This window comes from Peromyscus eremicus, chromosome 13 (genome assembly GCF_949786415.1).
Source record: "Peromyscus eremicus chromosome 13, PerEre_H2_v1, whole genome shotgun sequence".
NCBI classification, from domain to species: domain Eukaryota; kingdom Metazoa; phylum Chordata; class Mammalia; order Rodentia; family Cricetidae; genus Peromyscus; species Peromyscus eremicus.
Genome location: NC_081429.1, coordinates 8099736 through 8243914, shown reverse-complemented (window position 1 = coordinate 8243914; position 144179 = coordinate 8099736). Strand labels below are relative to the sequence as shown.

The 144179-nt window shown below is 49.2% G+C and overlaps 1 protein-coding gene and 1 long non-coding RNA gene across 2 annotated transcripts; one reads left to right on the top strand and one right to left on the bottom strand.

Annotated features, from left to right (window-relative positions):
- Window positions 1–31160: 31160 nt before the first annotated feature.
- Window positions 31161–36393, top strand: LOC131923262 (uncharacterized). The gene is made up of 2 exons (XR_009382558.1): window positions 31161–31450; window positions 36050–36393. It is a non-coding gene; the product is annotated as an uncharacterized LOC131923262 (long non-coding RNA).
- A 28162-nt stretch (window positions 36394–64555) lies between these two features.
- On the bottom strand, window positions 64556–114518 carry Twist2 (twist family bHLH transcription factor 2). The gene is made up of 2 exons (XM_059278445.1): window positions 113997–114518; window positions 64556–65140 (listed from the first exon to the last, which is right to left on the bottom strand). The coding sequence occupies exon 1, from the start codon at window positions 114516–114518 to the stop codon at window positions 114036–114038; it is 483 nt and encodes a 160-aa protein (XP_059134428.1). The 3' UTR covers window positions 64556–65140; window positions 113997–114035.
- Between the last annotated feature and the right edge of the window lie 29661 nt (window positions 114519–144179).

The window sequence follows — 144179 nt, the reverse complement described above, 5'->3', positions numbered from 1 at the left end:
CTCTGCTCATCGCTGCCCAGCACTGACCACAGCTGGGGCTGGTTCCTAGGAATACTGCCCAAGTCCCATGGCCTGAGGAATCACCAGGTGTGGCGGGATGTGTCTGCAATCCCCGCATTCAGGACATTGAGAGGGAGGAATTGTAGATTCAAGGTCAGTTTGAGCTAGAGATGACTCAAAAGAAAACGAAAAGGGAGAGAGGGAATGAAGAAGGAAGGGAAAATAAAGTTCAGGACATCATCAAACACTGCCCCAAACTCACTCAATGACATCCTTAGCCCAATACCCTTATGTCTCACATTCAATGTCCTGGCTTCGGGGATCCTTCCTCACTCCACCCCAGTCTAAATCAACAGGTCCTCTCTTTCTCGCTCAGAGAGTTCACCTCATTGGTCAGCGACACTAGAAATGACACGTGTCTGCATATTTGTTTGTGGAGAACCTGCCCCACGCCCACCAGAAGTACAGAACCTGGGGTGGGGGCAGAAGTGTCCACATCTGTGACCCCAACCCACAGCTGATGCAGAACCAGTATCAGGATGTTTTATTTCACTAAATAAAGCAGGAATTCCTGGGGGAGTGTCAAAGTGGGTCAGGGAACACTAGGTTGGTCTGGAGGGAGGCCAAAGCTGGGCACAGGTCAAGGACCTGGTGGGCAGGGTGTATTGGCCATGGAGGATCAGAGAAGCCCTGGGATCCATGGGCCAAAGACACAAAGCAGGATGCAGGGCAAGATCCCAGTTTTCAGGAGCCACAGGGATGTCAGCACTTGGCACAGGGTGTCAGCACTTGGCACAGGGTGAGACTTAACCAGGGCTCCTGCAGTCCACCCCAACCCTTGGAAGCTCAAAGTGCCTGATCTCAAAGACTTAAAAAACACATACTTGCCAGGTGGTGGTGGTGCACACCTTTAATCCCAGCACTTGGGAGGCAGAGCCAGGCGGATCTCTGTGAGTTCGAGGCCAGCCTAGTCTACAGAGCGAGATCCAGGACAGGCAACAAAACTCCAAAACTACACAGAGAAACCCTGTCTCAAAAAACCAAGAAAGGGGAGTGGGAGGAGGGACGAGGGGGGGGTATGTGGATAGCATGTAGAGTGAGTAGAAATTTTCTTAATAAAGAAAAATGAAAAAAAGCACATACATATGTATTTGCATATGTACACACAGTAAAATTTAACACACTCCCAGCCAACCTTATCTGATGAGCTAGAAGCTCCTCTTAGGGGAAGATGGATAAGGCTCATGGGAAAAAAGTAGAGAAGAAATGACTGGGATGAAGATATAATCATCAGTCTGGGCAATGAAAGCCCCATCAACCTGCGGTTCTTGGTGACTGACGGGTCCCTGAGTTGGAGCTTGGATTAGTAGGTATTAGTCTGGACATGTCCTGCCCAGGAACCACCTGTGTTCCTGTGTTCCCATCCCCAGGTGACGCAATGGCTCTGTAGAAGTATAGACTCCTGTTTACAGAGCTCCACTTTCTGAGGATGGAGGTGTGTATTAGTAAGGTTAGCTAGCCCAGGAGATGGGGGGTGATGTGCTTCAGACCCTCAGAGGAGCCTCCCGGTTTTCAGAGAGAGGGGCCTGAGCTCACCCTGCTCATAAAGCAACAGCCTTTCCAGCAGGGAAACTGAATCCCAGCAGGAAGACCCTGCGGGCTTCACCTGAACCTATAGAAACATTAATGCATCCCAAACGGGGACAATTTCACCAGTGTGGCGCTGCTTCTCTGGCCTCAGGAGTGACTTGCCTCTTTACCTGGACTGTACCCTCACATCCCGAAGCCATCCCTCTTACTGAGAAAGAGAGTGTGTCAGCTGAGGAACTGCATTCTTTGGATTGGACTGTAGACGAGTCTGTGGAGCATTTTCTCAACCCATGATTGATGTGGGAGGGCCCAGCCCACTGTGGGCATTGCAACCCCTGGGCAAGTGGTCTTGGATGGTATAAAAAAGAGGGCTGAGCAAGACAGTAAACAACACCCCTCTGCGGCCTCTGCTTCCGTTTCTGCCTCCAGGTTCCGGCCTTGAGTTCCTGCTCAAACCTCCCTTCTGTAAACTGTAAGGTAAAACAGACCCTTTCTTCCTCAAGTTGCAATTGGTTACTATGTTTTATCATGCCTCAGTTTCAGCTCCCGCCTGAGCCTCCCAAGGCTGCTCTAAAAAGCCAAGAGCTTGGTGGCTTAATAGTGGTAACTTCTTCTTCCGGGTGCGGAGGCAAAAATGTCCCAAATAATGGTGGCTGGGTTGGTTCTTTTTGAGGTTGAAAGGGGGTCCGTGCCAGGCCTCGGTTTATTCTCAGGTGGCTGCTGTCCCCGGCCTGGCGTGGTTTGTAGAGAAGGCACATCAGTGCTTACCTGCAACCTCAGGTGGCCTTTCCCTGTCTCATAAGGACAGTGTCATGGGATTCAGAATCTCACCATATCCTAAGCCAGAATGTCTAACTTAATGTTAAGCTAAGGCCCTGTCAACTATTAGGCTTGCACACAGATTTCAGAGGTGACACTATAGAACCCACACTTGTGTTTATATCACTGTCCCAGGCAGACACAGCCAGCAATGAAACGAGAGGCCCCTGCGTAGGAGGGCTGGTGAGCTAGTGGGGACCATGTATGACAAGGACCCAGTCATTTTGCGAATCCTCTCACAGGGACAGAGGGCAGCATTCTGCTGAGCCAAGACTGCTGTAGCCCATGGTATCCCCGAGAGGTTCAGTAATTAAAGCTTGTCTCTTTTTGAGAGACAGTCACAGGAACCACGCCTAAGTTACAAGTTGTCAACATAGAAACATAACCTTCTCCAGCCCACACTAAACACAGTTAAATATCAGAGTAACAAAGAGTGGCCATGCTCCACACGAGGCTGTGGCCCAGGCTTCCGGATGGACCTGAGCATACTGTGGCCTGCACTGAATGTCCCCACCTTCCTGGACTCTGGGCCTGGAGTCAGTGAAGATGTGTTTTTCTCTGAGGGTGGCTCACGGACTCCTGCCCCTCTGCTGGATGTCACATGGGACATTCCGGAAGTCAAGCTTTAGTTTTTCTCTCTTGTCCAATTTCAAGCAAACCACCAGGCTCTTTGTGATGTTTTTGCCTTGGGGAGTTTATTCGTTTGTCTGTCTGTCTGTCTGTCTGTCTGTCTGTTTGTTTGTTTCCAGGCACAAAGCCAGAGCAACTGGAAGCCAAAGGCCCTTTCTGTTTTTGTGAAAACTCTAACCCCGTTTTATAAACAGAAAGCCCAAGGGAGTGAGGGGAGGGGAGGGCTGGGTGTCCTGCCCACCTGAGGCCTGGCACATTGTGCCCAGGTTCTTCCCTCTGGCAAGGGTTTTTTAGCACCAGGCACAGCACGGGAGTGGCTGCCAGTGGGGCACTACAGGAGAATGCCGGTGAGCAGAGCCCTCTAAGACAGTCCCGGGTCTTTGCCACAGAGTGGGGTGTGTTGCTGTCCGCTGCACAGGCAGGACTCAGTGTTGGGTCTCAGTTGGTTTAAGAAAACAATGGGGGCCCTCTGGCTTGAAAGTGTGCACTATGAGACCCCATCTCTACTGAAATGTAAAGCAGGAAAAGACCCACGTAGTTTGGAGTCTGAGCCACGCCCCCCGAAACAAGGCAAGGACCTCGGAAGAAGATGAAGAGGACTAAGCTGAGAGATTCCCAAGGTCAGGTGCAGACCCAAGTTGCCCAACATGGATCCCCAAAGGGGAGTGGAGGAAAGTCCAGGCAAGTGCTCCCCGCAGCTCAACCTCACCTCTGTGATGCAGACCCACATGGTGGGAGCACCACCGTCTCAGGGATGACTCTGAGCCACCCCACACTCTGAGGGACACAGCCCTGTGTGGAGAGGAGTCCGGGCAGCTGGATGGGAACCTGTGTGTGCGCGGCGGCGGGGCCTCTGGAGGGGAAGAAAGGAAGATGGGTAAAGACGAAGAAGGCAGAAGAAGAGTCATCCACGAGTAGCCCAAAGTGAGGTTTTCAGCATCTGGAAGAGAAAAGCAAGAAACGGCCTAAAAAGAGCAGCGGGTGAGAGGAAATGACAGAAACGCCAAGTTCTGGAGTGACTGACACAGCACACAGCCAATCAGAAACCCTGGACATAAAACATACACTCACAGGAAAAGGAAAACCAGTGATGATAAAACACCAGACCAGTGTTTCTCAACCTGTGGGTCATGACCCTTTGGGGGTTTGAAGGATCCTTTCACAGGGCTACCCAAGACCATCAGAAAACACAGATGTTTACATTACGATTCATAACAGTAGCAAAATTACAGTTATGAATACCAAGAAAGTAATTTCATGGTTGGGGGTCACCACAACAGGAGGAACTGTATTAAAGGGTTGTGGCATTAGGAAGGTTGAGAATCACTGTTTTTGACCACACATGGGGAGGTACTGGGGAAGGCGGGCAGGGGGGATTCCCAAGATCCAGTGTGAGCCAACATGGAAGCCGCCGAAGCATGACAGAGATCTCTGGGGTGGACTGACTACTCGCACCCCCTCCAGGGCTCCAGTAGAGAGTAGGAGGAAAATGGGGCTCCGTTGTCTCCAAACTGGAGTAACATGGGCTGCAGACAGAGTGCCACGCCCCACTGAATAAGCAAGACAACTCCAGTTCCGCACAGAGCATGTGAAGCATCTCCCTGGAATCCGCGCTTGACTGTGGAAACGCGAGGTAAGCTACACAGAACACCTTTCCTGATTTGGGAAGGGGGTACAGGTGTTTTGGGTCTGCGTTTTAGGGAAAGAACGTCTAAATAACAGCAGCATGTCTGAAAAAGTCACAAAGATAGAAAGCAAGGAAAGGAAATCCACGCTGGATGAAAGATCACGTAAGGGAGGAGATTATTTCCGTTAATTTAGTACTCACCGTCACTGTAAACGGGTTTTAGATTTCTGTACAAAAGCTGACATTGTGGGACCCACCACTCTCTCCTAAGTACGAGGACACAGAACAAAGGACCGAGACAAGGAGGCTGCTTTATTTAAGGTTGCTTTATTTATTTACACAGGAGTAAAAGGAGGTTTTGTATCAGGACAAGCAAGACAGGTTTAAGGCAACTATGCTCACAGGCTCCCTGGACAGTGAAGCTGGGGTGACAAGCCAGCTCCAGCTCTCAGGGTTTATAACTACACTCACCCTGCGCGCCACAGCCACATGTCATAATCACTGGAATCAGGGACAAGCTGAAGGAGCAGCCTGGATCTGAAGTCCTGGTGGTCAGGCCACCTGATACCTCCCTCTCCTCTGAGGAAGACGCCCCACACCGCTGGCCAGGGTCTCCTGGCTGGAGTGAGGTACAGGTGCTTGTCAAGGGGTGACCCTCTTCCCACAGTGTCCCACATAAGCAGACACACGTAGGCCAGCATGAAAGCCATGCTGAGACCCAGCAGGTGGAAGGAGGTCCGCTGAGGAGGCCAGGGCCTGGGAGGAGAGTTCCTGAGGAGTCATAGAGGGACTAATGGCTGAGGAAGGCAGCAAACGGGTGTCCTGGGGGAGTTTCCCAGAGCTGCTCTGAGATGTCCATGTTTCACTTCTTTGACTTCTGGTCTCCAGGGTTCACCTTCCTTCACTCTGCTCCTTGAAGCGAGGCAGATATGATAAGCTAGGTTGTCCAGCTTGGTGTCTTTTAGGACATCTGACAGGACTCTGGGATCTCAGGACGGAGCCTTCCCGCAGCCGCTGCTGTACAGAGGCCTTTAACTTCCGTTTTCCATCCCCAGAATGGGAAGAAGAACCAGACTGGGAGCCACATGGCTCGAGCGTCAGCTCACATTTAGCGCAGAACTTTAAGCCAGATTTATCAGTGTGGGAATGCTGCTCCTGGGCAGGCAGCACCCAGTAAACGTAGGTCCCCAAAGGCTGGCTCTCTGATGAGTTGGAGACTGGTCCAGGTCCAGCTGTCCACCCCGTTTGAGGCCACCACACTGCCACCGGCCTCCTCCTGTTTGGCTTGTCTCTCACTCCACTTCCGGGAAGTGAGACTCTACTCCCAAGTCTGAGAGACAACACATGGGAAACAGACATAGCACTTGGGCTGGCTAGTCTTAATGTCAACTCGATACACAAACTAGAGTTATCTGAAAGGAGGGAGCCTCAGTTGAGAAGATGCCGCCATAAGATCCAGCTGTAAGGCATTTTCTTAATTAGTGATGGGTGGGGGAGAGCCCAGCCCATTGTGGATGGTGCCACCCTGGGCTGGTGGCCCTGGGTTCTATAAGAAAGCAGGCTGAACAAGCCATTGGGGAGCAAGTCAGTAAGCAGCATCGCTCCACAGCCTCTGCATCAGCTCCTGCCTCCAGGTTCCTGCCCTGTTTGAGTTCCTGTCCTGACTTCCTTCCATAATGAACAGTATGGATTGTGTTCAGTATGAACAATACACAATATGGAAGTGTAAGCAAAATAAACCCATTCCTCTACAATTTGTTTTTTTGATCATGGTGCTACATCACAGCAATAGGAACCCCACCCAAGACAATCCTTGAGCCATCTTACATGTTGAAACACCCATGTGACTATTCAAATCCTGCGTGTGAGTGGGTCTGGAAGGGATTTTAAACAGCCTCTCTTGGCTGGGGACGTGTGGGACAGGGGCCAGTCCTTCTTGTGGGACACATTGCCAGGGTGGTTGGAGTGTGAGATCACCTGCAATGGCTGAGCCATTTCCTGTGAACGGTTCTGTGAAATCAGAACACAGGCAAGCCAGGCCCCCAGCTCTATCTCCTGTGTGCAGACCCCTGGCTCCTTTCTCTTTCCCTCAGGCTTACTGACCCACCTTCTCTCCTGGGGTCCTGCCTCCATACGTTGGTTGTACAGTCTGATGGCTCTGGCTTAGGGAAGGCTGCTTGCTCGCTGTCGGCTCCAGAGACATTGCAGACATCTCGGGAGGCGTGGTCGTGCACACAGCTTCCTGCCAGAGCCAGCGGGTGGGTGCCTGGGGTTCATGCGAAGGGTCCTCTTAGCCCTGCCAATTGGCAGCCGTTTTCCTGAGTCTCTGGCTTGTATTAATTGCTCTCATTGGATCCAAGAGCAGCAGTTTGGGACCAGGCTAGGGTGGGCAGTTGGCATCTCTCCGCCATTCTTGGGAATGTTAAGAGTGTGCATGTTGCTGACTTGAGTACCACCATTCAGTGCTGACCTACAGCGACCCCTCCCAGAATGCTGGCCCCGACACGCTTAGGTGTTATCCATCCTTGGCAGAGAGACCTGCAAACATTTCCAGGACTGAGGAGAAAAGTGGCATTCTAAGGAGCTTTGAGCATTCTGAGGTGATAGAAAGGCCAGTCCAGCTCTTTCCAGAACCATAAAGAGACTTGCTTAGAGCCAACCATAGTGGTAAGATTTGAGGACCACGCCTCCATGATCTCCATGACTTTAGGCTCTTTTGGCCAGCCTTCCTCAGACTCTGTGAACTTGGCCAGAGCTGAGGGCAGCACCCCATCAGGCCGTATTACACCACCCTGAACTCCTTCTCATCCTCTGAGGAACACAGCTCTGGCTCCAGAAACTAGCCTTTCTGGTGAGGTGTATGAAATCACTGCCAGCTCAGGGTGAGGGAGGGAGCTGCGTGCCACCATCACATAGTACTGCTTACACCACAGCTGAGCTGTCCCCAAAAGGCCAAAGAGGTGCAAGCAGTCCCAGAGTACATGAAGACTCTCCTGATGTGTGGCAGTCTCAGAGACAGGATCCACTGGCTGCCAGCTCTTGACTGGATGGGTTGGCACAGAATCACGGGAGCCAGCCTCTTTTTGCCAGAGTCTGGGTCTCCACATGAATGCTACCTCCTTCCCTTGGCAGAACGTAGGAGGTTGGCCTCTGGGTCTTGGGCATGGGCTCAGGAACAGCTCCATCACCAGCTGTTTCGGATTCCACTGGGGATCCATACTCCTCTGAATGGCTGCTCAGTGGTCACACTCCTCCCTGGACTGCCAGGCCCTTCAGCAATCCAGGCAGTGATGCTCTAGACTGAGTCTAGAGTCTAGACGAACACACCGGGCCCTCAGCAGCGACTGAGACGTTGACATTTGCAGCTTACTCAACAAACTTACCCGGAGCTTGAGCACAACCCACAGCTCAGCCGATGGCCTCTGTGTGACAGCGCAGAACTGCCAAGACTAAGCCACAGCTCAGGTGACAGGACTCTGCAGAAGCTGGGACACAGTGGGAGCTCTTAGCAGGCACCCGCCCCCCCACTTATCCCTCTCTTCCCTGCTTCAATTCGTTCTGCCTTTCAGCATGTGAGAAACAAACACCCCACTTCAGAAGAACACTGGAGACTCAGGGTAGTGAAAAGTGAAGCAGTTTTATTTTATTTTTTTCTTTTTTTAGGTCCTGCAAGGTCAGAGCAGGTTATGAAGCCTAACCCAGGGTCCTTCTTCCCCCATCGTTTACATAATCACATGATCAGGAAGGTATGATCTCACCTGTCACCTGGGTCTTCCCTCTGTGGCTTGCTTGTGTCTCTTTTTTTCTCAACAAAAGTTATGCGTAGATGCATCTCCATATTTTACAACCCATTTATTTTAAAGCCTCTTAGGCATATGACTTTGCAGGCAAGCAAAATAATTTTTCACTCCAAACTTGTAGTTTGGGTAGGTAGAACAGCTAGGCTGGGAGGCATTAGCAGGCATTAGCTGAGGGATGTCTTTCCATATGCTGTGAATATGTGTTGCTCCCATTGGTTGATAAATAAAGCTGCTTTGGCCCATGGCAAGGCAGGATAAGAGCCAGGTGGGAAATCCAAGCAGAGATACAGAGAGAAGAAGAGCAGAGTCAGGGCAGACGCCATCCAGCCGCCCAAGGAGCAACATGCCAGCAGACCGGTAATGCCACAGCCACATGGCAAAATATAGGTGAACAGAAATGGGTTAATTTTAGATGTAAGAGCTAGCTAGCAATGAGCCTGGGCCATAGACCAAAGAGTTTGTAATTAATATTAAGCCTCTGAGCGATTATTTTAAAAGCGGCTGTGGGACCACGGGACGGGGGTGGGATAGAGAAAAGTGTCCAGCTACACTAGTGTTTTCTGTTTGTCCCTGGACTAAGTTGGCTCAAGGCCACTTTGAAAATGAACCATCAGATTTTATTTCTAGCATCTTCTTCCACTACAGGATCTTGGGGGAGGCCCTCGGGTTCTCAGGCTTACCAGCAGACACCTTTATCCACCAAAACACCACACTGGCTCCTGGGAATGTTTCCACTTCGTGACATAACAAGAGATTCTGGGCTTCAGACAGCGTCACCCCGCCCCAGCCCTCGGTGCTTCAGCCGTGTCCAGACCCTTTCTCTGAACTCTTGATCTTTCCATTGGAAAAGGTGATTCAGGGGCCACATCTAGTTATCAGAGCCTGATGTTGATGAGTAAGACTGCCTCAGGCTTTCTGGTGGACCAAGCCTCAGCATCTATGAGCACAGGCATGCTCACACACTGGTGTCCCGTCTTGACCCTGCTTATGTCAGTCTGGCATGTGAAAGACTAGAACGGATAGGAAAGACAATCAGAACTTCCCTCTGTGGAAGTTCTCTTCACCGTCTGTGATATACACAGAACATACCCAAAACAACTCAAAGCAGACATATGAAGGAAGGTCAAGGTTGTCAATGGGGACATTGTCTCGGTAGACTGGGCTTTTCTTTTCTCTCTTTCTTTCTTTTTTTTTTTTTTTAAAGATTTATCTATTCATTATGTATACAGTGTTCTGTTTACATGTATCCCTACAGGCCAGAAGAGGGAGCCAGATCTCATTACAGATGGTTGTGAACCACCATGTGGGTGCTGGGAATTGAACTCAGGACCTCTGGAAGAACAGCCAGTGTCTTAACCTCTGAGCCATCTCTCCAGCCCCAACTGGGGTTTTCTTAAACAAACAAACAAAACCCCTGATATCATTGTTGGTTTGTTTCTGTGGTGTTATCTGTTACTGTATGACAGATCACCACAAATCTAGAGAGGTAGGAACATGTTAGCCCCTAAGTGCTGAGGGTGGACCGTGCTCAGCTGGGGGCTTCCTGCTTCAGCGGCTCCTGTGGATCACAGTGGGCCATCACACCTCAGCCCGCTGTCCAAGATGGCGCCTTTGCTCCATGCACCACCCCCTGCTGGCTTCTCTCCAGCAGGGCAGTGAGCGTACTTAGGCTGCACTCTCTGAGGAAGAACACAGGTACCCATCAAGTTTTGCCTGAGGCAAAGTCACACTGGCTGGATGACCAGGGGCCAGTCTCCTGTCTTTCGTCTCATACCCAGTGTCCCTTGCTTTGGCCCTGTCCCTAGCAGAAGAATTTGGACTTCTATATGGAGTTCTGGCTACAAGAGGGGAGTGGAGCCTGCCGGGCCAATGAGGAGGAGTGTTATCCTGGCCCAGCATCACCTCCGACATGTTCTATTTCCCTAAGCAGCCACAGGGACTTCTACCTTGGAGGGAGGGAGAAACAGACTGTGTGGGTGGAGACAGGGGTAAAGTCTTCATGCATTTGCAAAGTACACCCTGCTACAATTGAATGCCCACCCTGGATACACAGCTGGTGGGTTTAGTCCAGCTGCATATATAGTTTCCAGGGTTTTCCTTTCCTTTTGGTTCACTCACATTTTTGAACATATAAAATTTGAACTTGGGTCCAAACGCCAAAATCTACGAAACAGGGATGTGGTTTGTTCTTCCTCACGACACCCTCCATGTTCCTACCCTATGAGCAAATTCACCTCGTTAGTTTCTGGTTTGTCTTGGGCTCCCTTTGAGGAAAGGTATCCTGTACTTCTTTCTCTGTTACATGGTATTTCGTATACTTTATATGCTTCCTTTCACTTGCAAGCTGCTCTTACTCATTTTGAAATGGCGCAATTCTCCATATTCATCACCAATTCAACGCGCACCATGCAGTGGGAGTTATTCAGGTTATTTTCAATATTTTGTAAATGTAACAGAGCCCCAGATCTCAGTAGGCCCCCAGACCTTAGCACAACTAACTCCATGGTGGAAGTACCATTTAGGCTGTAAAACTCAACATGTAGACAGTGCCACTTGCCAAAACTAAAACAAAGACCTAATCCATCAAAGTTCACATAGTTCTGGGAAAGTCTCTAAATGTACTAACCTTGCTTTTTGGCTTCTGTAGTTCTGCTTCTGGCTAACTGTTCTTGTTAGCTGAAGTATGTCAACCCAGGGCATGGTTTTTGTGCTTAAAAGCTCACCCTGAGAAAGGCTTGGGGCTATTCTGGGATCTCGAACACCCAGTGTAGTCACCAGCTGACTAATAAAAACTTTCTACTGGCTTAAACCCATGTCCCAGCAGTCGCCTCTGGTGAATCCCCACAACCATAAATATTAAAAAAAAAAATGACTTTATGTTGGAATACTTGAGTTTATTTTTGTCTAGTGGGATGGCTGGGGAGACGAGGTGTAATGGATTGTAATGTGAAGCGCTGCCTCTTCCGTGCAGGAATGGGTCACCAAGTGCCACCAGCAGCCTCCCAGTCATGTGACTCATCAGCCTGGTCACTTCAGCTTTTTTGCCCATGCGATGGGTGATGGTTCTTTGTGCGTGAAGATGGACTTCGTTTCATGTGGTTTGGGAACGATCGTCTCGCTTTGTACGGTCTGCATCTCTTCACTTTGCTCACCTGTTTGTGGATGTGTCCCCTCGGACTACCAGGAATGTTTTAGACCCCGCAAAATCAGTACGCCGCCCATGCTGGGTGCTGCGAACATTTCCTGCAGTTTGCCACTGGTCTTCTGGACTTTTCATTCTGTTCAGTGGCTGGCTTTTCAGTCACATCCAGCTGGCCTTTCCCCACTCACAGTCAGAAAAGAGACCACCTGTGTTTCTTCTAATTTCATTATTTAGAATGAATGATTTCGTTTTCATTCCCCACTGGTTTCATTCCCCCTTTCCTATCTCTCTCCTGGGATAGAATGCTTAGGGACTCCTATCCCACCCTGGGATGCCCAAGGACCAGGAAAAACCTGTTCTCACTGCAGGAAAGCGACAAAGATTAATTTCAGTTGTGAATTCGAAAGGATTAAGAAATGCTTAAGGCACTTCTGAGGCACGCTCTTGTGTGTGTTGGCGAGACTGTTTTCAGAGAGGCTGAACGGAGAGGGAGAAAAGGAGAGGACTCCCCCTGAGTGTGGCAGCACCATTCTGTGGAGCTGAGATCCTAAAAGGGGAACAGAAGAAAAGAGCTGAGCCCCCAGCACCCCTCTGTCTCCTGGTTCGCCAAGGTGTGAGCAAGCTGCGGGCCCCTGACAGACAGAAGCCAGCCCTCCCACCATGCCATCCCACCTGGATGAACTGTATCCCCTGAACATCTACTGCGGCTCAGTTTGAGGGTGTAGGCCATCGTGGTGGAGAACTCGTGACGGTGAGCGAGGCAAGAGCTGTGGCAGCTGCCGCGGTGTGGGGCGCGCTCACACAGTGTGGGGCACGCTCATACAGTGTGGGGCGCGCTCACACAGTGTGGGGCGCGCTCACATGGGTCCACAGCAGGAAGCAGAGGTGATGCGGGTGCTTAACCCGCCCTCTCCTGTTCCCTCCTTTGTTTACTTTGGACCACGGTCCCCGAGAACAGTGCTGCGCACATTCGGGGTGGGTTTTCCCTCCTCGGCTAAACCTCTCTGGAAATGCACTCACAGAGACACCCGTGGATGTGTCTCCCCGTGACTCCAGATCCAGCCAGGTCCGTAATGAAGACAGACCAGAGCCGTTAGAACGCTGCCAAGATGCCTCACAGACATGCGCTCCAAAGCAGTGTGACCGCTCCTTAGAACACACTCCACCGCAAAAGGTTCTGGAACCTCGCCATCCTCAAACTTAGTGTCACCCCCCTTCCTCCTTTTCCTCTCTTCTTCCCTCTTGTTCTTCCTCTTGTTTGTCCACTTCCCCCTCCTCTTCCTCTTTTTCTGCCTCTTCCTCCTCCCCTTCTTTGTCTGAAGCAGGACTCACTGGGTACCTCTGGTTGTCCTCAAGCCCTCAACCCTCCTTCCTCTGCCTTCAGAGTGCTGGACCCGCAGATGTATGTCTCCATCGCATGCTCCAGTGCTTGCTTCTTGATCACACCACACCATTTCCCTCAGTTTCAGTCTACTGTCTGGGTACGGCCACAGTCGTTAGCCACTGTCTGGAGACGGCCACAGTAGTTAGCCACTGTCTGGACACGGCCACAGTTGTTAGCCACTGTCTCAACATGCCTACAGTCATTAGCCACTGTCTGGACACGCCCACAGTCATTACCCACTGTCTGGACATTCCCACAGACATTACCCACTGTCTGGACATGGCGGCCACAGTCATTACCCACTGTCTGGACATGACCACAGTCATTATCTACTATTTGGGCATGGCCACAGTCATTACCACTGTCTGGGCATGCTCACAGACATTACCCACTGTCTAGACATGCTCACAGTCATTACCCACTGTCTGGACATGGCCATAGTCATTACCCACTGTCTGAACATGGCCACAGACATTACTCACTGTCTGGACATGGCCACCACAGTCATTACCCACTGTCTAGACATGCCCACAGTCATTACCCACTGTCTGGACATGCCCACAGTCTTTGCCCACTGTCTAGACATGCCCACAGTCTTTGCCCATTATCTGGACATGGCCACCACAGACATTACTCACTGTCTGGACATGCCCACAGTCATTACCCACTGTCTGGACATACCCACAGTCATTACTCACTGTCTGGACATGCCCACAGTTTTTATCCACTGCTTGCACATGGTCACAGTCTTTGCCCACTGCATGTGCTTATACTCATTACCCAACTTGCTTCCCATTCTTTACAGTTGCAAACTCTCAGTCATCTCCTATGGCATCTGCAAACTAGGCATGGAGCCCCAGGGTCCTGAGTCACAACGCAGCTGCCCCAAGGAGACACCATACCAAAGAGAAAACGCGAACAGGTTAGGTCTAGGAAGAACAGCTCAAAGGTGGTGGAAGGGTGAGGAGGGATATGTGTCCTCCCTCTTAGGATGTTAGAGCAATCTAAGGAGACATGGAATAGTGGAGAATGATGGGAGACAGAGAAATATGATTTCCCGATATGATTTGAATGTGAAAATTTCCCCATAAGCTGGTGTGTTAAAACATAGTTCCACAGCTGCTGGCACTCATTTGGGAGGTTCTGGAAATGCTAGAAGGTGGAGCCTAGTTGGAAGAATTATAGGGGTCCACCCCCCATAACTCATTGCTTCCTGTCCAGTGCGACGTGATGATCTCTTCCCAGCAACTCCGCTGCTGATGCCTTGACTTTCTGCCTCCCCAGGGCCTAGCATGAGGCAGCCCAGGACGGCGGCCCTAAACCTGGCAAGCCCAAAGAAACCTTTCTTCTAAACCCTTTCTGTCAGATATTTGGTTACAGTAACAACGAAAGTAACTGATCCAGCCCCAAAGTCCTAGAACATTCGCTGCCGAGGAGGACCGCAAGCAGAGTGGGCACGGGAGAGAAATGGTTAAATCCAACCTGAGGAAGGCTGACGGAGGCCAGCAGGGGGAGAACGGAATTCGGATGGTAAGGGGGAGGCTGTGGTGGCCACTCTGAAGGGAAATGGAGAAAAGACACACGAGTATAGGGGCATGGATGTGGGCCTGACCCCAAGGAGAACACACTCAGGGAACAGCTGACCCGAGGGTCCCTGAGATGGTGTCTTTGTTTCTGTCTTACCATCTGGCATCAGGAGCTCAGTACACAATGGCCATCAACACTGCCTTATCCAGTTGCCTCAGGAGGGGATGTAGGCCGCCTCCTTAAAGCAGGGCCCTCACAGCACTTCACTGTCAGCTGCTGCTCCCTGCCCTCTGTGGCGTCTGAGTCTGTAAACGCTGCCTGAAGCTGGCAGAGAGTGGGACGTGCCCCTTGCTTGCAGCTATGGTGACTCTCCAGCAAGGGCCCTTTGTAGGTGCTGTGGGACAGGGCGTGGCCATCCATTGCCAGCTTCAGAGGCAGGAGGGGGTGTAGCAGACAGGAGAAGAGCAGAGACCAGGACCTGGGGCCTGTTAGCTCTGGAGTCCAAGATCAAGTGTGGACATGGGAGCACTCCCTGCAGAGCCTCAGGTGGCTCCTCCCTTCCTCTTCTGGTTTGGTGGGGCTCCAAGCGACCCCAGACCTGTAGCTCTCATCTGGAGCATCATCTAGAGATCCTTGGTCATGTCTGCGAAGGTCACAGTGACAAGGCCTGGGATGTTGACTTATGTTTTAGGAGGCTATCATTAAGTTCCTGCAGGTGGATGTGGAGTTGGTATGCACACTTGAGTCCGATGACTAGCCTTGGTCACCAAGGTTCCTGATGACCTGCAAAGAGGCCACTTCCTTTCTCAGTGCTGTACTTGGGGGAGCTGAGGTCAGGGTACCTCAATTTGGTACCCATGTCAGGGAAGGGTACCAAAATGCAAGGACAGTCTTGTAGAACCCAAGAGAGCCCGAGGAGGCTCCTTCAGCTACAGGAGCACTGGGGGCCCCTTTGGGGAGACAGCCACCACATCCCCACAGCTAATCTGTGGGACCCAGTACCTGCAGTCCATAGGCCTAGGGAACGTGGCATTTAAAGGAGAACATCTGTAATTCGGGGTGAGCAGACAGCAGAACCCCTCTATGTTTGGCATCCTTTCCTAGCGGCTGCTGCCCACGCCTCTCTGTGGGTTTGTCTTTGGCAGCATGGTTTCATCAGCAGTGATGGAGTCCTGTACCTTGCCTAGTTCTGATTTAGACAGCAGGGGACCTTAGGTCACCAGAGAGAAAGGAAGTGTCTTGGCCCTTTACAGGGACCACGCTGCTGGCCACACAGCCTGCTGTCTGTCTGCCCAGGCTGACCCCGAGAGCTCGGAGAGGAGTGAGGGCCAGAGGCCACCCCGTGGGGGCTGCCCACAGGCGGAAGGCCCGCTCACCTCTTCTTGCCTCTTGCTGATGACAGACCTCGGAGGATTCCTGGAGCAGAGGAAAAGATCGTAATAAGCTTAATTGGGGCACCGTAACCTTATTATTATAATCATTCCCCTCTGAAGAACTGTAAATAATTCCTCCTCAGGGCTCCAGAGAGGTCTCTAATTAGTCCTTCGTTAGGCTCTGCGAAGCCACTTCCTCCGCAGTCGTTTTGTTTCTATCCACTCACCACGTCGAGAACTCAGCCTCACGTGGTTTTTCTATGTGTTCAAATCGTGGTTTAACAGTGTGCTCGGCCTTCCCCTTACCCACAGACACTCTGGCTGGGGCCGGCACTGGGGTGACGGAGACCTTCGTGTCCCTCTACTTGGTTGGGGGCTTGAGGCACCTCAGGGGGTTGCTGTGTGGCCAGGCTATGCTCTAACCTCCTCCTCCAAACAGGTGAGGACTGGTAGGGGCAGGAGCAGGGCAGAGCCTCCAGGCAACCCCGGCCCTTCTGCATCTCCAGTTCCATCAGAGGCTTTCACCTGCAGCTTTAACCCCTAAGGCATCACAAGGTGGCCTTGCCTCTCTGCTCCCTTCAGTAGCCCTCCTGGGGCCATTTGGACAGTGGCATAGATGCCCAGGCAGGTCATGTGCCACCACAGGAGGAAGGGACAAGAGTATTTCTCAAAGTGGCACTCATTTCTGCTGGCCAGAGGTTTTTGTGGCACAGAATGTGGGGTGCACAGAGGATGTTGGACCCAGAGTATGGGGAGCAGAAAATGTGAGGAGCACAGAACATGGAGGACACAGAGCTTGGGGCCTCCGAGAGCAGAAAGCCCTGTTTTTAACCATAAAGTACAAGCCACTGCTCACCTCTGGGAACCAATTCTGTGACTCTGGTGCATGTGTCTCAAGGGTGTTCAGAGAGGATCCCACCCAGGGAGTGGGACACTGTAGGTCTAGGAGCCTAGAGTCCACTCTTCACCTCCAAGACTCTGCCTGTGCTGGTCTTGATCTGGTCCTCTTGTGTCTGGCTGCCTTGACCTTGCTTTGCCCAGCTCTGGGCCTCACTATCCATCTGTCTTGACAGTATGGCAGCCTCCATGCAGGAAGGGTGAGCGTGGCCCACTAACTTCTTATTTGGGGTTCTTTGGTAAGTGGTGGGTGAGGAGCTGGACACAAGTGAACTTGCCTTCAGGGTCGGGAGTCAGACAAACAGCATGGGTCTTTGCACCAAGGCAAAGGTAGTCTATTCTGGGGAGCCAGGGCCACATTGGAGTCCAGCAGTGACACACAGGTCCACATATCCACATATGCTAAGTTCACAAAGACCTCATCCTCCCTACAGGCCTCACCTTGCTTTTTGGTTGGAGGGGAGGTAGGCGTGACTTTGTCAAAGGTGAGGGAGAGACAGCTGGAGCCTGTAAGAGTCAGGCTGCATGGCAGGGGACGGCCTTGGAGGGACATCACGAGATGTCTTAAGTTCCTAATGGAAAGCAAGGTAAGGCTCTTGGAATAAACAAGAGGTAGAGAGGGGAACTTGGATAACAGAGGACAGGGAGGGACCAGTGTTTCCAGCCATCACGTGCAAGCCTACAGAGCCAACACCCAGGGTCCTAGAGCAAGCCACACACCCATCCCTCATGTATTCACCAGGATGGGGTCTGCAGTAGGTAGCCTTTTCCTTCTCCTACAGCTGGAATTCTTGAGGGGTCTGAAGCAAACACTGACTCCAGCCGCCATCGTACCAGGCTGAAGCCTCACCAGTGGTGGGGCTCACCGTGCAGAGGGTGAGGTCCTTCTTGTGGCTAGCTATGCTTTAGCAAGCTCTCCTGGGAGGGAGAGGCTAGCAGCGAGGAGTGTGGCACAAGTCTGCCCTGTGAGGTCTGCACTCAGCTGGACAGAGGTAAAGGTGTTGGCTGTAGCACTGTAGGAACCCGTTCTGACACAGGAGTGGCAGAGGAGAGGACTGAATTACAACATTCATGGTTGAACTGGTGAGATGGGGTGGCACATGCTTCTAACTCCAGTTCTTAGGAGGCAGAGGCAGGTGGATTTCTGAGCTTGAGGCTAGTCAGGTCTACATAGTGAGTTCCAAAACAGCCAGGGCTACACAGTGAGACCCTCTCTAAAATATAAAACAACAGCAAAAAAAAAAAACCCCACAGTTGACGGAGTGGCAACGTCTTTGTGGGGTGCTCAGTGCAGGTGGCTTACTTTGGAGCGTACAGATTATTGGGCTTTCCTGCCTCTCCTGGAGGCACCCTTGGGACAGGTGCACCTCTCACTGGGGCACCCTAACTCAGGTCACAGGGTTGGGGGGCTTCGTCTTCCACAGAAGATCCCTGTTCTTCATGTACCATGCTGTGAGCAACACTGGTCTTTCCTGGTTAACTCAGCCAAGTCCACAAACCCATGTTCCTGCCCACAACAGGGTCTCAGATCATGGAGAGCTGCCTCGTCCCAGTCCTGTGAGGTGTCTGGACTCAGAGAGTCTGTTCTTTGAGGTCTCCTGAATCCACTGGCCTCTACTGCTCCTTAGAAGGACACTGAGCCAGGAGAGATGATATGAGAACACCATCTTTGCTTCCTTCTGGTGTGAAAGGACAGAGTTGAAGCTGAGGTAATAAACGCATAACCTCAGCCTTAGAAACTTGCGACCCCAAATGTGACGCCATCTTTACATGCAAACATCTTCCTGACTTGTCACAGGGATTTAGAGAAAGGGCAAGTCCCTTTCGGAATGGATTTATCTTGCCATAGGAAGGGCTGACAGCGCACTTCTGGGTATTTCTGAGCATCCTGCTCTCTCACTAACCCCTCCCAGATTGTAGCTCAGAGGAGGGAAGTGATCTTCCACATTGTGCTTTTCTCAAGACAACAGTTGGTTTAATATATATATATATAAATATTAATTATCACATTAAAGGGACAGTGTGATGGGACTCTAAACTAATAGACAGATGTGACCACTCTTAACTAGGATCAGAAGGGAATATGATTTAACAGGGCAACATGTTTAGTAGTGAGAAAGAAAAGCTTACTCTGTCTTAGTTAGGGTTTCTATTGCTGTGATGAAACACCATGACCAAAAGGCAAGTTGGGGAGGAAAGGGTTTATGCAGCTTACACTTCAGCATTGCTGTTCGTCACTGAAGGAAGTCAGGACAGGAACTCAGACAGGGCAGGATCTTGGAGACAGGAGCTGATGCAGAGATCATGGAGGGGTGCTGCTTACTGGCTTACTCTCCATTGCTTGCTCAGCCTGCTTTCTTATAGAATTCAGGACCTCTCAGCCTAGGGATGGCTCCACCGGCTCATCCTCCTCTCTCTTCCTCACTCCCTCTCTGGGTGCTTGCATGAAATCCTAGTGCTAGTGTCACGAAGCAGGAACTGCTCCCCAGGATGAATCCCTGCCATGTATGAGAGCCACAGGAGATGCGTGTTCCAGCTGTCTGACTGCAGCTGGAAATGTGAGAGTGGGGCCCGTGACAGCTGAGCTGGAAAAGGTGCTCTCCACAGATGCCTGCAGAGGTGCAGGAGCTGGTGCGTTTCCTCTGCCAATAAGGAATTCAAAGGCAGGAAAGAAATTGTCTTAGTTAGGGTTTCTATTGCTCTGAAGAGACACCATGACCACGACAACTTTTATAGAGAACAACATTTAATTGGGGCTGGCTTACAGTTCAGAGGTTTAGTCCATTATCATCAAGGTGGGACATGATGGTGTGTGGGCAGACATGGTGCTGGAGAAGGAGCTGAGAGTTCTACATCTTTTGTTGTTGTTGTTTGTTTGTTTGTTTATGGGGTCAAGGTTTCTTCTGTGTAGCCCTGGCTGTCCTGGAACTCACTCTGTAGACCAGGCTGGCCTTGAACTCAGAGATCTGCCTGCCTCTGCTCCCTGAGTGCTGGGATTAATGGTGTGCACCACTGCTGCCTGGCTTGAGTTCTACATCTTGATCCACAGACGGCAGAAGGAGTCTGTGTGCCACACTGAGCATAGGAGACCTTAAAGCCCACCTCCACAGTGGCACACTTCCTCCAACAAGGCCACACCTCCTAATTGTGACATTCCCTATTACTAAGCATTCAAACACATGAATCTATGTGTGTGTGTGTCTGTGTCTGTCTGTGTGTGTGTGTGTGTGTGTGTGTGTGTGATGCATACCTATTAAAACCACTGCAGAGTGTTAGCAGAAATCTTGGGGAGTCCCTCTTTAGGGTTCTTAGTCTCATTGATGACAGAATTTAAGGACTGTCACAAACAGAAGCTCCAAGAGGACAAAGAACTGGCTCCACCAGAATTCCTCACCATGCAATTCCTTCACCATGCAATTCCTTCACCATGCAATTCCTGCTTGGTTTGCAGCACAACATGCGCCACTTTTCACATGACTCTATGGCTTTGGAGATCCCTACCTGACACCACATTCAGATCTAAACTCGAACCACACCACACATACACATTGTTGTGGAATGTTACTTTAACTAGGCAAAGATGTGTTACATTTATTTATGCTGCATTTGTTTAATTACGTAGAGATGTGTTGCATTTGTTTCACCTTGCCTGCCCAAGGCACCTGATTGGTCTAACAAAAAGCTGAATGGCCAATAGTGAGGCAGTTGGGGTAGGCAGGGCTGGAGGCCAGAGAGAATAAGTAGGAGGAGAAATCTCGGCTCCAGGGAGAGAATGAGAGAAGAGAGAATGAAGGAGAAAAGGGGGAGATGCTTGGGGCCAGCACACAGCCACCAGCCAGTCAGCACGGAGCAGGACATACAGAATGAACGGAAGGTAAAAAGCCCTGAGGCAAAATGTAGATGAAGAGAAACAGGTTATGGTTGTAAGAGCTAGTGGGGAAAGTATAAAATAAAGCCAGGCATTCATAATTAATGATAAGTCTCTGTGTCATGATTTAGAAGCTGTCTGGTGGCCCAAAAGAAAGCCTGCTATAACACATACATATACACACATCACTCACACATACTCATACACTACACACATACACATACATGCAAATGCACACACACACACATCACTCACACATACACCACACACATATTCATACACCATGCACAAATGCCACACATACATGGAAATGCACACATACACACACACACACTCACACACACACACATATATACACACACTAGATACACATTATACACAGATGCCACACACACACACACACACACACACACACACACACAGCTCTTATGTGGCATTTCTCACAGGTAGTCAGAAGAGAGGATAATCAGCTAGTGTGAGACACCATCACACACCCACCAGGCTGGCAGAAAAGCTTGACCTGCAGTATGTTGTTGAAGGCGTGGCCTGGGAAGAACTCATACCGTGGGAGTCTTAATTGTTTCAACCACTTTGGAAAAGTAGGGCATTTCCTGTGATGTTGATGACGTGAGTCCCTGGGAATTACATGTGGATGTTCTAGATTCGTCACAGCAGCGCTCCCCACAGTCACCCTAGTGGATACATTCATGTCCATTTGCTCAATGTCCCATGCAGCAACTCAGGGGCCTCCCATCGGGCAGCTGAAAAAGAAAAGGCAGAATCCGAGAAACAACATAAATTCAGTCCCACAGGCATTCCGTGTCAAAGCAGGTGGAACTGCATGTAAACACAGGACGTATGTGAGCTGGGATGAGCGGGGGATGGTCAGCACAGATGCTATGGCGGTGGCCACCCTTTGTGGGGGGGACAGGAGAAGGCTGTGGCCAGGGAAGACAATGAAGCTCTACTCATCGGCGACATGGGAATCAACTTGCAATCCTTCATGGTTTCTTTTGTTTTAAATTAAAAACAATCTTGGATTTTCCAGAAGTTCTATGTAATTTCGTTCTAGAACCATCTTTTCATCACCTAGGGATGATCACTGTCAATAGTTGATGTCTTCCTGGGTCTTTCTCTAAATATGCATAAAATGAAAATGTGTTTTCCACCATACTGCTGCTATAGTTACCCCCAAAGTCTACAATTCTGTGGGTCTTAGTATGCACACAATATTTTGTAACCGTCACTGTTATCTACTTCTAGGACATTCCATCATTCCAAAAAGAAAACTTATTAGATCACTCTTACTCTCCCCGACCCAACCCCTGGATCCTGAAAATCTAATTTCCATTTTTATATACTTCCTTTTCTTTTCTTTCTTTCTTTCTTTCTTTCTTTCTTTCTTTCTTTCTTTCTTTCTTTCTTTCTTTCTTTCTTTCTTTTTTTTTTAAATATTTGATGTGAATGAATCACATAACAGCTGAGTGTGTTGTTAAGTTTCACATGGGTCAAAGAGGCCTGTGTCAGTTCACTCTGTCACGGATCGATATTCCACGAGTCAGGTGCACACATGTACATAACCATCTGCAGCTGGTGGGCAGGTGATGTCCTGGATATAAAATCCCAGGAGCAGTATAGAGGGGGTCCGTTTCTCCACACCCTTTCTACCTCCAGACGGCTTCACAGCAGATGTGGTACCCTGCTGCTAATGACTAGATGCCACATCTTGTGGAGCATGGGTTACCATTTGGATGTTCCAGTGAGCACTCCTTTTAGATGCTCTCCCATTTTAAAACTGTCATTTCATTGTTGAGTTGTAAGAAATCTTACTCTGGGCACCAATCCTTCGCCAGATGTGTTGTTTACCTAGTATTTCTACCATTCTGAGGGCTCCCTTTTTACTTTAAAAAACATGCTTTAAATAAAACAGGAATTTACATTTGATAAAGTCCAATTATCTACTGTTTTCTTTGGTTGCTTATATTTTTTGATGTCAAAGCTAAGAGACAACTGCCTAATTCCAAATCATCTAAATGTTTTAATTTTAACTTGATCCATTTTCACTCATTTTTGTACAAGGTATGAAGAGGGCACAATGTCATTCTTCTGAATGCAGCTAATCAATTGTCCCTGCACCATTAGTTGAAGTAACTATTTCCTCTCCCACTGAATTGTTTTGACCCTTTTTATTTTGTTTTTTGGGTTTTTTTTGTTTTGTTTTGTTTTGTTTTTTGAGACAGGGTTTCTCTGTGTAGTTTTGATGCCTGTCCTGGATCTTGCTCTGTAGACCAGGCTGGCCTCGAACTCAGAGAGATCCACCTGGCTCTGCCTCCCAAGTGCTCCAATTAAAGATGTGCACCACTGCCGCCCGGCGACCCTTTATTTTTTAATTATTTTTTTTTTTTCAATTTGGTATATTTTGATCATGTCTTTTCCCTCCCCAACTCTTCCCAGATCCTCTCTACTTTCCTACCCTCCCAACTTCATGTTCTTTCTCTTTCTCAATGCCACCAACCATCCCCCGAAAAAAAAAAAAAAACCCCGTCAAAAACCATGGAGCTTGCTTTGTGTTGGCCAACTAATCCTAGCTCTGGGGCCTGCCCTGTAGAGTGGTTGATACATGCAGTGACTCTATTGGTGAAAAATTGAAAACATTTCCCTTCACAGAAGGCATCAATTGCAAATACCATCTTGCTTAGGTGTGGGACTTTGTGTCCACTTCTCCCTCTAAGAGCTGGGTTTCGTCTGGTTTGAACTTGTGCGGGACTGTGCATGCTGCTACTGTCTCTGTGGCTCAGATGTGTGCATCCCCACTTCCCATCTGTCTTACGTGCTTTTTGTTACTTCATTTCTGCCCCCTTTCGTGTTGAAACATGCTTTTTGGTACGCTTGGTTTTTTTGCGTGGGGGCGGGGAAGTGTATAGTTTTTCATCAGTAGCCACCCTTTAGTTTTCATGAGGACTCAAGCTACTGTGGAGTATGCTGTCCTTTCCATCCTAAGAGTCTCCTTAGTGTTTACTGTGGGGGCAGGTTTGCTACTGACAAGTTCTTTCATTTTTTTTTTCCTTAAAAAAAGTCTTCTAGGCAGTGGCGGTGCACACCTTTAATCCCAGCACTGGGGAGGCAGAGCCAGGCGGATCTCTGTGAGTTCAAGACTGGCCTGGTCTACAGGGTGAGTTCCAGGACAGCCAGGGCTACACAGAGAGACCCTGTCTTGAAAATCAGACAACAGTCAGGGATGTCTTTCTTTTTCTTGCTTTGTGAAGAACAGCACCATTGACTCCCCTGGAGCAGTTTTAATCTTAGCTGTTGTACTTGCAACTCCAGAATCTCTACGCAGCTCTTTAACAAAAGTAAGGTCAAAATGAGTAAGACACCAGTCAGTGCTGGTGAGGACAGGGCGGGCAGGGAGCCCCTCACATTGGTGCTGGGTGTAAACACTGCAGCCACCATGAAAAATGGAATGGCGCTTCCTCAGAAAAGCAAACAAGCAAAGCCATGATAGGATCAGCAGTCCTACTCCTGGGCACGCAGCCAAAGAAAGCCAAACAGAATCAGATTGTCCCAGAGACATGTGCACCCCAGCGTTCACCTGGACACGGCTCACAATGGTGAAGAAGTGGAGCTGCCTGTGTCTACCAACTGACCACAGAATAAAGAGAAACGTGGGACTCACAGGCTGTGGCATACCACCCAGCTGTCAAAAGCAGGCGGGAGCTACAGTTTGCAACACGGTAGAAGGCTGGAGAGATCCTTGTGTCTAGAGAAATAATCCAGACACAAAAAGACCAACCCTGCGTGCCCTCACCCATGAGATCTAACTGGGTTGATCTTGTAGAAACAGGCTGGGGAGCACAGGAACAGGGTGGGAAAATGGTGGCCAGCAGAAGCCAAGTTACCGTTAGCCAAGCCAGGGGTCTGGTAGATCTTCTATGCTGTCTCACACAGGGTGACCAAAGACATCAGCTGTGCGCCATGCCTTTCAAGAGCCTAGAAGGATCTCTGGAGGCTTCTGTCTCTCCTAATTAGCAGCTTGTACCCAATTATCTCAGGACCCTGAGAACTGGAAAGTTGCAGGCAGTCTGCTACATAACTGAGCCTGCAATAAAAAAGTGTGTGTGTGTGTGTGTGTGTGTGTGTGTGTGTGTGTGTGTGTGTTAGCCATGAGATAAGGCTTTGTGTCCTAAACCAATGAGAAGGTGAATTTGGAAAGGGCAAGTCTTGGCCTATGGGAAGAGAAAACAGGAATTTCTTGTGGTTGGAGAACTTTAAAAAATCGCTGTCAGGCACCGAATCAGCACACTGGCCACTTGTATCTTTTCTGTGTCACTTTCTGTAGATGGTAGGTTAAAAACTGCGGCCGGGCGGTGGTGGCGCACGCCTTTAATCCCAGCACTCGGGAGGCAGAGCCTGGCGGATCTCTGTGAGTTCGAGGCCAGCCTGGGCTACCAAGTGAGTCCCAGGAAAGGCGCAAAGCTACACAGAGAAACCCTGTCTCGAAAAACCAAAAAATAAAAAATAAAAAATAATAAAAATTAAAAAAAAAAACTGCTTTATTTTTGTGAGTTATCTACTTTCCTGCAGAAGTTTAACTTGATTTAAACATTGCATGCTGTGTACATGTGCCATTTTTAGTACATGCAATCTTTGATTCTTATATACCTCTTTAAAAATAAGAGAAATAAGGGAAAAACACAACAAACATAAATAAAAATGAACTATTTCTATTGATCTTCTCTGTTTAGTGAGATACAATTATTAATTTTCCTTCAGTTACTTTAGTTTCTTTTCATTCTGTAAATATATTGAAAACAGTTGACTTAAATTTTTTATTAAGTCCCACACCCAGGCTTCCTCAGGACACTGGACAGTTCTGACGGCCACACTTACCTACAGCCTTCCCTGCTTCGCGGACATTTTGAATAACACATAATAATATTACACATAAGAGCATAATGTTAGGATCTTGCTGCTGCACAGGCCACAGCCCCCTTTCACAGATGCTGATGAACTTGCTACTGAGACACAGTCTGTGGGTCTCTAGCTAACAGGCTTCCAGGTGCCAGGATCTCAAACCTGGGAAGTTAGTTTCTATCAAAGGAGAGATTGGTGGCCACACATCCTGTTCCCTACCCTTTTCCAATATTAGACATAGGAACCAGAGAGCCTGTCTGTAGGCTCAGACTGTGAAACCCCCTCATTCTCAGAGAGGTGTAAGAAGATCCCCACTTCTGTCACATGAGCCCCGATTTCCTCTCTTCGGAACCCCGAACTCCACAGTCCCTCTGCCTCTGTTCTAGGGGCCTGAAATTTCCTCAGAGCTGCCACCACGCTGTTATTTGTCACTGTGTCCTTGATATCGAAAATAATCTCGTGGCTTCAAGGAAAGCTGTCACTATGTCCTCGATCACATCCAAGACTGTTCTACAATGTGCCAGCTCTGAATACCTGAGCCGGGGAGTCTCCTGGTCCTGGGGTTGGTGGTGTGATTTGCTTGCCTAGCAAGCACAGCTCATGGTTGGATGGGAGTTCCCTTAGTCCTGGGCAGGCATTCTTGCAGCCTTTGCAAGGCTGTGCTCTCTGAATGCTAGGGTGATTCTGAACTCTCCAGCAAGCAGGTTACTACGATGCAGGTACCTTCCCTTCCTGCTGGCTGAGAGCCTGGGGTAACTCAGCCAGTTACCAAAGGCACCTGTCCTTTTCACGCACCCAGAGCCTGGAACATGTGCTCAGCCCTAGGCACACGAGCTGCCTTTGAGATTCCACGGATGTGGTGGAGTTTTTCTAAGCTCCGTTCCAGACAATTCTTTCCCCAGCTTTCTTTTTACACTTTCATCCACTTGGTGTTATCCCAAGCTACCGCAGTGATAGCCATTATCACCTACAGCAGGCTGAGGAGGTTCTCCTGGAGTGGGCTCCCTACAGTGCTGTAGCCCTCCAGCTTCCTTGAGCCTGAGGGACTCTGGACTGTGAGGCTGCTGCAGGGCTGGAGGAGCAGAGGGGGGAGGTAACTGGGAGAATACTGCATGCCTCACTGTTCAAGCTGAGAGCCAGTCTGTTTGCTTGAGTAAATGCTCTCGGGGCTTGTTGCAAGTCTTCAGTAAATTTTATGTTCTGAAAAGCTTACTGTGCACCCCGACGCCAGCTTGCATGGGCCATGCGTGGATGTGGATGCTTTCCTCTGCCATTCCCACGGGGATTACTTGCAGCTATTCTTAGTTTAGCATTTGGTCCATGTAGTTACCTGCATTTACAGAAACCAAAAATAGTAATACTAAAATGAGTCAGCCTGTGTCCTCTTCCCTCGGCCGGGGTCTTAAAGTCTGTTTTCTGAGTGTCCCCTGTCATTGTCGCCATGTTCTCATGAGTCTGGAAGGGCATTAGGAAGGGATCCAAGTGTCACTTTTGGAGTCGAGTCCATATTCTGATGGAGGAAAGACGTGGGCATGGAGACACTCAATGCAACACGGGTCACCAGGGGGGAAATTCCTGCATCCTCAAAGGAGGGATCAGGGGACAGAGGGCAAACCATGCTGCGTCTTCTCATTGTTGGCTGTGCCCCGTTCCCTGGGTAACTGGCGAGACTAGCAACACAGACATGGTTTCAGGATGTGTTGATTGGAAAAAGCAAAACACAAACTTCCGTTGGAGGCTGGTTATTCCCCTGAAGTGATGAAGCGGGGCCGTCACTGTAGCAGGGAGGAGAGAGAAGACAGTTTGTTCGGGAGGAGAAAATGTGGTGTCTCAAATTAGATTTCCCCCCTTCTTATGGTTGTGTGACGGGTGCCCTAAACTGAAAGCTTTTCTTTTTTTTTTTTAATAGGTCAGCATGTCTAAAAGAAAAACATACTTCCCCATAGCCTTGTGAAGGACTTGGCAGAGGTCAGAGCACCTCCTGGCAGGGACTCCGAAAGCCCAGGGCCATTCCTCTGCGCTGTGACCTGGGGATGGAGTTGTCAGCCAGAAGGTAGGAGGTGGGCCCCAGGGACCGGGTAGGAACGGAATGCAGTCCCTGGCCAAGCAGACAAGAGACAGAAGGGGGAGAGAAGAGGGAGGAGGGGGAGGAGGGGGGAGGAGGGGGAGGAGGAGGCGCTGTGGTAGGAGGCCCTTTGTCCCTCCCCCTCCCCCTAGAGAAGCTGTTTTCCCAATAAATAACTAGCGTGTCACATGAAATATAAGCCTCGTGAATTATTCTGCCCCTTTTTGGGATCCAGGAATCTTTCATTGTCTGGACGGGTCATGAAGACTCTGACGGATGCCTCAGACCTCCAGGGCACTCCCCTTCCTGAGGGCTCATCCCGCCCATGCTCTCTGCCCCCACAGCATGGAAGTCAAGTCAGGAGCTTTTTGCTTGACCTAATAACCCTGCATCTCTCTGCCTGATTTTACTTCCTGCTTCTTACTGCTTTTTGCCAAAGCTCCAAGTGGGGTGTGCTTCGGAAGTAATTCATCAGAGCCCTTTTCCCAAAGCGAGCTTCCTGGACAGTGACACCTGTCTAGGTGTGCCTGGACTAAGGGTTTTTAGGGAGAGGGTCATCCTTAGCTGAAACAAGGTACCTCCTGGGCTGAGCTGCACACAGAGAACCACCATCCCCAGTTCAGTAGGCTCAAAACAGGAAGACAACAGCTTTGTGGGCACATGGGGTAGGAAAACAGTAGTGATGGGGTGCCAGATCCTCTGTGAGCTTGTCAGTGTGCACAGAGGAACCTGCCAGAATGTCGGTGGGATATGGTGAAGGCTGCCCGACCAAGTCTCTGTAAGCTCCTGTGTTGTATGCACGTGCCAAACCAGGGTCTCTGTGTGTTTCATGTGCGTGCAGAGGGCTCCCAAAAGTGTCTGCATGCGTCTGTGGAACACACACGGTGCCCTGCGGGGAGTCTCACTCCATGCCCAGGGCACAGGCAGGTAGCATCCCAACGACGGACTTCAAGTTACACTACAAAGCCACAGCAAACAAGACAGATTGATGAAGCAGAGTACAGGACCCGGACATCAGCTCACAGCTGCAGCCACCTGACTTTTGACAAAGATGCCGAAGATATACATTGGAGAAAAGAAACCAACTTACTCAACAAATGCTTCTGGGGAAATGGGGTGTCCGCGTGAAGAAGAACCTTGTACAAAACCAGTTTCAAAATGGGTCAAGACCCTTAAGACCAGAAACTTTAAAAGTCCCAGAAGAAAACACTTCAAAACATAGGCACAGGCAAAAACTTTTGGGAAAGGAGCCCAGTAGCTCAGGAAACAGGACCAGGGATTGATAAACGGAATTGCATGAAACAAAAAAGCTAAAGACACAATTATTGAGCCGAGACGGCCAAAGAATGGGAGAGAGGTCTTGCTCAATATAGATCTGATAGAGGATTAATATCTAGATTATATAAATAACTTTTAAAAATCTAAATACCTCCCAAATCAAACGACCCAGCTAACCAAAGGAGCCCATGAGGTAATGGACACAGAGTTCGCAGAACACGGAGCATAAATGGCCAGTAAGTGCTGAAAGCGTTCAGCTTTAACCACCGGGGAGAAGCACAGTCAAACTGCATTGAGGTTCTGTTTCCTAGTCAAACGAGCAGTCATTAAGAGATCAAAGTACACATGCTGGTGAGGACAGTGCCATAAAGGACACCCTTAGCCACCATGGTGGGGATGTAAATGAACCCAGCCACTATGGAAATCAGTATGAAGACTCCTTAAAACAAACTTAAAAAAATAAAAATAAAAAACTACCTCCTGGTGTGGCATATCACAGAAACACCTCCACATTTGCATTTTTTTTCCAGCTCTAGTCACACTAGCTGAGTTAGGAACCAGCTTGAGTCTCTGTCAGTAGATGGAGGGATAAAGCATATGTGACCCTTGGAGCCTGCATGGGACTGGACTAGGCCCTCTGCATAGTGAGACAGTTGTGTAGCTTGTTCTGCTTAAGGGGCCCCCTGGCAGTAGGATCAGAATCCATCCCTGGTGCATGAGCAGGCTTTTTGGAGCCCACTACCTATGATGGGACACCTTGCATGGCCTTGAGGCAGGTGGAGGGGCTTGGACCTGCCTCTACTAAATGTAACTCCCCATGAGAGGCCTTACCTTCTTGTAGGAGGGAATGGGGGGTGAGTTGGGAGGGAGAGGTGGGAGGAGGGAAGAGGGGGATCTTTGATTGGTATGTAAAATGAATAAAAAATTTTCTTAATAAAAAATGTTAACTAAGTTAACATGAATAGCCATCTTTAAAAAAAAAATATGTGGTCAAGGGCTGGAAAGATGGCTCTGAGGTTAAGAGCACCAACTGCTCTTTCAAAGGACCCAGGTTCAATTCCCAGCACCCACATGGTAGCTCACAACTGTCTGTAACTCCAGTTCCAGGGGACAGGACCCCCTCACACAGACACACACGCAGGCAAAACATTAATGTTCATAAAATAAAAGTAAAGAATATGTGGTCCATGCACACACAATGGAGTCTTATTTAGCCATAAAGAAGAACAAAATGACGCTATTTATTAGAAAAACGGATGCAACTGGAGATCATATCAAGTAAACTAAGTCAGATGCAGAAAGACAAAAAAAGTCACATTTCCCCCCTCATTTGTGGCTCTTGGAATTCTTGATGGACATATAACCCACATATATGACTTATATTTATAGATACATAACACCATGTATATGTAGTGACTTGAAGAGGAGGGAGACTGGAGGAAGGGAGGAGACTGAGGAGGAGGGGGAGGACGATTGAAGGGGGAGGGGATAAGGACAAGGCACAATGATGCTCATGGAAGAAAGTGTCCACACAAACCCACACTCAGCAACATAATGAAGGAATTCCTGAGCATGTGCCTGTGGTGCTTGTGGACTCAGGCCTGAGGCTCCTGTATGGTCCACGAAGGAAGGGTCAAGCGCTTATGTCCTTGCCTCAGGAGTTGAAAGGGTGGGCCTGCCGCCGGGCTGGCACTCCTCTTAGGGCGCTTAAGTTCTGGGGTGACTGCATTTAGCTACTCGGGGTGGGTGGGGTTCCAGGCAATGAGCCCAGGGATTTGCCCTGGCCACTTCCTCAGCCCAACCCTGATACACAGGAAAGGGTGTGGTATGGGGTCTTGGGAAGGCCTCTTGTGTGTGTCTCTGTCCCGTTTTTCTCTGGATCATCACTATGGAGACAGTGTAGTGTGTGGCCACCTGGAACCTCTACTGTGTGGCTGGAGTGGATGGCTGTGTGAGAGCTTGGACCTCAGTGCACTTCCATGCCCTGGTCCCCAGACGGCTCTGGCTGGGCTGAGGGCAAGCAAGGGTCGAGGGAGCTGACATTGCTCCACTCTGGCCCTTGTGTGTACCCCCAGGTACACAGTAGGAGGAGTTCTTGGCAGGCAAAGTGGGTCTGTGGGTGAGACTTTCATCCTGAAAGGCTACAGCACCCCATGGGGGGTTTGGGGGTGACAATGGCTAGGAACCCTAGAGTGTTCTAGAAACCCTAGAACCCATAGTGGATTCTGTATCAATACTACCTTCTCACTGGCGGGGTTCAAGAATCTTTTCAGGTAGATCCTTATGCTTCCCTACTGGATTCATTCAGGGTCAGGGACACCAGGCCTCACAGCTAACAGCTTCCCTCACTATTGATGACTCAGAAAGGGAGCAGGTCCCTGGGCTGATCCCCGGGAACCTGGGAGCTGCCCAAGTGGTCCGCTCTAGGGCAGTTGTTGCAAACTTCAGCCACCAGATGGCAGAGGAGAACTCAGTGTGGCTGAGATGGTCAGCGCTGTGTCCACATAGCCCAAGGTCTCTGGCTGCTCCAAAGCAGGTGAGACAGAGGGGTGGAGGAGACAGGATGAGGAGTAGGTGGGGGTGGGTCAGTCTGGCTCATTGGAGGGCACCCACGCAGCATTAAAGGATGGCTTAGAGCTGGCTAAGCAAAATGGGGCAAGGACTCCAGGCTGTGGCAGAGGGCTTGGGCTGAGCAGACAGATGTTCTCAGAGAAACAGTGCCCTGAAGCTTGGCCTGGAGGCCCTAGAGTCGCAAAGTGGGAGCATCCTACCTCGGTCCACAGCTGAGGTCTGAGACTTGCCCTTCCATCTCTCCTCTGCCTGGAGCACCCCAGCCTCCTGCACCCTTCATCCCTTCCTAGTACTCAGGGTGAGGGCAGCCATCTGCCTGGCGGGCAGGGCAGGGCGGCGAGGACACCTTGATGCCTGATGCTAGGGGTTCATAACTCTTGGTCCTGGCATCACTGGGCAGAGTGGGTCTTGGGAACATCAACATGGTTGGGGTGGGGTGGGGTACTGAAAGGAAGTATGAAATTCATGTGGCCAGACGTAGAGACGTGGAACAAAGCAGGGAACTCATAGATCAAGGAAAGGAAAGGTGGGTGGGGAGTGATGGGGCCAACTTCTGGGGCACAAAGCACCCCCGGCTCTCTCCGTCTGGTACCCCGCTGAACTGTGCTGACGCTTCTCATTCAGGAAGCCTGGCGTACACAGGGGCAAACCATCGCTTCTGGGAGTCCATGTCTCACTGGGAATGGAAAGGGCTTCAGGGCATGGGACAGTATCAGGGACTACGGGGGTCCAGCCCCTCGATAGTCCCCTCCCAGGGTCCGGGAAGACCTGCGGCCTGCAGCAGGACAGCATTGTGCTCTCTTCCGCACAGGCCTGTTGCTTACAGGTAGGCAGCCACTGTCCCTGTCTGTGTGACCACACATGCCTTTGCTCTCCACAGCCAGAGTAGGAAAGATGGTCTCTGTTCCTCGGGCTGAGCAGGCGCCTGAGATCAGGGAGAGTGAGGGAGGCAGAGACGGAGGACAGCTGGGGCAGGGCAGCAGGAATGCAGACAAAATGTAGAGCTGCCCCAGGGGACAACTGAGGAACCTGAGGTGTGGGGAGCTGCCCACCTCAGAGCTCATCTCGTGGTGGCTAAGCCTGAAGGAAAGGAGCCTGATGTGGGAGCCTCTGCTGCGGCTTGTTGATGTAGCTGGGAGCTCTCCCCCTCGCTGGGGAGGGTCAGAGGAGATCATAGGTCAGACTCGGACTCAGCTTGCCTTGACGAATTTTCTTTTAAACAAACGCCTCTGGGCTTCTCCCCGGAGGCCGGCACATAAATTTCTATTTAGTGCCACTGGGTTTCCAGCTAGGGGGCTGCCAGGGTGTTTTGAGAAGGAACTGGGAGGTCAAATGGTCTCGTCTTAGGGACTGTGTAGATGAGAGCTTGGAGTTGGGTGCCAGATGGGGTTGTGAAAGGAAGGCCCAGGTTGGAGGCATTTCTCCATGACTTCTGGAAACGACCACCCTGGTCAGTGGACAGGCCCCAGGCGCCGGTGGTTCCCTAGTGTGTGCATGCCTTGGGTGAGGGAGCTGAGGGCTATAACCCACTCACACCGGTCTCTCTGTATCTGCAGAGAAAAATCTGGTACTACAGCATCTCAGATCTGTAGGAGCTTCTCTGTACTCTGGTTATTCTCTTAACTGTTCTCACAGCACCTTATGGAGGGGACATAGCAGTGTGTGAAGTCCTGAGTGAATGTTGTTGACATGGGCATAGCCATGTCAGGAACCCCTCATGCGCCTGGCGGTGGTGGTGCACACCTTTAACCCCAGCACTCGGGGTTAGGCAGAGCCAGGAGGATCTCTGTGAGTTCGAGGCCAGCCTGGTCTACAGAGTGAGGTCCAGGAAAGGCGCAACGCTACACAGAGAAACCCTGTCTCGGAAAACCAAAAAAAAAAAGAAAGAAAAAAAAAAGAACCCCTCATGCCTCAGCTCCATGGAGGTGGCAAAGCCTTCCCAAGGCGAGGCTCAGAAGAGTGACAGAGCCTTCTTCAGGTCTGAGTGTAGATGTGTGTGCATAAAATGTCTACCATAGCTTTCTCACTCAAGGATGCTTACAGCCTAAAGACTGCTCCTCTATAGACACTGCTCCTACTGAGATTAGCTAAATCTGCCTCCTTATTCAGTTGTATATAATGACCCTGTCTCCTGTTTATCTGTATGTAATAAACCCACTTCCATGTCCAGCTGTATGCCATAGCCCCGCCCCCTCTTCAATGTTACAGAATAAACACGTCAGCATCTTGGGTACTGCAGCATCTCCATCAGGGAGCCCAGTCCATCTGGTTCCAGGTTGTCCGTGTGTTCTTGTATTTGCCTTTTCTTTATTTGCTCTGCTCCAGTCAGGTCTGTCAGAACAGTGGTAAGTGACCCCTTTCCACAGTGGAACCTGATGCTTACAGGCCCTGCAGCCCCCCAAAGGCCACGAGACCGAGGCCCAAAGCTTCTAGCTGCCTCCTGTGTCTATTTCATAAGTCTTTCTAGAATGTTCAGCCCTAAGCCATTGCTTTATGCATGTTATTAACCCTTGAACCTTGGCTTGTTGAGGTGTCAATGAGGTGGCCAAAGGTCAGAGGGACCAGGTCCTCCCCAGACCAGTTTGGAAGTCCCTCCATACTCTAAACCAAGAACACACCCCTTAGTTATGGCTCCAGCTTGCACTGGAATGCTGGAGGAGAAACATGAGGTTTCCACTCAGCCGTTACTTCTGAGGTATCCTGGGAGAGGTACATGCACGTTAAGGGCAGAGCCAGGTCCTGGAGACCCCACTGCAGAGGAGCCTGCCTGACCTGCAGTCCTCAGGAGGGTGTCACAGTGGGGCTGCCCTCCTCCTGGTGGAATGGTGTGTGGGCCAGGCAGGCAGAGGGTGGGAGGAGCCCAGTCACCGACAGCCCAGCACAGCCCTGTTTGTGTTGGCAGTGCCCCTGCCCAGCCGTTTCCAGGTTGGATGGCTGCGTGATGGAGATTGTAGGTCACGGGTTTAAGCAAACACCTCTGGACCTCACATCTATGTGAGTGTGAGGAAGGGCACGGGGAGCTGCTGGAGAGCTGGGAAGTACGAAATTGTCTCTGGATTGAAATGACACGTCATCACTCGTCACTTACCTCGGTGGGGGTGGGACGTGGGCAAAGGATGCTAAGCTGGTTCTAGAGCACAGAGTGCTGAGGACAGCCCACAGGAAGCCAAGGCCTGGCATCAGGCAGGGCAGAAAAACCAGCAGTGGAGGGAACAGAGAGGGTGAGGGGATGCTGTGGGCATGTGACACCCAGGCAAGTATGAGCAGGGGCCAGAGGCCACCAACAAACACTGGCCTGAAAGACCTGTCACAGAGAAGAAACAACCCACCCCAGTCTGGGACCATACATGCACACCTGCACAGGCTCTGTGGCAGGTCCCAAAGTCACACCTGTGACTAACATGGGGCATTCACACCTGTGTGTGACCAACATGGGGTGCTCACACCTGTGACCAATATGGGGTGCTCACACCTGTGACCAACATGGGGCATTCACACCTGTGACCAACATGGGATGTTCACACCTGTGACCAACATGGGGTGCTCACACCTGTGACCAACATGGGGCGTTCACACCTGTGACCAACATGGGGTGTTCACACCTGTGAACAACATGGGGTGTTCACACCTGTGAACAATATGCGGTGTTCACACCTGTGACCAACATGGGGTGTTCACACCTGTGAACAACGTGGGGTGTTCACACCTGTGAACAACGTGGGGTGCTCACACCTGTGAACAACGTGGGGTGTTCACACCTGTGACCAACATGGGGTGCTCACACCTGTGACCAACATGGGGTGCTCACACCTGTGACCAACATGGGGTGCTCACACCTGTGACCAACATGGGGTGTTCACACCTGTGAACAACATGTGGTGCTCACACCTGCCTCTCACTGAGTGGAGCCCACATATGAAAGCAAGATGTCTGAACCCCGAGACAACAGTCTTTGCTGACTTGCCATCCTCTAATCTTGTCCCTCTTCCCTGAAGCTCTGGAAACAGTCACCAGCTGACAATGGGATGTGTCCTGGGTAGCCTCTGGAGCCTGGCCAGAGCTGCCATTAAACAAGGAGGGAGACCTCTAAACTGCCTGTCACCAGGGGCCCTGGGGCGGTCCCTCCATCCTGACTCAGGATTCCACATCAGCTGATACTGGGGAGTTTATGATCCCTGAAAAGATGGCTTTGCGGGTGGAGCCCCAGAGACCCTGGGGGACACAGTGTAGAAGCCACTCACTTTTGTGGCCAGCACTAGTGAGCCTGTGGCTGGCGGGAAGAAACCCTGAGCCCCAGAGCCACCACCCAGCCGGCCACTCGCTAATGTGTGTGTGGACGTGGCCTGCTCCCCAGGAGTCCCTGTCCCCTCATTTTACATTGAGGTCATCACACCACCTGACCCCATCCCAGCAACCCTGCTCTTGGCCAGAACCCTGGTCTTGGAGGTCTGAGATGTGGGCAGGTCCTGCTCCTGGGCATGGTGGCCCTTTGTCTGTGTGGGGACTCAAAGACACACCCCCAAATGGAGTTCCTCTCTCTCCCCCTTTGTCTTTACTCTAACAGGATTTATTGCCTTGAGATGGTGATGCTGTGTGGATAAGAAAAAACGCTTTCCTGAGGAACCGCAGAGTGGCCCGGGGAGCCCAATTGCCTTGGTGGGAGGCCTGACCTCACTTCCTCCACTGCGGTAATTAATGGGACAGAAGAGCAGCCTCCGAGAGCCAGGTCCCCAACAGCAGCACACACTCACAGTGCATTATTTCTGTGTAAAGGGCCCTCGGGGCCGTCACACTTGCAGGTCAGCGGGCACAGAGGCCACTCTGGCTCGCTCAGTATTTACTGAGAAAACATCACATGTCTTCTCATCTGTTCTTACACTTAATATTTGACACTAGTCCATACAAAAACCAAGTGGGTATTTTGAATGGGGGGTTTTCTTCTGAGTACCAGGAGCCGTGGATCAGAGTCTACAGTTACAGACTCCTCACGGAGCTGCCCTCCTTTCCTTTGGGTGGGAGGCAGCTGGGAGAGTGGGACACTCAAGCCAAAGGTCAGAGGCCAGAGGCCTTCTCCCTCCCCACAGCACTGCACCTCCAGCCCTGACCACTGGGCTTCCCTGCTTCTTTCCCTTCCTTTGCACTCTCTCCCGCCTGTGACCTTCTCACCCATCCGCTCACCAAATATTTACTGTGCATACACCGTGAGCCAACTTCATTCCAGGCGCTTGGGACAATCCTTGACCGTGAAGCAGACCAGACCCCTGTCCCGAGGGAGTTCATGTTCTGGGGACAAATGACAAATATCAGTGAGCCCCAGGTGTGTGTGCTGCGGCAAGGTGAGGGGGTGAGGGGCAGGAAGAGGGACAGGCGCGGGGAAGGTAGGTCACAGTGGGGGATGAGATTCGGACAGATAACCCGCAGGAGGGAATGAGGCTTGCACATGGACATCCGGGGAGGGACATGCCTGAGATCAGGACTTTGGAAGAAGGAGCAGAAGCGTGTGGCTGAGTTGGAGGTTAGGGGTACGACTGGGGTGGACCCCACAGTGTCCTGGGCCTGCTGTGGTAAAGGACCATACACTAGTTAAAACATGCAGAGGTCTGACGTCACTCCAGCGGCTGTGGGAGGGGCTTGCTCACTGCCTTCCAGCTCCTGGGCCTGCTCAGTGTCTCCCACCCACCTCACCGTTGTTCTGGTCCTCCTCCTCCTTTTCCTTCAAGCGCTCTTAAGGATGAATGGGTTGGGTCCTTCCGTTCCACAAGGGGAAAGACCCAGAACTGCCTGTCTCTCCCCAGCACTCCTGTGGCGCCTCCAAGTTCATGCCCTTCAAGGGCTCCTCTCACGCCACACTTCGGTTTTGCTGAAAACAAAAATCCTAGGTGTGAAAAACAATAAAATGTTCAGGAGTTCTGGGGAGAAATACACGTTATGGGGTAGATTTAGAAGCTCCGTCTTCCAAGTGAGATCGGTAAGCCAACGGAGAACTAGCTCTCCTCATTTCAGTTAACTTTGTGTGGCATGGTACATGTATGTGCGTGTGCACACCCATGGAGGCCATAGGTCGGTCTCAGGTGTGGTTCCTCGGGTGTCGAACACCTTGCTTTTTAATTCAGGTCTCCCACTGGGGCTCACTGCGTGGGATGGCTGGCTGCCTCCCCAGGACTCTCCCCGTTCTCCAGTCCTGGGTGACCAAGTGGGCATCTCCATGCCTGGGTATTTTATGTGACTTTTTTGGGCTCAGATCAAGTCTTCGTGCTTGCATGGCAAGGATGTCACCAACAGAGCCATCCCCCCATCCCCGGGCCTTATTTTAGTCAAGAGAAACCCAGGCATGCAAGATGGAGAACAGAAGATAGATCAAATCATTCTAGCTGACAATTTTTAAATCTTAGTGGAAGGAGTGATAATTTACACACACACACACACACACACACACACACACACACACACACACACACACTTCCAAACCAACTTTAAAAAACAAAAATATAAAGGAGACAATATTAAAAATTGGGTACCAAGGGACGGTTTGGGCTAAATTATTTTATTACAGGATGTAAATCCTAATGATCCAAAACACACAAAAAAGGGAAGGATTGGGCTTCATAGCATTTTAAAAGTCAATACCCAAGGCCTCCAGGAAGGATGTCTTGCAGATATGCTGAAGGACTTCACAGTAGAAACACCTACTTCATGATACTGAATAAGCAGAAGGAGAAGGAAGAAGAGGAGGAAGGAGTTAGGAAGAAGGAAGAGGAGAAGAGGAAGCGGAAGAGGAAGCAGCAACTTTTATAACAGGCAGAAGAGCCAAGAGTGACAGCGACATTTTCCAAAGCATCATGAATAAGAATCTTGGTACAAACACTGGGCAGAGCTTGGGGAATCCTGCAGAAGGGGAGGAAGGATTGTGAGAGCCAGTGAAGTCAAGGGCACCACAAGAAAACCCACAGAATCAACTAAGCTGGGCTCCCAGGGGCTCACAGAGTCTAAACCAACAACCAGGGAGCCTGCATGGGACTGACCTAGGCCCTCTGCATATGTGTGACATTGTGTACCTTGGTCGTCTTGTGGGACTCCCAACAGTGGGAACAGGGGCTGCTCCTGCTTTTGGGACCCTATCCCTCCTACTGGATTGCCTCATCCAGCCTTAGTGGAAGAGGAGGTGTCTAGTCTCACTGCAACTTGATATACTTTGGCTTGCTGATATCCATGGGAGGCCCACCTGCATCTGATGAGAAACAGAGAAGGAGTGGATGGGGTGGGTGGGGGCGGGGACTGGGAAGAGGGGGAGGGAGGGGAAACTGTGGTTGGGGATGTACATACAAACAAATAACAAAGGAAGCTTGGTACTTCACTGTGGCATGAAAGAATGTCGGGGGCTGGGGCTGCGGAGAGGCTCACCCCGTGCTCAAACAGGGGATCCCAACTGAAATACACATGAACTAGCAAGTCATCCCCTGCTTGAATTAGATCCCATGGCTTGGGGAGAAGGACGGTGGCTATGATCATGCCTCCTTGGTTCAGTTGCTTTGGTTGACAGGATGCTCTGTTTCACTGTGCATCGAACACTTGGTTTACAGAGGATGCGCAGGTCAAAAGTCATCTACAGGACTCGGGATGCCCAAAGTCAGCCGAGGAGAGCTGGAGAGCAGAGGCTCCAGAGCTCAGGGAAAGGTTCCCTTGTCTCTGCTCTGACCTCACAAACTTTGCAGTCAGCCCTCCCTGCCAGCTGTCACCCTCGGATGTCACCTTGGCTCATCTGTCTTCTTTGTAGCCCCTGCTGTTCCTATCACCGTCAGTCAAATGCTGGCCACGTGAGTGGGGAGGAGGAAGGCTGGGGCCCAGTCCAGGCACAGGTACACGGGCTTGCCATCCATGCCCTGGTACTACGAGGAGGGCCTGGGAAACAAGGCGTGGCTTCGGGGGGCCTGATGCCATCTGGCTCCTATCTGTACACAGAGGAGCATGGTGAGAGAGACGTGAGGAAGGAGGGTGACAGGGGTGGCCTTGGAGATTCCACAATTCCTCTGGACGCCGTTCTGCCCATAGCTCAGCGCATCTATCCAGGGGTTCAAGGCTCAGAGCCAAAGACCAGGTCTAGGCTGGCCACCGGTCCCTTCCCAGCACTGATGGAGACACTTTGGATCTAGAGTTCTCCAATTTGGAATAACTCTACACTTCATACATTTAAATTTTATTTAAAAAAATGCAATCATGTGTGAAAAAGTTACAAAGTATGCAGTTCTGGGATGTAACAAAAAAAAAAAAAAAAAAAAAGAAAGAAAGAAAGAAAGAAAAAAAAACTCTTAAACTGTGGCCTTACCCTAACCAGTTCTTAAACTAGAGTCAGATACAGAATGTGGAGACCAGGAAAAAAATTGGCAACAATATATGATTTCCTCAACGCACAGTGACCAAAAAGCAATTCGAAGCCGAATGTGCATAATAAACGCAGCGCTCACTCAGTGCACTGCAGAGCTGCACCACTGCCTTGGTTCTGAACACAACATGCACACTTGGCCCTGCACTTGTCTCACACCAGTGAACACTGCCTGAAAAGACTCAGCTCAGTAAGTTTTTATTATCCAAGCCAAGTTCCTGGCGTTTATAGAAATGTAATGCTTTAATCATAGGAATCAAAGACTTCTAATGACTCCCGACCACCGTCCCTCAGCAGGTAAGTCTCCACACAAGTGTTTGGGGAAGAAGGCTGTGGTGGCCGCTGTTGTCCCTTTGACACAACTTAGAACAACCAGGGAAGGGTCTCAGCGAGAAACCCTCTAGATTAAGTTGGCCCGTGGGCATATCTGTGGCAGTCTGTCTTTAATACCTCTTGTTGATGTGAGAAGACCCGGACTACGCATGGGCAGCATTTTCAGGGTCACCCAGATAAGAGGACATGGAGAAGGAAGCTGTTTTGCTTTTTTGGCTCACTCAGTCTTCACTCTTGCTGGCAAGCTCATCTACTCTGCCGCCGCCGCCGCCACTGCTGATTCCTTTGCTGACTAATACTGAGCCAATGTCTTCAGTCTTCAATGTGGACAGAACACCGCCTACTCTCCAGGAATCCTCCAGGCTGTTGGAGCCAGATTGGAATTGCTGAGGTACCCAGCCGCATGTGCCAAGAAACTACCAGGTCTTTGGCCTCCCTGGTGTGAGAAAGCCATTGCTGGACTTCTCTAACCATGTTGTATAAGCCATTACTAAATCTCCCTTTAATATGCATTCATTCTATTGATTCTGTTCCCCTGCAGAGCCTGACCCAATACAAGGGAATTCTCTTTCTGGGAATTACCTGAGGCTGAGTCAATGAGAGTGTAGGGCAAGGGAAACTTTTGCACAGAGGAAAACCAACAACTAGTATGTCCATGCAGAAATACCCAAGGGTGAGGTTGGGGGTGGTCAGCTTGCAGTCCTTTCTGGCTTTGCATCAAAGATTAAAAAGTTGGAAAGGCTTTGGTGGGAAAGGAGAGTGTCCAGGTCCCGTGGCATTTGTAGCCAAGATTCTGGTGGACTTCTGGCTGGCAGCAGAGCCCACTCCAGTCAGATCAGCCTGTGTTCCTTCTGGAGAACCATCACGACACAGTAACTCGGATGTGTGAATATGCTCCACCCAACAGTTGCATCTGAAAGGTCCAAGTGTTGTCATCCTTTCAACACCCCAAGGCTGGGAATTGGCACCCTGTGGGGGCCCACAGAAGTTTCCTAGTGAAATCTGAGCTTGCTTTACCCAGCAGGACTACATAAGAGGATGATTGGACCATGGGCCTGGGTACCAGGTGTTTGGAGGGGTGTACTCTACTAAGGGGGAGGTCTTTTGTCCCACCCCTTGGCATTGTTATAAAAAGCCCTTTTGAATAAAGTCCTGGGCCACTGGGTATTGACCCAGGTCGCCCGAAGCTATCCTGTGTTTCTGTCTTTCCTTTCATCTACTAGGTCTTTCTTTCTACCTGATATTTCTTATCCCTCTCTCCTCAGGAGTTCCTATGAAAGGTGGGTTCCTGCCTCCCACAGTCCCCCAAACACTCTGACAGAAAGCAGCAGAGCCAGGCCATAGGAACCCACCTCTCTCCTTTACCTCAGTCTGAAGCGTTCTCTAGCATGGCCATGCTCCTCCCCTGACTGCCCATATCACATAGGCCCGCCAAATCATGGCTTCCACAGCGAACGTTCTCTGGCATCCATCTATCTTGCCCAATGGCTAAATGCCTGCTTGTATAGGTGACTCTGGCCCTCTGGCTGTTCCTCAGACCCGTATCTCAAGACCCCTTAGAGCACCTTTCTCTATGTGAAAGGCCACTGCATACTTTCCATATTTCGGATTCTGTGCTCCCCTGCTACTTGGAACCATGCTGTGTAGTGAAGGCTCTTTCTCCCCCAGACCCGCAGAGGACAACAATCCTGAGCTCCCAGAAACACTGGTGCCCACACTGGTGAAATCATGTGACTGCAGCAGATGGCTGTGCTCTGGGAATGAGAAGCACACTCCTCAGGTGGGACCTCCTTACCTAATGCCTCCTTTCTGGTCTCTGTGTGACTACCCTCTACAGTTAGCATTGGACTGTGCTTATGTGGAGGAGTCGGTGACGTGTGTTGGTGGTATAGCGGTGAGCATAGCTGTTTCCAGAAGGAATAAGAGGGGAAGCCCAGGCAGGCTCAGTAGGAGCCACCCGCCCTCGGTGTGGTAGGGGACCTCCAGTGGCTGGGGACCCAGAGAGAACTGATACACACAGTGGCTTGGTCTCCTCCCAGAGCTGACAGAGCTTCTTGCTCCTCAGAAGCCACAACGCCAGGCACTCAGCTCTGGGGTTCACACTGGCCAAAGGCCCTGTGGTCTCCACCTCTGCCATCTCTGGACCAAGAGTGGCACAACCGGTTCCAGTGGTTCTGACACTTTTGCTCTTGGACCAAGCTAAGTCCCAGATCCCACGATTCAGGGCAGAGTACTCTCTGGTTGTCTTAGTTTTCTACACCCCAACTCTGCGTGCTGAGTCACGGATTCCCCCTTCCTCTGTATCGTTAACATGTCTTCTTCCTCCTCACTGAGTGACTCTTCCGACAGGTTCCACGGTTTTGGAGCCCAGGAAGGCTCTAACGTAGATGTTCTTTCCTTTGCATCCTATCAGGGCAGAAAATGGCACAACACTTCCTTCCCATCCTCCCATCTCATGCTTCTCTCTCCCCAACACTCTCCCTGTTGAGTCAGATGCTCACTGGAGCTAACACCTTAATGTCGGTTTCCTATTGCCACTCCTCACTTACAACGGGTGAGTCTTTCTGGAAGGGGGGTTGAGCCTCAATTGTAAGTCTTATCACCCACATACCATAGACACCATGACCTAATTATGATCTAGTCCCATAGGTACTACTTTTAGGGGCTTTGATATGTTCTTTAATCTATCAGCAATATTGGGGGCACCCCCATTCTCACAAAGTAGACCCCATTCATCTACGCAGAAGAAGGTGGCTACCTGGGGGGGTGTCTCCAGGTAGCTCAGTCTTGGTTTCATGCAGCTTTGTCTCGGGGAGCATGCAGTCACCACTGGAAAGGTAGCCACAGTGGGACTGTGAATACTCTACCCATGCATGGACCAGCTTCAGTTGCAAGTATGATCACCCATTGTGGGGCCAGAGGTACCACTCCCCACCTCAAACCTGTCCTTGGCTTTATCAGTCTGTGTTCAGGTAGTGTGTGAGCCATGGATGACTCAGAGGCAGCTGCTACCATGTCCGTCTCTGTTCCTCCCCAGCCCCTTAGCAGACAGCTTTGTGATTTAATGCCTATTGCCTGGTGACCAGGACTGGGGAGCTGGTCTGGGAGGGGTGCTGTCATGCAAGGCAAAGGTCACTGCAGAGTCTTCAAACAATGGTGGGGTCACCAACATTTTGAGAAGGAACGGTGGACCCTTCCCAGGCCAAGTGATTAGGAGATTCCCCCCCCCCCCGCGTCTCTCTCTCTCTCTCTCTCTCTCTCTCTCTCTCTCTCTCTCTCTCTCTCTCTCTGTCTCTCTCTCTTTCTGATCTTGGCATTCTGGGTTTTTCAGCCACACTGGCAGCCAGCAAGCCCCAGTGATCCTTTGGTCTCTACCACTGTGCCAGCAGCACAGTTATGGCACCCGGCCATGCTGTGCTTTTCAGGGTGTGGGAGGATCTGAACTTGGGTCTTCATGCTAGCCCAGCAAGAGCCCTTACTCATCCAGTCAACTCCCCAGCCCCCCGAATTCTTTTTCAGACTTTCTGACCGCATGATATGTATCTCAAAGGATATTTAAACGTGAGCAGAATGTGGTGGCATGTACCTATAAGCCCAACACTTCAAAGACTGAGGCAGGAGGATTGCAAATTCCAGACCATCCTGGATTATAAAAAAACATGTCTCCAAAACGAACCAATGAACGAACAAAGACCTTATACTTGTCAAGCCATTTCCTTGACAAAATCACATCACTCTGCTTACCCACCACGTGGTATGGGTTCCCTTGTCTTTGCTCAAACCCTGAGCTTGCTTACCTTCTGCAGAGAACACACTGTCTGCCCAGGGATGGGGGAAGCATCTGGATATAGCTTAGTTGTCCCCAGTGGGTGGAGCCAGAAGTGCTGCTGACTGGCCTGCAGCACAGGGAGCGAGTGACACTCACCCCAGATGTGAACGGATCCAAGTGTCAGCAGGGCTGCGGTTCAGAAACCCCATTCAAGATTAGTCCCAAATACCCTAATTTATTTTGTTTGGATGAGCTCTTGGCTGCAGCGGCTGGCTGAACTTTCTTCATGTTTAAAGGCACTTACCCTACGTCAGTTATATTTTTCATCTGCTTCTTTAGACCTTCTTAAGGTCATAGATGGTAGACGTTGTTGGATCATTTTCTTTTTTTATTCTCTGTTTTGCTAACGAGGCATTTGAAACCTTGGAAATCCCTTTGCTCACGACTGTGACCAAAACTTCATCTTGGTGTGTAATTTTTAAATCTCCCAACCTAAAACATATTTTACCACAAGCTTCATCTGCTCCTTGATCTGTCTGTTACTCAGGAATGTGTCTTTAATGTGGAACGAAAGGGCATCTTGTCAATGTGTTCTTGACTGACGCATGTCCCCTGTACTGTGGTCAGAGTGGCTGTGTGCAGCCTGGCCTTGGTTTTCCTATTGTTGACGTTTTGATGTGTTCTCATTTACTACCAATTTGAGAGCTGCTTTCTTCCTAGTTCAAGTTCTCCAAACATCTGCTGATTCTCCTCCAACAATTGTTTTGACGTAGCCTTTGTGAGATGGATGTGTGCGCCTTTGAATGAGAACGGCCCCCATAGGTCCATGTGTTTGCAAGCTTCATCCCCAGTTAATGAACTGTTTGAGAAGGACTAAAATGCTTGGCCATGTGGGAGGAGGTGTGGCCTTGTTGGAGAGAGTGTGTCACTGGGGGTGGGCTTTGAGGTTCCAAGTTAGCTCTCTCTGTCTTATTCTTGTAGATCAGGATGTAAGCTCTCAGCTATTGAGACATCTCAATGCAATGTCTGCTGCACACCACCATGCTCCCCACTAGGATGATAATGAACCAACCCTCAGAAACTATAAGTGAGCCCCAATTAAACGCTTTCTGAGAGTTGCCTTGGTCATGGTGTCTCTTCACAGCAATAGAAACTCTAGGAATGGAATGGGGCAGAGACAGGACGCAGCTTCTCTGCTCCCTGCCCTTTGCACATCCGTTTCCGCTCAACTCCCTCCAGCAAGGTCCCGTGATAGCTGGGCTTAGACCAAGAAGATCTCTCCATTCTCAGCCTAGGCCAGTGCCCTGGCTGGAGCAGAGGATTAGGGCCAAAGTAACAATTTAAAGACGTGAGACACGCCCCTGAGCATTGCAGGCGGATCAGCAGCATCCCTGGCTCCACCCACTGGGGACAACCAAGCTATCCCCAGACACCGCCCACATCCCCGGGTGGAAAATGTGTTCTCTGCTGAAGATAAGCTCAGGGTTTGAGCAAAGACGAGGGAATACCATGTGGTGGTCACCAGAGTGACCTGATCTTGTCAAGAAAAGGTCTTTACAAGTACATAGCAGCTCAAGTGCTGGGCTAGCCATAGGGAAAGGTGGACACGGGGCTGACTGCCAGCCTAGCTGAAAAGTCTGGAGCTCTGGGTTCAGTGAGAGATCCTATCCCAAGGGAATCAGGTGGAGAGTGATAAAGAGCAACATTTGACATCTTCCTCTGGCCTACATACACATGCATCCCCCAACATGCATACACATACATTCATGTACCGAACACACATGTAATTAAAAAAATCAGGAAAGGACTTCAGATACAAGCATTTACGTTGGAAGACAGCAGTGAGCACAGGTGGAGGAAGCAGAGCGGAAGGCAGAGTGAGTGTGGGGATGGTACAAGCACATGGGCAGTCCCACAGTGCAGAAAGCCCTTCTAAGACTTCTAGAAAACTCACAACTCCTAAGAGCCAAGTCATGAAGACAGTGTAGCCTCAAGGGGGATGCTCAGGCCACATGGACTTACCTTGGAGACCCTGTGTGGGGGCAGGCCCTTCAGGCTGGACTCTACATTCCTGGCTGTCCTCTGTGACTCCATGGGACCACTTTCCTTTCTTGTCAGCGTTTCCCACCCCTCCCCTCTGCTCCACTGGAGTGTGCTCAGCGGAGAAACTAGACTACAGTTGTGCCCTGTGCTCCTGCAGGATGAGTCAGCCCGTGTGCCGCTTTGTGTTCTAATGCCCCTAGGTCTGTGGTCTGCTGGGGCTGAGGGTACCAGGGTGGGATGGAGGGAGTGGTACTGACTGAGAGGGTTTCAGTCTAGTAGGAGAAAGACTTCCAGACAGACAGCCTAGACTGGGAACTATGGGTGATCAGGCTAGTGCCTGAGCTGTGTGGGGCAAGGGGTCTTCTGAGCTAGGTACTGTGGGTATGGGTGGCCTGCCAGGCTGAGCACTTTAGATGAGGGAGGCCTCCTGGGATGGTTGCTATAGGTGATGGGGTCTGTTATCTTGCGTGTTCTGAATGTGGTCCTACTCCATACTCAGCCTCTTGATATAATGGGGCTAACTGGGACCACAGAACCGTCTTGCTGGGCACCCCCAGCCCCTGGTTCTGGCACCTGTAAGGCTGGCTGATCCTCTGGAGGCTAGCAGGGGTGGGGGTTATCTGAGTGTGGCTAGCCTCCCGTGCTTTGCATCCCAGAGTGTGCAGACACACAGGGACCACATCCAAGAAGCGGTACTTGGCCAAGCCCTCGGGACCAGGGTTCCATGAGAACCGTTTTTTATTGAGGATTGTGGTATGTAGTGGATTGAGAAATTGCCATAGTCAGAAAAAAACAAGTAGAAAACCTTCCAGAAAACAAACACTGAAGAAGGAAGTGCCAGGGCAGGGAGTGTTGAGCATGTGGGAGACTGAAAATGCATTTCTAGAGGCGAGCCGGGACATCCGGGTCCCAGTGCCTGCAGACTTGGCTGGGTGGCAGTTCTCATATATTTCAGGTCTAAGAGATTCTTTGATTAATTTCTGTGGACTTCACCAGAGTTACAACAGCAATTCCCTGAGCACTAATTAAGGAAGAGAGGCGGACAGTGACTCATGCTGGAAAGAACCCTCCCAGCCCTAAGAAAGCATCTCAGGTCCTCACGCAGTGGGAATGGCCTCCGATCAAGGCAGCTCTGGCATGAGGTCAGCAAGATAATGGTCAGAGCTCCTACTAGTCTCTCTCTCTCTCTCTCTCTCTCTCTCTCTCTCTCTCTCTCTCTCTCTCTCTCAGTGTGTGTGTGTGTGTGTGTGTGTGTGTGTGTGTATGTGTGTGTGTGTGTCCAGGCTCCAAGTGTGTGTCCCCCCAGAAGATCTGACAGGGATACCTGGCATGGCTTCTCGCAGACTCACTCTGCCAGAAGCCAACAGACCTTCTGGGGCTTGAACCCAGGGCCTCACATATGCAAGGCAAGTGGCTACCACTGAATTGTGCTCTAGCCCCAACCATGCAGGGCCCTTTTGGCTGACCAAACCTTTTCTTGAAAGCTTGGGTGGTAGAGAAGGAGAGCAGAGGCCATTGCTTCAGTCACCCGCTGGGGAAGGTTGACAAGGCGCAGGCCATTCTCATCCAACACAGAAATAAAGCGTGCCAAGAACGAGAGCAAACTCAAATGTGTGTTTTCTCTCCAAGTGAGAAGTAGCTTGGAGGCCTTCCTACCATGTGACTACTCTGGCTATGGATCTGACCTCGGAGACCACAAAGGACCCACAGCCTGGGACTCCTTTAGAAGCCAAGGACTGAGCAACAAGTGTGGACATTATTTCCAGTAGAACTTGGTCCTGGGCAGACAGAGAGCTGAGTGCCACAGGTACCGTGTGTTACTGTGCATCAGAACTACAGCCTCCTGTCTGGGTGATAGAGTATTGTGTTCTTACAGGGCTGTTTATCTTCGGCCTCCATTTCTGTGAATGTTTTGCATATAGATAAGAACCAGCTTGCTGTTCAGCCAAAGGGAATAAATCTTCTTTAGACCAGAAATGGGACCTAGTGGCCGAATCTTGACAGCTGGGCAAAGTACAAGCGTAGAGAACCTTGCTGTGTGCTGCCAAAGCTGTGTCTGGGATGGACAATGCAGAGCGCTGGGCCACACAGCTCTAGCAAGTCAGCCAATGACTGAGTTGGTCCTATCTGCGAAGTAGCATGCTGGAGACCAGAGACCCAGCAGGGAACACACACGTGGCGGCCAGGCCCTCACGGGAGGGTAGTTGTCAACAGAAAAGCAAGCTCAGACTATGTCCTCTTGTTCTCTTGGGTCTCCCACAGGGCGGTGATGGAGAAGCATTGTCAGGAAGTACAGGAGGAACTGTGGGAGAAAAAGGGTTGGAAGATTTGAAAAACTGTTTAAACTGTGGGAGCTTTCATTGATCACACAGAGGGGAGTCACAAACCCAGGTCAGAGTCATAGTTCACCCAACACTGAAGCCACCTTTCAGCCCCACCTTCCCCATGACAGTTACTCTCCTTTATTTAGTTTTAGTTTATGTGTGTGGGTGTTTGCTTGCATTTATGTATATGCACCACGTGCATGCAGTGCCCACAGAAGCCAGAAGAGGGCATCAGATCCCCCTGGAACTGGACTTACAGGCAGTTGTGTGCTACCATGTAGGTGCTGGGCACTGAACCCAGGTCTTCTGCAAGACCAGCCAGTGCTCTTAACCGCTGAGCTCTCTCTCCAACCCCTGCACTAAATTCATTTCTGTATCATGACAATGCAGAGGCACTTTCTCACAGCTGAGAGCACCCTCTTCATGAATTGCATTTTCATGTAGCATTGCTTGTTTTAATTAAAACATTTAACCAAACAATTGTAGATTCACAGGCAGGTGTTAGAAATAGTACTCAGAGGCCCCATGTGACTTCTACCCAGTGTCCAACAATAGCAGCATCTTGTAATAAGGAAGGGCAGAAATGAGACTAGAAAACTGACCCCATGCAGTCATGGCAGAGCATTCAGTCATCCCTCCTCGATGGCTCTGATTCCCGGGTCTCTCATCCCCAGATCTCCGACAGTACCCTGTAGGGATGGCTTCCCCCTCTCCTTCCCCAACCCTGTAAAGGCTACTCTGTTCCCCAGGTCTAAATAGTTCATCAGCTATAAAAGTAGACCTCTGCAGATGCAATCATTTGGAATTCACCGTTCCGCACACTGTCATTTTCTGGAGACTTATCCTAGCTGGGCTCTGTGGCGTCTTTCAGTGGTGGAGGCACATTTGGTGCCATGAATGCAGCTCAGCTTGGGGTCACAGTTTATCTTTAATGAAGACGTCTGTGAACAGGTTTCTCCAGGATACAAGCCCAGGAGCAAAGTTGCTGCGCCATAGGGCAGTGAGGTCTTTAGAATTTTCAAAACCTTCCAAACTGCTTTCAGGAGGCTGCATCGTTTTGTGTTCATACTGGTGATGTGTAAGTGACCTATATCCTGGGCATCCCCTCCAGAGATCGGGGTGTCGCCGTGTGCAGCCATTGCGATGAGAGTCAAGAGACACTTCGTTTTCGTCTCCGTGGTGGCTGATGACGCTTTGTTATCATAGAATCTCTCCTTGGAAGTGTCTGTCACAGCCTTTGTCCCTTTTCTGTTGAGTCTCAATACAAATACAAAATAGTTGATTTTAGCTTACACTTCCACATCACAGTCCCTCATCAAAAGAAGTCAAGGCAGGAACCTAGAGGTAGGAGCCAAACTCACCTGTAATTTGAGTGTTCATTTTCTTTAAAAGAGATGTTATTTTATTTTTGCTTTTAGGCGTGTGTGCAGAGATTTACAGGAGGTTGAGAGCCACCTATCGTAAGGACTAAAAAGCAAACCTGGTCCCCTGGAAGAGCAGCATGCAATCTTAACCGCCGAGCCACCTCTCCAGCCCAGATCTCCATTCTCAAGGGATTGCTTGCACAGCAAACCCTTTCCAGTTTTCATGATGTCCAGCTATCAAGTTTTTCTTTGGTGGATTGTTTGTTTTGTGTCAATTATATGAACTCTTTGTCCAACTCTAGATCCCAGGATTCTCTCCCACTTAAAACTTTGTACTTTGTGGTTTAACCTTCACGTCTGGTCTGCGGTCTGTCCTGAGTGGATGTGCCACAGGGTGTGAGGTTTGGGCTGGGCAGCTGCTCCATTATGCACACTCGGAGGCTGTCTTTGTCCCTAAGATGATCCCACACCTCCGTCGAACCAGCTGGGTGTATTTTATGTGGCTCTATTCTGGGCTTCCTTGTGTGGTCACTCGGGCGGTGTCACGGTTTTGGGCTCTTTAGTTATAATACACTGAGTGCGTTTTGGAAAACCAGGGAGCCGACTTCTCTGCCTTGTTCTCCTTTTTCAAACCGTCAGCCTTCCTTGCCTTTCTGTATGAATTTCTGGATATTCCTTCCAATTTCTATAGCGACTCTTGCTGGGGTTTACCTTGGAATCTCATTAAATCTGCATACCCATGTGGGGGAAATAGACACGTTTATTGTGCCAAGCATTTGCATCTATGAACACGGTAGGCCTCTCTCTTGACCTCTGTGAACATGGTAGGCCTCTCTCTTGACCTCTGTGAACATGGTAGGTCTCTCTCTTGACCTCTGTGAACAGGGTAGGCCTCTCTCTTGACCACTTTCATTTGCATGTGCAGCTTTTGGTGTAGAACTCCTTCGCAAGAGTGACATCTAGGAGCTTCCATTTTTTGAACAATGCAAAAAAAGCATTGGATTGTTAAGCTCGCTGTCTTATTTAGTGTGTCTATCACTTTGATAAACGCCATAACCAAAAGCAATTTGGGGAGGAAAAGGTTTATTTCAGCTTAGAGTTCCACATCACAGTCCATCACGGAAGGAAGTCTGTAGTGGGCAGCTGTTCCAGCTTTGACCTTGAAGCACCACCCCAGTGAGGCAGCCGGTAACTATCACACCTACTTAGGACCTGCTCCTGGGGCATGGCCAGGACAGAAGCCCTTAAGACCTGAGATCTGAACATGCCAGACCTCTTGGTTCCGTGTGATTCTGGATGCTGGATGACAGATCAAGTCAGAGTTCTCCAGAGAACCCTGCTGGACTGCACCTCACCTCTCCCAGATCCTGTACCCAACCCCTTTACTGGCTGTAAGTTACCCCAAAATAAACCTCCTTTTTAACTACGTGGAGTCGCCTTGTTAAATCCCCACATTATCTGGCACTCACATGGGGCAAGAACCCATGACCCTGAGATTAAGAGCTGACTGAGGGTTTACGTCCCTTCGTGGTTGCCACACGGGAGGCCCGGGTTCGTTTCCCGGCCAATGTACCATACAAACACAGAACCATATGTTTCTACTCTTGCTTGAAATGTTTGTATATTGATACAAATGTAAAATTATATTTGTCGTACTGTGTGTATGTTCTACCTCTGTTTAGGATATTTGGTATATCGATATATGTTTAGGATTATTGTCATATTTCATATTGTACTATACATTCCTACCTCTGCTTTAGCTATTTTATGTATTGTCACAATCTTGAGGTCATTGTCCTTTTACTGTACATTTGCTTACAGACTGTTTACCCTGTTTATGTGAAGCCTTAGTCCTTAGGTTATTTCGGTAGATAAGACTTACAGATTTATAGTCACCTATGCTTGTCATCTCTATAGTTATGTTAGTTAGGTTCTCCAGACTTACAGAAACATATGTCAGATGGATAGGTAATCTTCAAACACTTCATAGACCTGGAGAATATGGCATTTAAATGTTTTGATAACTTGGAATTCTATTGATATAAGATGCAATTTCTCCTGGCAGCACTGATCTGATTCCGAGAGAATGTTGGGCTTCTGAGACATTTCCAATTGGAAGTTTGTCTTCACCTTGGCACAAAATGGCCTATTGGGCAAAGAACTGCCCTTGCCTTGACGCTAACAATAAAATGCTCTGACAGATACTCTAGACCTGTAGCCAATTTGAATGCACCAGCGATGCTGAGAAACTTTAAGTGACTGTCCAGGCTGCCAGCTGTCTCTGTCTACTCTCGCAAGACTCCTGAAAGTTGCTTGCATCCTTCCCCCTTTTTCTCAGATATTATTATATTCCTTCTCAGGTCTTTGATGGGATTGAAGGCTAACAGTTAGAGTTACAATCTTCTTGTATCTTAGCTAGAACATATTAAGTATTAGATTCAGTTTCTTTAGGATAGGACACTTTTTGGAATGATCTCTGTAATGCACCATTTACCTATGCTCCAGACTTCTCAGGATTTTAGTATTTTAGTATGTTTTCTCTTGTTTGATGTTGTTCTTGTTGGTTGTAGTTCCATCTTGTCTAGTCATTACCCCTTATTCCTCCTGGACAATGTTTGCTAATCATTCCTATTGTATATAGTTTTGTATTATGTTAGAACTTTCTTATTTAGACAAATGGGGAAGATGTAGTGGGTAACTGTTCCAGCTTTGACCTTGAAGAACTGCCCCAGTGAGGCAGCTGGTAACTGTCATGCCTACCTAGAACCTGCCCCAGGGGTGTGGCCAGGACAGGAGCCCTTAAGACCTGAGATCTGAACATGCCAGCCCTCTTGGTTCCTTGTGATACTGGATGCTGAATGGCAGACCGAGTCAGAGTTCTCCAGAGAACACCGCTGGACTGCATCACACCTCTGCCAGATCCTGTAACCAACCCCTTTACTGGCTGTAAATTACCCCCAAATAAACCTCCTTTTAACTATGTAGAGTTTCCTTATTAAATCTCCACATTAGACAGAGCAGAAACACAAGGCAGGAGCTGAAGCAGAAATCATGGGCGAATGCTGCTTACTGATTTGCTGCCCATGGCTTGCTCAGTTTGCTTTCATATTCAATTCAGGACCACCTGCCCAGGGGTGGCACTGCCCTCAATGGGCTGGGCCCTCCCATATCAATCATCAGTCAAGAAAATGCCTCATAGGCTTGCCCGCAGGCTAATCTGATAGTATTTTCTCAATTGAGGTTCCAACTTCCCAAAGGACTCTCAATTGTGCCAAGGTGACAAAACACTAATTAATCAGCACAGTGACTGATAGATAAACAGCACTGGTGGCGGCACTAGTTATGGGTGGAAAAGTCACGGGCCACGGCCATGACTACCAGAGTTACAAAGAGCTTTATTAGAAGGAAGGAGAGAATAGGAGAGAGGAGAGCCAGGCCTGGAGAGAAAGAGAGATGGCGGGGGCAGAACAGAGAGCAGGGAGCAGAGAGAGAGGGTGGGTGTCCGCATCTGGCTTTTTAAGGTGCAGATTGCGTGACCACATGGCAGGTACATAGTGGTCAGCGCCCTTTGATGACGTAAGCTGGAAGACCCCCAGCTGCGCATGTGCTGGAGTGAGGGCAGAATCCTAACAGTAACCCTTTGTTCATGGCTAATACATACAAATGCAATTAATTTTGTCTGTTAGTCATACATCTGAAAAGTTTCTGAACTTAATAAATGTCCTAGAATTTTAAAAAATGACTCTGGGATTTGGGTGTAGAGGGACATGTCATCTGCAGGCGGGTAGTCTCATTCCTCTCCAGTGTGTTTACATTTTTTCATTTTCTTTTCTTGACTGATTGCCATGGCTGAGCCTTCTACCAGCATATTAATTTGCAGCCAGCCTGACACTCTGTCTCTCTCTCTCTCACATTCCATCTCTCATAGTAAATGTAATTTGGATATGGGGACTTGGTAGGTGTTTTTACTTAATTAAGTCTCTTCTATATCCATGCGTCTGAGGATTTCACTTCTCACCGTCAGTGGGTGCTGAATACTGTCAAATGCTTTGCAGGTCATTTAATAGGCCACTTGCCATTTCATTTTATTCTTGCAACATTAATGCACGGTGGTGATTACTTAAAATCTTTTCTTCTAATTTTTTTATTATTTGAGAATTTTATATATGTATATAATGTGTTTTCATCACACTCCCCATTTCATTTCACTCCCCATTTCCTCTCTTCCAATTTCCCCCCATCTCCTGGCTACTTTCTCCTCACAACTTCATGTGAAGTTTTTAAAAACCCACTGAAACCATTTAATGCTAGAAGTATGTGCATGGGTGTAAGACCATCCCTAAAAACTGATTTTTTTTCTTCCCTAATGGCTATCAGTTGCCAGTAGCTCCTCATGGAAGGATAGAACTTCATGAGCCCTCACTCGCCCATGCTGGGATTTCAGCTGATTTGATCTTGCACAGGTCTTGTGCAAACAATCACAGATGCTGTGGTTCATGTAGGCAATGGTCTTGTTGTATCCAGCAAATCATGTTTACTGCAGATGTCCACTAGCTCAGGCTCTTATAATCTTTCTGTTCCCTCTTCCTTTATGATCCCCGAGTCTTGAGTGGATAGGGTGCTTCAGGCTGCAAGAATATGAAATAGAGATTCAGCTGTATATGATAAAGCTATTCCTAGAAGGATTAAGGAATCCTTCCAGAGGAGAAGTCAAATATCAAGGAATGTTTGATGTTATTTGACTTTTAGTGTATCAGCTGTTTCCTGCTATTAATTTCTTGTGTGCTTATACTCTTAGGCCATAAAGGCAATATAAGCTTCTCAGACCTACTGCTGATCTGAACTAGGTAACAAACCTACAACACCTGTCTCCTAGGCATAGGAGACAGGCAGACTCATAGATGTGTAGCTTTGTTTCTTGTGCAAATGAAGCTCAGACCCTCCTTCCCCTCACAGGCCAATGACATTCCAGAGTAATTGACTCAAAACAAAAGGTTTTTTTGCATACCAGGTAAAGGAGGATTGAGGCAGGATTCCTAGCTTGGATCAGAGTTGTGTGGCCAGAGAAGAAATAACAAGGCAGAGTTTTTGCAGATGGGAGGTGGATTGGTTTAGGTCAGGAAAGTAGGAAAGGAAGGAATGAGCATGGATGGAGGAACTGAGGATGAAGATGAGATTTAAAGCAGAAGAGCTTAGTTAGGGCTGTGAGAGGACAGGAAGAGAAGGGACAGAGAGGAGCTAAGCATGAGAGCAGAAAAGAAGCTGTGTAGAGAGAGAACAGGCTCAGAAGAATAAAGTGTATGGACTAAAGAGTTTTGTGTACATAGATTCATTTAATATCATCAAAGATTAGATTATTGGGTGGTTGTAGATTCTTCCTGGACCCTGGGAGAAGACTATCGAGGGGCTGGACCCCTCAATAGTCTTTAATAGGAGTGTTATATAGCTGTTCTTGGTCCCCATAACTGGGCACTTCACACTCTCTTAATTAATTATGGGTGTCTGTACTTATTGTCATCTCCTGTAAAAATAAGTTTCTCTGGTGAGGGAGGCACACCGTCTGTGGGTATAAATATAAGAACTTGAGGGCAGTTTATCACTATGTCCACAGAATGTAATAATGGTGTTAGCTTCCTCCCTATGACCTAGCAGCCATGGGTTTTAGTCCAGTTAAGGTACCAGACAGGGGTTCCGTCTGATGGAGGGAGGACTTTAAATCCCATAGAAAAATCTTGAACCAGCCTTACACTCCTACAGTATCTCTTACTTGATTAGTGTACTGACTGATACATATACATGTATATGTACATGTACGTATATCCAGAAGAGGGTGTTGAATCCCCTGGAGCTAGAATTACAGGCAGTTGTGAGTCACCCAGACATTGCCGGGAACCAAGCTCAGGTCCTCTGGACAGGTAGTATTTACTCTTAACCACTTTGCCATCTCCCCTTCCCCCAGTGTTTGGATTTCCAACTGTGTGGGAGTTTGCTTTGTTTTTAGTATCAGGGTAAATTAGCTTCATAAATTGAATTATTTTCTCCTATTTGTTTTCTGTTTGAGACTGCATAGAATTGTTATGGATCCCTAGTTGAATTTTTCAGTAGAATTTTGAGTATTAAATTGTGAATTTAGCTTCCTTAATATTTATTGGCTGTTCAAACAACCTAGTTCATACTGGGTGAATAGTAGTAAGCTGCTGATTGTATTTTGTGTTCAGATGGTCTGTGACCATCTGAGTTGACAGATTTATGTAGAGTTGTCCATGGTGTGCCTTTATTTTCCTTTTGAGGTCTTTAGGATCTATAATAAATTCCCATTTCATGAATGGTATTGATTTTTGCCTTTCCTGTTCCTCTGTGGATATTGCTAAACTTGTCAATGTTATTGATTTCACCCATTTGTGTCCCTAATTTTTTTTATTGTTTAGTATTTTCAAAATTAAGAACTTCTATTCTCATCTTTATTGGTTTTTCGTTTAGTTTAATTTCTCCTTTTTTAGGTTCTTTAGGTAGAAAATTAAATTTTTCATTTGAGAGATTTCAATGTATGCATTTATTGTTATCATTTTTCTTAGCACTACTGTGTACCTATGTCCTATAAATTTTTATGTGTTGCATTTTCATTTTCTTTGATTCAATTAATTTTTAAATTTCCCTCAAGATTTCCTCTTTGACTTGCGTGTTTAAGTTTTGTAGATTTGTGTGTGTGTGTGTGTGTGTGTGTGTGTGTGTGTGTGTGTGTGTGAGTGCATGTGTGATGTGTTACTAGTTTGTGGCTTGACTTTGCTATGGTTGGATAATACATTTTTTATGATTTTCACTCTTTGGAATTTGTTGAATTTATCTTATGGCTGAAGATACAATCTGTTTCGATTTGTGTTTTATTAGTACTCTATACTGTCCACTCTGCTGCCTGTGGGTGTCCTGCTTCCATGTATAACACTGGCTTCTATATTCTTAGTGTTCTTTTGTTAGATTGTTCTATGAATTACTGGGACAGGGGCTGAAGTCTTCAACTATAACTTCTTCTTTCTGCTCTATTGTTTTATTTTATTTATTTTTATTGTGTGTGTATGTGATGTATGTGTGGGGAAGGGGACTCTTATGTCACAGCATATGTGTAGAGGTCAGAAGACTTTTTGGTTCTTTCTCTCTCATCATTATGTGGCTTCTGGGGATTGAACTCAGACCATCAGGCTTGTGCAGCAAGTCCCTTTATCTATTGAGCTAGCTTGCCAGATCCATTAGCTCTACATTGCAGCTCTGTTGTGCAGTATGTGCACATTTAGGGTAGCTGAAGGTTAGATCCTGCTTTGTTTTGTGTTTTAATTCCAAGCTGGAGATTCCTTTCTGTTAGTATCTTTAGACCGTTTACATTTAATGTAATTATGGCTGTGTTAGGAGATGTGTGTGCTATTTCCTTTTCTGCATTGTTTGTTGCATTTTTGTTTCCTTGTCTTCCCATAGTGTTCTTGAATATTTTTATAATTCATTTTTGTTTAGTTTCAATCACCCAAGTCATGTAAACTTAGGGTAAAAATATGAATCACATTGTGAGTGTTCACAGTTTCTCACAGGTGAATTCTCCTCTGTGGTCTGCTCAGCACCAAGACTGTTTTAATTAAAGTGCTCTGGGTGTGGAGCATGGACTGTGGTGGCTCATTTGGGGACAGTAAGGTTTCAGAGAAGTGGAGAGAGTCTCTAAGTAGAGTCTCCCTCTCGGGAGGTCTTTGCTCCCCGCGGACTCTCAAATCTGCATGGTCTGCTGTCCTTGAGGCGCTAATGACTTATGTACTTCCTTGTTGATCTGGATCCACTTTCCTTTATATTTCCTTTATATTTATATATTTCCTATATATTTTCTTTATACTTAGGATTTAAACTTTCTTGCAGCTTTGTTTTGAACAGGAGTTGGTTTTGATGGCTTTGTCCCCTATGTTCCTAGGAGCAGAAGATTCGCATCCTTTGCTTTGCTTCTCCCTTGTGATAGAGTTGAGAATTCTGTTCAGTGTGGTTTATTTCATAGAATACCCCAGGAAATATGAGATTAGAGTGGGGTTGGAAAAAGAAAGAGAAGAGGAAGGCCTGGTCCGAGATACCCCACTGATCTGGATGTCACTGTAGGCAGTGGGGACTCAGCTGCAGCCACAGAGAAGGGCTCAGAGTTGCCCCACTCTGGACCCGAGGAGCAGGTTTACCAGCATTGTCCAGGTGTGTGAACCCCCTTGCACTAGCTCTCCTGGGTGTGTCCAGAATAGGTGTGTGTGAAATGGCTAGGAAGCCCTGGGAGGAGATTGAGTGAACCTGGCTGTCAGGGCACATGTACACTCAGCTTCTTCCTTGGTAGTGACTGAAGCAAGAGGTGGTTCAAGGGGATGACAGACGTGTGGCTTGAAGGTGTTCAAGAGAAGTTCCTCTGTTAAAAACTTAGTCCCCAAAGTCATGCATTAATACTGTCTGAGGGTAGTCAGGATTAGGTGAGGGTAAGCCTCTGTGAAGGCATTACTGGCTTTCTGAAAAAAAGAAAGAGAGAGCTAGCACATTTTCTGTCTCACCATGCACCACCTCTGCCTACCCCAGAAGCTGAGTGGGCACCAGTGCCATGGACTTGGGCTTCCCAGCCTCCAGAACCATGAGCCAAATAAACTTTTCTTCTTTATAAATGACCTTGTTACAGGTATTTCGTTATAGCTGCAGAACATGGACTAAGACCATCCCATGTACTGCAGAATGCTCTGTAAGGTAGAGGCCAGCAGGGACCAGTGGACTCTCTTCACCCGCCCCTGGGCGATGAGTTCATCTCTCCTCCCTACATTGCTCCCCTGCCAGCCTCCTTCCTCTGCTTCCTCATGGATTCAGTTCTTTTCTCCCAGCTTGCTTAGGGTTCACATGCCACTGCCTCCCCCACCCCTGCTGCTGACTCCAGCATCATATCCTTTTGGCTTCAGTTCTTGCAGCCAACAAGAGCAGCCTCTGTTTCCCAAACCCCTGGAGGACCCTGCTTGGCCCAGCTCATCCTTTTGATAGAGGCCACCCATGCCTGGGCTCTTGGCAGCTAAGTGGTTGTCCAGAGGCCACCCCGCTCCAATCAGCAGAGTGGGAGGGACAGAGATGGCTGTGTGGAGACTGTCCACATGAAGGAGGAAGACACGGGGACAGAGAGAAGTCTTCTAATCCCCCATCACCTTTAGGATTCCTCAAAATGGACAGTGGGAGGAACTGGGTCTGGAGGTCAGTGGGACCATCCAACTAATAGAAATTCGCAATTCCTTCCAACTCCTTAGCCTCGTCTGCTTTTGTTTAATCTGTGAATTGCTGGGTCAGTTCCAATATGATAAAGAGTCACATTTGTTAATCTTGGCATCAAAACAACGTTTTTAAAATCTGAACAAAACTAAAGGAGCCGTGCGTTTTAAAGATGTAAGGCCAAGAAGAGAAGAAGTGTTTTTGGGGAAAGTCTATAGCGTGAAACACCAAGCAAAACCACTCTGGACTGTGCAAATCTTTTACCCAAACACAGTGGGGAGCTGGGGGAGCATCCATCCACCTGAACAAGAAAAGATAAGTGACTTGTACCAGCACCAGCAGCTCTCGTGGGCACGCCCTGTCTAGAGCATCCTGTCCCCACAGGCAGAGCACAGCACAGGTGTCCTTAGCTTCCGCATGTCAGCATGCAATGAGAGTGCTTCCCGTCATCCATCTGGCGAGCTGGGTTGCATGGAGTCCATGGGGACCATGCAGCTCAGAGGTGGGTGCTGACCTTATCAGGATTTCTTCTCCCCTCTGGACAGCCGTGTAGCCCCAAGTACTGGCAGCAAACAGCCAGAGGCTCTTCTCAAACTCCGATCCTCCTTGTCCGTTCACCTTTGAAATGGCCCCGTGGGCTGGTTTTTGGTTTTCACAATCCCTTCTCCACAGCTATTGGTTGCTGTTTCCTTGTGCCGTGGGTCTTATCAAACCACAAAGCCATCTCCGCGCATTCTTTGCAGGGATGCATGGAGGCCTTCCCAGAGCCTGGAGAGTCTTCGTGACCCCAGGGCCACAACCATCTGTGTTCAAAGAATATTGCACCTGCTGTACTTTCTATTCTTTTCCGTCATTGTCAAGGTTCCCATTGGGCCATGGCCTCTTAAGGTGTCAATGTGTCAAGAACATTTTCTATGCTCTTCCTCATGTCCTGTCAGCCTGGCCCTTTCTTGGTGGAAGTGTCGAATACACATTGGTTAAAATGTTCTGTGTTTTATATGGAAAAACAAAAAACCTAGGATAGCTAAAAGAATCCTGTACAATAAAAGAACCTCTGGAGGCATCATGATCCCTGACCTCAAGCTCTACTATAGAGCTATAGTAATAAAAACAGCTTGGTACTGGCATAAAAACCGACGTGTGGACCAATGGAATCAAATTGAAGACCCTGACATTAATCCATACACCTATGAACGTATGATTTTCAACAAAGAAGCCAGAATTGTACCATGGAAAAAAGAAAGCATCTTCAACAAATGGTGCTGGCATAACTGGTAGAAGGCTGCAAATAGATCCATATCTGTTGCCGTGCACAAAACTCAAGTGCAAGTGAATCAAAGACCTCAACATGAATCCAGTTACACTGAACTTGATAGAAGAGAAAGTAGGAAGTAGTCTGGAATGCATTGGCACAGGAGACCACTCCCTAAATATAACACCAGTAGCACAGACACTGAGAGAAACAATTAATAAATGGGATCTCCTAAAACTGAAAAGCTTTTGTAGAGCAAAGAACATGGTCAATAAGACAAAATGAAAGCCTACATACAGAATGGAAAAAAATCTTCACCAACCCCACGTCTGGCAGAGGGCTGATCTCCAAAATATATAAAGAACTCAAAAAGCTAGACTTCAAAATACTGAACAATCCAATTTTAAAAAGGGCTACAGAGCTTAACAGAGAATTCTCAACAGAAGAATCTCAAATGGCTAAAAGGCATTTAAGGAATTGCTCAACATCCTTAGTCATCAGGGAAATGCAAATCAAAACAACTCTGAGATACCATCTATCACCTGTCAGAATGGCTAAGATCAAAAACACTGAAGACAGGTTATGTCGGAGAGGATATGGAGCAAGGGGAACACTCCTCCACTGTTGGTGGGAATGCAAACTTGTACAGCCACCCTGGAAATCAGTATGGCGGTTTCTCAGAAAATTGGGAATCAATCTTCCTCAAGACCCAGTTATACCACTCTTGGGCATATACCCAAGGAATGCTCAATCTTACCACAAGGACACATGCTCAACTATGTTCATATCAGCATTATTCATAATAGCCAGAACCTGGAAACAACCTAGATGCCCCTCAACTGAAGAATGGATAAAGAAAATGTGGTACATATACACAATGGAGTACTACTCAGCAGTAAAAAACAGTGATACCAGGAAATTTGCAGGCAAATGGATGGAACTAGAAAATATCATCTTGAGTGAGGTAACCCAGACTCAGAAGGACAAACATAGTATGTACTCACTGATAAGTGGATTCTAAGTGGGAGGGAAGGGATGGCCAGACTGCAACCCACAACTCCAGAGAGGCTAGCTAACAGGGAAAGACCCTAGGAGGGACACATGGATGACCCTGCAAAGGAGAAGTGGATGAGATCTACATGAGTGGACTGGGTGTCGGGGGGTGGGGTGGCAGAGGGCGAGGAGTGGGGGATGAGAACATAGGGAAATGGGAGGGTCAAGCTGGAACAGGGACAGAGTGGGAGGGCAGGGAGGGAGGAAGACACCATGATAGATGAGGACATCATGGGAATAGGAAGAGGCAGGTTTGGTGGGGAGGCTCTCAGGAATCCACAAGGATGACCCCACCTTGGTCTGCTGGCAGTGGTCCAAGGGGTTCCTGGACTGGTCTACTCTGGTGACCGGCCTAGCAAATAACCTAGCTGTCATCATGGAGCCTTTGTCCAGTGCCTGATGGAGGCACATGCAGAGATCCATGGCCAGGTGCCAGGCTGAGCTCCGGGAATCTAATCAATGAGAGAGAGGAGGGATTCTGCAGGTGAGGGACATCAAGATCATGATGGGAGGATGTGCAGAGATGACCGGCCACACTAGTGGAAGCTCATGAACTGTAGACTGGTGGCTGTGGAGCCCCCATGGGACTGGACTAGGCCCTCTGGATATGGAAGACAGTTGTTTGGCTCGAATTGTTTGGGGGGCACCCTGGCAGGGGGATCAGGATCTGTTCCTGGTCTATGGGCAGGCTTCTGGGAGTCCAGTGCCTAAGGTGTGATACCTTGCACAGCCTTGGTGCAGTGGGGAGGGGCTTGGACCTGCCTAGGCTCAGTGTGCTGGGCTTGGCTGACTCCCCATGAGAGACCTCGATTTGGGGGATGTGAGGATGCGGGGTGGCTTGGGAAAGAGGGCTGGGGAGTGGGAAGAGGGAGAAGGGAGGATCTGTGGATGGTATGTGGAGTGAATAAAAAATTTCTTAATAAAGAAAAATGAAAAAAAAATGTTCTGTGTTATAAGCAGAAATCCAGCTCAGAAGAATGTAGGACCCTGAATTCAGGAGAAATTTGATCCAGCATCCATGTGAGGTGAGCACTGACAGCCTCTGGGTGTCACACTCCCCCTGTGTCACTGGTGGCCTCATGTGCTGCTCCCAGAAGCTCTTCAGAGGGACCCCCTGACACCGGCTCTGCCACCCCATGCCAAAGAAATGGAGCCATCCCCGGCAAGAGGCCCTAGGCTCACTTCTCGCCCCTTCCACCAGAGCTGTACTCCTCAAGAATCATGGTGACAGATGGTTCAGTCAGGAAAGAGATTGGCCGCACGAAATCTTGAGTTTGAATTCTCAGCACTTACATAAGAAGTTCAGTTGCCGTGGCCTGAGTCTAGCCCAGCACTAGGGAGGCAGAGACAGGCAGGTCTTTGTAGCAAGCCTTTGTAGTTAGCTGATTTGATGACATCCTCATAAAATAAGGCCATGATCAGTGAGATGGCTCGGTGGGAAAGGCACTCATCTCCAAGCCTGATGACCTGAGATTAACACAACTCAGTGGAAGGAAAGAACCGTCTCTTCAGACCTCCACGTGTGTGCCATGGTGCACAAGATAAATAAATGTAATTAAAAATAAATAAGTAAATGAAGTGGAGAGTGATAGAAGACACCAATTGCCAAACCTCTCTGGCTTCTACATGCATGGACATATACACAGGCACACACAGACACACACACGTGTGTACATACACATGTACACACACATATAAACATATGGGATGCACACACAGAGACACACATAAACATGTGTACACACACATACACACACAAACATGTTTGCACACACATACACACATGTGCACCCACACACATGTACACACATACCTGCCTATTTACTGCAGGTGGTAGTGGGCCGTGGGGGCTGATGTGGAAGTCTCTGTACTCATCTCGCTTCAAGGAACCTCAGGAGCAGAGGCTGACCCCCATGAAGCTTCCTGCAAGACCCTCCTTCTATCCACTCACCCAGCCTTCTGGAGATCCCATCTTGAGAAGGAAGCCTCCTGTCACACTCCAGCCCCCCAGTCCCACCGTCAGTCCCCACAGCCATCCCATGCTTCTGCTGGCTTCCACATTGCCAGCCTGCCTTTGCGACCCCTCATTCCTTCTCCTCCCCCTAAGGATCTCTACCCCCTGCACCCTATATCTCATAGGTGGTGTCCACAAACCCAGGGATCATGGTGTGTGACCTGCTTCTTGCCTTGGGCCATTGCTGCCTTCTGGCCTCATCCTTGTGGCCTCTGTTCTCTGTTGTCTGTCCTGTGGTCACCAGGGACCTCTCAGGTCACTGCACCAGCCTCGCCTCTGTGTCTTGCTGCATGGGTGGTGGCATCCTTCTGTATCTTTAGCTCTGTAGGCACTATCTGGAAACTTCACTGGACTTAGAACATGCTAGACGGTGTCAGGATTTGAAACCCCTGCTAACTGGATTGAACTCTTTCCTGTAGGACACTCACCCAAGCTCTGTGTGCAACCACCCCCAACAGAACCTGAACATCATACAGATGTCTCTGACTCCACACGCCACAGCCAGCCCCGGGTCATCGCCAACTTCTTTATCCTTACAGTCTTGTATAAAATGAAGATGTGTATATACACACACCCACATGTCGGCCACGTCCCTAGCCGCCTCTGGTGACACAGAGTAGGTACGACAGGGCTCTGGTAGGACAAAGGATGTATATCCTGGCAGACTCTTGCTGTCCCAGGAAGGAGACTCTGTAAGCCACATGGAAAGGCAGTGTGGAGATTTTGCTATTTCCTGGCTGTGAACTTGGCCAGGAAGGTGGGTTCCTGACACACCCACCCCCCTCCTCTGCTTCCAGACCACCAACCGCTGTGAGATGGGCAGTTCCCCACCACAGGCTCCCCACCATAGTTTACAGTTTTGCCACAGACACAAAAGCAATGGAGCCAGCGAGTCCGTCACAAACTGAAACATCTGAAACCGTAAACCAAAGCAGGTGTGTTGTCTTTCAAGTTGTTTCCCATTTTTGTTTTGATTTGTTTGTTTGTTCGTCTGTCACAGTGACTGAAATCAACACACTTTGGTTCCTAGGCCCAGGTCTGCCGACACTGGCATTAACGCACATTAACCTTGCTGGCTTCTAGACATGTCTACAACTAGTAATGTGTGGAGAATCAAATGTATGCCTCTCGCCCTTTCTCATCCCCTTTAGAGCAACAAGATATTTCATTTCTGCAACCCAGTCAGCTTCCAGGCATAGAGATGAGAACAGAGGGGCAGCGGAGGGCTGTGCGGGTCTCTTTATTGTTCCCGGGTGTGGAGCATTATACACAGCGCGTGGCGGTCACTTAGCTGGTAAAATATCTCAATAAATAAACAAATAAGCAACATATACACTGAACAGGGAATATAAAAAATGGCTCGCTGAGCAGGCCATGGAGAAATAAAGAGCAGGAGTGTGCGGGCAAGGATTCCAGGCTTCCTCGAAACAGTCACGGGAGGTCTGGGGCGGGAGGGGTCTTGGGTTCTTGTTCTGAGAGCCTTGGTCCAGTTTAAACAGGTTCTACAAGAATGCATTTCTGTTTTATTTAAAAATATACATTAAAAAAAGGCACTTAGAGGGAAATACAATCCAATATATCCTTACAGATGCACTTCTGAATCTAGAGCTTTCCAGAAAGATTCCCCCAAACCAAAACCCAGGAGAATGATCCAATGGTAAGGAGATGAGGCCACAGAAGTCACTGGCAGGACGGCTGGTGCCCATCCCATGGGGCATCTCTGAGAAGGATGTGAACCCGGGTCTGCTGTCCCCTCTGAACTCTCAGCTGGGGCGCCGGGGCGCTGGGGGCATGCGGGGCCACAAGGTTTTCCAGGTGTCAAAAGTCAGAGCCGCAGACGCATCCAGTTCCACTTACGCCGAGGCGTGCAGGTGGGTCTGAAAGAGAAGGAGATGGGGTGAGATGTGGCAGCACTCGGCATTTGGGGAAGTGTGGCCTTTCTCCGGGAGACCCTGAGGCTGCGGGGACGGAGAGCTGGATCTGTGTCATTTGTACCAATTTCCGACTTCTCCCCCCCAGAAGCCGAGCGGGTGCAGGGCCAGACCCAGGAGTTCCCAGGCCCCGGGTAGGCTGCTCTCTGCTCGTCGGGGTGTCCGTGGCGGCACCCCAGAGCCACGGGGCGACGATGCAGGAAGACAGCTGGGGGCAGCTGTCAAAGGCAGACAGAGTTCTCTTTGCAAATTCTTGGGAACCCATATTTATGCTTTGGAAATAACGATAGGGTCCCAAGATGTTGCATTAACGTGTAAAGAAATCGTATCAGCATTTCAACCCTTTCCCCTAAAGTATAAACAGACCCCTACCATAGCTTCAACATCTGCATAGGCCCAGAACTCATTTACATGCCTTTGTGCATGGTGTTTGACATACATGTGTGTACAGGATGTGTGGAGAAAATTGTGTGTGTGTGATGTATGTGTATACTGTATGTGTGGTGTGTGATATGTGTATAGTGTGTGGTGTGTGATGTGTGTATATAGTATATGTGTGACATGTGTATGGCATGTGATGTGTGTGTATAGTGTATGTGTGGTGTGTAATGTGTATGTACAGTATATCTGTGATGTATGATGTGTATGTGTATGTGTGGTGTGTGTATAGTGCGTGTGGTATGTGATATGTGTGCATAGTGTATGTGTTGTGTGTGGTATGTGATATGTGTGGGTGTGTGTGGTATGTGATGTGTGTATATAGTATATGTGTGGTATGTATATGGCATCTGATATGTGTGTATAGTGTATGTGTGGTGTGTGATATGTGTGTGCGTACTTTATGCATGGTGTGTGATATGTGTTTAGTGTGTAGTGTGTGCAGTATATGTATGTGTGATGTGTGTATAGTGTATGTGTGGTGTGTGTATAGTGCATGTGGTATGTGATGTGTGTGTATAGTGTATGTGTTGTGTGTAGTGTGTGTATATAGTGTGCATGGTATGTGATGTATGTATCTAGTGTGTGTGATGTGGGGTATGTGTGTATGGTGTGTGTGTGTGGCATGTGAAATGTGTGTATAGTGTATGTGTGGTGTGTGATATGTGTGTGTATAAGTATGTGTGATGTTGCTTAGTATGTGTAGAGTGGGCATGTGTGACATGTGTACAGTGAGGTGTGTAGTGTATACTGTGTTGGTTTCTCACTCCCACAGCTGTCACTGAGCTATACTTTTCCATGACCACGAGGTCACACAACTGAGTTTAAGTCATGTGAGCCAGTGAGGATGGAGCCAATGAGACCCGATGCTAGCGCAGCTTTCGAACTCGACTCTGGTGTGGGAGCCTCCTGGGTGTCACCTAGCACAGCCTCTGCTGGTGCCACTTCCGGTAGCATTCAGATATGGACAGCATGTCAAATGTCATGTTCATAGAGAGAGGCTGTATTTCCATGCCACACGCCCATGACCTGTGAGGCAATACACTTACACATACATACGTACATACATACACACACACACATATAGACATACATGTGCACACATATATGCACACACACACCTGAAACACACTGGGTGCTCTGTGCAGAAACGCCTATCCTCCCTTAGGGAAGGCTGACATGGAGCCAAACACCTGGGAGGGAGGGAGCATAGACAGACGACAGGACAGAGCGGCCGTTCTCTGGGGAAGGGCACCTATGCTGAGGATGGAAAGTCCTTGAGGACTCTGGCAGTTTCGACAACAGGTCTCCGCCACTCGCGTGTGCCCACCTGGAGCTCACTGATGTGTGGGAAGACAGTTAGACGCTAATCAGAATGAGGGGGTGGCCATTTATCCAGGGTCGCATTGGTGCCACGTGGTCCACGGTGTGAGGAGGAAACACTAGTCCATGTAGAAAGCATCATCCAGGTGGGCGATGAAGCCACTAAGGTGAGGACAGCCACGTCTGAGCCGTCCTCCAGGGCAGCTGCCACACAGCCACGCCTGCGTCTTAGACATCCAGCCATACTCTGCCCAAGGCCTGAACTCTGTGAGGGGCTTTTCAAAGCTCCCAAATGCTTTCCCCTTCTGGAACCATGACAACAATCTAGAAAGTCTAAAATTTTCCCTAAAATTGGGCACAGACACACAGACACAGACACACACAGACACACACAGACGCACACACACACACACACAGACACACACAGACACACACAGACGCACACACACACACACAGACACACACACACACGCACACACACAGACACACACACGCACACACACACGCACACACACGCGCACACACACGCACACACAGACACACACACACGCACACACACACAGACACACACACGCACACACACGCACACACACAGATGCACAGACACACACACACGCACACACAGACACACACACACGCACACACACACACAGATACACACACACGCACACACACACAGACACACACACGCACACACACACAGATACACACACACGCACACACACAGACACACACACAGACACACACACACAGACACACACACACAGACACACACACGCACACACACACAGACACACACACACGCACACACACACACAGACACACACACAGACACACACACACACAGACACACACACACACAGACACACACACAGACACACACACGCACACACACACAGAGACACACACACACAGACACACACACACAGACACACACACGCACACACACACACAGACACACACACACAGACACACACACACAGACACACACACACACACACACAGACGCACGCACACACACACACACGCACACACACACAGACGCACACACACAGACACACAGACACACACACACACACACACGCACACACACACGCACATATGCTTGCTTGCTCCCTCTTCCTCCCTTCCACCTCCTTTTTTTCAAGTTCAGAGTACTCCAAATATTTAAGCCTTTTTAAGTGGTCCCGGGCAGAGAGTCAAAGGCTGCTCTATTGGAGAATGTGGTTATAATTAGATAATTAATGGGGGATGGGGGAGGGAGCTAAATGGAAGCCTTCCTCAGTGGGAGGAAATAATTAAACAGCTTTTGATATCTGAGCCGAGCCGGCCCGCCAGGGGAAGCACAGGATAGTCCACAGAAAGCACAGAGTGGCAGGGGCTGTCCCAACAGGGCAGGTTTTGGGGTTGGCTTCATCTGCCGCAGGGGCCCGGGTCTCAGGCAGCGGCAAGCGGCAGGTTCATCAGTCTTCTTGACTGAGAGCCTCCCCGCCTAACCCCCTGATGTCACCTTGACCCCACACGTCTGTAGACACGGGCAAATGTAAAACATCTGGGCTCAAGATGGCCTCGCCACTGAAGGGCTACCCGGCCCCGTGCATGGGCCTCCTGTGGCTCACTCCGGATCTGCGTGGCCCGAGCCTGCTGCCACAGCTGGACTGAGAGCTCAGTGGTCCCCGAACCAGATCACCCGGTACCCAAGGAAGGCACGCCACGCTGGCTGTGGAGTGTTTGTCTGTCCATGTCTGCCCTTCCATCCTCCCTCTCTCCCCCGCTCTTTCTTCCTTCCACACGCACACCCATCACCTCCCAGCATGTACTGAGTGTCTGGCGTGTGCAAGGAATGGCGCTGGTCGCTGAAAAGGCTGAGATGAATCAGAGAGTCTGACAGCGGAAGAAACACGTATATAAACTAGACACTGAAAACTGTCTCAAGGAAAGCACAGGCCAGATGCTGCTGCAATGGAGACTTAGCTGGACTGTCAGAAAGAGCACACTGTGTGCGTGTGCACATCACATGCACACACACACATGCATGCATGCATACACATATGCACACACACATGTATACACACATGCATAAGCACACACATACATACACATGCATGCATACACATGCATGTGTACACACATGTATACTCACTTGCACATACATGCATAAGCACACATATACACATATGCACACATACATATGTACATACACAGGAATAAACACACACATGCATGCATACACACACATATGCACACAACACATCTCTGGGTTTCTCATGTGGTGCCCCAAGAGGTGGAAGAGGAAGTGACCACAACCATGGGTGTGGCCATCATCTACAGCACAAGGAAATCCAGGGTTAAGGTGTTAACTGACCCCTTTGCCCCTAGAATGAGAACTTCTGGCTCCGCTGGACCTCGAGGCCTTCCAGTTTACTCACATGGCTCAGCCCCTGCCAGTCTGCTCCTGAGGCCCTGCTTCCATCTCCCACACGACACCCTGCTGTCCCTAAAGCCGCAACCCTCAACTCCTGATTCCAGTTCCACAGAGGTTGGAGAAGTGGCTGGCTGGGTAGAAGCTGGGGTGCCATCAGATCACACGGGTCCCATTGCTCATCCCACTTGGGCACCGTTTGGGCATCTAGAGAGCCCTGTCTTCCAGCTGGGGCTCCTCCCATCCTGGATGTGTCTGGACACAACTTCCGAGCTGCCCACACCAACCACCAAAAGGTGGCTGGAGACAGAAAGCAAACAACATCATCGGTCTAAGCAAGAAACTACCAAAGACCACACATCACGCGCATGGGTGCTTCTGTGAGGAGCACCTGCTAAGTGGCCCCAGGGAGGGAGGTGGTCTGCTCTGAAAGAGAAAGAGCAGGTTGGAAACTCTCAGAAAAGACTCTTGGAAGCCCCAGAAAGCTTAGGGGTGAAGTGATTTTAATCAAGGAGGTAATGAATAGGAAAGTAGACGTTGAGGAGCAAGTCCTGAGGTCAGACACTGCTGGGAAGCCTCCCTGTCCTGGAGACGGGTGTCAGCCATTGAGAAGAGAGATCAGGAATATCCTCTCAGACAACAAATAAAGTCTTCAGATTAAAGGGGGACTTGGGTCTGGAAGGAAAACTGAACCAGGCCACAGAGAAACTTCTGGATTCTAAGACTAAGAAAAAACCTGTGGGAATTCAGACACAAAAAGGAACCAGGCCAGTCAGACTCATAGTGGCTTTCCGTCTGTGTCCCCTACCTGACAACGATTCTAGAAATTCAGTCTGGACAGGAAAAGGAAGGCACCAGGGAGGCTGGAAGTCTCAGCCACGGGATGGACGGGAACCTGCTTGGTGTCCAGCTTCTGCCGCCACAAGTGTGACAAGAGACAGTACGTGTACCCCCACTGCTAAATGGAAGGCAGGGAAGAGGGGGAGCTGTAGAGTCGTTGTGGGCTGGGCTGGAGACTGACAGGCTCTGGGGCTGCCTCTTGGTTTGGGATACCTGTGGGTGCTGGCAACACTGATGGTGTCTTTGAGAGGTTGCAGCAGGAAATGCCGTGAGCAGGTGCTCGGGGTGGGTGGTCCATCTGTGAGCTGCCCCATCCCCATTATAGCATTGCCCGGGCTGCCCTGAAATTTGCAAGCTTCCTGCATGCCAAGTCCTGGGATTACAAGTGTGCGCCACCACTCCCAGAAGGCCGGTCTCTTAATTGTTGCAATACTCTATCTACCAAACTGAAAAACTCAGGAAAGCAGAGTGGACCCAGGACTAAGTGCCAGCTAAATGACCACTTACCAAAGGTCTGTATGGACCCATGTGAACAGCTAACCCTGGTTCACAGTGGATTAACAGATGCCAAAGGACAGTAGCTGCTACTTTTGTGACTTCAACAATTTCAGAAAGAGGGTGCATTTCCTGGCTTTTTTAAAAAATTCATGCCTGTTTATTTTAGAGCCATTTTTGGTTGATATCATGGAGATTTCCCATCTACGCTCTGTACTCACTCAGTTACAGCCTCCCTGCCACAAAACAGCAACAGAGCCAGACACCAGTGCAATGGTACAAGAACCAAAGGGTGAAACACTCACCCATGCATCTGAATGAAAATCCTAAGACATCAGCAAATCAAGCTGGGCTTTTGTTGCTTTTGTTGGAGGTAGGGTCTCAGCATGTAGTTCCTCCTACCTCAGTCTTCCAAATGCTAGGATCACAAGTGTTGGCCTCAGTGGTGTTTTTAAGAATCAATTCCAAATGACCACAAATATTAAATTCTGTAATTCAGAATGAATAGCAAGCCATGGGACCTGAGGAAGAGGGAGTAGTGGAAGTACCTCCATCGAGATAGGGTGTCAGCTCTACAGCCAGACCCTGGGCTAAACCCCAGCATCCCCCAAGAGTGGGGAGGCCTTGGGGATGTAGTTCACCTTCTCTGGGCAAAGACACTAAGCAGGAGTAATGATTGGCTCTACTGTGTGGGAGCTCTGAGGGTCATGGGGACATTTCCTGTCACTGGAAGGGGAAGGCTATCTCCTTCCCTAGCTGGGGCCCTACACCAGCTGTGGTAGTTTGAATGAGAATGGTTCCTATATTTGACCCTTAGTGCCTCCCCTCCTCCTTGGTGGAACTGTTTGGGAAGGATTAGGAGGTATGGCCTTTGTTGGAGAAGGTGTGTCACTGGGTGTGGGCTTTGATGTTTCAAAAGCTCATGCCAGATCCTCTCTCTCTCCCTCTCTCTCTCTCTCTCTCTCTCTCTCTCTCTCTCTCTCTCTCTCTCTCTCCTACTCTCTCTCCTTCTCCTTCTCCCTTTCTGCCTACTGCTTGTGGATCAGGATGTAAAGCTCTCAGCTAATGCTCCAATGCCGTGCCGGTCTGCTTCCCACCACAATGACCATGGACTATGAAACTCTAAACAAGTCCCCAGTTAAATGCTTTGTTCTGAGTTGTCTTGACCGTGGTGTTTCGTCACAGCACTAGAACAGTAACCAAGACACCTGCCAACAGCCTCTGGTTTGCACTTGGTAGCGGTTGAGAGAGGGACACAGTGAAGAGACTAGAGAGGACTTCGCAGCTCCCAGAGCCTAGAACAGGGCCTCCCATCATGCCTGGTGAGCAGTGGCTTCCTATCACAGGAGAACGGTAGGCCTGGACCGGGGTGGGCTGAGAACAGCTCGGGTGGAGGCATGAGTAACGGGGGAAAGACAAGCTTGACTGTGCCAGTGGCAGCTTCATGCTTGAGGCAGAGCTGTGGACACAAATCCCGTCTTCTGACCTCATACTCCATGTTGTAGGGAGACAAAAGGACCTGCAGAAAACTCAGCCGTCACCTACTACGGAAGGACAGTCAGTGAAGACTAGGCTGACATTAGTAGGCTGAGAGAAGACACTGCTGACCCCGCCCACAAGCTAGCCCCATCCCCCACCACCTGAGGAGTCCCCCAAGGCCCCAAGACCAGTAATCTGTGCTGGCATGTGTGCCTTCTCAAAGCTGGTAGCCAGAGTGCCTTTCCCACCTTGACAGAGAAGCAGAAGGAGTCCTGGGCGGGAGGTACCTGCCCACCCCACCAAGCAGTCACAGGACCCAGGCTGGCACATCATACCCACAGTGAGCTGCCTGGGTTTGGATTCTGCTACTCGGAGTGTGAGTGACCCAGGAGCCTCTCAGCTGTCACTTGGGATCTCAGACCCCCACCTCCAAAGATGGAAGTTCTAAGCTCTTCTAGGCTGCTTTTGAGCATGCACAGTTTGGCTGTTCACATCCAGTAGCAGCCCAGCCCTGTTCAGAGGTAAACTGAGACTGAGACAGCCCATGTCACACAGGATAGACTGAGATAGCCCATATCATACAGAAGGTTAGAGTAGTGGCTGAAGCAAGAGTGTGGGTGTATCTGCGCCTGGCCCCGCTGTGGCCCCCATCCTGAGGTTGTGCCAGCCAGTCTCAAGGATCCTAGACGTACAGGCCATGGATTTCTTAGGTCAGCCTCATATGGACCATGCAGTGGACACCGCTGGCCACCCTCAGTGGTCACCCATCTGAAAATGCATGCACCAAGATGTTGGAGATAAGCACCGAGTCACCTCACTTAGCTGAAAGGCTTCATTTCCCACTGGTAAGAGCTTCAAGGAGAGTGAGGGCCTCTGAGGGGGACCATCTCTGGGCAGCCTCAGGCCTGCTGCCAGCCCCGAGCTCCACACACACTCACCCCTGTCGCTGCCTCCCCCAGAAAGCTGTCTTTTTGACAAACGCATGTGCACAGCCAGGGAGGAAGCAGCATGTTTTGCTTCTGAAGGCAGGATCTTCTTCCATTCCAGATCCTCGCAGCCAGCTCAGCTCAGAGTAAGGCAGGTCAGGTCAGAGATAATGTAGAACTGTAGACAAAGAGGCCGCCTCACGAGAGTCACAAGCCAGGTTAACTTGGAGTCTTAGGGCTCTGGCAAGTTAGGAGTAACGATCCAGCTCCCTTGCTGGGTGCTGGGTACTAGAAACTGGGTCGTAGGTGCTAGGTGCTGGGTGGGAGTGGCCAGTGGAGACCTACAGGATAAATGTTGGGTGTGTAACAGTTGGGCCTCTCCCTCCCAGACAATATGTCTGCCCACATGTATCTCTGAGCACCCTCTGGGTGACTTGGGTGGTGACGAGGTCATACAGGCAAAGCACAGAGCCATAAGACTGACCTCAAAAACCTGGCCCACCAGCAGACTGAATGAGCTTCTGAAATGGAACAGTGGCTGAACGAGACCTTCCTGAGGAGTTTGAAGATGGGGGTGGGGAGCACTTCTATGGGATGAAGGATGTCAGTGGGGCCATGGAGGAGCGACAGAGACAGGCTGTTCTTTCTCTGAGGCAAATGAAAATTGCAAAGCAATGGGCCTTCTGGGATTCATTTGTTTTTACAGTTTCCTCTGGGTGGCTGTGCCCGGGCCCCTCACAGGAGGGTCCTACCCTTCAAAGGGCTATTGTAGCGCTTGCCTACCTGAAGCAGTGACTGTGTGGTCTCCTTTGTGGGCTTCTGGACCCTGTTTCTAGAGAGCTGGGCCAGAGCTCGGCTGTGTATCTCATCAGACAATGAGGAGGCTGTGACACTAACCACTGGGCTCTACAAAGGAAGCCAGAGCAGAGACGGGGAGCTGTCCTGGTAGCAGAAGGGGTCCTTTAACTCACTAGGACATCAGGCTTCTCTACCTCCCTGTAATGACCAGTGGATGATATTCCATCTCCTCCTGCCTGCGTGAAGTTCCCAGAGTCCCAGAGGGGGATGGTGTTCTCCACAACCCTCCCAGGTTCAGGGTGGGGCTCAGAACTGTATTGCTGCTTTGAGATCTGCTGCTCTGATTCTGCTGCAGCTGGGGTGGCCTTGGGAAGGGTGACCCCAGTGCGCCCATGAGGGTGAAGCCACTGTGTTCTCCGGCTATCTCTGGGTGACAATATCCTGGCACTTTTGAACCCACACAGGTGAGCCATTTGTGGAAAGAACTAGGGTGGAGGTGGGCAAAGATGGCCATAGCGCTCTTCCTGCCTCTACCTCTCTCTCGCACCATGATCCACACGTGCGTACGTCCTGGGCTTGTCATGTGTGACAAAGAGGACGCCCTCCCCTCATCCCTTGTTCTCATTTCCACTCACTTTCTCATTGGCTCTCTCCTTTGGGGACTCCAGGCTGACTTTTGGGAATGGTCCAAATGCATGGTCCAAAAACAACCAGAGAAAGGTGAGGTTTGCCTTCACCCAGCGCCACTGCAGGATCATTCTCTACCCCCCACCTACTGATGACCCCACATCCCAGGAGCTAACCCTGTCCCTTTGTCCATCTGGTGGGAGCTGCCACATCCCGGTTTTACTGGCAGCCTCCTGCTCAGTGACACCTGACTTTTCTTCCTCATAGGCCACTGAGAGGCTGCAAAGGACATTCCTCAGCCTCAGAGCCACAATGAGCCAGATCACCAGAGAGGAGTTGACCCCTTTCCAAGCCCCACGGCTTCCATATCCAGGAACTATTTCACCAGTGACTTATGACTTCCTCAGATGTCACTGAATCAGCTCCCACAAAAAGCCCGTGGGAGAGAAAGGAGAATGAAAAACTGCCCCATCCCAGTCTGGTGGTGACAGAGGCTCCTTCAGGGACCATCTAGTCAAACATTGTCATCTCAGAGACAGAGAGAACACAGGACACAGGTGGACTAAGACGGGCAGCCAGAACTCAAGTCTTGGCTGGGAACACTACTTCACATGCAAGGTGCCTGACATGTAAGCACAAACGCTGGGGTGTTAACTTAGCAAATGCACTCAGGTGGAGCCAAGGAACACCTGCTCGCCCCCACAACAGCACCAGCTCAACGGAATCTGAAGGATGCCTGCATGCTTGCAGCACGCAGAGATGACCACATCTGGGACTGCCCTGAACCAGCTCGCTGCTCACTTTGGGGACAGACAGTACAACAAATCATGACAGCAAACATGCCTTAAGTGTCCTAACGAAGTGGCCATATAAGTCACTCAGGACTGCAGCGCTGTGGTATGAAGTACAGTCAATATACACTCCAAACACAAACAGTTCCGGCAAAGCAGTGCAAGTTCTTGAAAAGCCTCAGCACTATCTGGGAACAGGGCAAGAAGGGTCTGGAAAGAGAAATGAGATCTAGCCAAGCAGGTGAGGGTGCGGATCTGGGGGGGGGGGGTCAGTGTCACTTCAGGGAGGAGCCAGAGACACGTGGGACCCTATGTGACAACATGGAGACAGGGATGAGTGTTGCAGACATATTGGATATGCATTGTGGAGCTAAGGCTGGTCAGAAGAGATGCACTCCAGTGACAAGGGATCCCTCAATGGACCAGAAGATTGGGGACACAGACTCAACAGGGCCATTGGGGGTAGTCACAGAGGCCACATTGATTATCTCACACAGACCCAGGAGTAGCTCAGCTTCCAAAGCAGGCCCTTAGAAGAGAGAGAAATAAAATCATCCATATGAAAGCCGGATAACTTACTGTGCTAGGATTCAAACCTGGGCCTCTGGGGTCCAATTCTGCAGCTTATGCTTCCTGCCTAGGATGGAATTCACAGAGCAAGCTGAGAGAAGGGTCTGGTAATGAGCATCCTTGTAGGAGGTAAGGTAGGTAAGAGGACTGGGCCAGCAGTACAAGATAAGGGAGGACCAAAGGCTGGACTGTAAGAGGTTGAGGGGAGGATCAGAGAAGGGGAGATGACTAAGGAACAGTCTCTACATGCAGGGAGCAAAGGAGAATGTATGCAGACCCCGGCAGTGGACCAGTTGGTCCTTTTTGTGTGTCAGGCCCTTACTTCATTTGGCTGAAGGCATGCTCACCGAGCAGGCGTTAGGGGCCCACATTTTAACATAAGGTTCTGCAGGTCAGCGCACAGCCCCATCAACCGAGTGGAGGGGTAAAGAGCAGGGAGGTGGACGCAGGTATCCAGCAATCCTTACGCAGTGCTCAGAGACACTGAGTCAGGAGAACTGGGAAAGGGCTCTGCAATGATTTCCCTGGGCAGATGAACTGTCACCTCAGACCACTCGTGTGACGTAGAGAGGTCCAGAAATACGTTCATAATTGCTAAAATTTTAAATTAATATTCCTGAATTAAAACCCCACATTCATAAGTGGTGAGCTATTGAAATAAGTTTCACGTATTTATTTTGCTTTCCAAGTGTTTTTTGAATAAGAAAACAATTGTTCTGTATTTTCCTATATAGTGATTTTTTTTCCTAAGCAGAAGTGACATGGTAACACATATGTACACATCTCTGGTACTATTTCTAGAGAAAAACACCTCCATGGGAACCAATTATGGACTATGGGATGCAGAACGTCCTGGTTTCTACAACATGTACTTGCTAACAGCAAGCAATACACCCTATGTCCTTAGTGTCAGATCCTGGAGCACCTACCTGGCTCTGTGGATATGGCTTTTGGGGTGATCGTTCCTCAAAAACTGCAGATAGGGTCACAAGAGTAACAGGTACCCTACTGACCCAGCAAATGACATCCTTGGTGGTCTTGCCTCCCTGGATCCATGAGGAGACCACATAGGCTTTTGCCCAGGATGTCCACCTGCACTGAGGGTTGACTTCACCCCTACAGCATTTCCGTCAGTATTTCCTTCATGCATCTTACTTGATGGTATGCATAGGGGTGGGCTCGCCCTCCCTGGGGCCTCCGTGGTGACGCAGGCTGAGTTGGGGCCACTTCCATGTAGGCTTATCTCCACTCCTACAGGCCAGGTACCTCAGGGACAGGCTGGGGTGTCTCCCTGGGCACTCCCTGCCTCATTTATAAAGTGGGCAATGCAACCCTCCCAGCAGGCGAGGAGAAGACACCTGGGACATGGTTGGTGCTCCCTTCAGGTTAAGAGTTTTGTACCAGACCCATGAGTTCCAGAGCAGTTATTAACAAATGAGGCCACCAGCCCATGAAGGAAGAGTGCTGCCCCAAGTCACATACACTGGCTTCTCTGGGATTTTAGGTACCTATTCCCCAGGTGATATATCAGACCACAGCTGTCCGAGTGCCAGCAGAATTTTCTCTGAAAGCCATCACTCAGTAGCAAACATTGGCCACAAAACAAGCATAGCAGTCTGCTCTAGGCCCAGAAAGCCTAGAGAGGGAGAAGTTGTCTGTGAAAGAACAAGCCATAGGACCTTCATGCCTTGGTACCACACATGCTTGACACATAGAATCATCCTTAGGTATCCCAGGACCCCAGAGAATACCAACATTTGTGGGCACTTAAGTCCCTCACAAGAAATGGAACAATGTTTTCAGAATACACACACATCCTCCTGTAGACTTGTAAAAGAGGTTTCTATGCTTTGAAGAAAAAAAACAGAGCATACCATAGACTTTACATCACCTCTTGACGGCATAGGACCCTACTATGATGTAAATGCTGTGTATGTGGCTGTTAATGCTGCATGGTTTAGTGAAAGGTCTATACATGCTCAGGATAGACAAAATCACTTGCAAATGTTTCCAATCCTAGATTGCTAGAATTTGTTTATAGGCAACATGTACATACGTATATGTATGTATAAATATATATAAATGTGTGTTGCATGTGTGCACACATATATATGAAACACCATGTGTAAAAGCATGTGTACACACATGCATGAATACACATATATGTGCACACACGTAGACACACATTTATATACACACACACATGCACACATACAGACTTGCATACATATGCATGGTACACACACACACATACACACACACACACACACACACACATTTCTTCTCTGAAAAGGACAACTTGTACCTCAGGTTTATTCTAGTTGTTATTTACTGAGTTCATGGGTTGGGACAGGGATTTTAAACTCGCATGGTCCTGACTAGTTCACCACCAGGATGTCAGTGTGAATACAGGGAACTGAGTCAGCCAGTCAGACCCAGTGCCTCTTCTTGGCTGGCTTCCACATCCCTCCTCTTTCTGCCCCTCTGGGACTCCAGGGACATCCACAGGTCTGCTGCTAGGAGAAGGACTCCCCGGCACGGGAGCCAGCTGCAGCATGGACGGTGCAGTGTGTGGACATGCCCAAGGAGGGACTGGATGTTTGAAGAGCATGAACTGCCACTTCATGTGTAAGCATACCTCCAGTTTCTTTGTCTCCGATGGACTTGGCCTGGGAAGTCATTTATGGGACTCTTAGATCCACAAACATGTCCTTGCATTCTTTTTCCTATTGAGACAGACAATATTCCTAAGTTTGGAAGCCTGAGATGACTTTTACCGGAATTCTAGCAAAGCTCAGGGCCTGAAATATCAAACAAGACCCCTTGGAACCAACAGAGCTGAGGCACTACCTGCAGAATCCAAATGTTTACTACAAACTTTCTGACAAAACCAGGGCTGATGCTCTACGTCAGAACCAACCCTGTCCTAACTGCCCATTAAAAGCTTTTAATTAAGAGCTAAACTCCATCTTAACATCCCATAGCCAATTCTTTTGCCAAGACAGACCCCATGAATATGCAAAATGGTTTTAATGTCAATTTTATAAGCGAGTTCCGCCATCTACTTTAAGGCCTTGATCCAAAAATCCACCTTCCCTCCCAGGTTCTCTTTAATCAAGCTTGGTCAGTAAATAGACGTGATGCAGATGTCCTGTGCGGCTTTAAAGAATTCAGGTTGAATTCACTTTAAACAAAACACTGCCCTGCAATCAAATAAAAAGGATGAAAGTAAACCAAGAGGGGAAAAAAAAATCAACAGAACCCTCACCCGAGGCAGGACTCTGAAAATAAGGTAATAAATCTGAACCACAGATAAAAACTTGAAATAATGCTTATGGAAAGTGCAAGACAACTGAAGCTTTTCAGCCTTCTAATCTGTGTGACTTTAAGGAAATCTGATCCCCCAAGGCCACGTCCAGCGCTCACATAAAGTCCTGGCCGAACCCTGGCAGAGTTTTATAATTTGTGAAAACTATAGTGAGCAGTGCCTTCCACAGCTGAGCTCCTGGGGCGTGGGTCTTAAACAGCTCACTTTATTCCGCTCTCCGGGAGCACACGCATCTCACAAAGGGAGCGTACTGACAGAAGATTTTTCAGGGAAGACAAGACATTCTGGGATTGCTTTCCCTCGAAGCAATGCGCTTCTGTCAGCATGCGTTAGGCCTCATTTCAACAACAAACAAGGCCCTGAATCCGGAGGCTTAGTGCTGCATTCTTCCAGTTCTGGCTTATTGGGGTTGGCACGGCCCTGCTCTATCTACACAGTCAGGGTGGGGCTCAGGGGGGACTCCAACATCTTATGGCTTCACCATGAGTCATTTTCAGGAACTTAGGGCAGTAAGAGCCATCAGAGTGACACACTCCAGTTCTCCCACGCTTTAGCCAGGAAATACTGGTACCACTTCCTCCCAAGGCTCGTTGGTTGGAACCAGTCACATGGCCCCACCCAACATCAGGGGGTCCAAGGAGTCGGAAGAAGAAATTTAACTTGTGGGTGTTCCATGGAATCTACAAGGGCTAAGTTTCAAACACAGGTCTGTATAAAACAGAAAAAGGAATTTGTAGACAGATTTGAAGTACTGTCAAAATAATTTAAACGATGGTTCTCAACCTGTGGGTCTCGACCTCTTTGGGGTTGTGTAACATATATCCTGCATATCAGATATTCACATTATGATTCATAACAGTAGCAAAATTACACTTATGAAGTAGAAACAAAATGATTTTATGGTTGGAGTCACCACAGCCTGAGGAACTGTAGTAAAAGCATGAGGAAGGCTGAGAACCACTGACTTAGAGTAACCTCTACCAAATGTCAGGGTTTTATTCCTGCACACTCATAGGGCCGAATCATGTCTGGGGGAGCCCCAGGTGTTAAAGGAGGTGTGGCGGAAGGACACTTAATGAGCCCTGAGAAAAACTCATAACTATTAAAACATTCATGAAAGTTATGTGATAATACAGACAAAAATCCCAGAAAGATGGTACAGTGATATTTATGTTTTGTTAATCTTTCTTTTTAATTTTTCTCAGTTTTAAACCAGTTTTTTTTTTTTTTTTTTTGCAAATTTTATATGTTGTGTTTTGGTCATATTCACACCTTCCCCAAGCTCCTCCCACACGCTCCCCCTTTCCCTGTCCACCCAGCATTATGTCTTAAAAATAAAACAGAGCAAAAGCTCATTGAGTCTAATCTATGTTGCCTAAATAGTCTTGGATTTGTAGTTATCCCTGAGCATGGTCAACCTGCCACAGGCCACACCTTAAAAAAATGACCCTATCAGTCCCTATCAACTGCCAGTATGTCCTCAGTGAGGGAAGTGGCTTCATGCCTACCTCGCCTCTCTGTGCTGGGAGTTTTGCTTGACTTGAGTCTGTGCAGGTCTTGTCCTGTTTCAACTGCTGTGAATGAGTGCAACTGCCCTGCTGCATCTGGAAACAGAGTTTCCTCATCACCATCTACCGCCCCTGGCTCTTACAATCTTCCATCTCCCACCCCATTCCCACAATGATCCACAAGCCTTGAGAGGATGGGTGTGATACAGATGTCTCATTTAGGGCTGAGAACTCCACTGCCTCTTAATTCTCTGCACTTCGACCAGTTTTGGTTCTCTGTGTTAATAACCATCTACTACAGTAAGAAACTTCTCTGATGAGGGTTGAGGGATGCACTAATCTATGTGTAAAGTGATAAGCCATTAAAAGTGGTTTAATACGATGTCTCCTTAGCAGAATAGTGGTGGTAGGTTCTCCCCAGGGGTCAATGACCTCTCTAGCCATTGGTTCTTGGCCTGCTAACAGTGCCCTGTGCGTGTTGAGATGGTGTGGGACTCTTCAGGCCTCACCCCTGCTTCATCAAGATGCTAGGGAAGAGTGGAAGAGCAGAAAGCAGTTACAGCTGGGCTGGGAGGCGCTCTGTGTTCTCTCCATCCTCATGGGAGGGTCACCTGTGCTCATCCAAAATAATGCGGTGTCGCTCATGTGACTTCAGGAGGCTTGTTCTGTTTGGAGAGCTACCGTCATTGTTGATAGTCCCAGGGTTTGATGAACAGGCCTCCTTTGTCCATCCAAGAAAATTAGAGGTAGCTTAAATGGATTGGCCTTGTGCTAAATTTCTCATGTTTCTGACACCCTCTCCTTAGACTAGACAGCTATATTCAAGAATATTCTGAGATCCCTTGACATATTCACTCCATTCCAAGCCTTCCAGGGCAATAACAGCATATGCCAGCTTTCTCTCTGCCTTCTTTGGTCACTGCTATGGTAGTGGGGTTTTGGTAGTTTGAATAGGTATGGCCCCCATAGACTCATGTGCTTGAATGCTTGGCCTATAGAAAGTGGTACTATTAGGAGGTGTGGCCTTGTTGGAGGAGGTGTCTTACTGTGGGGGTGGACTTTGAGGTCTAATATGCTCAGGCTACGCCCAGTGTAGAATACAGTTCACTTCCTTCTATCTGCAGATCAAGATATAGAACTCTCAGTTACCTCTCCAGCACCATATCTGCCTACATGCTGCCTTGCTTCCCCAAATGATGATAATGGACTAAACCTCTGAAGCTGCAAGGAAGCCCCAACTAAATGTTTTCCTTTATAAAAGTTGTCAGTCAAGATGTCTCTTCACAGCAATAGAAACCTCACTAAGAAGGGCTGAGGCTGTAGAAACAGCATTAAGGATTTCTGTGTGACTGCTCTTTCTGGCATCAGAGCACCAACATTCACCTCTTCCCACCTCGCATCCCTACTCCCCCTTCCCTGCCAATCCCCTCATTCTCCATCTCATAGTCATTGTCCGACTGGCCAAATGTTCATCACATTAGGACAGAGTCTCCCAGACACCTCACACCCTGACAACCAGAAGAGAGCCCAGAAGCATGCTTGAGGTGCAGGATAAGGTGAGCTCATGATGGGAAGAGAGAACAGCACAGGCGCAGGCAGGTCCTCATCACGTGTACTCCTACAGCTTCTGAGAATTAGAATTCTCCTGCAGGCCTGGTACTGTGAGGAGAGAACCATGGAGGGCATTTTAACATGTTTGAAGGTTTTGGAAAGAAAACACTTTCTCCTTAAATAGTCTACTTGGAGTTTAGGGTATTGTGTGGTCGAAGACACAACCAGCCCTGGGAAGAGCTAAGCCACCGTGTGCACAGGAATTAACATGTGGGGACCATTCTGTTGGGTTAGGATGAAGCTCACTGCATGTTTGTCTTCATGGGGAAACCTCCAATGATGTGACCTCTAGGCTGAAACCCCAAGTGCGGTTTTAAGAGCCACAGGTCAGCCCCCTCTATGACACAATCCCAGGAAGCCCCCAGAGCACTCAGTGGGGTTCACTGTGTGGCTTGCTGGATTCCCAAGGACCCCAGCAGTGAGTCCATGGCACCATTCTCGATAATGCTGATGGACTCTCAACTGGCACTAAATTCCAAAGGTGGCAGGGAGGCACAGTACACAGACCATTGTGCGAGCAGGTGAAGCTCAAAGCACTGGAGGTGACGAGTGGCACAGTCGTAAGTACCAATCTCCAACCGAGACTGAGGTGTCTCTAAAGGTCCAGGGACCGTATCTTCATTCTCCTCCATTCACTGCAGGCAACAGGCCAAGTCAGCTAGCAATGGTCTGGGGTGTGGTGGGGCACCATGTAAGTCCCTGGAAGTGGCCATAGCCAGGGGAGCTGGGCTCCTGACTCCATGGAGCCCTGCCATATCTCAGGACACAGAACCCATGATATGAGGCAGGAAGCAAGCACTGCCCTGAAGACCAGGCCATGGAGACCTGGAGAGAGAGGGCACAGTCTGGCTCTAATGGCGTAGCCTCTGCCAATCTGCATGATTTGGGACGGATCTGCAGACTTCCAGGAGCAAAGAGTAAGGAAATGTGGTCCCCAGGGAAGATGTGCCTCCAAGCCCATCTGCATGGTACATGGCCCCTACAGACAAGCTCCTACCCTCTCTTTGGTTTCACCCCTGCTGTCCCAGGAAGCTAGACGGACTTGCTAAATGATGGGTGGGGAGGAAAATGTGCTGGTATGAGCAGCTCAGACATGGGGCTCTTCCTCGGGGAGGACTGAGCCGTCTGCTGAGAGAGCCCACTTCTTTTCACTTTGCTAGCACTGGGGGAAGGGGCCCTTCTTATCAGAGGACATTTCTATTATCTTAACCTCAGCCATATATCCCAGCACCCAAACAGACAGAAGGAACTGTCCATCCCCTGCTCCCGGCTTTGTCCTGGAGCCTGAGCAATGGAAGCGCCACTGTTAAGTCTGCTCATGAGTCATTCCAGGCCTAGCATCTTGTTTTGAACTTAACCCTCGGCATCTGTAGCATGGATAGGGAGGGCAGTTTCAGAAGCCAGCTTCGAAGGTCAGTATGGATACCAGGTAATGTGCAGGGGTGCCCCTGGGCTGCGTGGAACCTCCTACCCCTCTGTCTGGGGGGGCCATAAGATCTCACTTCAGCAGCAGAAAGCAAGGAGACCTGAAGGGATCCCTGGATAGCAGGACCCCAGGGCAGTGGTGAGGATACATAGGTGACTGATGAAGGCAAGGCCCCACATCTTCACCCAAGCACTGTGAGTATACACAGTACCTTCCTTCTAGGGAGGAGCTAGGCTGCCCAGCTTCACCCTAAGACTCCTGAGAGGAGGGAAGTGGCTGGGAGGGGGTCAGATAAGCAGGGTGATGGAGGGAGGAGCTGAAGGCAGTTAATGCTGGGTGAGACAGACTGAAACCAGAGATGCCAGCCTTATCAGCCGTCAATCATGGGAGCCCTGCAGACGCAAAGGGGGAAGAACAGCCACAGTTATGTGCATCTCACAGCTGGGAAGGCAGAAACAACAAGCCCCTCAGCCTACTGCCTCGAAAGGCAAGGCGAAGAATCCGTGTCTCTCCCCCCCCCTGCCCCCCCTGCCCCGCCCCTGCCCCGGGCCCACTCAAATGCCCCTGGAGCCAGGAATACGTCTTATCCAGCTCCCTCCACGGGCTTAGGGCTCCTTCCCAGCCAGGCCTCTAGAAAATTCTTTGTCTCAAGTGCTAAATGTTTTCCCTGATATGTCTTCAAAATCCCACACCTTCTGGCTCTGCTGGAATTAGGGGCTGAGGAGTGCTGAAAGCCACAGGGCAGTCTCTGTCTCTGTCTCGAGGTGTACATAGCTCTGCGTCCTTTCTCCTCCCTCCCTTCCCATTCTGTCTTTTCTCTCCTGATTTTTCCTGTTTAATGTCAAGTAAGCCAGCCTGGCTCCCCAGGGACCCACAGCTGCAGAAGCAAGCAGGAGTGGATTTTAAATCAGCAGAGAATTTTAGAAGTGAGTCAAATGGAAAAAAAAGAGCCGGTATGTGACCCTGGGGCTCTGCTGCTCCCACCGAGCGTAAAGCACCCACCCTATGTGCGGATGCCCTGTGTGCACGGATCTTTGAGTGCATAGAACTCTGTGTGTGCAGAATTTCCAGTGTGAGCACGGAGTCCTATGTGTGCACACAGCTCCCAATGTGTGCACACATCCTTGTGTATACACAGCTCACGCTGTGTGTATGGATCCTTGTGTGTGCATGACTCTCACTGTGTGCATGGATTTCCATATGTGCGCGAATCTCCACGTGCACAGATTCCTATGTGTGCACAGCTCCCATTATGCACACAGATCCTTGTCTTTGTATAGCTCCTAGTGTATGAACGGATCCCCACTGTACACAGCACACACTGTGAACATGGATCTCCATTGTGCACAGTTCCTGCTGTGTGCACAGATCCGCACTCTATATGGATTCCCCTGTATGTGCAGACCTGTACTCCTAAAACATAGCAGTACATACTATTCACAGGGCATTTCCACAGGAGGAAAAGGTCAGAGCTGCCACACAGTCCAGACAATAAAGCAGGAGCCCGTGACCCCCAGATCTCTCCTAGGCACTCTCAACACTGCTCCAGTGAGCACACTGACAGTGGAGGCTGAGGTATAGCTCAGCAGGTGTGTGTGTGTGTGTGTGTGTGTGTGTGTGTGTGTGTGGCACTTGCCTAGCACACTTAAGGCCCCGGTTTGCAAATTCAGCCCCACAACCCAACTTAATAAGCAAAGAAATCCTATAGAGTGGAGATACAGCAACTCCAAGCCCTTGCTCAAGTTTCTAGAATTAGCAGAGCAAAGGAGAAAGAACACGAGAGGAATGTCTATACCCCTCTCATTCCTAGCTAGAACGACCAGTGTTGGAAGTTGCCTGCTTCCTGTGAAAGCCTGGCATTCACTGGCTGGCTGGTGTCTTTGCCTGAGCAGTCCATCCTGGAGGGACACACCTGGCTTAGGAAATCCGATCCTGGGTGCCCCAGCTCTCTGGCAGAGCAACTCAGAAACCATGGTTATATTTTGTTTTCGAAAAACCTTTGTCCTTGGAGGACTGTCAAAATTGAGTTCTTACCTCCCAGTATTCCAAACAGACCCCCACAACCCCCTCACCACAAAGCAAAAAGCAGGCTGGAGGCTGTAGCACTCTGCTCCTGCAGGAGGGTCGCTCAGGGGTCTGAGTGTTTTTACAGGCCATTAGCTCCTAGTTGGGAAGCAGGGCAGAGCAGCAAGAGGCAACACTCAGTCACAAGGCCAGTGGGAGCCTAGGGAGGCTGGGATGAGAGCAACAGGCTCCTCCACGCTTCCCAAGGACTGTCTGTTCTGTGAGGCAGGGCATCCTGGCACAGCGAGGGACACCGGGGTTTTGTTTCTGTTGAGGCCACAGCCGTAAAGTAGAAAACCATGACGATGCCTTTTCCAGCCTCCTTTCTGTTTGATGGCCTCAGCGGTTTTGAGAAGGCCAGTCGGTGCAAGTGGGCCCCTGAGCTGCAGAGGGACTGAAACTCCATACCCTCAAGCCACACCACAGGGCTGAGTTCATCCAAGACAGTGACCTGGCCATGGAGTGGGACAGGTCCCAGAGCCTGAAAAGTCCCTACATCCTGGCTTTCTGTACGACCCTTCAACAAGGGGTATAGGAGAAAGTGGGTGGGTGGAGAAGAGGGGGAGGTAAAGGCTGGCATGGCTGGGAAACCCAGGTCCTCAGAGGGAGGACCCTTCTCCTCCCTGAAGCTCAGGGGACTTGTGCAGGTGAATGGCTAGGGTGTGAGACAAAAATGGTTCATTCTCCTTAGCAGATCCTTCCACATCCCATCTACACCAAAGCAGCATCCTCCCTTCTGCACATTCAGGGGCCTCCTGTGAGCACTGTCTGACAGACCAGCTCCCCGAGGCTGTACATACACCCAGAAGCACCTGCAAGCTTCCTGCACACCACTTACTGGGCCCCTGGTCATGACAGGTATGCTTTTCAGGAGGGCATACTGGTGTAGAGCAAGGGCCACAGGGCAGAGGGAGGCAGGGATGTCTAAGGAGCTGAGCAGCAGGTCTGCCTGGGAGGGCACACGTGGGCGAGGGGTTGCCATGTAGAGCAAGGGGATTCTGAGAGTCCAGGACACTCAGTTCTGAAGGAATGGGCTGAGATTGTCCCTCATTCGTGGGGAACCCATTTTCAAGTTCTTCGATCACCGATTTCACCAAGACAGGGCCAATTCCATACCCTTAAGAAGCTCAAGCCAGCTGAGGCAAGATCAGCCAGCCACCAGTGAGCTGAGGGAGCCAGGCTCGGGATGGGTCACACTCAGACTCTGGCCTTTCTGTGTCTGGGGAATCTTCCTCCACGCAAAGTGCACAGGGCAGCTTGATCATATGAGAGTCTCTTGCTGCATTGTGACCTCACTTTTTATGAATTGGGTGTTTCAGCCCCTAGAGTGAGGTCACATGCTCCTGCATTCAACACACCCACCCTTGCCACTGTCTGCAACATTAACACTTAAACATTCAAAGGCAGTCAGCTCCAGAAGGCGGCCTGCTATAAAGAGGGGTGCACAGCCCCCCTCCCCCCCATGAAGCCAGCATCCTTCTGTCTCCACTAAATTTGTCCCAGTGGTCACAGGCAGCTACCGGAGACTGTTTGAGACTTAACTCCACGTAGTCGTTATTGTTCTTGGAGGAACACGCTCCTTGTGTGGCATCTCCTGAAGGAGCAGACTCCAGAGCAGGGTGGTGAGCACCTGGGAAAAAGATTGGGCCCTTGCTCTGTCAGAGCCAAGGGCAGGAGTGGACCCAGATCCCTCCCAGCTGGGCTCTGACAATCACCAGAACTCTGCACACTGAACAGGTCCATGGATTCTCAGGGCATTAATAAGCCCTGGGTCCTGCTGGATCAGTGGGGGGCTGCCTGCATCCTGCTTATGCAGGATGCTCTGAGGGTGTACTTGTTGGCTGCTGCAGAATGGACACTGGAGGGTTGTAGGGAAGGTACAGTGTGGGACTAATTCTGCAAGGGGAGGTGAGCTCTGACAGAGCACACAGTGGCCCACTCATGAGAAAAAGCTGAGGTAAGGACTAGGAAATGTCTAGGGGAGGACACCCAACACACAGGCTCTGGCTTTTTACCCTCCCTGACGGTCACCATTCAGTCTGCTGAGCACGAGCTCATGATACCGGGAATAATGCTGCCCTTTCTACCACTGCCCCTTCACCTTATACATGCATGTGACAAGTATTAGCTTGCTCTTGAGGGCTCCATGGCTCACACCACTCATTTTCCACGTGCTTCCCAATACACACCCAGGTTTTTTTTTTTGTTTTTTTTGTTTTTTTTTTTTTTTTGTTTTGTTTTTTGGTTTTTTGAGACAGGATTTCTCTGTGTAGCTTTGGCACCTTTCCTGGAACTCACTCTGTAGACCAGGCTGGCCTTAAACTCACAGAGATCAGCCTGCCTCTGCCTCCCGAGTGCTGGGATTAAAGGCGTGTGCCACCGCCGCCTGGCACACCCAGATGTTTTATACAGTGTCCCTGAAGCAGCTGAAGACCCCTCCTTAGTTCTCTGCATAGATTTTGGTACTTGTGTTTTCCCAACTGACACAGCTATCTGAGCAGAGTCTCGCAGCTTTGAAATTGTCACATACGTGTTTGGGTAAATACATGACACACTCCGCGATGTGTTTCCACACATCCCATTGTAAGCAGCACTGACCACTCAAAGCCACATTCCGCTGTCTTCTCCGGCTAAGACTTCTTCTCTGTATAGACATCTGCCACATTTCTCACTAGGCATGTACAAGGTAGTTCTAATTTTTCTTTTGTGTTGTAGTGTTTTGTGCACTTGCACATGTGTGTGTATGCGTACGAGTCAGAGGAGAACCTCAGGAGTCTTTCCTCAGGCAACGCCCACCTTTCTTTGGAGAGAGGATCTCTTATTGGCCTTGGGTTCACCAAACAGGCTAGACTGGCAATGCCTAGAGATCTACCTGCCCCTGTCCCAAGCGCTAGGATAACAGGTACATACAGACCACCGTGCTTGGGTTTTGTGTGTGTGTGTGTGTGTGTGTGTGTGTGTGTGTGTGTGTGTTGCTTTTTTTGTTGTTGTTAAACGTGAGTTCTGGGGATCTGAACTCAGGATTTCAAGCTAGTAAGACAAACCTTTTACTGGCTGAGCCGTCTCTCTAGCTAGCCCTGGTCTTCGTTTCTGTGGCTGGCATCTTTCTGGCTCACGATAGGGAGCGGTTGGCTATTTCTTATGTGTGTGACAAAGTGTTGAACTCTGTCCTTGGGAAGAGCTGAGCTCCATCACAGCTTGCTCATGGGGCCTTCCGATTCTGAATAGCACTCTCTCTTGGTGACAGGGTGTGGAGCAGGGCTCCTGACAGACAATTGTATGATCTACAAATGTTATTTATCTCATGCTCTTCAGCAGTCCTGTCTGTTTTTTGTTTCTGTGGAATTTCTTTATCTTATTATTTTTTTCAAGTTAGCCTGCAAGGCCTTAGAAGCCACGGTGGCATTTTTGAATGAAGTGGTTGTCCGCTCTCTTTCTCCCTCACCATCCCCTGTGGAGTTACTTTAAAAGTCAAAACAGTCTGACCAGACACCCCTGCTGACTCAACACAGAGCTGCTCACAGCTCTGAGACAGGAAGAAGCTCTTGTTAGAAGGGCCGAGGTTTCAAGTAGCAGAGAGATTGTTCCAGGAGCATTGTTGCCACACACAGCTTCTAGACCCACCTAATCCACCACAGCTTCACTCTTTCTTGACTGTAGAAGTGCCATGTAGGGGTTTGGATGGAGCTGGCCCCATAAGCTCATAGGGAGCAGCACTATTAGGAGGTGTGGCCTTATTGGAGGAAGTGCGTCACTGCGGGGGCGGGCTTTGAGGTTTCCTATGCTCAAGATACCACCTAGTGTGTCACTAGATTTCCTGTTGCCTGCAAGATGTAGGACTCTCAGCTGTTCCTCCAGCACCATGTCAGCCTGCATGCTGCCATGCTCCCATGATGATAATGGACTGAACCCCTGAAACTGTAAATGAGACCCCTCAGTTAAATGTTTTACTTTATAAGAGTTACCATGGTCATGGTATCTTTTCATAGCAATAAAAACCTGACTAAGACATGCCGATCGCAGGGCGAGTAATGGCGCACAACTTTAATCCCAGCACTCCGGAGGCAGAGGCAGGTAGATTTCTGAGTTCCAGGACAGCCTGGTCTATAGAGTGCCAGGACAGCCAGGGTTACACAGAGAAACCCTGTCTTGACCACCCCCCTTCCAAAAAAAAGACCTACCAATTGACATAAGAGATCAAAAGAATATAAATACACTAAATATAAATACTTAGCACATTTTACCAAAGTATGTTACAAACTTTGCAAATACATCAATGTTAAGCTACCTTTATATCCTGTAAATGAACCATCCTTTACTCTTTAGAAAGATTGACATATTCATTTTTCTTGCAAATGCCCTAGAATTTAAGCTTCTGGGGAAGTTGGTTTCTTTTGCTTCCGTTGGGTCCCTCAATGGCCTTGGGATGAGCTGTGGTGGGCTCTTGTGGGCTCACACACTTTTCTTTCTTCTGATCTGGTTTTCGTCCTGTTGACATTTCATAGATGAGGGCTTTGTATCGCCACTGCAGCTGACGCCCAGTGCTACCTAATAATGGGGTGCATGGGGTGAAGGAAGCAGAGCTAGACACAAGCTCATCCAGCTGGACAACTCCACCATCCATGGTGCTCCTCTTCACCTTGTGCTCAGGCTTCATGTATGTATGTATATACATACATATACATACGTACATATGTATGTATGTATGTAAAATATTTTGTTTTTATTTATGTGTCTGTACATGTGTATGTGAGTGCAAGTGCCTGTAGAGGCCAGAAGAGGGCGTTGGATCCCTGGAGCTGATGTTACAGGTGATTGTGAGCTCCCTGACATGGGTGCTGGGAACAGAACTCCAATCCTCTACAAGAGCAGCAAGTGCTCTTAACCACTCTATTTACTGTTGAGCTAAGGTCTCACTGTGTTTCTGAGGCTGGCTTGGACCTTACTATGTAGTTGAGGCTGGCCTGGAACTTTATTTATGTATTTATTGGGGGTGGTGTTTGTGTATGTACATATATGCAGTTGTGTGTGCACATGTATGTGAATAGGGTGGGGCAGAGTTTCCTTCTTCAGTTGCTCTCTACCTTATTTTTTGAGATAGGGTCCCTCACTGACTCTCTTGGTTAGGCTAGACTGGTTGACTTGTCCCCAGGGATCCTCCTGCCTCTGCCTCTGCATGCTGGGAATGCAAGTGAACACCACCACCCCTGCTTGTGCCTCCTAATAGTGAGCTTCTTGGCAGTCAGGACCGTAGTCTCTAATGGGCACAGATTACCACAGTCTGGATTTCTCCTTCACAGAATCACCGTCCTCACAGCCAGTTCTGGGGCTGGAGACTTGAACCCTGACCTGGGCCTGGGCCCTTCCTGTATCCACTCCCCTCCAGCTCCAACAATTCCTAAAGCCCATGACCAGCCACCTCCTTTGTCTTTCCTTCTTTTATTGCATCAGAATCTTCTAAAGTAAACTTTCACCCAGCCAGGGCTGTGCTAGGCCAGAGGGCTTTGCCAGGGATCTGTGAGGTAACTTTCCATCTGTTTGTTTATGCTTTGCTACTTGGGGACAGGGGAGAAAGGCACCGGGACCTAGGACTCCCAGAAGCTCCGCCAGTGGCTGACATCATGGGAATTTGCATGGCCTGACTCACGGTGTCCCTTGGTTGAGGGAGTAGGGCTCCTGTGTCACCAGGAATTTGCAGCCTTGCAGCCACTGGAAGCCCAGCCCTTGAAGATGGTGTGAGATTCCATAGTTTCCAGCTACATGGAGCACAAAGCCACAGGGACCCTCTATGGAAATGTTGGCCAGCACCACGGAGTATTGCTGAATCCACCTTCATCCATCGAGGAAGCTGCCAGAACTTGTCTGTCCCAACGGGCAGTGCAGTCAGAGGGGTTCTGAGGTGACCCTCTTTTCTGCTGTGTCCTGAAGGTGACACCCTCTTCTCCTGCCGTTGGGGCTCCTAGAGGGCCTGGCTGCTGGCCACCGTGTCTCAACACAGAGAAGAAAAATAAAACTGAGTTTTCTGTGGCCCAGGAGAATGACAGACTCCAGCTGTCCCGCCTCCCTCCCTGGCTTGCCCAGTTAGATCAAACCAGTTTAAAGGAGGGGACTCCAACTGTCTTCCACAGCTTCTGCATTGTTTCTGGAGCCTTCTAGTGGCAAGAACACAGTGAATCCACTCAGGCTGTGGTAGGCTGTGGTTTTCTGTCCTCCAGCCGGTACCTTCCCTGATGGAGTCCATTTATGCTTCTCTATAGTCATGGACAGAGCCTGTGTGAGGACAGCTGACCACAGAGGGAGGGGGACTGGTGTGGCAGAGGGAAGGAAAAACCCAGAATGGAGCTGTGGAAGTCCACTCAGGTCTGGAGGGCCGTGTTGTGGGGAGTCTGGTGCTATGGGGTCCCAGCTACCTCACCTAACTGTATCACCATGTGATACAGCAAGCTTTGTGATCATCAGGAAGTGTGATAGAGGGGTCTGGAAGAGATATTTGCAAACCTCGCTTGTAGTCACAGTCTTCACGAAAGTCAAAAGTGGGAAGCGGGCAAGTGTCCACTAACAGACCAGTGAATATACACGATACTGTACAGTGGATCATTTAGCCTTTAAAAATGGAAATCCTGGCACAGCTGTAACCTGGGTGGACAAATGATAAATGTTGTAGGATTCCTGTCATATGAGGTCCCCAGAGGCAGAAAGTAGAATGGTACCAAAAACCAGAGCAGGAGATGGGGATTTGGTGTTTAATGAGTACTAAGTTTCAACCTTGGGGATGAGGATGTGGAGATGGGTGGTACTGGTGGTCCTAAGAGTGTGATTGGAATCACTCACCTAAAAAACAGTACAAGCATGGTTCGTGCTACAGAACTACACACCTAAAAAAATAGTGTGAGCATGGTTGGTGCCATAGAACCACACACCTAAAAAAACCAGCATGAGTGTGGTTGGTGTCGGAGAACCACACACCTAAAATACAGAGTGAACATGGTTGGTGCCACAGAACCACATACCCCAAATACAGAGTGAACATGGTGGGTGCTACAGAACCACACACCTAAAATACAGAGTGAACATGGTTGGTGCCACAGAACCACACACCTAAAATACAGAGTGAACATGGTTGGTGCCACAGAACCACATACCCCAAATACAGAGTGAACATGGTTGGTGCTACAGAACTACACACCTAAAAAAAATAAATCAGCATGAGTATGATTGGTGCCACAGAACCACACGCTGAAGACAAAAGAACGAACGTGGCCAGTGCCAGAGAACCACACACCTAAAACACTGTAAGGATGACAAACTTCATACTGTGTTTTATAATGGACAACAGAACAGATGTCCCTACCACGGTAACTGGAAGGCAGACGACTCATGGCCAATGTCTCCACAACAGGTCTTGACTCTCCCCATAGCCTCTCTGACCTGTTGGCATCACATCTCTAGAAAATTCTCCAGTCAGAATTCCTGGGTCAATTCTAGGTGTTCAGGGTCAACTTTGTGCCCTTGAGTGCCAAGGATAGCCCAAGTGAAGGCCGTTTCTTTCACCCATCTGAACTTTGGCCCAGGGAAACAGTATTGTAGACTGCCATGGTAAGATCTGGCTAGGCCATAGTCTGTGCTGTATGCCAGGACTGGGGCCAAGCCCGTGTGGGGTTTGGTAGGTCAGGACAGTGGCCTTAGGTGTATACCCTATGCATGTCTGGTCTTCTAGCAATTTCTAACCTGAAGCAGAGCTACAGGTTTCCAAGAGAGAAGGCTGAGTCGCTACAGTGACCAGGAGCTGTGTGTGCTATGCATTGAGCTCTATGATAGCATCTACCTGTGGGTGAAGAGAAGGACAGACATATTCAGGAAGCAGACATGGGGTCCCAGCACATGGTTACAAAACTTCTGAGAGTTGGACATTTAGCTAGGCAGGTGACCATGGCTCTATCTACAGACATCTTCACGTCCTGACTCATGGCCTGAGCATACACTGGGGACAGTTTAGAATGGCTGGTCTTCCTGAAAGAACCTTGAGCGCTGTGCCCTTCTGTCTTTGGGAGATTTGTGAAGTGGACCTGTCAGGAATGCTCCTCAAACCTGGTGTCAGAGGAGGACTGGAGAGATGTGGGGCTCTCTGCTCCCTCAAGGGAAGCCGGAGCTTAAGATCCTCATTTGATGTTGCTGTTCCTACAGCCAGCCTGGAGACAGGTACACTACCACACAGCAGTTCAGAACCATGTCATCAGCACACAGTACACTCCACCCTTGCTGCGCGCATCTTAATGTCATAAGAACAGTTCATCCTCACATCCCCGTTGCTGGACATTGAAACAACCAACATAATTACACCCTGTTGTTCTTCAACAGCAGAAACCGCTAAAGAAGGAAGTATCATAGGACGCGTTGCCTTATGCCTGGACATCTGTGACTGGACGCTTTGGAGGGACTCCTGCGTAGTTGGATGACTTTCCCAGCAGGTGTCTGTCTGCAGTGACTGCCATGGCAGGCTGCTCCTTCCCTGGGTACCTGAAGAGGCTCCTCTATGACCAGGCCATCTCTCTAGCACTTGCTATTGTTTCCTTTACTTGCCTTTGCTAGAAGCTTCCTCCTGGGGGTGAGGAGGACTCCCATGGCCGTTCACCTTTGAACTTCTCTGAAGGTCAGCCATGTGTGGAGCATGTCATAGGCTTGCTGGTCATTTCTTCCTCTTTGGAGTAATGGCTATCCAAACACTTTGGCTCATTTTTTAATTCAGATTGTCTTCATTGTTGAATCTTTGGAATTCTTTATGCATCCCAGATATTAACTCATGTGTATGTGTGTGTATGTGTGTATATTTATGTGTATGTGTTTATGTGTGTTGTGTGTACATTTAAGTGTGTGTATGTGTGTACATGTGTTGTGTGTATATGTGTGTACATGTATTACGTGCATGTGTATATATCTATGTGTATATATCTATGTGTATATCTGTGTGTGTATGTATCTATGTGTGTGTCTATGTGTATATCTGTGTATATCTCTGTGTGTGTGTACGTGTGTGTATATCTGTGTATGTGTTTGTGTGTGTGTTGTGTGTACATGTGTGTACGTGTGTGTTGTGTGTGTATGTGTGTACATGTGTTGTGTGCATGTGTATGTATCTGTGTGTGTATGTATCTATGTGCATATCTATGTGTATATTGCTCTGTGTGTGTGTGTATGTGTGTATGTGTGTATGTGTGTGTACTCACACTGCGTGTGGACGCAGACATTGGTGCCAAGTGTTCTTCTCTTCTACTGTTCTCCACCTTCCTGTTTGAGACGGAATCTCCCACAGAACCTGAAATTCATTGTCTCAGCTGTGAGACCTGTGTCTGCTCCACGGTGCCGGGGTTACAGGTGTGTTTCCCCACACCCAGCTTTTTATGTGGGTGCTGGGGATGGCTGGGGATCTCCGCAGCCCCTTGGGTATTAACTCTATCAGATTCATGATTTGTGAGTGTTTCTTCCCATCCCATGTGTGACGTGTTTACTGTTCTCAAATCTTTCTGTGCCCAGAAATTTTAAGGCTTCATGGCACCAGACTGTTTCTGCCTTTATCGCCTGCCCCCTGTCAGGCGACAGCAGCACCCTGGACCAGTCCCTTGTCCCTGGAAACTCCTTCCGTAAACTGCTCCTCGCTGCACTAGAGTCAGCTCCCACCCCGCGCAGATCTGCTCACTCCAAGTGTGGCTTTGCTGGAGTTTCTCTCTGTCTAGTCCTCCCCAGACTCAGCATTTGCAAGGAAACACTTCAATCATTTGCTGTCCTGACAATCTGCCATTTCATGCTTCTTTAAGTCCCCATAGCCAGCTCTCAGGGTGCTGATCCTACCAGAGCCCCCAGCCCTGGCCTGGCTAAGCTATCCCACACATCCCCAAACACTGGGGTGACACCAGTCTCGACACCACCCTATGGGACACAGAATGATTGATTCTCTCCTTGTTTGTAGCCTGGACACCCGATGCCTATTGACCCCTTTGAGACCTACTTTCTCACTCTATCATAGACTATTCTAGGGCGTGACGTCAGCAAAGGCTACACTGAGATTGTGACTTGTCACAGACGCGGTCACCCAGCATTGCCTAGATGCCCACCCTTCTCCCTCAAACCCCAGGCAATGCTCTTTGCGTCTCCAGGAAAATAGCTTGGAAGGTGACTGGTGGCTAGTGTGGCTGTACCCCTAAGTGCAGTGGGCTGAACCCCTTGCCCTGCTGAGACTCCCTGCTCTGCTTCTGGACTTACTGAGCAGGCTTGAAGGCCTTCCTTTCCAAATCCTGCCCGACTGTGGAATTAGACGGACCCCGGTGTGCCACTGTAGCAGGACGATGATGATGAAGAGCAGGAGAGCATGCTGGAAGCTTGGGGCCTTCGAGGTCAGTTCCTCCCTGAGCTCTGTTTTAGACTGCTGTGCTTGATGAGATCCCAGGGCCTTTCCCTCAAGGGATCGGGAGCCAGGTGCAGGAAGCCACAGCTGGGCCGGTACACCCTGACTCCAGTGGCTGGTGTCAGCAGGGATGACTCTTCGGTTGTCACCACACAGACAGGAAGGTGATTGGGCAACAGCAGCTGTCTTCTCAGCCTGAGGTTTTCCTGGGAACTTTGGTTCTGTGGCATCCATCCTTTGTCTCCTGTTTGCTGAGCCTCCCCACAGCGGGGTCTCTGACACTGTCTGCTGCTGCTGATCTTCAGCTTCGGTCCATCTCCTGAAGCCTTTCCTCACATCCTTCTGTTTGGTCCCAGGACCACTGCCAAAGCCACCCTTGGCCTTTTGTGGTCCACGTCTCTCTCACCCACCTCACACAGTCTCTGTTGACCCTCAGGACCCTGCCTCAACAGTTTCTAGTTCTCAGTTCTTGGCTAGTGGTGAAGTTTCACATGAGCACACACACACATGTCCAGCCTGCGTGTGGGTCTCACATGAGCACACATACATGTCCATCCTGCATGTGGGTCACCCACTAACTCCTCAGATGTTTTCCTGTCCGTGTTTCACTTGGTGCTAGGCCCTCTGCCTAGGCCTGGGAAAGGCAGCCAGACAGGGACTCACAAATGACTCTGACAGAGGCACACCGGATGTCATGGCTAAGGACCATCACTAGAGGGCGTTCTGGGGCCAGGGAGCCTAGGCAGTTACACTAAGAGCCAGGAGGGATGACTAGAGCTCCCCCATGGGTGGAGGCAGCTGCTGGAGAGGGCCAGAGGGGTGTTCTAGCTAAGCAGCAGGAGAGCAAAGACACAGACCAGGGGAATGCTGTGTTTTAGGGACCAGAGTCTGGATCCCTGTCACTCTGTTCTCAGGAGCACTGGGCACAGAGCGGAGAGGTCAGGCTCCACGCAGGGCAGAAGCAAGACGGGGCAAGGCCGGTTAGTTTGGTCAAACTGCTGGGCAGTGGGGATTGGGGTAAAGGAACCAGCAGTTGGCAGGTAATGCCAAGCACCCTGCCGGACACATAACTCCTGTTACCCCGGGAACATTGTGAGTTGGATCAGCTTGTGTACAGGCAGACAACACGAGGAACAGCCAGCGAGGGTCAGAAAGGTGTCCCAGCTGGAACAGCATGAGACAGGGAAATGGGGAACACTCCATAGCTGGGAGGGGCATTTTGGTCACATCTGGCATTTTCCTTGCCAGTTTGACTGAATTTGGAATCACCTAGGAGACACACACCTCTTGGTTTGTGAGGATTTTACCATACAGTTTTAACTGAGCATTGAAGACATCTCCTAAGTGTGGGTGGCAGTCGTCTCCGGGTGGTGGTGGTGGTGGTGGTGGTGGTGGTGGTGGTGGTGGTGGTGGGGACTGAGTAAGAAGGAGAAAGGAAGCAGGGCACCAGCACTCATCTCTCTGCTTCCTGACTATGTGACCGGTCGCCTCCTGTCCCTACCGCCACACCTTCCCTTCCGTAACGGACTGCAGCCTCGGCGGGCCAAACTGAACCCCTCCTTCCTGAAGATGGTTCTCTCGTCAGGCAATCTGTCACAGCAGGGAGAAACAAATGAAACGTGGTACAGCAGTGGGAAGTGGGTCCCGTCACGGAGACGTGTGGATTCTTATTCACACGGTGTGTGGAAAGGGGCTTTGCCACTGAGGGTATCAGAGCCTCTGGTAGTGAAAGGAGTTGATTTCTCATGCCACAGCAGGAAGACAAGCCCAGACAGCATACACCTGTGCTCGGCTCTCCCCTGACCCCTATGAGTGTAAAGGCCCAATCTGCAGGCCTGGGGGGTAGATCTCCTGGGCCACAGACACAGGGGGTGGGACACATACTCTATCTCCTCCTGGAAGTGAACACATTGGGCCACCTGGAAGCAGTTGACAAGGATATAGGAAATGCCAGCAAGCGCCTGGCTGTGACCCAGGGCGGGTTCTCACCCTTGGGGACTACACACAGCAGCTGGGATGGATAGCTGTCTCCCATTTGCAAAAACATATCTCACTAGAACCTGGGACATGTTTCACAAGGGGAAATGGAATGTTTAGGCAATCTACTCAAAGCACAGACTACCTGGGTTCACTTCCTAGCTTCTGCCCATTGTGGTCCAGTGTCTGGGGCCCTCAGTTTCCCTGTCTGTGAAATGAGGGGAGCCCAGCATCCCTGGGTCTTTTTGAACTTAGAAGCTACAGAACAGTGCAGACTGTCTGTGCTGATACACCCACTCTGGCCCTCTGCCTCTGCAGAGCAAGATGTCTGTGTCCCCAGGAGCAATAGAAGAGAAGAGACTCTCAGCCACTTTGCAGCTAGGTCCTCCGAACCTTGCATGCTTGGAGACTCCAGAGCCTCTGATCTCGCTTGACAGAAGGCCCAAGCCCATCCCACATCCCAGACTCTGGATGCTTTGCGGGGAGAAGACAGGAGAATCCACCACCACAGTACTCGGGTACTCGGTGCTCAGGAAAGGGGATGGGCAGTCAGTGTTTCCCAGGGTCGAGGTAGAGGACCTGGGAAGGCACATGCAGAAGTGGTGGCTTATGTGTCAATGTCGTCCAGGCACCGACAACCCCAGAGCAGGTGTCTGTAGTAATTTATCCTCAGAGTACCTCACCCCCCCCCCCACAAGATCTCTACCCACTGGGGCAGCAGGTCCCCGAGTACCCACTGGTCTGTTTCTACCCTGCTCAGCTTCTTTTCCAGTGAGGTCCACCTTCCACCCTGATCTCCCTTCCTCAGGGTGACCTGGCTTTTGGGCTGGGTGGGGCGTCCTTAGAGCTGGGAGCCGCCTCCCACCCTGTACCCCAGGGATCAGTCAGACTTTCCTGCTTCATTTATTCACACAGCCAGGAGACACAGCTCCGCTCTGAGTCACCCTGCTCCCAGGGCTCTGATTCATGGAGGAGGCCCCTGCAGGGGAATGACCCCAGCCATTAACTTCTTGCTTCCTTGAGGTCTCTACAAAAGGAATCCTCAGTTTGAATCAAGGACCAAGGTGCAGACCTATGAGAGCTTGGCATATTTATGGTGGAGAGTACTGCAGAGGGGATCTGAGCGTGGGAGAGCTTGCCCCTCACCTCTGGCCACTTCCCGCCTTGCTGATGGAAACTCACAAAAATGTCAGTCATTACTCTGAAAAAGATTTGGTCATCTGGCAAGTGTGGTCCTAGAATTTGCCAGAAGTATGCGTCAAACGTGTGAAAGAAAACAGGAATAACAAAAATCAGATTACAACTAGGACTCCAAAAGGAGACACAAGATTCAGCCCCCGGGGAGGGCTGAGCTGGTCCTTCATTCTGTGACGGGCCGCAGAGAATGGGCCCCGGGGAAAGGGGCATCCAGGGGGCCCCGGGTCAGAAGCTAAGTCCACATGGTGTCACCAGCCCTCCCAGGTCCTAAGCACGAGCCACCCAGAATACCAGGCTGGGACCTGGGTGCTGGGTGCCTAACTTTTTATCCCATGGAATGGCAATACCATCACCTAGAGGTGAGTAACTTCCTTCCCGCTCCCAGGACTGAAGTGGCTTTAGAGCGTTCTTCTCAGCATGGCTCAGGGGAGTAGCCAGTGAGTTGTTCACTTAGGTGTGTTGGTTTCTTTCTTGTTTTCTGCTAACTTCCACAATCTGCTGTGATTCGTGTATCCTCAAATGCACACAGAACAATAGAGAATGCAGAGAGGAACCAGAGTTCTGAGGTCGGTCTGCCAGCAGGAAGATGAGCATTTAGGGATCATGGGATCTCTGTCCTACAGCTGAGGACCAGTCATGGACCTAGTGGCAGATGGCCCTGGCAGATGGAGCTCAAGGTGCAACCTCATAGTCAAAACTGCAGTCCCTGTGGTCAAGGGGAGCCTGTGAGCTATGCTGTTGACCTAAGGCAGCCTAGCTGACGCATTCCAGAGGAATGCACCAGATTAACCCAACAGTCATTGTGTGAGAACACAGACAGGGTCATCCATGGATTGAGGAAAACATGACAATATCCCTCAAAAGGCCACTTTCTGGTTTTTGGTGTAGTGCTAAGGATCAAATCCAAGGCCTGCAGCATGCTGGGCCAGAGCTCCGTCACTGAGCAACCTTCCTGGATCACTTCAGTAGGATGCAGAGAGGATGCTGAGAGGAAGTTCTAGTGAGAACCCATGCCCTGAGGAGGGATGCTACGACAGCGTGGTGAAGGCACTTTTTCACAGAGGCAGGCAGAGAAGTGCGGTCCTGTAGGAAAAGGTGCTGGTGGGCATCCTCCATCTTTAAGAATCCCCGGCCAACTCTGGGTCTGTGCTCGCAGACAGCAAACGCGATACAAGACATCAGCTGGCCATTTATAAACCATGGTTGTCAGCATCCCAGGCTCACTGCGCTACTTCAGTGAACCCCAGCCCGAGGGCTTTTCTACTTTGTGTAGTACAATGAAATGAAGGTGGGAGGTGGTGCTTCACATGACTGCATTGTGTGGTTTTAACGGCTCTGTGTTTGCTATTGATTATTATTACGTTCCCACTGTGTCTAATTTATGAATTAAAAACTGTGGTGCTGTGGGTGGGAGAAAGCAGTGTGCACAGAGTCTCATGTTATCTGCAGGTATCAGGGGCTTCAGCTGTGTCCTGGCAGACAAGGAAGTCAGCTTCGAGGAAAAGCAGTGAGGAGGAAAGGAAGATGTCCCCTCGGGTACCTGTCCAGTGACCCCTCACTCTGGCAGCTCTCTCTGGAGAACAGTTCTCTGACCTGGGCATACTTAGAGTTTTCAGTCTGGGACTGCATGATCTCCACCCTGTAAACATCCCTTCACACAGTCTGGCATCCTTTTATAATGTAAGTCTCTTGAGTGGACATGGAGAGCCCTGATGTGTAGCTGGACTATATTCAGGACAACTCAAAACTTCTCACCGATGAGAGCAAATCTGTATTGAATTTCTTTTGTTAGGCAGACCTGCCAGTATTCTCTTGGAACAGTGGTTCTCAACCTTCCTAACGCTGTGACTCTTTAATACAGTTCCTCATGTTGTGGTGACCCCCAACCATAAAATTATTTCATTGCTACTTCATAACTATAATTTTGCTACTGTTATGAGTTATAAATATCTGACACGCAGGATGCCTGATATGCTACTCCCAAAGGGGTCAAGACCCACAGGTTGAGAACCACAGACTTAGAAGGATTCCTAGAAGCAGAATTGTTGCTTTAAAGGGTATTCCAGCTTGAGTGTGGCCCAAGGGTTGAACACCTGCCTAGCACTCCAAGGCCCTGACTTCCACCCCAAGCACTGTAAAGGGGTGTCAAAAGTGGTAGCGTGGATAACCCAGAAAGTGCTTTGAAAACGGATATTCCCAACTTAACAAATCTAGCTCCTCTTAGGCAAACTGCATGAGCTATCTCACAGGGCAGGGATGGGGAACATGGCCCACCCCCACTTTCCTCAATTCTGAGGATGATCATATTTTTTCATCCTAATGGACCATAACATCTGCCTATTTTATTTAGGATTTCTAGAATTATCATTGAAATTCACACTTTTCCTAGTTCTTTTTTAACTATTGTGAATGCATAATTTTGCTAATATTTTCTAAGTCACCATAGTTTGTTCAGGGTCTAGTAGGAATACGGACCGATTGTAAAGTAGGCCAGAGAAGATGTTGCTGGACAGGAATGTTGAGGAAACATCTTCTGTCCTCCTGGATGCTTTTCCTCACAGCCATCTGAGGACCTCAGAGGATATGAAATGTCGGATAGCGCTTTTTTTCTTGTGTGTTTTAAATGTAATTGACATAGTTTCTGGCCTATGGAAGGCTAAGGTTTGGTTAGGTGGAAGTCACTCTTTGGGACCTGTCCTTCTACACTTAGGATGGGCAGCTGGAGGAAGCGGAAGTCAGAGGGGCCCTGAACAGTCACTGTGGGGGTCTTCGAGGGCAGTGGCTTTAATGTCCCAGCTGCATCTGTCTATGATGCGGCAGGTAACTATCCCTATCGGATGCAGCCATAAGACAAAATCCTGCCCTGTGGGGACTCACCAGAAGTCTGGCTTTGTTATCATTTCTCTGGGAACAGGTGTGCTGAGGGAGGAGCTGACTGAGTGAATGATTTCCCACCAGCCCTCAGCTGGGGATAGTGAGGTACTCGAACAAGACGAACAAGACGGGAGGAAGCATGACAAGCCCAGGCGTGCTGACCTGGCTCATGCCACCTGCAGGACATCTCTGAAAGCCACAGGAGGCGAGCAATGTCACATAGACGCATGTGAGCAGGGATGGGCATGACAATCTCTGCTGAGTGACTAAAAAGCTTAAGTGGGTAGAGAAATGGGCAGCGTCCCTAAGAAAACAAGTGTGCGGGCTGTGCAGGTAAGAGTATCCATCTGCAGTCCAGAGCCCCGCAGATGCAGGGGAGCCCACTTGGGGCAGGAGCAGGGTGGCTACAAGACCATACAGTGTCTGTATTGGACAATGACTTAGTTCTCTCGTCAAGACAACATAGTAACCAGAGTCTCAGGCCATTCCTTCTGTTTCCCACCTACACTTTTGAAATATCTCTCTCTCTCTCTCTCTCTCTCTCTCTCTCTCTCTCTCTCTCTCTCTCTCTCTCTCTCTCTCTCTCTGAGTGGGGATGAGTGGCAGCATCACACTAAGCAGGTTTTGTGTGCTGGCAGCTTCCTGGGGATGTACAGAAAGTCTTTCTATCCCGATTCTCAAAATCCAGACGATGCCAGGGCAGCAGTGTCTGGGTTTCTACCAACATCTCGGCACTAGAGCGCATGGTCCCACCAAGTGGTCCCACCAAAGTGAGGGCTTTCATAAAGAAACAGGATGCAGACCCGTGAGATGACCCAGTGGGTAAAGGCGCTTTCCATCAAGACTGAGAACCTGAGTTCAGTCTCCAGAGCCCACGTGATGAGAGAAGAGAACCAACAGTCACAAGTTGTCCTCTGACCTCCACACATGCGCCGTGGCTCCCTCTCACAGTAGATAGATAGACGATAGGTAGGTAGGTAGGTAGGTAGACAGGCAGACAAACAGAAAGAAAGACAGAAAGACAAATAGATAGATGATAGGTAGGTAGATAAATAATAAGTAGATAAATAAATAAATAGTAAATATAATAATTTTATTATAATAAAAGTTATTATATTAAAATAAAATTTTAATATAATAAAAGGAATAGGACTGGACCCTGCCTACAAAAATACAGAGCCCTCCTGCCTGTTCCTCTTGGGTGGCTGGCCGTGACAGTGTCTCAGGGACACATTTGGAACACAGCAGAGTTAACCCACCTGGGAGGAAAGAAAGGAAAAGGTGAGAAAGAAGGAAAAACCTAACCTAATCACCTTGAGTGACATGACGCCACCTTCCTGGTCCCTCCTTTCTGGGGACAGCATCTACCCAGAAGGCGGGTAGGGATCTCACATCCTTGCTGTTGGTACCAATGCTTGGAGTGTCTCTGGGTCTATACGCCAGCCTGAAGTGGTCTTCTCTGCAGGTGGACAGACTAGTCCAGGTGGGTCTGCCCCTGTCACCAAGGTGGGCAAGGCAGCCTCTAGCCATTACCAACCCACAAAATGTCCCCTGCCCTTGTCAAGTGGGTAGCCCACACATTTGCTCATCTCTACCCCATCCCTCAGAGCTCAAGAAGTCAGTCAGGCTTTGAGAGCTATGAGAACTGAGCAGACACCTTACTTCAGTCAGGCAAAAGAAGAGCATGCTATCAGCATTTCTGAAGTGGAAGTCGGGGGCACAGCGAAATATGCAGAATACAAAATCTGCGATCTGAATAATTTTTAAATATTCCATAACTGTAGGATCAAATGCATCCCTGTTGCAGAAATACCATCACTGGAACATTCCAGAACATTTTCCTCACTCCGTACAGAAATCCCACACCTGTTAGCAGACACTCCACTTCAGCCCCGCCAGGCTGCAGTCAGCTTCCTGCCTTTATATACATTTCATAGAAATGAAGTTGTACAAGGTGTGGCCTTTTTCAATCCACTTGTCCAGCTTCACATGTTTTCAAGACTGACCCTAGCGGTATGTGGGTCTGGCCTCTCTTCCTCTGTCTAGGTGGAACTCTTAGTTCCATCTCTTCCTGAGCTGATAGACACATGTGCTGTTCCTGCCTTCCAACTGCTGTGAGCGTCTCTACACATACACAGGTTTCCGTGGGCACACCTGTTTTCAAGGCTCAAGGTTACGTATATGTGACGGAGCTGCTGGACCAGATTGGCACTTAGAGTTTTTGGTAGTTGAAGGGCTATTAGAAATGCCCACCATTTTACAAATGGGAAAACTGAGACCCAGAGAGTCACCCCCACCCCTACCACCACACACCACCTCAGAAAACTGCAGACTCGGGAGCAGAAAAGTGTCCCTTCCTGTATGCCTGACTTTGGGTGTCTCATTTGAGACCATCCATCAGATACAAGGCAGTGGGTTTTGCCTGAGAAGGCCCCCAGGGAACCCGCTTGCTACATAAGGCAATGGGCTTTGGTTTCTGTCTAATTAAAAGTTCCCAAATTAGAAAAATACCACGTCAGAAGTTTCTGAAGGGAAAGAGTCACGTGTGATTTATTCTGGAAACAGTGACCTAAATTAATTGCAAAATCCATTGTGTGGAGCTACGCCGCTCACACCCAGCCGCAAGCATTTAGCCATCCCCAGAAGCCATTCCTGAAGGCTGCACTCGGTGGTGAGCACCACCACCACGCAGGAGGGACGCAGGCGGCACCCAGGGACAGACACACAGCAAGTGCTCCTTTGTCTTCTGCTTGCCCTTTCCCTCTCTCTGGGCAGAAAAAGTGAAACTATGTAATTGACATGAAACAATACTCGCTGTAAACACAGGGATCACTGGACCCGGGAGACTCCTCAGCACCGGCCGGGGAGACACAGAAAAGCCTCAGCATGGTACCCTCCGTCATCACCAGAGCCATGCTGCTCAGGAGGAAGGTTGCTCTACTGGGTGGTCTGGTTCTGTTTTCTCTGAGCCTCGGTGGCACCTGGCAGGGTCTCCTCTACAGGCTGCCCTCAAATGCACAGTGACTTTTGAAGCATCGCCGACCACGGAACTGTACCTACCGGGAAAGGACAGTCAACTGAATCACCGTTTCCCACTTCCTCTCATTAGCTCTGTGGAGGCTGAGTGGTGCTGGGCTCACACTGAGAGAGGGACCACTGTCTCTCCCCAACGCTTCGAGGCCCTTGAGATGCCAGGATAGTGGGACAGCTCTTTGCACACAGACCTCAGGGGCCTTTCTCTCTCTGCCTCCACTGTTTGGAAAGGGTCCTTTTGTACCCCTGGCCACTCAAGCCTTCTTCCCAGGATCCTGACTCCTGACCTGAGGACTTCTGCTTTCCTTAGCATCTCAAGGCCTCTGGTCTTGGCAGGGGTCTCAGAAGCAGGATCACTACCGTAGTTTTTCTGATTCCCTTCACAGAGCGGTGTTGATGCCTGAGAGTCAACAAGGAGGCCAGGGCTCTGGGCCTTGTGGCGTGTTCTATCCTGGGCCAACCTGGGTCCGTGGGACTGCTAAGGCCTTGTAGTGCTATTGTTCCAGGAAGGCAGGTGGGCAGGGGCAAGCTGATCCTGATAGATCTCTGTCTCCTGAATCTTAGTGGTTCTCAACCTTGCTAATGCTTGCCTTTTGTTTGTTTGTTTTTTGTTTTTTTGAGACAGGGTTTCTCTGTGTAGCTTTGGAGCTTGTCCTGAAAATCACTCTGTAGACCAGGCTGGCCTCAAACTCACAGAGATCCTTCTGTCTCTGCCTCCCGAGTGCTGGGATTAAAGATGTGCACCATCTCCCCCCGCCCCCCAAGCTGACCCTTTAATGCAGTGCCTTATGCTGTGGTGGCCCCCACCACAAAATTATTTTCCTTGCTATGTCACAACTTTACACAAAGTAATTTAGCTACTGTTATGAATCGTAATGTAAATACCTGATATACAGGATACCCTGATATGCGACACCCGTGAAAGGGTCACTTGAAGCCCCCGCACCTGTGGGGGGGTCATGACCCACAGATTGAGAACTGCTGCTCTGAGGACTTCTGGGCTGAGAGGACGAGACACTGTGGGCAGCAGCGCAGGGGAGCCCACACGTCCAAACGTCTTCTGCTTCCTCACTACTGTGCCCATCTCACTAAATCCCAAGCATTCTTCCTGTTTATGTCTCAGTTTTCCCCACTACTTTGTCCTTCTTGGGTAAGGGGGCTCTGTCCTATTACCAATCATAGATGGCACACACAAAGGTACACGAGGTTCCCTGGAGTACATGACAAAGTGAAATTGTTCCATACAGAAATGACACAGAACTGCCCACTTTTTAAGTATAAAACACACGGAAATGCTGGGACGAGAGACCAGTATCTGAGACGAGCAGGGGGTGAAGAGGAGGACTCTCAATCCACTGGCTCTTTAGAGGACACTAAGGTTCAAAGGGGAGCTCTGCAATCGGCAGTAATTTGTCATCTGGAGAAACACCCCAAAGTCCACGCTGCCTTTACAGTCCCAGCTTGCTCACGTGGCATGGGCATGCCCTTGGTTGCACAGGGGAGATCAACCCCATAACTCTCTCAGCTCTTCTTGAGGGAGTTACCTGTTCTGCCTGTCGCACCCTTGGGTAGGGACGCATCTGGTCCCCTGTGCAGTTTGGAGTTTGGTAAAGCAAGTCATTTTGAAAGAGAAAATTCCACCAGCTAGGACATTAACAGGCTCTTGGACACAGATACAGATTTCTGATTGAGGGCATTTTATTCTAATAGTTAGAAAAAAATCGAGAAACAAGAGCAGCTACTGGTTAAGGAGAGGAGTCTCCAAACACACATGTGGGTCTGGGGATCTGGGCAAGCAGTTCACACTGCATGGAACTCCCAGGACTCTGGAATGACAGGATCCTTACAGAGGGTGTGTTTGCCCCTCCAACATGACCTTATCACTCTGGGAAACCTAAGGTCAGACTTGGTGATATTCCTCTATTGCCTTTAGGTGGGAAACCTCACTCAGACCTCAGGAAATTTTTTTTTTTTTTTTTTTTTTTTTTTTTTTTTTTTTTTACAAAGTTGACATCCTAACTAAAGAGTCAACGAGCGCACTGGGTCAGAAAAGGAAGGACAGGATTTCCAGGGGAAGGACGGCTCGCCAGGCTGAGAGACTCAGTAGCCAGATCCTTCACTAGAAGGTTCCTAGCTCCATGTGCAGCATAAGCCGATCCATTTGACGAGGAGAGCCCCAGAGGCTGGGCCTGCGCTAATGGATGGCGATAGTTAGAAGCCAGTTTATAATGCAGTCTGTGATTCAGAACTAATTGATTTCGGGAAAAGCAATCCCCAAATAAGATGCCATTCACATATTAACCCCACGCACATCAATAGAGGCATGCTGATGCTCAATTTTAAAAAATGCCTTCCCCCTCCTCTCTCTCCCACCTTGCAGATATTTGGGTATTTTTTTACAGAAATAGTAACAGCGTTTTTACTTATCAAGGCAAGCAATCTCTTTAAGAATAAGACTTAAAGTTTGCAAAAGTTTCTGGAAAGCGCCCCAGTGACCTGGCCTTATTCACTAGGGGCACCCCTCTTAAGCCCTGGGGTGAAGTCTGAGAAAGACCATGGACACGCTTATCTTCTGGGGGAGGCAACTGGCTGTTGACTTCTGATCTCTCGGCACACCCGACTAAATCAGTCCACTCACAGACCTGAGAGGGATGACTGGAGCGTTCGTCTCTAGATGTGACGGAAAGACAGTGCTGGCTGCTGGCATTTCCGCTCAGGGCGTGTTAACTCTGAGTGGAGCACATAAGGGCGCCCTCCAGGCAGCAGAGCACCAGTTTATCAGATTCAGGCTTAGCTTCTTCTCTGCAGTCTGTTTATTTTACAAGGCAACCCCTTTCTGCTGTCCAAGCAAACAAGACTCTCTGGGACCTTCTGAACAGGGGTCTCAGAAAGGCTGGGTATGGGGGTGCTGGAGAGATGCTCAGGAATTAAGCGCACTGGCTGGTCTTCCAGAGGACCCAGGTTGGATTCCCAGCACTCACATGGTGGCTCACAACCCTCTGTAACTCCTGTTCCAGGGGACCTGATGCCATCTTTTGCCTCCGTGGGCACCAGGCACACATGTGGTACACGGACATACATGTAAATAAATCACCCACACTCACAAAGTAAAAATAAAATTATATGAAAAGATACATAAAAGGAGGAAGGAAGACTGGTTGGCACTTGTTTGTGGAACAGAGGGAAATGGTTCACAGGGAGAGTGTGGGCCTTCCTTCTTTCTGAGCCAGGACGAGGGTTACAGAAAGTCGAGGTTTCCTTCAAATCCACCGTCCCAGTCACACCCCAGACAAGCAGAAACACAGATGAACTCCAGAACATCTTCCCCAAAATGTGCCGTTGATGGGCACGCTCTTTGGGTAGAACGTGAACTAGACAGAGGGTTTTAAAATCGCTGCCTGGTACCGAACTCGGAGTTCCGCCCATCCTTCACGGGGGTGGCAGAAAACGAACCACAGAATTGGAGGACTCAGCTAGGTCAAAGATGCTTCTCCTGAGATCCCAGAAATGAAGTCAGAGCTCTAAACAGGCAGAGGCTGGCTTGTCCCCATCTTCCCTTGGTCACATGATGAAGGGAAGCACTGGAGGAGAGGAGGCTGAGCCCTGAGAGGCTCCATAGACCCAATACCTGGGCTTCTCAGCCCTGTCCTGTCTCACTCATAGTCACAGGACTCGACATGATTCTGAGCAAGAGTTAGCAATAACAAAAACATTCCACGCGGCTCAAACACTCAGAGTAACTGTTTTCAAGGAGCATTGAAGGTTTCCTTCGTGTTGGAGTAAAGTCACATGGTAGCCTCTCCAGCTTCAGATCCAAAGTTCCCTTTGATGTGACAACTATTGGTAATCACTGAGCGGGGGGTGAGGAGGATTCCACTGTGCCTCAGTTTACACCAGCATGAAAATTACAGCCTTAACATCACATTCTCATTCCAAATAAACACTCAATTAAGGCCGTTTAACATAGCTAAATCACATCAGAAGGCTTGCTGCAGAATCGATACAAAATGTGTTCTCAAGACAAAGTTCATGATTTGAGATCTCATCCCATGTCTCTCTCCCTCTCTCTCTCTCTCTCTCTCTCTCTCTCTCTCTCTCTCTCTCTCTCTCTCTCTCTCTCACACACACACACACACACACACACACACACACACACACACAAACTCTGAAACTTGAATCTTTACATTACTTGGTGAATCACTCTAAATCATTCTTTAGAATTTTATTTTGGTGAATATAATGATGAGCCAAATAATCTTAACATCCTCAGAAGTAGATGCATGCCCCTTTCAGACAAAACTGTCCACAAATCTATTTGCAAAGTGCTTTCTCTGCTAGTCTGAAAATCAACTCCTGCTGGAATTAAACGTTTGCTTTTATGTTTCTGGGACACCACTCTTTGCTTGGGACCTTCTAAGTAATTATAAACTGAAACTGTGTCAAGACCTCAAGTTCTATAGATATACAATTGCACAAACAAGGAAAATGTAGATATTTGTATAGATTTTTAGTTTATTACTCAGAGATAAAACATAGTAATAATCCCTTATGAAACTGGCCCATTTAAACACAGAGATTATTTCGTATAGAATATGTTTAATTTTTTTTTTAACTGGGAAGGAAAACTGGGAGAAGCGGGGGTATAGGCGATGAATGTGATCAAAGATATGGTATGCTTGAAAGAAAGTGTCTTCATGAAACCCATTGCATTAAAAAGTTTATATACCAATAAATACTTTAAAATGTTTAACTTTGAGGTAACTTTAATTTTTCAGAAGGTTCTGTGATCTTACTCATTTCTCCTGAGGATGGCATCTTCCTAAACCCTAAAACTTCATAGCCCCTAGACCTTCAGGTGTTATCATGTTATTCCTGCATGTGCATATGGTGTGTGTGTGTGTGTGTTTGTGTGTGTGTGTGTGTGTGTGTGTGTTCAGTGCCTTGCAGTTTTATCACATGTGTAGGCTCGGGTGACCGTGCACAATATCTTTGGAAGCAGTTTCTGACTTTTGAGTTTCATCTTGGCTTTTGAAAACAGCCATGTGTGAGTCTCTTCAATCCTTTTACTTCTGTGACCACGGCCTGTCTCTTGGCTACAGTAACTTACTCGTCTCTTTGAATTTTACAGCCTCCTTCGTGAACTCACTGCTGGGGGAGAGCTTTGTGTTCACTTGCTTTCTGTAGCACGCTTCTGCTTTCCCAAGGAAAGAAAGCAACATACACAACATTCCTGCCCGACTCACAGGGCTCTTAAAGATACCAGGGAGAATAGATGGATGCAGACATTAAGCTGAAAACCTGCCACAAAAGTGCAGCCTTTAAACTTGGCTTATTAAAATGTTTTTTTTTTAAAGTCTGGATTTAAACTCTAGTTATGAGTTACAGTGCCCTGTGCACAAAGAGTGGACTTCATGATGTCTTTGCCAGGCAAAATTAGCCCCGCATCTGTGCCTTCTATTCGGGACACAGGCGCATGAGGCTGGTGTGAACAATGCTTCCAGGCTTACAACCTGCTTGAAAGAGAAGCGTTTTCAGAAAACCTCCGTAAAGGACATTTCAGATGACCTCAAAACGCCATTCCAGCCTATTCCAGCCCCCTTGCCAGCCAGATGGGAGGCAGGAAAATGCTGCTGTTCTTTAGAAGTTCCGCTCCTCCCCCCCTCCCACCCCCCAGCGGTTCTTACTGTAGGGAACTCTGTAAGACAATCTCACTTGCATTTCAGGTAACTCAGCTGTTTGGTCTGGTGTACTCCACAAACAAAAGCTCCGCTGGGATTCTGCATTTCCGTTCCTCTCCAGGAAGAGTTTTCTTTGGAGACTAGCTAACTACCCGGATACAGCAAACACCTCCATGGAGCAAGCTTCCAGAGGAGAGGAGAAGCTGACATGGGTTGGAAGCCGAGAGGGACACACACTTTGTCCATAGGAGCCAAAAGTGCTCGGAAAGAAAAGAAGGAAAGGAAGGTGTGGCGGTCTGAGATGAAAATCTGTTGAAAAACCGTGCAGAGTCAGCAGAATGGGAGACGATACCTCCTTCAGTTATGATGGAGACAGCAGAATAAAGTGTGGCTGAGAAATGGCTGCCTTTCCCTGTCCTGGGCCAGGTGACAGCGACCCTGCTCAGAGGCCTACAGCATCTCACAAACACTCAGGGCCTCTTCTGAGACTTCTTTCAGTCAGCTGAGTCCCGCTGACTGGGAAGACTCCCGACACCTAGTCTAATTGAGTTTTTGAACACCCAGCCAAGGAAAGACAGGATAAACTTTAGTATAAGTTGGACTTCATGGGCCGGACCATGTTTCTCTCCACAGTCAAGAACAATTTAGGCTTTGTGTTGTTAGTAAAAATATGTCACAATAGACATTAAAATTATATACACTCCACTGAAACGTCTAGGGTTTTTTCCCCTCCTGAGGCAGATAATTAATGTTTCTTGGAAATGTTACAAAGAAATAACCAATTACAATTAGTAACATTTCCAGGAGACTAGAGTAATTGCAATTGTATCTATGCTTCTTAAGAGGAACGGGTTAAGAACAAGAACACAAAGGTGTTCCTTAACAACTTGGTAATACATTAGACCAAGGCAGGTCCAGCATCAGTGTATCAAACATGGGTGCATTTCTTTGGAAAGAGTCCTCTGTGTGTGCAGACCCCAGCTTACCTGACTAGCCATTGTATTTCATTATATGAAAGTAAACATGACTGCATCTTGCTTTCCAATTCAATGTGTTATCTGATCGTTTCATGCCTTTTTGTCCAAATAAGCTCTTCACATTTTTCATTTGTTTATTACAGATACTGCATTTTGAATTTTAAAACATATTTGATTGCAATATGTGATTGAGTCAAAGTTTTTGAAGAGAGCAATTATCTTAAAATGAATTTTAAATGTTCCTACTAAATTCTTGCATCAGGGTAATATCTCCTAGTGTTGGCTTTCAATAATTTTCTGCAGGGCTATCTTAACTATAATTTTGTTGACATTTTCCTTAAACAAATGCTATGTGTGTGTATAAGAAGATGGCGTATTTCATCTGCCTCTGCTTCCTCAGACACGCTGTAAACTATAGTGGTATGAAGAGTGAGTGGAAGTTAACTAATGGACACTCATAATTTAGGCAGCAAAAACCAGAATTAATGTATTATCCCTCTGTAGCTTCGAGCACTCGGCCAACCCAAACTTTCTTTCTTAGAGAAATGCGTGATTGAGACAATTCCCATCTGTTTTTGACAAACACAAGGGAAGATTCCCACCAGTGACTCTGTTAAAAGCTCTTCTTAACAACTATAAGATGGTCATTATTCCAGGAGTTTATTTCATCAAAACAATTTTCGGTGATAGGAAGAAAGAGAGAGGGAGAGGGAGAGAGAGAGAGAGAGAGAGAGAGAGAGAGAGAGAGAGAGAGAGAGAGAAAGGAAAACCCATTGTACGAGACCAATGTTTTGTAGTCAGAGCAGAAACTTTCAAGATATTTTAAAACGATAAAAATAGAAATAGCTGTTTAGGACAATGGGTGGCCATGCTGATCTTGATTAACCTAAATTCCTTCTGTGTAAAGTGGAGACTTTCATTTAAAAGAAACATCACAAGATGTGTGAAAAACTAAGGGAAATTAAGTAGGAAGGATTTTCTACACCACTCTCCCTCAAAAGATCGCAGCAAGGCCTCCAAAGAGCGGAGCCCTCAATCTTGCCTGGAGGACGTTGACTCTGGGGCTGCCTAAACAATCTGCTAAGCCGCGGGGGCAGGACGTCCTAAATGCTCTTCTAGAGAGAAACACGCCTTCCAGGGATCGGCGGTGTCCAGGTGCCTTTCCCCAGGCAGGGCCCAGCACATACTGCTTCTTCACCCCCATCCTATGCTCAAACCTGTTACCCCGACTGGATCCCTTGCGTTTTCTTGCTGCGGCGCGGGCGGGACTCCTCTGTGTCTTTCTAAGTTCAAGGCTGGTACGCTAGGCGCCCAACTCTAGATAAGATCCACCTGCCTGCCCTGCAGCCAGCAACTCCAAGCCCTGCATCCACCCTGGCCTGGGTGCCTGGGGTCTCCTGCGCTCCTGGCGCCCAGCGATCTGCTCTGCAAGGCTGTGACTCTGGAGCCCCAGCGCAGGACATAAACCTCTCTGCCTTCCCAGGTAAACTCCCGCGGCGCCACCGGCCGGCATCACAGTACCTACTGAGCGGGTTAGAGCTCAAACCCTCTAGCATCCAAGGCGCGGGCAGGAACTGCAGTCAGAAAGAGCTGATTGTCTGCACCACGCGTGGGCTGTGGCTCCGCAGAATGAGCGTGAAGCAACAAGTCGGAGACAACCCAGCGGGCTTAGCATCTCCCGGCCTCTGATGGCCTAAAGAAGACGTTTTGACAGCCGCTCCCCACAGGGTCACCCACAGACACCCATCCACCAAGATGGAAAGTGTGACCATTTGTCCGAGAAGAGTATTCAGACCTTGCTTGGGAGCCACTGAACAGAGGGTTCCGAACTGATGCCCCTGGCAAAAGGCCTCGGGTGTGCCCCTGGGACAAGAGAGTTTTCCCATCTCCCGCCAATCCTTGCAGGGTGGAGAAACCCCATCCCCGTGCGGTGGCCTGAGGGATCTCGACGAGGAGGGATGCTCTGGCCCGCCCGCCCACCCACCCGTGCGTCGAGGGTGCCCATCTCACGCAGCACCTACCCTGGCGTGCGGGTCCGGAGGTGGGTGGCGCGGCGGGCGCTAGTGGGAGGCGGACATGGACCACGCTCCCTCCATGCGCCACACGGAGAAGGCGTAGCTGAGACGCTCGTGAGCCACGTAGCTGCAGCTGGTCATCTTATTGTCCATCTCGTCGCTCTGCAGAACCTGGTAGAGGAAGTCTATGTACCTGGCGGCCAGCTTGAGCGTCTGGATCTTGCTGAGCTTGTCAGAGGGGAGCGTGGGGATGATCTTGCGCAGCGCGGCGAAGGCCTCGTTGAGCGACTGGGTGCGCTGGCGCTCGCGCACGTTGGCCAGGATGCGCTGGCTCTGCAGCTCCTCGAAGGACTGCGCGCTCGGACTGCCTTTCTTGCCGCGCTTGCCCGGGGTCGGGCTGCCATCTTCGCTCGACTTCTTGCTGTAGCGCCGCTTCCGGCCGAAGCGCTTGGGCTGCCGCTCCAGCTCTTCCTCGCTGGTGCCCAGACTGTCCACGGGGGACACCGGCGAGCTGGAGCCCTCCTCCATGGCGCCCGCCCGGCGCGCGTGGGGCTGGGGGGCGCCGAGCGCACGCCGCTGGCCAAGCCCGCGGCCGCGGAGCGCAGGCTCCTGGGTCGCTTGCAAAGTCTCTGATTTCGAGGCCGGCTTGTGCAAAACCGAGGTCTCCGGGAGAGGAAGTTATTCTAACTTTTTTGGAAACTCTATCCCGGCTGGGTTGCTAAATAGCTGTCATGAGCGAGGGCGGCGCGCTGATTGGCCACGGTGGCCAGGGGCAGGACGAGTTCTGGGGCCTTCGCCGGCCGCCCCCCCCCCATCCCCGAGGGGGGGCGGCACTTTCAGTTTTGTCTCCTCTTTTTCGGCCCTGACTGTGGCCGGCATGTCGGAGGCCGGGTCCGCGCGTGCAGTCTGCGCTCCTACCTAAGGCGCGGGGCCGCTAATCAGCGGTGCTGGCTCTAGGCTCAACCGGGCCTGGCTTTGTCTGAGCCTCGTGGAGCAGATTTGGCCCTGCCAGGGTTCAGGGTCTCCACGAGGGGTGGAGGAGGCGAGTCCAAGCCCAGATAGATGTGCTCCGTGGACCAAGGACGCAGCTGGGAGCCTCTTGGGGCGCGCACTGAGACCTCACCGCCAGCAACGCGATCCTGCCCGCTGTGAGTGGAGCTGTGCAGGCAGAGAGCCACGACCCCTGGCAGGGCAGATACTCGCGTGCTGGCAGAGATGTCCATCCACCCCTACGATCTCGTCTCTAGGAGCCTTAGAGACGCCGCCCCGCTCCAGCCAGAATGCGAGTCGGGGACCACTTTTTAATTCCGATTTTCTGGGGGAACTTCGGTCTGGACACCTTTTCAGAACTTCCCCCCTGAATGCTTTATGCTTAGGTACCACAGCGAGCCTCTGCGGGAGCGCCGGGTGCCCGCCACGCCCGCCTGCCTGGCCCTGCCCTGAGTGTTGGGTCCCGGCTTGGGGCTCAACCTCAGCCTCTGCACTTTACTTGATTTTCAAGCAAGTGGTGGACCCAGAACACTGAAAATAGGGAGAGGCTGACCCTCCTCAAAGTCCCCTGCCCTGGGCACACTGGTGGGAGCTTCAGTAGGAGGGCTCAGGGATGCAGAACATTGGGCCAGGCCTTGGTGAACAGACACCGTGGACCCCGGCCCTTTGCCATCTGGACGCTGAGCGCCAGCGCGTTTGAAGTGCTCGGGGTCTCTTTGTTCGCCAGGCCGCTCTAGCTGGGGCCTGGAGGTGGTTTACAGCTTCCTTGCCTTTGAACCTATTCCCAGGTGACCCGGGCTCAACTAGGCCGGGCTTGAGCATGGCTGTCAGAGGAGTCCTGTGATCAAGGGCTGGCTAGGTCTTATTGAAGTTGAACCTGGGGCCAGAGACTCCTCAGCATCAGCAGCTCCTGGGGGCAGTCAGGCGGGCCACGAGGTGGGGCCCGCGGGCTGAGACCACTGTCCTAGGAAGCTGGAAGGGCTACCTATGGCACTTCTTGCCCCCTCACCAAAGATCTGGGTTCTCTGCTCTGGGGGACATCCAACGCCCACCACCACCGGAGCAATACTCTGTGGAGAGCAGGCCCACTTGCAGAGGACTGTCACAGTGCTACACGTCGCTCCTTAAAAGCTCCCTGGCTCCAGGAAGTTAGTTAAAGTGACCAGCCTTACTCAGGCTGAGTGCTTTTCGTCCTCCCTTCTGGGGAAACCACATTTTATGCAGTACCCCAAAGTAGCTTGCTTTCTTTTTAAAATGCAAAACGAATTTAAGGAGCAAAAGAGAGTATCCAGAACTCAGGCTCCTGCCTGCCTGGGTGGCTTTTCTGGGGACTTCCGGGTGGAAGGCATCGGTACAGGCATGCTGGGTCAATTTTGCCACCCTGTATCACTCGGGTGAGGAGTCGTTTCCCCCACCCCCACCCCCTTGCGCACCCCCTTCCCTGAGCCTGGACCCTCTTTAAAGTCTGGCTTAAATAAATCAGATGATATTGTCCTCTCTCTAAAACCAAAGAGTGTTTTTCCAACAGAAGCCTTCCAGGGTCCAGCCCAGCCCACCCCCCTTTCGTGTCTGTTTCTCTTTCTCACTGTCTTCTCCCCTCCTCCCTTCCTCCAGGAGGCAGAGGTCATAGTTGAGATGGAAAGGAAAACAGCCCAGCCAAGAAGCCTCCTAGGTCTCAAGCAGCCCAGGGCTCAGTTCAGCCTGGGGATGGGGGTGGGGACATTGCATGGAACACGGAGCTGCCGCTCAAGATGGGGGGGTCCCCCTTACCTAGGACTGTGGTTCTCAATTTTCCTAAGACTGCGACCTTTTAATATAGTCTCTCATGTTGTGGTGACCCCCCCCAACATAAAATTATTTCATTGCGAATTCATAACTGTAATTTTGCTATTGTTATGAATTGTAATGTAAATATCTGATATGCGACCCCTAAAGGGGTCGAGACCCACAGGTTGAGAATAGCTGACCTAGGCGCTAAGCATTGATGATTTCACATGTGGCCACAGTGGTCGGCTTTTTGTGAATTCCCAGCCACCAGCTCACTTAGGTCTTTGCTCTTCTTCAGGGTGGGGCTTTTCTATCTTAAACACCTTTAACAAACCAAAATTGTATGGAGTCAGAAAAAAACCCTTGCTGGTGGAATTTGGAACACCTTTCTCTCTCAGGCATTGCCTCAGTTGAAACTTAAAATAAAAATAAAAAAGTGAGGCATAGACAATGCCAGAGCATCTCCAGTGTCCTGAACCAGACGGTGGGAAGGTGACACTCAGACTTCCCTTTCTTTCAGGTTGGTTGAAATGCAACGCTAATGAAAAAGCAATCAGTTTGGGAAATAATATTCTGGTTATTGATATACCTGAATTTTTTGTCCTTTTAAAAAACAAGTCATTAATAAGGCTAATAAAACCAAAGTATTAATGACACAGGAACAAAATGTGTTTGTGTGGATATCCACCAGACCACCCAGATTCACTCCAACATGTGTGAAATATCACGCAGTAAGGGTTCATGGGCACACATGCAGTTCTTGGTATATTTATTCATTATCGAACGTGGAAAATCATGTCAACGCTTCTTTTCGTGTGTGTAAAAACGTGTGCTTTGTTTCACGGGACTTCGATTTCTTAAATAAAAATATGAGCTGACGTTCTGAAAGCGTCTGCTATTGCTTTCTCTGAACCAGGCACTCTGTTTTCACAGTGGACTTGGTGGCTGCTGGCTGGGTACTGTCACCTGGGGATGGTCTTCCATGCCAGGACACAGTCAGACAGCTCCTAAGCTTTATTAGGATAATAAACGTTTCTTGATACTCAGGAAACATTTTTTTACAATCCCTCAGAAGCTGTAGAGAGAGCAGTAAACATCCATTCAAATGCTACGGCTGCTACCTTTTGTCCAATCGCAGGTACGGTAAGCACACCTGTGCGCTCCTGCAGACTCGTCGTCATAGTAAAGCTGTGAGAGATGAGATCAGACACTTAGCAGGGCTCCTGTGTGTATGTGTTGGTGAACCGGTGGGTTGTCACCTCCTCTCGAGTTGAGTGAGGCAAAGCTTAAGCAGATGACAGAAGCTGTTATTTGTGTAACAGACCCTGTGACCTTTATCAAGAGGTTGAAGATGCCTTCTTGGTCCTTTCGCTGTTTTGGGCAGCAGCCTGCTAGTGGCTTGCACAGCAAGAGAACTCAGGTGCCTTTCTTTTGAATCACTGTCTTAGACATGGGGCACAGTGAACATGAAACTCATCTACAGAAGCCCTGATTCCAGAGGTGGGCTTTTGAGAAGTATGTCAGGCTGGGGACCTGACTCTCTAAACCACAGGGGTCTTCAGCATCGCTTTGCTGAATGTTAAAACTGTTTGGGGATCATATGCTGTTGGCTTCTTAACAATGCCCCATGTCACTGTTGGTGCCCTTCCTAGCTGGATTTGTGTCGTTCAGAACATTCCCTGTGGGAGCCTCTGGCTGGCTAGGGAGCAGAACAGGCATTTACTTCTCATCCTACAGTCCCAGGTTTAAGCAAGCCCCACAGTGAATTATTGACTCCTAGGGATTAGCCTGATGTCTTCTAGAAAGTAAGCCTTAGAGCCAATCCCACCTCCACTACAGTGTCAGCAGAGGATGAAGTCACACTTCACAGGATGAGAACTCACGTCCAAGGTACACACTATAGGCAGGAAAGATTGTTTTTGTAACCCCAACAGGTGGATGCGTGCTGAGACCTTAGGGTAGGGGCTCCACCACTGTGTCTGTAATGTTACCAGGGGTTTAGTCCAGTGCCAAGGCTAGAAGCAGTCCCACCCTCCCTGCTATAGGTATCCCATTTCTTCTTGATTTGATGCTGCCCTGGCTTGTGGAATTTAGAATCAGCTAAAAGACTAGCCTCTGGCTACATCTGCAAAGACATTTCCAGAGAGGTTGAACTGAGGAGAGAGCCTACCTTGATGTAGGTGGCGCCATTCCATGGGCAGGGGTCTGAGACTATTGAAAAGGAGAAAGTGAGCTGAGCACCGGCATTCATCTTTCTGCGCTTCCTGACTGCAATTAGCCACCCCCTCCCCCTCTGCAGCTGCCCTGCCTTCCTATGCCGTGAGCCAACATAAGCCCTTCTTCCCTTAAATTGCTTCTTGCTAGGCATTCCATCATGGCGATGAGAAAGACCATTAAGATACTGTCAGTATTCATGTTTCCAAAGGTAAAATCACCACTGTTTCTCTGTCAGTCTTAACTGTAATCATTTCACATCTTTGGGAGTCAAGGTTTCCAGAGACAGGGGAAACAGACATGGGTATGAACGGGAGGAGATAAATGATGGTGCTGAGTCCAGTGGAATTGGGGCTCATCCTGTATTTCTTAGCAATGGGCATCCTGGTCCTGACCCATGGGATGACCTGAGATCATTGACCTTTCTGCTATCTGCTGGAATGAACCATTCATTGGTCAAGGTCTGGGGCCAAACTCTGCCACATAAGACCGAGCATCTTTTTGTAGGGGAAGGTGAGGATAGGACTCTGTCCCAGACTGCTTGGTAATGTTAAAAGGAGAAGAGCCTAAACATGATTCCACAAGCCAGAGCAGGGCAAGATGAAAGGCCTTAGCACAATGGCCATGGATAGAAACATATGAGATACGATCAAACCCATGAATCAGTGTCAGTCAAACACAAGTCCCAGTGGTCACCATTGGCGGCTGCTAAGAAGTTGGCTCACAGCTCCGGGAATGGTGAACAAAAGGGAAGAGGTAAGACTGAAGCCAGGCTTTCTCATCAACCAAGCGCACTTCACAGTCATTGAGGGGCTGCTGGGAAAATGGCCCATTCTAAGCAGGCTCTTCAATGGGTGAGGATCCCAGCACAGTGGGATCACACCAGGATCATTCTGCAGAGCTCTAGTGGGAGAATGGGTAAACATCGAAGGCACAGAGAAGCAGCCCACCCCTCTAAGATGAACAAACAGACCCGCTATCCCAGCACTGCGTTCTAGGGGCCAGTTCCAGGAAATCTGTGGTGAATATGGGTGGGTATAGTGGTGTCACGTGATGCTTTTGGCTCTGCCCCCTCTGATCAGCTTCTAAAGGGCTCCTTGCACTGTTTACCACAATGGGTAAGACTGGCCACGTCTAGAGCCATGCCAGTGGCTAAGGGGTGCTTGTACCCCTGCACTGGAGGGGAGCCTGTGGCAGGAGCGAAGGCCCAGAATCCTTGGCTGCAAATAATCAAAGGGCAACCTGAATCTGCTTATCAGAGAAAGAATGTATTAACTCATTTATGTGGATATCTTGGGCTTGTTTAGGCTTAGCTAGATCCAGAAGACTCAGTGACTTTTCCTGTGGCTTCTCCTTCTCCGCATCTCAACTCTGCTTCCCTCTGTGTGGAGATGTCAGATCTGACATGAGAGGCCTGAAGCCCCAAGGTGAGACCTGGCTGGCTTGACTTCAGGGTTAAGGGCTATGATTGTTCCTGTAAAACATAGACAGGGGGTCCATCTGGTGTCCTGAAGGTGAGGAGGTCCTAGGAAGAGACACTGGTGTAACTGTTTTCCTATGTCTCACCCAGTCTGCAGGCGCTCAGACCCAAGGAAACACACAGAGGCCTATATTAATTAAAACTGCTCAGCCATTAGCTCAAGCTTACTACTGAATAGCTCATACACTTAAACTCAGCCCATTTCTGTTCATCTATATGTCACCACGTGTTCCATGGCTTTACCTGTGTGCCATTACATGCTGCTCCCTGGATGGCAGGATGGCGTCTCCTGACTCAGTCTTTCTCTTCCCAGAATTCTCCTTCTCTGCTTATCCTACCTATATACTTCCTGCCTGGCTACTTGGCCAATCAGCATTTTATTAAACCAGTGTACAAAAACATTATTCCACAGCATTTCCCCTTTTCTGTTTAATGAAAAAGGAAAGTTTTAACTTGAACATAGTAAAATTATATATAACAAAACAGTTATCAAGCAAGAATTATAGTTACAATACACTGGGCTGATGAACAATATGTGTGGGTCTGGGAACCATGGAAAGAGGTGGGCAAGGCTCCTGAGGGTCACAAAGAACCAGATACTAAGTTTCGATTTCCTGCTGGTGGCAGTGGGATGCAAAGAAGTGTTGTAAGGAAGTGATGGCCACAACTGATTTGGTTCTGAAGGCAGCTGCAGAAGTCAGCCAAGGAATGGCTGCATGTGTGCACACTCATGTGTGGGAGGGGGAGAGGGGAGAGCACGTGCACACGTGTGCACGTCTGTGTATACATGCTGGGAAGAGGAATACAGTACACGTCCACACGTTTATGCATGCACCCCTGTGTGACTACACACATGTATGTGTTCGAGGGCATGTGTGTCTGCAGGTGTATGCTCATGTGTGTATTTGCATAGGGTATAGAGGTTGGGTTTTCAGAAAAGGAAGCTCAGGCATTGGCTGCTCCTGGTGTGACAAGGATGCCCGAAGCTTGGCTTGGATTAGAGTGAGGTCACATCGATCCAGCACAGGACAGCCACAGTGTCTTTGTGGTTTTGTTTAAACTGGTTGGGACAGGGAAGCATGCAACTTACATGCTGTTTTACCATGTAAGAAAACAATTAACAAGAACCAGCTAGCACACTGGCTACATAGAAGGGCAGAAAAAGAACCAAGAGCTGGGTCAGGGTCTCAAGAGACTTGACTCCATCCCCATCATTGCCTGGGATGACCTTGGATTAGTCTGCTGCAGGCCGCAGGAATATATTATAAGAACTCAGCTGGTGCCGGGCAGTGGTGGCGCACGCCTTTAATCTCAGCACTCGGGAGGCAGAGCCAGGCGGATCTCTGTGAGTTCAAGGCCAGCCTGGTCTCCAAAGCGAGTTCCAGGAAAGGCGCAAAGCTACACAGAGAAACCCTGTCTCGAAAAACCACAAAAAAAAAAAAAAAAAAAAAAAAAAGAACTCAGCTGGTTATGGCAAAGTCACTACCTGGAGGGATCAGGGAATTCCTCCAGAGGAAGCCAAATCCCAAGGAGTTTTTGGTGTTACTTGGCTTGTTATATATCAGCTGTATTCTGTTATGAAAGTCATGTGTGCCTTCATAGTTTTCCCAATTGATTTTTCCCTAAGAAGGGCTAACAGTGTGGACTGATCACTCTCTGGACATACACATTCCAGGTATTTGGAGAACAGCCTCAGGAAAGGCTTTCTCTGGAATCAGATATCTCCCTTGGCCACTTTCAAGGACTAGCCGTAATAACAGTCCACATGCAAGTCTCCTGATTTAAGGTAAATTCCACAAGGAGACACCACCTAGGTCAGGCGGACGTTAAGTAATAGCTTTACACAATTCAGCTCACACTCTCCTTTCTTACAGCCTTACTAACTTTATAGACCGCTAACTCCTTACCTAACCACTTCTAGGAATATTTAGATAACCTTCTGCGCTGACAGCTATGCTCAGCCAGAACCCCAGTTCAAGTCTCCCTGTAATTATCGTCATTGGCAGCATCCGGCCAGGTCCATTCCCAGATGGAGGAAAGTACCTTATCAGAGATACCTCTGTACTCTCTAAGAACAGACTTAAGCATCCAGGCTACCCATTTGAGAAGGCCTGGCGGATATGCCAATTAAGCTTTACTTCCTCCTTTTCCAAACCTTACCTCTGGTTCCAGATCTCCCTTTAACTATCACCAGAGGCATCTAGCTGTACACAGGTTGCCTAGCAACTGAGCACACTTCCCCCACCCTGCAGAAAAACGGCAGATAGCTTGGACAGATAGGAGCCACAGGAGAAAAAAGAAGATAGTTTTATTTTCTCCCATTGACCTAGCAACTTATAGATTCTTAACATTTTCTACTAATCATGTTTAAGACTATAGTTGAACACATAAGATCCCCTCTTCTTAGATATTACCTGAATTCAGCCTTTAGTTAATTCATTTCCCCATTGGTCACTTCCCTTTGGGGTTGCAAATGATAATTAACGGTTATTGCCTCTCAATATGATTCTTATCACCCCTTCGTTTGATCCTGGAAGCCTGGCTTTATATACCAGGACTTCCAGGGCATGAGGGACGGAGAAGAGAAAAGAGAATGGAAGAACTAGATGGGAAAGAACTTGAGAGGAACAAACTGAGATGGGGAAGAAAGAATTAGATTGAAGGGCTAGAGGAGAGTACTAGAGGAACGAGATGGAAGATGAGGAAGAGTCAGATGGGGAAGTACTAGCTGGGTAAGAACAAGGTGAAAAGGACCTAGATGAGGCAGAGTTAAGACAAGAGAATTAAGATAGAACTTAGAGGAAGCAGTAGATAAATATAGAGAGAAATCAGGCAAGAAAGGAGCTAGGCATGAGAACAGAACTGAAGCTGTGTATATGTGGATGTTATGCCAGAGGAATTAAAGCAAGGGGACTATAGAGCTTGGTGTGCTGAGATTCTATTTCCTGAAAATAGTCCTCGCCGTTAGTAGTTCTCTCTCCTGAGCCCCTGGGATGTATAATATTAAGGCTGGTCTCTCTAATATTATACAAGATTAGTCCATTCAGAACCAGGGGACTCAGTCTCCCCCGGGAATCAACAGTCTAGTGTGGGTAACCAGGTTCACCCAGGCTGAGCGAAGGCGTCTTCTTCTCTCAGAAATGGGAACCTGTGTTGGGGAGCCCAGAGGGCACTGGGGAAACACAGAGTGTGATCCTCTCTACTCTGTCTGAATATGTGCAGGGGACTTTGGTGGCCACACATGCCCGAACCTCATAAAGTCCTGCTCCAAGGTGGCCTGGCCATAAACGTTCCTGAAAAGGTCATTTGAATTTATCATCCCCTGTATTTTATAATTTCAAATTATGGCCTCTCTTCCAAATGACAATTTTGAGCTTTAGCAGACCTGAAATTAAAACTTTATACATGTTTCAAAACAGTCTTCAGAAGACTTTAAATTCATTAGTTGAAAAATGTGACTTGAGCAGGCCCTCACTACTTATCCGACATGTTTAAAGCCGTGAACTTGGAATTCAATTCGTGCGTTAAAACTCCGATTGCATCTCAGACATAAAAACACACCAAAGACATCTGTAGGGGAACAGTTCTAGGCGTGTGGCAAATTCCCCTTTCATGGAGGTCACCAGAGCGGTGAAGCGTGTGCACAGGCCTCTCCAGAACGACAGAGGAAGAGACACAACTGGATGTCTTTGGTTATGTGCGTATGTGTGTGTTTGTAGGGACATGTGTTTGCTTGTGTTGCATGTGTGCATGTGTGTTTACAGATCTATGTTCACGTGTATGTGCATTTTCTGCTTCTGTGTATGGTGTTCGTGTGTACTCATGTATGCGCATGTTTATGTGTGTGTGTTTGGAAAGAACCGTGGGGACATTTAACTTCCTTGGATCGTACACATTGGATTTTTTTTTTACACTTTCATGCATTTATCATTTTGTGTGTACACATGTGGAAGTCAGCTCTTTCTTCCTCCATGTGAGTCTGGGGAGTCTCAGGTCATCAGGCTTGGCAGCAAGTGATCCTTCCCACCAGCATGCATGTTATTGTATTTATTTATTTCACTTCATTTTTTAATATTGGGGATGGAATCACACTGTTGGCCCTCACCCCCCTAGTCTTAGGGTACATGCTTTTTTTTTTTTTTTCAAAAAGTTTTTAGGAATTCACTTGACTCCATTTGACTGACTTATTCTTTTGTCCTTCTCCAGGGAGAAGAATTAGCACCAGCCCATCGGTACCCCGGTTTCAGCCCCATAGCGACATCCAGGGCACTGGGTCTCCTCACACTGGAAGCAGGTCACTGGATGACACCCGCCTGCCCACGCGTCCTGCCCCAGGTGTTCTTACAGCTCTCTATACCCTTCCACCCATGATTCCTCCTGCTGCTCTTCCAGAAACCGCTCACACCTAAACTCCAACACACACCTGACCCCTGGGGCACTCTCCCAATTCTGAGTCTAAAGTCAAACTGGGGCTGAGGCAAGAGCTTGCCGGGTGATGCACTGCTGTGAATAAGGCCTGAAGGTTAGATCCCTGAACCCAGGTGAAGGCCAGACATGGTAGGATGAATCTGCAGAAGCTCAGGGGGCCAGCTAGCATGGTGCACACAGAGGCAAAGAGACCTTTCTCAAACAAGGGGGAACCGGATAACCGACATCTGAGGTCATCCTCTGACCAGTATCACGACCTGTACACCCACACTCACGCATACAGACATGTGCATGCTCACACATACTGCATACCCTACACACCTAATTAGTTTTAACAATAAAAACCCAGAGTCAGATACCGAGGGTGAAAGCTGAAAGACCAGAGGAGCAGAGCAGCCAGCCACCAGAGACTTCTTACCTCTAAGAAATATCAGACCAAAATGACTGATCCTGTCTCTATGAATCCCCAGACTGAGTCGGGACTGAGGTCCTGTCTCCATCTCCCTAGTGCTGGGATTAAAGACATGAGCCTCCCAAGTGCTGGAATCAAAGACATGAGCCTCCCAAGTGCTGGAATCAAAGACATGAGCCTCCCAAGTGCTGGGATTAAAGGTGTGTGCCACCACTGCTTGGCCTCTATGGTTAACTAGTGGCTAGCTCCACCCTCTGATCTCCAGGCAAGCTTTATTTCTCAGAACACAAACAAAATATCATATAACACACATGTGCACACATGCATACACCCCCCCCCCAAAAAAGAATAAATTCAAATTGGTTTTATCTGTTTTTTGACAGATACTCCCCCACACACCAGGAACACTCGTGGATACCAACTTTGGAAGATGAGAACCTCCCTGGGCCACCCGAGGTGATGTCACTCATCAGCATTTGCATCTCGGGTGCTGTCAATGGGACAGACTGCCAACCCTCTGTCAGTTTTGTGCTCCATAGCAGGTACACTAGAGTCAGAGAGGCATGAAGATGCTGAGGCTGACTATGGAAGGGAGGAAGCATGTGCACTAGTCTTTCGTTTGTTTTGTTTTGAGACAAGAAGACCAGAACACTGGGTGAGCTTCTCCACAGACTCCACAGCTCGTATTTTGGTATACCATCAACAGCAGTGTAAGTACTGGGACCTTCAAATAACTTGATATTTTCTTTATGCTTACACTTAGGGTTGTTTTAGGGTTTCTATTACTGTGACGAGACACCATGATCATGGCCACTCTTAGAAGGAAAACATTTCATTGAGGGGGCTTGCTTACAGTTTCAGAGGTTCAGTCCATTATCATCATGGAGGGGGGTGTGGAGGTGTGCAGAAAGACATGGTGCTGGAGAGGTAGCTGAGAGCTACATCCTGATAGTGGACAGCAGGCAGAGAGAGAGAGAGAGAGAGAGAGAGAGAGAGAGAGAGAGAGAGAGACAGACAGACAGACAGACAGACAGACAGACAGAGACAAACAGAGTCAGAGTTTGGGCCTGGCATGGACTTTTGAAAGCTCAAAGCCTACCTCCAGTGACCCACCTCTTCCAAAATGGACACACTCACTTCAACAATGCCATACCTCCTAACCCTGCCCTCAAAGTTTATCAGCTGGGGACTGAGCATGCAAATCTATGAGCCACTGGGGGCCATTCTCATTTAAAACACCACACCCAAGGCCTCAGTCAAGCATCTGAGGCCTATGTGTCTCTCCTGAGTGCTCCACTGACGGGCACACCAGTTCACACATTCATTGGCTTGAAATGGCTTTTGTCTCCGAGTAGATATGATTTTTATCTCTGTTCTCTCAGATACATATTGTGTTCCTCATCTCTAGGGGTGGAATGGTTGATTCTATGGAGTGCCTGCCCAGCCTTGGAAGAAACTGTCAAACTACTTTCCAAAACAACCAGGCCATTTTGCACTCCGGCTCAGATTCAGCTGACTATAGTAAATAAATAAGTAAATGCAACACCCAGATAGAAAACTTGCCATTTCCACATAGTGCTGGTCAGGGAAGTAAGCATGGCACAGCCACTGTGACTGACAGCTTGGCTGGTCCTCAGTAGCTTAAATACAGAATGGCCATGTGACCCCAAAACTCTACTAGTGGGTACGCACCTACCCAGAAGAATTGAAAACAGTGCTCAACAAAAAATTGTATATTCATTCATGGCAGCACCATTCATAAACACTCAACGGCAGGAAGTACTCACAGACCCACAGGCAAAGGAAAGAGTCAACAAAACGTGGCATAGCCACGCAATGGGGTGCTATTTGGCCGTGGAAAGGAAAGGGGGACTGAGACAGTCTGTAGCGAGAGCAAACCTTGAAACCCTGTGTTAAATGAAAGAAGCCATGTGACTGTATGCCTTCATGTATGTGGAAGATCTCAGATAATAACAGCTCCATAGGGAGAGAAAGCAGGTGGTGGCCGCCCAGAGTTGGAGGAGGTAGTCTCTGAGCCAGGCCTCTTACCTTCTGTATTTATGACACCCTGGGCAGCTTGTGGAGTCAAGGAGGTACTGTCTTTTCAGAGCAGTAACTCTTGGAGATAGGAAATAGCAGCTCCCTCACAGCACCCCCTGCATGTAAGAGCTGTTGTTTCCTTTACGCTCAAATGTAGGGAAAATGGTCAGCTAAGTGAAGGGGAAAGGAAGGGGAAAAAGGAGAAGAAGGAAGAGAGGAGGGGGGAAGGGGGCAGAGACTGTCTCCTGCTTTGTCTCAGGGTCCTGCTCTTCCCAGCATGCAGCCAGCCAGGACCAACCTACAGAGAAGAGCCTACTGGAACTAAGTCCCCAGCCGCTCATTCGGCTTCTTTGATTGCCTTTATCCAGAAAACCACAGTCCAGGCTGCTTTGGTTGTGTTGTTTGCATTTATTTATTCTGCCATGGGTATCCTAGGCTTCTTCAGTCTTTATTTGGTTGTTTGTTTTTAGTTTTGGTTAAGTGTAAGCTCTGGTCACACAAATCTCTCTCTCTTTCACCCACTCCCTCTCTCTCTTTCTCCCTCTCTCTCTGTCTTTCTCCCTCTGTCTGTCTCTGTCTCTCTCTCCCTGTCTCTCTCTCCCTCTGTCTCTCTGTCTCTCTCTCTCTTCCTCTTCTGCTCTTGAGACTATAAAGACAGGCAGGGGAGAGGCTGACAGTACCCATGCTCACACACTCTGTCCATTATTTACATTGATTCAACTTCAAGTTGAGCAACTCATCACCCCCATCTCTGAGGTGACCAACTTCTGACAAACTTGTCAGGGGAATTCATCTCTGACTAAAAACAAAACCCTTGCTTTCCGATCTGCACCCCTGCATGTAGTATTTATTTCCCCGGGAGACCTTATCTGTAATACATTTTGTCTCCCTTGTCCTCTGCCCCCTGTAATGCTGCAGTGTGCTGTGTCCCGTCTGCTGTCCGACACATGGCCTTAGCTCCGGCTATGACTCCTCTGATGACTTGCTATCTTGATGGTCTTTTATAGGTTCTAGGCACTTTACAGCCTGTTTACTGATCGGGAGTGACCGAGTGTACAACGGCAGAGCTGGAGCTTGGAAGCATGTGTCTCTTCTGAGAGGCTGTGGGTGTGTATGCTGAGCTGATCCACTGAGAAGCACCTGCAGCTCACCTTAGACACTGGGCTCTGTGTTTCTGCCCTGAAAGACTCCTACTGCCCAGGTTGGCCTGGGGCCTAGATGTTCTATAGCATTTTTCACTCCACGTTTCTGCTGCTCCTCAGTTCTCAGTCTTATTCAACTGACTACAAGGTGATGTCTCAAGTTCTTGGGCCTCTTGTTCTTCCACGTGAACATAAAAGTCCATCACTGTGAACTGATATGGTTCCCACTCTTCCTTCTGCTTTGCCAAAGCACTAACCATGTTCCACTGCACCCTCCGGAAGCCTGTCACTATGGAAGCCTGTCACTATGGGTAATTTGGCTCCCCTGAATGCCCTGTGCCATCAGCTCTACATGGGACTTGAGAGAAGCCACTATCTTGAAGATTTAGAGGCTTCCTCTCCCAGATACCATCCCTCAGGGTCATATGAGTCACACATTGCAGTGTGGGTATAATAGGGTCCACCTCTTCACTCTGAGGGACATTTTTGGACAATAAATTGGATTTCCTTATACCTAGAGTCAAGTGCCTGGCATGTGCTGCAGATTCTGGGTGCACGATCTGCCTCTGGAATCTTTGCTATGCTCAACCCACCTCTTGTGTATTTCACAGGGAGCAATGGCTGCTTAGCTCCTTGAATAGTGGCTCTTTCTCGTCAGTCATGATGTTTGATCATGGACGTGGTCCTGGGGAAGGCTTCCATTCAGTCCTTCCATCCTCGGCTGCTCCAGGGACCTGGGTATGAAAGACCCAGCCATTATGGGGACAGAGTAGAGAGGCAGAGGTTTTCTGGAGTGTACCTAGACAGGGGCAGCTGCCTAGAGGCCACACATCTCCCTGTTTATTTGAAACCCTGTGTATTTAGAGCCAAGTACGTGGAGGCTGGATGGTGACTCTGATTTGGAAGCCTGGAGTCACAGGCCTGCCTTTTTCCCTCCAGGTAGAAGGACAGCACAGGGTGGCTGGGGTTTCTGATTGCCTTTGCCCTTGGCTTTGAGCACACTTATCTTTTGGGGTCATGGACACAGTCACACTTAGTCAATCCTGCTTTGGTTTTCTCCTTTTATTTGGCAGAGCCATGCTGTGCTGTTCCTTCCTAAAGGGAAGAGATCTCGTGGCCCTGAACATCTGGGGAACACATCACTACATGGAGCACACACACATATAGCAGAACACACACACACACACACACACACACACGAGCATACACACACACAGCAGAGAACACACACACACACACACACACGGTAGAACACATACACACACACACAGGAGCGCGCACACACACACACAGGAGCACACACACACACACAGCAGAGCACACACTCACAGAGCAGAGCACACACACACATGCAGCAGAGCACAAACACACACACACATACACACACACACACAGCAGAGCGCACACACACAGTGGAGCACACACACATACACACACACACACACACGGTAGAACACACACACACACACACACACACACACACACACAGCGGCCACTTGCTCTCGATTTCGCTCTGCCTCTCGCGTCACTGGCTCATGACTCAGGAGGCCCTGTGAGCACCAGGGTCTTCAGAATGTAGGCAGTCAGGGTGTACACTTCCCACTTGATCAAAACTAATAGGGTGACGGGAGCTCACAGGTATTGTGACCCTCCACTTCACCTGTCTCCATCTCCCTTCACGAGGTCGGTCCTGTTGGAAAATGAAGACAAAGATGGACGTTCAGGCCTCTGAGATCTCACTTCTGTGACAAGAGTCCCTGGAGTTGTGATCTTGTAACTCAACACTTCCTAGCCTGGGTTCTATAAACAGAGGTGACTGCAGGGCATGCCTGTAGGCTTTCCTGATGACTGAGACGGTGGGAAAGAGGGAGGGACCTGATGACTTGGGTCTTCCAGGCTTCCTCTAACATCCCTTCCCTTCCCAGTGATTCCAGAGTGACCTGTGGTGACAGAGCTTTAGTTCTGCAGTCTCCCCCTCTCAGGAACTTCAACTTAGAGGACGCTCCTGGAGAGGCAGAATGAGGTTCCCCTAAGATCCCCAGAGCCTATGAACATGCAGCCTTGCATGGAAAGGGGACTTTTGGCATGTGATTAAGGGTCTTGAGTCAGGGGGAGGGAGAGGTGAGCTCAAAGAAGAGCTATGACCTCCATCCCAGGGGTAGAGAGAAATGGCATAGTGATTCCCAGAACCTCCGGGAAGAGCAGACACCGATACTAGACTGACACAGCTCTCTTTCCCACCATGTAGCCAATCTGTCTGCTATGGCAGGACCCTGCACAGCAGCCCTCTGGCCGGCCTCCCCCAGTCAGCACAAGTTGCGGTGCCCAGGCTTGGGATGTACCCTCACAGCACTGCTCTCTGCTCTCCTAAACGAAGCCCAGCTGTGCAGCCCTGTGCACCTCCGGAATTTGCTCAATCATGAATTTGCTTAATTTTCTTGCTAAGCCAAACCCCCTCCGGGTCCCCACGTGAGGTTTCTGACAGATTGTGACAACAGTTCAGATGAATGTGTGGGGAACTTTACTAAGATCAAGACTGGCTCTTGCACCCACAAACGCCCACACCCCAAGAGGATGTGGCTGGTCCAGCACGCGGCACCCTGGAGCTGTGCTGTCCCGAGAGGGTTGAGGAGAACTGGGCTCAGGCTCCTTTAAGTGCTGCTGACATGTTCCTTGACGGGCGTTCCTAATGCTCACCCCTTCGGCTCCCTTTCTGCGACAACAGAGAATATTTTAAGCAATGCAGTTCTTGTCGCAGAGAATTCCAGCTGGTTTGTTAATTGAAAAAGAATTTTGAGTTGCTCCAGTCTTGATACCGTGGGCTTCGGTTTGATGTGAAAATCAATGAATAGGAAGGAATACATTTCATTCACATCAGGAGAGACTGACAATTCAATTAGAATATTAGAGAACTACTAAGCAAAAGGCACAGCCCGGGTCTGCCTGGGTCCCAGAGAGCTGGGAATGCCTCACGGTGAAGTTGGATGAACACAGGCTTTGAGGAAGGGACGTTGCCATGGGGACTCATCAGATGCATGGAGTCCTCACCTTCATCAGATGCTGCACTCTCTGTAAGCTGCAGAGGGGCCAGGAGGTCTGGAAAATGCAGTTGGAGTGAAGGTTCTGTAGGAACAAATGGGGGTACAGAGTTTCGCTTTGGTGTGTTCCCAAACTGAGGAGTTGAAATGTTCAATTGGAAAATTCTGTGAGAGAGAAGAGCTTGAATCTTTTCAGGCCATGTGTGGACCATGTCCCTGTTCTGTCCCCAGGGCTCAGTGACACTGTAGACATTTTCATGCATGAGGTCAAACCACAGTCCTCTTAAGGTCGCTGAACAGTATCAGTCTAATAGGATGGTTACGAATGCTGGTTGTTACAGTCCATCTTCATTGACAACTTAGTAGGATTTAGATCACTGTGGACACAGGTGGGCCTCTAAGTGTGTCAGGAGGGCAGTTCCAGCAAGGTTTAAGTGAATTGGGAAGACCCACCATATCTATGGTAGACAGTACGTCATGGGCTAGGGCCCCAGACTCAAAACAGAGGGAGCCAGCTGAATGCCCCAGAATTCATTTCTCTCGGCTTTCCGACTGTGGCTGCCACGTGACCAGCTGCCTCAAGCCTGCTGCTCAGCCTTCCTTGCCATGATGATCTGCACCTCAAAATGTGAACTAAAAATAAACCTTTTTTCCCCCTTAAGTTACCATTGTTAGTTTTGTCATAGCAACAAGAAAAGTAATGGCCGATCAGCTCCTTGAAACATGCCGCCGATGAAATCTGGTCCACAGTTAGGGCCCAGGAAAAGATCGGTATCATCTACTAAGGTTGTTATGGTTACTGTTGGTCAAACAAGAGGTAATCTTGTGCTACATACATGTATGCTTACACAGCAACAAAGTGGAGCAAGACAATCACCACATATAGGTGCTTATTAAGCTTCCATGACTTGGAACGAAGTCAGATGTACATTCTTCACAGAAGCCAGCATGTGGGGCAAGCTGCAGTGTGTTCATAGAGTTGATCGGTGGAGGGTTTGCCAATGTTCTCCCTGAGTGTGTGTGTGTGTGTGTGTGTGTGTGTGTGTGTGTGTGTGTGTGGTGTGCACATGTATGTGTTTAGTGGGCTTTGTTTCCAGGGAACTATATTATCCTTCCCGCTGAGCTGGAATGAAATCACAGCTCGGGATCTGATGACATCACTCTTTCCACTTTGGGCAAAGAATGATGTTCCACAAAGTATTCTTTTCAAAGTCTGCTTTGAAGAGACAGTGAGAGAGGTGGATGGCAGCTGGAAGAAAATCAGAAGCAAGCTGCAGCCTCTGCCTTCCTGCCCAGGCCCTGTCAGCCTCCTCTGGGGGAGGTGCCGCTCCTGACAGACAGGAGGCCTTGGTGGGTAGGAGGATGAGACTTAGGAAGTTGAGGTGGGTGCCTGTCCGGTATTAACTCTCATGCCATCACTTCCTCTGGTCACTGCTTGGTACCATCACCTCTAAAGAGAAGGTGGGCCAGTCCAGATGTCTTGTGGGAAGGTCTGAGAGGGCTGTCCAGTCAGTTTACCAACGTGTGGAGCCTGTTACAGCCAGAACTGTTGTGGATTGAGTTCTCCCAGCCACTAGGCTCCTACCACAACTTTAAGGAGGAAACATGTATGTGTCTAGATTGTACCACTGACCCATCTCCTGAGCTTTGTGTGACAGGACATCAGGCCCTGGGCTTGGTGGCTCACGCTTGGGATCCCAACACTCGGAAAACAGAGACAAGAGGGTCACAAATTCAGAGTTAGCCTGGGCCATGCAGTGATGCCCTGTCTCTAAAAAGCAAAATAAAATAAAACATAACACACACACACACACACACACACACACACACACACACACACCCCTACAAAAACAAAACAAGACATGGAATCTAAGAATTGCAAATTGCCTTGCCCTTCACTCTCTCTGTAGAGTTCCAGTACTCTGCTTTTCTCTCCAGGTCACAATTTCTCTTCAGAGAGCACACCACACAGAGTTCTCTGGTTTTGAATAGGGAGGGCTTGCTAGGGTACAAGGACAGGGTGCTACTTCCCAAAACTCATGAGAGGCTTCATGTTCCCTGTGACCCAATGGGATAAACTAAGTTCAGCGTGTTCTCTGAGAAGCAGGAGATGGGACAGTGCACCCTACCATGAAATGCTATTATCATTGACCCCATTAATGCCCAGCCATGGTAACCCAGCTCAGTTTACCACAAAAGCCTAGATCTATAACACACAGGAATCCCTCCTTTTCCACAATAGTATTTAACTTTCCAATTTCATTTCCCTGAAATCTAAAAATATTAGATAGAAAATTCCAGAAGTAAACAGTTTATAAATTTTAAAATTATGCTATTTTATTATTAGTTATTGCTGTTAACATCCTACTGTACTCAGTTTCTAAACATTAACATTTATTGACAATTTATGTATCTGGTAATACAGTTTTAGGCATTGGGGGAACATCTCAGGACACAGCCTGCTGATAAAGGGTACTACTGTGGAAACCAGTCAGTTAATCATGCTACAGACATTTTGTTGTTAAACTAGATACATTTACCCATGGAATATAAAAATACTAACAACAGAGATTTTTAGGGCTTACTTAATTTTTATTTTATGTGTTTAGTGTTTTGCCTGCATGGATGCATGTGCACCGTGGATGTGTGGTGCCTGTGGAGATCAGAAGAAGCATTGGATCTCCAGGAACTGGAGTTGCAGATGGTTGTGAGCAACAGAGTGCTGGGTATCGAACCTGGGTCCTCTTCAAGACAGCAAGTGCTCTTAACCTCTGAGCTGACTCTTCAGCCCCCTAACCCTAGATTTGAAATGTTGGCTTCTTGTGTGGAGGATCAAGAGATGAAGAAGCAGAGAAGGAGTAAGGACAAAGATGCCATCGTGAACACACGCAGGAGAAATCATGTGATCAGGGGACAAGAGTACGCTAAAGATAACATGCAGCTTCTGATATCCTCCTCAGCCTTGAAACAAGAACAAGATGATATGAAAAAGGAACAGGGAGTGAAAGAGAACCCCTAAAAAATAAAACATGGCTACTAAAATAAAAATTTTCAATAAAAGATTGGGAAAATAAAAAAATTTTAAAGTCTTATAAGGAAATAAAACTAGCAAGTCCACAGCCTGGATTCTTGCAGGGCATCTGTACCCTCTCCACTGAGCGCAGATCCTCCCTCTACTGGTGCTCCTGCCTCAGGCCTCAGACAGCATTGTAATGGGAGCATGTTTCCTTCTCCATTGTGCTGGCTTTACATCACACATGGGTTCTGCTGGAGGTCCAAATCTCCTTGTTTAAATTCCAAGAGGTCTCCACTGTTGGCTTGTTTTTCTGTCTGCTCCAGCCCATACACATTTCTGGCTTCGTCCCAGCTTCACATCATCAGATTCTTGGGGGAGCCTTGTGCCCAGCTGATGTGAGCCCCTCTGGCTTGCCTCTGAGGTACATAGATTGCATCTAGCTGGGGCCGCGGGTGTCCAGGCAGACCATGGTGGCAACAGCTAGAGAGATATGCTCAGTACCTCACGCTAGCACTGTCATTGGCCTTTAGTTGGTCAGAGGCATGGAGTATGGACTTTAGAGCCACCTGGCTCACAAGGAGATGCCTGAGGTAGCTCTGCGAAGCAGCAGGCTGAGGCATGCACAGGACAGTCACTGTGTGCGTTCGCAGGCTGCCCCACTTCGAAATGCCTGTGGAGGGAGGGGCTGGTTTTGATTTCCACAGGGACCTAGGACACATCAGCAGAGCTTGCAGAGGAGGAAACACCGCTGACTTGGCCTGCAGCTGGCTCAGAACTTCTGCCAAGGACACGCTGTAACCTCCAAGAGCCTGTGAACTCCAAGAGCGGGAGGGACGGGTAGAAGCAGAGTCAACCTCCCAGGTCCGTCCAGGCACAAAGACCCAGCCCAGTGGACTCTGACACCTCCACGCGCCTGGCATCTCTCAGGGAGGGCTGATGAGGTCTCCAGGAGACAAGTGACAAGCAGAAACAATGGTGGGCTGTGAAGCACGCTGCCCTTCAGCCTGGAATGCTTACCTGCTCAGAGAATGGAGTAGACCAGACCTCCTCTGTTTGGGGCTTGGGAATAGGAGGTGGAGGCTCAGAATGCTACCAGCCTGGGCCCCTTCCCTAGTCCTCAGAAGACCCCATAGAAAACTGAAAGTCCTAAACCATAGTTTATAATATCTGGGACAGTTAGAAACAGAGATGGGTGTTCTGGGAGCCAGCCATTGTGGCCCTTCCCTTAGGGAGTTCACTGCTAAGGGCCTTGTCAGTAGAACATCGAGAAAAGAGTCTAGTCTGTTAGAGGCAGGGCCAGACTGCTGTGGGGAGAGGGGGACAGGCCTGACTTCGGTGAGCTGCCAGTCTAGTTGTGGGTGAAAAAGAAGGCGTGTCCTAAGATGCCTTAAATTCTCCCAGGTGCCCTGAACGGTGTGACCCTGTGTTTGAGGAGACTCCTCTGGGACATGGGTACACTTGGGTCCCAGGTGGCAGGACGTGAGTGGGAAGACGTGGTGGGGAAGCCCACGAGAGCAGAGACAAGTTGCAGCTCTGTAGAAGGCTCAGCAGTGCATGCTGGAAGGGGCAGGAGAGACATCCCGGGATGAAGAGGACAGTGTTCTGGATGTGAGGAGATGCCGGTGGGGTGGGGCATGGTCAGTCTGAGGTGGGATGGGTGTTTCATCTTTTTTTGAGCTTCAAGGGTAAAGATTTCTGAAAGGGTTTGCTTTGGGCTGGTAGATGGAGAACTTAGGCCAGGAGATAGGAAGGCATCAGAGGTGCTGCTCCAGCCTGTGGAGACAGGAGTCCACAGCATGGCTGGGGCCTATCCAAGAGACAGGGCAAGGAGCTGGGAGTTTGAGCACAGTGGGAAAGAGGCAAGAAGACCACTGTCTCTACCTATCTGCCATCTGCTAGTCTTCAGGATGTGACGATGACATCACCACACAACACAGAGGGATTCTGGGAGCTACGTGAGGTGGATCATAACATCACCAGACAACACAGAGGGATTCTGGGGGCTATGTGAGGTGGATCATAACACCATCACACAACAGTGCATGGGTAGTACCTGACAACAGCTGACCTGGTAAAACTGATCTCTACTGCTAGGACTCAGGGTCCTTAACGGGACTTGGCAATGAGATGGAGGAGCCATATGGACACATGATACCAGCCATCAACGCTGGAGGCAGCAGCAGAGCAGGACAAACACAGACCAATCTTACTCCTCCTCAGCAGGCTGATGTGTTGTTGGCAGGACTATCTGCCCACAGAAGACAGAGGCTCTTGAAGACAGTGTGGGCCTGTTCTACCCTCCAGCCCCAAGCTCTCCCAGTCTTCCCTCTGCTGCAACTCCTCTGACATGGAAGGACCCAGAGAACTAGCCAAACAACCCCAGCCTACAGCTGCCATCCCAGAGATGTGGCTCTCTGGGGGAGAATGCCTCTTCAGGCTTTCAAACACAAGTGACGGAACAACAGAGTTAGGGGCTAGAATCCATGTCTGATGGATGGACAATTCCCCATGTAGGAAGCTTAACATGTGTCCAGCAGGACTGAGAAGCTGAGTCTCCTCTCAGCTCTGTAGGGTTTTCTGTCTTTTTCCAGAACGGCGTGGATAATATGGAAGCATTCAGTCACACAGAGCTCTGGTGTCTAGCCTGCTGAACGGCTGAAGTGAACACTGAGAGAGATGTTTCTGCTGTGTCTTCTGACAACAGGAAATCACAAATTGCATTGTTTAGGAACATTTGAAGATGCCATTGTTGAACTAAAGAGATGGCTCAGTGGTTTGGAGCACATCCTGCTCTTCCAAGGGACCTGAGTTCAATTCCCAGGCCCAACATTGGGTGGCTCACAATGATCACCAGAGAATTCGAACGCTCTGCCCTCCCCAGGCACCGTCACTCAAAAGCACACAGATACCCCTGCCACACACATTTAATTAAAATCTACCCTCGTTTACCCTCATCATCCCCCTGCCTCCTCTGCTCCTTGGCCTTTGGGCATGCGGTATGGTCAGCATTTTCCAGTTTGAAATTTGGAGTAGAGGATGGATGGACGAAAGGAGGGATATTGAAACACAGACGTAGACCAGGATAACCCAGGCTAGGCTTTGTCGTCAAAGAGAACCGAACAAAAGGTTGGGGCGCTGACACTTAATTGAGAGCAGAAATAGAAACACATTTGTTCCCTTTGCCTTGACTGCGTGCCCGTCGGCACGTTGCTGTTGCTCTCAGTGTCTGTGCGTCATGCTCTGGGTGGCTCATGTTTTCCCTCCGCCCCGAACGCAGAAATATTTGAGAAGATTCAACAGATGTGGTTCTATCTCTGTTTCTCTTTGTTATTTAAATTAGGGAGGGAAGCAAAATTTTAAGGAAATGGTTTTAATTAGCAAATAACAACATCTCAAACCTGCAGACTGGCCGATCTGAACTTGATTTGCAAATAGGAATTCGTTAATCCCTTCAACGTTTTTTCAAAGCTATGGTTGTGGAGAAACGTTATTCTGCTTTTACAGGGAAAAGCAGCCTGTGTGAGAAGTGAGCGGGCATATATTAAGGAAGACTCTTGGTTGGGGGGGGGGGAAGCGGCTTAAACTCCTCGTAAACATCACTTGAAATGGGAACCAGAGTGAGGTTGCATCTCTGTGAACCACTCGCACCCAGATGTGGCAACCTCAGGTGAGAAGCTCCTGCTCTGACTTCAGATGACTTGGAAACAGCGGGCAGCCATCCCTGGCCTGCTCCTTGTCCGTGTTAGGCGGGCTGGAACTTCCTGCTACACTGAGCAGTGCCACAGTGAAACTGGCCGTTATCTGGCCAGGTCTTTGGGGTGGGGCTGGACAAACCAGATCCTGAACATCTCAGGAAGACAGGGCAGTTCTGGAGAGTTGGTTCTGAATTTACCTGTTTATTCTCAAGGAGGTCTTGGAGCAAGTCATGCCCTTTCTGATGATTGGGACCCACAGTGAATTGCATGGTGGTCCCCAAAAGATAGGCCCAGCTAAAAATCTGTCCTGTGGCTTTACTGAAAAAGAAGTCTTTACTCATATAATTAAATGAAGCATCTCCAGATGGTGCTACTCAGGTTGATCAACAAGCCCTAAATCAAATGACAATTGTCTTTGTAAGGGACAAAAGAGAAGATACCAGTGGAAGGTGGAACATGACCATGTGACCAGGCAGCCAACTGCCTAGAGCTGACAGAGACTAGGAGGGGCAGGTTCTCAGCCAGAGGAAGCTCAGCCCTGCTCTGTCTTTAACGCTGGAGTCTGGCCAGACTAGCTGGTTGGTGAGCTCCAGGGGCAGTCAGAGACCCTGTCTCAAAAAGGAGGTGGTTGGTATTCCTGAGGATGACATCAGAGGCTGACCTCTGACCTCTATATACACCACCCACACACATACAGGTTCTCTCTCTCTCTCTCTCTCTCTCTCTCTCTCTCTCTCTCTCTCTCTCTCACACACACACACACACACACACACACACACACACACACACACACACACATATATATATATATATATATATATATATATATACTATCTTAGCCTTTTTTTTTAATCTTTAAGACCCACAGTTCTCATACAAAAAGATGTTAATGATTGAAGAGAGTGTTCCACTTAAGACACTATTCTTTTGGGAGAGACACCAAGACCCAAAAAGCAGCTTTTCCAGGACAACAGGCAGTGGATTCCCGGGTTGTAAAATTAGGATCAGCTCTAGAGAGGGAAGTAGACTCCATGCCTCACAGGATACCCAAAGCAAGAGGGCAAGTCTTTAGCAAGAGGTCCTGAGTCCCACGTAGGAAAGACATACAGGAGGTGGAGGGATCTGAATCCTGAGCCTTCCTCTTGGGATGGAACCCACCCTCTCTGAATGGTGGTAATTCCCAGTCTGATATTATAATTTTAAAAGCATGTAAGTAGATCTCTGAATGCAATGCCAACCTGGTCTACATAGAGATTTCAAGACCTGCCAAGCTACAGTGTGAGACCCTGTTTCTAAGAGTGTGTGACATCCCCTTACCAACAGGCATTACTGGATTGTTACCTCTGAAGTATGGGTCAGTAGGACACAGTAAAAATTGTAAGTGCTTAAATGTCTGTGCAAAATAAAAATAAAACCCGTATTAACTGATGCTTGAAAAATACTGAAATAGAAAACAGAGAAGGTAATAACACCATTGGATAGACTCAGTGAAGACCTGAAAAAATAATAAACAGGCAGGGTCTTGGGACCTATGAACTACAACTGAAGATATGTGTCCACCAAAGTCTCAGGAAGAAGGAAAAAAAGGAGACCCAAAAAAGTATGCCAAGAAATAATGGCAGAAATTCTCCAAATTTGCCCAAAGACATGAACATATACACTGTGAATAAACCCCAAAGGGGATAGACTCCACGTGCAAAGCTGTCGTAATCAGCCACAGAAGATGGCTCCATAAAGTGTTCGCCTTGCAAGCAAGAAGACCTCAGCTCAGTCTCCAGACTCCACACTAAAAAGTTGAGTGTGCTTTGTTTCTGTCAGCCGTGCTGGGAAGGCAGAGACAGGCGGGTCCCTGGAGCTCACTGGCTAGCTGAGTTGGTGAGTCCCAAGTCAATGAGAGGCCATGTCTCTAAGAACAGGATGAACATCTCTGGAGGTGTGATACCTGAGGTTCTATACACACACACACACACACACACACACACACACACACACACACACACCTTGGAATCAGTAACAGGAAGCAGTAATTGGATCCAGGAAGGATCAACTTGAATGAAGATGTGTTTCTCTGTAGAAACTACAGAAAGTCCAAGGACACAGACCTCAGGCCTGAGTGCCATGCCTGGAATGATGCTCTGGAACAGAAATGTGTTCTGAAGAAAAGTCATTTCAAGTGTATGCTGCCGGCAAGCCTGTCTAAAGGAAATACTGAGGGATGTTCTCTCACAGAGAGTGAGAGACTTGTGGGACTCAGAAAGGCAGAACCGTGGAAAGAACCAAATTGCTGGACAGGCTACTTTAGAGGCTTGATATTCCAGGCAAAAATGTAGCCACCTAGGCCCTGACCAAGAGGATGTTAGAGAGAACTTCAGTTGGGAGTCCCAGAGTTCCCCATCCTGGCAGCCATGAGCCTCTCTTTCTGTGAGCTGACAGGACCTGGCAAAGGGAGATGATGGTGGATGGGTTGGAGATACTTAGGTGTGCCCTGTAACGAGGCTCAGAGGTCAAGGGTATTCTCCTGCCGATCTGGAAGAAGTATGCAGATAACTATGGTAGGCAACCTTGAGGAGCTAAAGATCTCAATCCTATAGCTACAGGGAATCCCACCAGCAGCTTGAAAGAGCTGGGAAGACTCCAATCTCCAGATAAATGCACAGCCTGTCCAACAGGATCTGGATGAGCCATGTCGAGACTCTTGGTTCACAGCCACTGCAAGACATTAATGTATATTGCTTTAAATCACACACGGACACACACAGCAATTACAGTTCATTGACAACAAAGCTGTGGTCCAAGTCAGTTGATGGTTTACTCAAATGCAGACCATCAGTTTGTGTAATAATATGACCCATTCTGGGGGTGTCAGTTCAATGAGAACATTTAGCTGCCAGTTCTTGAAAAAGATATTTGGAATTTGCCTTTTATATTAATTTTTTTAAACTTTTATTTTTTTTATTTATGCATATGGCTGCTTTGTCTAAATGTACGCCTTTGTACTACAGGCGTGCCTGGTGCCCGTGGAGGCCAGATCCCCTAAGACTGGAGTTACAGAGGGTTGTGAACTGCCACGTGGATGCTGGGAATCTATCCTGGACCTATGGAAGAGCAGTCATTGCTTTTAACCTCTGAACCTTCTCTCCAGCTCCTATATTCATTTTTTATTTTAATGACAGGTAGGTTTAGTTATATATGGACATTCTTAGCTGATAGCCCTGTACGGTTAATGTCGTCAACTTGACAGGATCTAGAATCCGTAAGAGACAAACCTCTAGGCCTGTCTGGGAGGGTCTTCTAGATTGGGTTAACTGAGCTGGGAAAATCCACCATAAGCATGGGTGACCTAGTCCTCAGGGCTGGGGTCTGGACTGAATAAAAAGGAGAAAGTGAGATGGACACCAGCATTCATCTCTCTGCTTCCTGACTTTGGGCCCCACGTGACCAACTGCCTCCCGCTCCTGCTGCCATGGGACCCTTGAACTGTGAGCTCAATAAACCTTCCATTCTCCAGCTGTCGGTTCTTCTGTCGCCGCAGCGAGGAAACCAACAGGATCCCTAATGGCTGGGTGTGCAGCCCTGTATACGCTGTGCTACATGCTCATGGCGAGCCCTGGACATCCACAGGAAGCACTACGTGCTTACCGGTGGCAAGCCTACCGACGTGAAGCCAATGAACCAGCATGCAAATAAATACGCCACATGATTCAATTTCTATGAAGGACAAAACCAAATGTTGGACAACCCTAACCATCTGCGGAGTTAAGCTACAGTCATTGTGAGCTTTAGAAGACGCAACAATGGAGGGGGCTTTGGGGGTGCCGGTCACCCTGGTGGCTGGGTTCCTGTGTATATCCGGTTTTTATGTGCTGGGAAGTCTCATTGCTCTGCTTGGATAGGGTGCTGGCCTCCTAAGAACCACCACATCACATCAGCTCCACACACAATGCTGCCCCATGGCCAGATGTGCACTAGGCTGTGACAGGACTCCATGCCAGGCACTATGGCAAACAGCTGGGCTCAAGCTTACAGACAAATCACCTTTTCCTCAGTTTAGAAGCACCCCTGAGTGGAGTGGGGGAAGGTTGGAGAAGTGGTGGCTCAGTAGTTAAGAGCGCTTTGGACTCTTGCAAAGGACCTGGGTTCGGTTCCCAGCACCCACATGGTGGTTCACAGCCATCTGTAATATAATGCCATTTTCGGATCTCCGTGGGCAACAGGGACACACGTGATGCACTTGTACATGTGCAGGCAAACGCTCGCACATGCAACATTTCAAAAAAGAATAAATCTTTAAAGTCCCCGTTGATGCAAATTTCTCATTGACACAGCTCCTCATGTTGTGGGGACCCTCAACCATAAAATTATTTTCGTTGCTATTGTTATCGATTGTAATATAAATATTTTTAGAGACAGAGGCTTGTCAAAGAGGTCACACACGACCTACAGGTTGAGAACTACCACTCCAGATGATTGCTTAGCTGCTCTCTGGGACAGCTGACATCAGCTACTGGCAAAAGTCCCTCACATGCCACTTTATCAGGTGGGAGACCCAGAGTTTAGGGAGAAAGGACTGTAGTTAAAAATGCTGGTTATGTGTCCTGGGGAAAAGTAAAGAGCAGGTGTGGAGTGTGCCAAGCAGGATCCTCTGCTCTGACTGAGTCTCTGCCTGGTCCCCACCTGCCCAGAGCATTGCAGGGAGTCACCTGCTCTGCTTGTGGGGAAACCCTGTCCACTCCCTCATCAACTGAAGTTTCAAGATGGGAGCAGGGAGGAGGCAGGACACCCACCTGTCCCAGGCAGCACTTACGGCTGAGGTGTCCTCACCCCTGAGAGTCCATCAGTGTCCTTACACCTAAAGGTTGAGGGAATAGCCTGAGTCCACTGTGGGTCAGCTACGCTACCAGCATCCTCTTCCCTGCTCGCTTAACTTCTGGGTGAGGTCAGCTCTATGCCTTTTTGGTGAGATCTGTACATCTTCCACCCCAACAGGCATCACCCTTATCCAACTTGGGGCATTCATCTCCATTAGGAATCTTGGTACACTGGACTATGCTGCTTACGGGAATAGGATGGAATGTGCTGTGTGCCACTAGATATCATCCCCAGATGTGTGGTCTACAGCTGTTAAATCTGGTGTCTCCTAGGAGGGGACTCTTCTGTCACAGGTGGCCCATTTCCTACACTTCTGCTCAGATGTATGTCTATACCCACTCAGCACCAGTACCCACTCCTCCCAAGCCAGGTGGCAGGTGCTCCCAAACAGACAGCTCCTCCTCCCTCCCCAGGCAAACAGAGATGTTGGTCAGGACCGCTCCCAGGGGTGACAACTCTGGACTCACGACACTGCCAAACAGATGTTTCTTCCAGGCCCCCAGCGTTTTAAAGAGAAGGTTCTGTTTGCAACAGAAGCCACCACACAGTGGTTAGGACTGTTCAGAGGCAGGCTAATGCAGAGAGCGAGCTTGACAACATGCATTTTCAGAAGGAAGGTGGGGCTAGAACCAGTGACAAAGAGTATCTCCTTCATGTGCCAGGCGAAGACCAGGCAAAACTCTCCAATCTCCAGGACTAAGTGATTTATCTGTCCGAGAATTCAAATAAAACTCTCTTTTGTCGTCCCATCTATTCCTTCAAGTTAGACTCTTATCTCAGATAGCAAGGTATGTTTGAAGACCTCTTTAGTTTTTTATTTTATGTAGCAAAGCCTGTATGAGCAGCTTTTGAGATTCGCAGAACTGCTGTGTTTATCTCCCAGATTATAGGATCTGACTCCACACCCTGAAAGGTACAGCAGAGGGCACATTGGCTGGTGCTGCACCCCACACAGGGCGCTTGCCCCCCCCCCCGCCCCCGTATTGAAAGTCCTTACAGCACTTCACGAGAACAAATCACTTTGTATCCCTCTGAGTGCCTTTTAATCTAAAAACGTGTTCAAGCACTTCTAAAGGACCCTGGCATTCGAATGTTTGG

Excerpts from the sequence above, each read along its gene's own strand:
- Twist2 (XM_059278445.1), bottom strand. The coding sequence starts at position 114,518 with ATGGAGGAGGGCTCCAGCTCGCCGGTGTCCCCCGTGGACAGTCTGGGC.